This window comes from Aegilops tauschii, chromosome 7 (assembly GCF_002575655.3).
Source record: "Aegilops tauschii subsp. strangulata cultivar AL8/78 chromosome 7, Aet v6.0, whole genome shotgun sequence".
NCBI lineage: Eukaryota > Viridiplantae > Streptophyta > Magnoliopsida > Poales > Poaceae > Aegilops > Aegilops tauschii.
The window spans coordinates 125,634,359-125,778,537 of NC_053041.3; positions in this window are offsets into that span (position 1 = coordinate 125,634,359).

The window sequence follows — 144,179 nt, forward strand, 5'->3', positions numbered from 1 at the left end:
ACAGCAAATGATGTCAGAACATGTTGGAAATTGATGACGTCGCTTTGAATGATGCATACTGAACGCAAAAATAGGCTAGAGTTCAAATAAGTTTAAAATACATTGAAGTGCCCCTGTAACAGATGAGTTCTCGTCCGAAACCCTGATACTCCAAAAGAGATTGTCCAGTTTGTACATGAGGTGCGTCCAGTTTTCGCCGTGACCCTCTCTACTCTTTTGCACATGCTATGCGGGTGAAATGATGATACCATGCCAAGTTCCAACATTTTCAGAGTTCATTTTGTAGTGATTTTCAATTTCACGGTCATTTAGCTCTCTAAACAAATCGGTAAATGACTGAAAAACAGCACATGATGTCAGAACGTGTTGGAAATTGATGACGTCGCTTTGAATGATGCATACTGAACGCAAAAATAGGCTGGAGTTCAAATAAGTTTAAAAAACATTGAAGTGCCCGTGTGACAGTTGAGTTCTCGTCCGAAATCCTGATACTCCGAAAGAGATTGTCCAGTTTGTACACGAGGTGCGTCCAGTTTTCGCCGTGACCCTCTCTACTCTTTTGCACACGCTATGCAGGTGAAATGATGATACCATGCCAAGTTCCAACATTTTCAGAATTCATTTTGTAGTGATTTTCAATTTCACCGTCATTTAGCTCTCTAAACAAATCGGTAAATGACTGAAAAACAGCAAATGATGTCAGAACATATTGGAAATTGATGACGTCGCTTTGAATGATGCATACTGAACGCAAAAATAGGCTGGAGTTCAAATAAGTTTAAAATACATTGAAGTGCCCCTGTAACAGATGAGTTCTCGTCCGAAACCCTGATACTAAAAAAGAGATTGTCCAGTTTGTACACGAGGTGCGTCCAGTTTTCGCCGTGACCCTCTCTACTCTTTTGCACATGCTATGCGGGTGAAATGATGATACCATGCCAAGTTCCAACATTTTCAGAGTTCATTTTGTAGTGATTTTCAATTTCACGGTCATTTAGCTCTCTAAACAAATCGGTAAATGACTGAAAACAGCACATGATGTCAGAACGTGTTGGAAATTGATGACATCGCTTTGAATGATGCATACCGAACGCAAAAATAGGCTGGAGTTCAAATAAGTTTAAAAAACATTGAAGTGCCCGTGTAACAGATGAGTTCTCGTCCGAAACCCTGATACTCCGAAAGAGGTTGTCCAGTTTGTACACGAGGTGCGTCCAGTTTTCGCCGTGACCCTCTCTACTCTTTTGCACATGCTATGCGGGTGAAATGATGATACCATGCCAAGTTCCAACATTTTCAGAGTTCGTTTTGTAGTGATTTTCAATTTCACCGTCATTTAGCTCTCTAAACAAATCGATAAATGACTGAAAAACAGCAAATGATGTCAGAACATGTTGGAAATTGATGACGTCGCTTTGAATGATGCATACTGAACGCAAAAATAGGCTAGAGTTCAAATAAGTTTAAAATACATTGAAGTGCCCTTGTAACAGATGAGTTCTCGTCCGAAACCCTGATACTCCAAAAGAGATTGTCCAGTTTGTACACGAGGTGCGTCCAGTTTTCGCCGTGACCCTCTCTACTCTTTTGCACATGCTATGCGGGTGAAATGATGATACCATGCCAAGTTCCAACATTTTCAGAGTTCATTTTGTAGTGATTTTCAATTTCACGGTCATTTAGCTCTCTAAACAAATCGGTAAATGACTGAAAAACAGCACATGATGTCAGAACGTGTTGGAAATTGATGACGTCGCTTTGAATGATGCATACTGAACGCAAAAATAGGCTGGAGTTCAAATAAGTTTAAAATACATTGAAGTGCCCCTGTAACAGATGAGTTCTCGTCCGAAACCCTGATACTCCAAAAGAGATTGTCCAGTTTGTACACGAGGTGCGTCCAGTTTTCGCCGTGACCCTCTCTACTCTTTTGCACATGCTATGCGGGTGAAATGATGATACCATGCCAAGTTCCAACATTTTCAGAGTTCATTTTGTAGTGATTTTCAATTTCACGGTCATTTAGCTCTCTAAACAAATCGGTAAATGACTGAAAAACAACACATGATGTCAGAACGTGTTGGAAATTGATGACGTCGCTTTGAATGATGCATAATGAACGCAAAAATAGGCTAGAGTTCAAATAAGTTTAAAAAACATTGAAGTGCCCGTGTAACAGTTGAGTTCTCGTCCGGAACCCTGATACTCCGAAAGAGATTGTCCAGTTTGTACATGAGGTGCGTCCAGTTTTCGCCGTGACCCTCTCTACTCTTTTGCACATGCTATGTGGGTGAAATGATGATACCATGCCAAGTTCCAACATTTTCAGAGTTCATTTTGTAGTGATTTTCAATTTCACCATCATTTAGCTCTCTAAACAAATCGGTAAAGACTGAAAACAGCAAATGATGTCAGAACATCTTGGAAATTTCTGACGTCGCTTTGAATGATGCATACTGAATGCAAAAATAGGCTCGAGTTCAAATAAGTTTAAAAACATTGAGGTGCCCGTGTAACAGATGAGTTCTCGTCCGAAACCCTGATATTCCGAAAGAGATTGTCCAGTTTGTACATGAGGTGCGTCCAGTTTTCGCCGTGACCCTCTCTACTCTTTTGCACATGCTATGCGGGTGAAATGATGATACCATGCCAAGTTCCAACATTTTCAGAGTTCATTTTGTAGTGATTTTCAATTTCACCGTCATTTAGCTCTCTAAACAAATCGGTAAATCACTGAAAAACAGCAAATGATGTCAGAACGTGTTGGAAATTGATGACGTCGCTTTGAATGATGCATACTGAACGCAAAAATAGGCTGGAGTTCAAATAAGTTTAAAAAACATTGAAGTGCCCCTGTAAGAGATGAGTTCTCGTCCGAAACCCTGATACTCCGAAAAGATTGTCTAGTTTGTACACGTGGTGCGTCCAGTTTTCGCCGTGACCCTCTCTACTGTTTTGCACATGCTATGCGGGTGAAATGATGATACCATGCCAAGTTCCAACATTTTCAGAGTACATTTTGTAGTGATTTTCAATTTCACCGTCATTTAGCTCTCTAAACAAATCGGTAAATGAGTGAAAAACAGCAAATGATGTCAGAACGTGATGGAAATTGATGACGTCGCTTGGAATGATGCATACTGAACGCAAAAATAGGCTGGAGTTCAAATAAGTTTAAAAAACATTGAAGTACCCGTGTGACAGTTGAGTTCTCGTCCGAAATCCTGATACTCCGAAAGAGATTGTCCAGTTTGTACACGAGGTGCGTCCAGTTTTCGCCGTGACCCTCTCTACTCTTTTGCACACGCTATGCAGGTGAAATGATGATACCATGCCAACTTCCAACATTTTCAGAATTCATTTTGTAGTGATTTTCAATTTCACCGTCATTTAGCTCTCTAAACAAATCGGTAAATGACTGAAAAACAGCAAATGATGTCAGAACATATTGGAAATTGATGACGTCGCTTTGAATGATGCATACTGAACGCAAAAATAGGCTGGAGTTCAAATAAGTTTAAAATACATTGAAGTGCCCCTGTAACAGATGAGTTCTCGTCCGAAACCCTGATACTCCAAAAGAGATTGTCCAGTTTGTACACGAGGTGCTTCCAGTTTTCGCCGTGACCCTCTCTACTCTTTTGCACATGCTATGCGGGTGAAATGATGATACCATGCCAAGTTCCAACATTTTCAGAGTTCATTTTGTAGTGATTTTCAATTTCACGGTCATTTAGCTCTCTAAACAAATCGGTAAATGACTGAAAAACAGCACATGATGTCAGAACATGTTGGAAATTGATGACATCGCTTTGAATGATGCATACCGAATGCAAAAATAGGCTGGAGTTCAAATAAGTTTAAAAAACATTGAAGTGCCCCTGTAACAGATGAGTTCTTGTCCGAAACCCTGATACTCCGAAAGAGGTTGTCCAGTTTGTACACGAGGTGCGTCCAGTTTTCGCCGTGACCCTCTCTACTCTTTTGCACATGCTATGCGGGTGAAATGATGATACCATGCCAAGTTCCAACATTTTCAGAGTTCATTTTGTAGTGATTTTCAATTTCACCGTCATTTAGCTCTCTAAACAAATCGGTAAATGACTGAAAAACAGCAAATGATGTCAGAACATGTTGGAAATTGATGACGTCGCTTTGAATGATGCATACTGAACGCAAAAATAGGCTAGAGTTCAAATAAGTTTAAAATACATTGAAGTGCCCCTGTAACAGATGAGTTCTCGTCCGAAACCCTGATACTCCAAAAGAGATTGTCCAGTTTGTACATGAGGTGCGTCCAGTTTTCGCCGTGACCCTCTCTACTCTTTTGCACATGCTATGCGGGTGAAATGATGATACCATGCCAAGTTCCAACATTTTCAGAGTTCATTTTGTAGTGATTTTCAATTTCACGGTCATTTAGCTCTCTAAACAAATCGGTAAATGACTGAAAAACAGCACATGATGTCAGAACGTGTTGGAAATTGATGACGTCGCTTTGAATGATGCATACTGAACGCAAAAATAGGCTGGAGTTCAAATAAGTTTAAAAAACATTGAAGTGCCCGTGTGACAGTTGAGTTCTCGTCCGAAATCCTGATACTCCGAAAGAGATTGTCCAGTTTGTACACGAGGTGCGTCCAGTTTTCGCCGTGACCCTCTCTACTCTTTTGCACACGCTATGCAGGTGAAATGATGATACCATGCCAAGTTCCAACATTTTCAGAATTCATTTTGTAGTGATTTTCAATTTCACCGTCATTTAGCTCTCTAAACAAATCGGTAAATGACTGAAAAACAGCAAATGATGTCAGAACATATTGGAAATTGATGACGTCGCTTTGAATGATGCATACTGAACGCAAAAATAGGCTGGAGTTCAAATAAGTTTAAAATACATTGAAGTGCCCCTGTAACAGATGAGTTCTCGTCCGAAACCCTGATACTAAAAAAGAGATTGTCCAGTTTGTACACGAGGTGCGTCCAGTTTTCGCCGTGACCCTCTCTACTCTTTTGCACATGCTATGCGGGTGAAATGATGATACCATGCCAAGTTCCAACATTTTCAGAGTTCATTTTGTAGTGATTTTCAATTTCACGGTCATTTAGCTCTCTAAACAAATCGGTAAATGACTGAAAACAGCACATGATGTCAGAACGTGTTGGAAATTGATGACATCGCTTTGAATGATGCATACCGAACGCAAAAATAGGCTGGAGTTCAAATAAGTTTAAAAAACATTGAAGTGCCCGTGTAACAGATGAGTTCTCGTCCGAAACCCTGATACTCCGAAAGAGGTTGTCCAGTTTGTACACGAGGTGCGTCCAGTTTTCGCCGTGACCCTCTCTACTCTTTTGCACATGCTATGCGGGTGAAATGATGATACCATGCCAAGTTCCAACATTTTCAGAGTTCGTTTTGTAGTGATTTTCAATTTCACCGTCATTTAGCTCTCTAAACAAATCGATAAATGACTGAAAAACAGCAAATGATGTCAGAACATGTTGGAAATTGATGACGTCGCTTTGAATGATGCATACTGAACGCAAAAATAGGCTAGAGTTCAAATAAGTTTAAAATACATTGAAGTGCCCTTGTAACAGATGAGTTCTCGTCCGAAACCCTGATACTCCAAAAGAGATTGTCCAGTTTGTACACGAGGTGCGTCCAGTTTTCGCCGTGACCCTCTCTACTCTTTTGCACATGCTATGCGGGTGAAATGATGATACCATGCCAAGTTCCAACATTTTCAGAGTTCATTTTGTAGTGATTTTCAATTTCACGGTCATTTAGCTCTCTAAACAAATCGGTAAATGACTGAAAAACAGCACATGATGTCAGAACGTGTTGGAAATTGATGACGTCGCTTTGAATGATGCATACTGAACGCAAAAATAGGCTGGAGTTCAAATAAGTTTAAAAAACATTGAAGTGCCCCTGTAAGAGATGAGTTCTCGTCCGAAACCCTGATACTCCGAAAAGATTGTCTAGTTTGTACACGTGGTGCGTCCAGTTTTCGCCGTGACCCTCTCTACTGTTTTGCACATGCTATGCGGGTGAAATGATGATACCATGCCAAGTTCCAACATTTTCAGAGTACATTTTGTAGTGATTTTCAATTTCACCGTCATTTAGCTCTCTAAACAAATCGGTAAATGAGTGAAAAACAGCAAATGATGTCAGAACGTGATGGAAATTGATGACGTCGCTTGGAATGATGCATACTGAACGCAAAAATAGGCTGGAGTTCAAATAAGTTTAAAAAACATTGAAGTACCCGTGTGACAGTTGAGTTCTCGTCCGAAATCCTGATACTCCGAAAGAGATTGTCCAGTTTGTACACGAGGTGCGTCCAGTTTTCGCCGTGACCCTCTCTACTCTTTTGCACACGCTATGCAGGTGAAATGATGATACCATGCCAACTTCCAACATTTTCAGAATTCATTTTGTAGTGATTTTCAATTTCACCGTCATTTAGCTCTCTAAACAAATCGGTAAATGACTGAAAAACAGCAAATGATGTCAGAACATATTGGAAATTGATGACGTCGCTTTGAATGATGCATACTGAACGCAAAAATAGGCTGGAGTTCAAATAAGTTTAAAATACATTGAAGTGCCCCTGTAACAGATGAGTTCTCGTCCGAAACCCTGATACTCCAAAAGAGATTGTCCAGTTTGTACACGAGGTGCTTCCAGTTTTCGCCGTGACCCTCTCTACTCTTTTGCACATGCTATGCGGGTGAAATGATGATACCATGCCAAGTTCCAACATTTTCAGAGTTCATTTTGTAGTGATTTTCAATTTCACGGTCATTTAGCTCTCTAAACAAATCGGTAAATGACTGAAAAACAGCACATGATGTCAGAACATGTTGGAAATTGATGACATCGCTTTGAATGATGCATACCGAACGCAAAAATAGGCTGGAGTTCAAATAAGTTTAAAAAACATTGAAGTGCCCCTGTAACAGATGAGTTCTTGTCCGAAACCCTGATACTCCGAAAGAGGTTGTCCAGTTTGTACACGAGGTGCGTCCAGTTTTCGCCGTGACCCTCTCTACTCTTTTGCACATGCTATGCGGGTGAAATGATGATACCATGCCAAGTTCCAACATTTTCAGAGTTCATTTTGTAGTGATTTTCAATTTCACCGTCATTTAGCTCTCTAAACAAATCGGTAAATGACTGAAAAACAGCAAATGATGTCAGAACATGTTGGAAATTGATGACGTCGCTTTGAATGATGCATACTGAACGCAAAAATAGGCTAGAGTTCAAATAAGTTTAAAATACATTGAAGTGCCCCTGTAACAGATGAGTTCTCGTCCGAAACCCTGATACTCCAAAAGAGATTGTCCAGTTTGTACATGAGGTGCGTCCAGTTTTCGCCGTGACCCTCTCTACTCTTTTGCACATGCTATGCGGGTGAAATGATGATACCATGCCAAGTTCCAACATTTTCAGAGTTCATTTTGTAGTGATTTTCAATTTCACGGTCATTTAGCTCTCTAAACAAATCGGTAAATGACTGAAAAACAGCACATGATGTCAGAACGTGTTGGAAATTGATGACGTCGCTTTGAATGATGCATACTGAACGCAAAAATAGGCTGGAGTTCAAATAAGTTTAAAAAACATTGAAGTGCCCGTGTGACAGTTGAGTTCTCGTCCGAAATCCTGATACTCCGAAAGAGATTGTCCAGTTTGTACACGAGGTGCGTCCAGTTTTCGCCGTGACCCTCTCTACTCTTTTGCACACGCTATGCAGGTGAAATGATGATACCATGCCAAGTTCCAACATTTTCAGAATTCATTTTGTAGTGATTTTCAATTTCACCGTCATTTAGCTCTCTAAACAAATCGGTAAATGACTGAAAAACAGCAAATGATGTCAGAACATATTGGAAATTGATGACGTCGCTTTGAATGATGCATACTGAACGCAAAAATAGGCTGGAGTTCAAATAAGTTTAAAATACATTGAAGTGCCCCTGTAACAGATGAGTTCTCGTCCGAAACCCTGATACTAAAAAAGAGATTGTCCAGTTTGTACACGAGGTGCGTCCAGTTTTCGCCGTGACCCTCTCTACTCTTTTGCACATGCTATGCGGGTGAAATGATGATACCATGCCAAGTTCCAACATTTTCAGAGTTCATTTTGTAGTGATTTTCAATTTCACGGTCATTTAGCTCTCTAAACAAATCGGTAAATGACTGAAAACAGCACATGATGTCAGAACGTGTTGGAAATTGATGACATCGCTTTGAATGATGCATACCGAACGCAAAAATAGGCTGGAGTTCAAATAAGTTTAAAAAACATTGAAGTGCCCGTGTAACAGATGAGTTCTCGTCCGAAACCCTGATACTCCGAAAGAGGTTGTCCAGTTTGTACACGAGGTGCGTCCAGTTTTCGCCGTGACCCTCTCTACTCTTTTGCACATGCTATGCGGGTGAAATGATGATACCATGCCAAGTTCCAACATTTTCAGAGTTCGTTTTGTAGTGATTTTCAATTTCACCGTCATTTAGCTCTCTAAACAAATCGATAAATGACTGAAAAACAGCAAATGATGTCAGAACATGTTGGAAATTGATGACGTCGCTTTGAATGATGCATACTGAACGCAAAAATAGGCTAGAGTTCAAATAAGTTTAAAATACATTGAAGTGCCCTTGTAACAGATGAGTTCTCGTCCGAAACCCTGATACTCCAAAAGAGATTGTCCAGTTTGTACACGAGGTGCGTCCAGTTTTCGCCGTGACCCTCTCTACTCTTTTGCACATGCTATGCGGGTGAAATGATGATACCATGCCAAGTTCCAACATTTTCAGAGTTCATTTTGTAGTGATTTTCAATTTCACGGTCATTTAGCTCTCTAAACAAATCGGTAAATGACTGAAAAACAGCACATGATGTCAGAACGTGTTGGAAATTGATGACGTCGCTTTGAATGATGCATACTGAACGCAAAAATAGGCTGGAGTTCAAATAAGTTTAAAATACATTGAAGTGCCCCTGTAACAGATGAGTTCTCGTCCGAAACCCTGATACTCCAAAAGAGATTGTCCAGTTTGTACACGAGGTGCGTCCAGTTTTCGCCGTGACCCTCTCTACTCTTTTGCACATGCTATGCGGGTGAAATGATGATACCATGCCAAGTTCCAACATTTTCAGAGTTCATTTTGTAGTGATTTTCAATTTCACGGTCATTTAGCTCTCTAAACAAATCGGTAAATGACTGAAAAACAACACATGATGTCAGAACGTGTTGGAAATTGATGACGTCGCTTTGAATGATGCATAATGAACGCAAAAATAGGCTAGAGTTCAAATAAGTTTAAAAAACATTGAAGTGCCCGTGTAACAGTTGAGTTCTCGTCCGGAACCCTGATACTCCGAAAGAGATTGTCCAGTTTGTACATGAGGTGCGTCCAGTTTTCGCCGTGACCCTCTCTAGTCTTTTGCACATGCTATGCGGGTGAAATGATGATACCATGCCAAGGTCCAACATTTTCAGAGTTCATTTTGTAGTGATTTTCAATTTCACCATCATTTAGCTCTCTAAACAAATCGGTAAATGACTAAAAACAGCAAATGATGTCAGAACGTGTTGGAAATTGATGACATCGCTTTGAATGATGCATAATGAACGCAAAAATAGGCTAGAGTTCAAATAAGTTTAGAAAACATTGTAGTGCCCGTGTAACAGTTGAGTTCTCGTCCGAAACCCTGATACTCCGAAAGAGATTGTCCAGTTTGTACATGAGGTGCGTCCAGTTTTCGCCGTGACCCTCTCTACTCTTTTGCACATGCTATGCGGGTGAAATGATGATACCATGCCAAGTTCCAACATTTGCAGAGTTCATTTTGTAGTGATTTTCATTTTCAAGCTCATTTAGCTCTCAAAACAAATCGGTAAATGACTGAAAAACAGCACATGATGTCAGAACATGTTGGAAATTGATGACGTCGCTTTGAATGATGCATACTGAATGCAAAAATAGGCTAGAGTTCAAATAAGTTTAAAAAACATTGAAGTGCCCGTGTAACAGTTGAGTTCTCGTCCGAAACCCTGATACTCCGAAAGAGATTGTCCAGTTTGTACATGATGTGCGTCAAGTTTTCGCCGTGACCCTCTCTACTCTTTTGCACATGCTATGCGGGTGAAATGATGATACCATGCCAAGTTCCAACATTTTCAGAGTTCATTTTGTAGTGATTTTCAATTTCACGGTCATTTAGCTCTCTAAACAAATCGGTAAATGACTGAAAAACAGCACATGATGTCAGAACGTGTTGGAAATTGATGACGTCTCTTTGAATGATGCATACCGAACGCAAAAGTAGGCTGGAGTTCAAATAAGTTTAAAAAACATTGAAGTGCCCGTGTAACAGTTGAGTTCTCGTCCGAAACCCTGATACTCCGAAAGAGATTGTCCAGTTTGTACACGAGGTGCGTCCAGTTTTCGCCGTGACCCTCTCTACTCTTTTGCACATGCTATGCGGGCGAAATGATGATACCATGCCAAGTTCCAACATTTTCAGAGTTCATTTTGTAGTGATTTTCAATTTCACCGTCATTTAGCTCTCTAAACAAATCGGTAAATGACTGAAAAACAGCACATGATGTCAGAACGTGTTGGAAATTGATGACATCGCTTTGAATGATGCATATTGAACGCAAAAATAGGCTAGAGTTCAAATAAGTTTAAAAAACATTGAAGTGCCCCTGTAACAGTTGAATTCTCGTCCGAAACCCTGATACTCCGGAAGAGATTGTCCAGTTTGTACATGAGGTGCGTCCAGTTTTCGCCGTGACCCTCTCTAGTCTTTTGCACATGCTATGCGGGTGAAATGATGATACCATGCCAAGTTCCAACATTTGCAGAGTTCATTTTGTAGTGATTTTCATTTTCAAGGTCATTTAGCTCTCAAAACAAATCAGTAAATGACTAAAAAATAGCAGATGATGTCAGAACATGTTGGAAATTGATGACGTCGCTTTGAATGATGCATACTGAACGCAAAAATAGGCTGGAGTTCAAATAAGTTTAAAAAACATTGAAGTGCCCGAGTAACAGATGAGTTCTCGTCCGAAACCCTGATACTCCGAAAGAGATTGTCCAGTTTGTACACGAGGTGCGTCCAGTTTTCGCCGTGACCCTCTCTACTCTTTTGCACATGCTATGTGGGTGAAATGATGATACCATGCCAAGTTCCAACATTTTCAGAGTTCATTTTGTAGTGATTTTCAATTTCACCGTCATTTAGCTCTATAAACAAATCGGTAAATGACTGAAAACAGCAAATGATGTCAGAACGTGTTGGAAATTTATGACGTCGCTTTGAATGATGCATACTGAACGCAAAAATAGGCTGGAGTTCAAATAAGTTTAAAAAACATTGAGGTGCCCGTGTAACAGATGAGTTCTCGTCCGAAACCCTGATACTCCGAAAGAGATTGTCCAGTTTGTACACGAGGTGCGTCCAGTTTTCGCCGTGACCCTCTCTACTCTTTTGCACATGCTATGCGCGTGGAATGATGATACCATGCCAAGTTCCAACATTTTCAGAGTACATTTTGTAGTGATTTTCAATTTCACCGTCATTTAGCTCTCTAAACAAATCGGTAAATGAGTGAAAAACAACAAATGATGCCAGAACGTGTTGGAAATTGATGACGTCGCTTTGAATGATGCATACTGAACGCAAAAATAGGCTAGAGTTCAAATAAGTTTAAAAAACATTGAAGTGCCCATGTGACAGTTGAGTTCTCGTCCGAAACCCTGATACTCCGAAAGAGATTGTCCAGTTTGTACATGAGGTGCGTCCAGTTTTCTCCATGACCCTCTCTAGTCTTTTGCACATGCTATGCGGGTTAACTGATGATACCATGCCAAGTTCCAATATTTTCAGAGTACATTTTGTAGTGATTTTCAATTTCACCGTCATTTAGCTCTCTAAACAAATCGGTAAATGAGTGAAAAACAGCAAATGATGTCATAACGTGTTGGAAATTGATGACGTCGCTTTGAATGATGCATACTGAACGCAAAAGTAGGCTGGAGTTCAAATAAGTTTAAAAAACATTGAAGTGCCCGTGTAACAGTTGAGTTCTCGTCCGAAACCCTGATACTCCGAAAGAGATTGTCCAGTTTGTACATGAGGTGCGTCCAGTTTTCGCCGTGACCCTCTCTAGTCTTTTGCACATGCTATGCGGGTTAAATGATGATACCATGCCAAGTTCCAACATTTTCAGAGTACATTTTGTAGTGATTTTCAATTTCACCGTCATTTAGCTCTCTAAACAAATCGGTAAATGAGTGAAAAACAGCAAATGATGTCATAACGTGTTGGAAATTGATGACGTCGCTTTGAATGATGCATACTGAACGCGAAAATAGGCTGGAGTTCAAATATGTTTAAAAAACATTGAAGTGCCCGTGTAACAGATGAGTTCTCGTCCGAAACCCTGATACTCCGAAAGAGATTGTCCAGTTTGTACATGAGGTGCGTCCAGTTTTCGCCGTGACCCTCTCTACTCTTTTGCACATGCTATGCGGGTGAAATGATGATACCATGCCAAGGTCCAACATTTTCAGAGTTCATTTTGTAGTGATTTTCAATTTCACCGTCATTTAGCTCTCTAAACAAATCGGTAAATGACTGAAAAACAGCACATGATGTCAGAACGTGTTGGAAATTGATGACATCGCTTTGAATGATGCATACTGAACGCAAAAATAGGCTAGAGTTCAAATAAGTTTAAAAAACATTGAAGTGCCCGTGTAACAGTTGAGTTCTCGTCCGAAACCCTGATACTCCGGAAGAGATTGTCCAGTGTTTACATGAGGTGCGTCCAGTTTTCGCCGTGACCCTCTCTAGTCTTTTGCACATGCTATGCGGGTGAAATGATGATACCATGCCAAGTTCCAACATTTGCAGAGTTCATTTTGTAGTGATTTTCATTTTCAAGGTCATTTAGCTCTCAAAACAAATCGGTAAATGACTGAAAAATAGCAGATGATGTCAGAACATGTTGGAAATTGATGACGTCGCTTTGAATGATGCATACTGAACGCAAAAATAGGCTGGAGTTCAAATAAGTTTAAAAAACATTGAAGTGCCCGAGTAACAGATGAGTTCTCGTCCGAAACCCTGATACTCCGAAAGAGATTGTCCAGTTTGTACACGAGGTGCGTCCAGTTTTCGCCGTGACCCTCTCTACTCTTTTGCACATGCTATGTGGGTGAAATGATGATACCATGCCAAGTTCCAACATTTTCAGAGTTCATTTTGTAGTGATTTTCAATTTCACCGTCATTTAGCTCTCTAAACAAATCGGTAAATGACTGAAAACAGCAAATGATGTCAGAACGTGTTGGAAATTTATGACGTCGCTTTGAATGATGCATACTGAACGCAAAAATAGGCTGGAGTTCAAATAAGTTTAAAAAACATTGAGGTGCCCGTGTAACAGATGAGTTCTCGTCCGAAACCCTGATACTCCGAAAGAGATTGTTCAGTTTGTACATGAGGTGCGTCCAGTTTTCGCCGTGACCCTCTCTACTCTTTTGCACATGCTATGCGGGTGAAATGATGATACCATGCCAAGTTCCAACATTTTCAGAGTTCATTTTGTAGTGATTTTCAATTTCACCGTCATTTAGCTCTCTAAACAAATCGGTAAATGACTGAAAAACAGCAAATGATGTCAGAACGTGTTGGAAATTGATGACGTCGCTTTGAATGATGCATACTGAACGCGAAAATAGGCTGGAGTTCAAATATGTTTAAAAAACATTGAAGTGCCCGTGTAACAGATGAGTTCTCGTCCGAAACCCTGATACTCCGAAAGAGATTGTCCAGTTTGTACACGAGGTGCGTCCAGTTTTCGCCGTGACCCTCTCTACTCTTTTGCACATGCTATGCGCGTGAAATGATGATACCATGCCAAGTTCCAACATTTTCAGAGTACATTTTGTAGTGATTTTCAATTTCACCGTCATTTAGCTCTCTAAACAAATCGGTAAATGAGTGGAAAACAGCAAATGATGCCAGAACGTGTTGGAAATTGATGACGTCGCTTTGAATGATGCATACTAAACGCAAAAATAGGCTAGAGTTCAAATAAGTTTAAAAAACATTGAAGTGCCCATGGGACAGTTGAGTTCTCGTCCGAAACCCTGATACTCCGAAAGAGATTGTCCAGTTTGTACATGAGGTGCGTCCAGTTTTCGCCGTGACCCTCTCTAGTCTTTTGCACATGCTATGCGGGTTAAATGATGATACCATGCCAAGTTCCAACATTTTCAGAGTACATTTTGTAGTGATTTTCAATTTCACCGTCATTTAGCTCTCTAAACAAATCGGTAAATGAGTGAAAAACAGCAAATGATGTCATAACGTGTTGGAAATTGATGACGTCGCTTTGAATGATGCATACTGAACGCAAAAGTAGGCTGGAGTTCAAATAAGTTTAAAAAACATTGAAGTGCCTGTGTAACAGTTGAGTTCTCGTCCGAAACCCTGATACTCCGAAAGAGATTGTCCAGTTTGTACATGAGGTGCGTCCAGTTTTCGCCGTGACCCTCTCTAGTCTTTTGCACATGCTATGCGGGTTAAATGATGATACCATGCCAAGTTCCAACATTTTCAGAGTACATTTTGTAGTGATTTTCAATTTCACCGTCATTTAGCTCTCTAAACAAATCGGTAAATGAGTGAAAAACAACAAATGATGTCATAACGTGTTGGAAATTGATGACGTCGCTTTGAATGATGCATACTGAACGTGAAAATAGGCTGGAGTTCAAATATGTTTAAAAAACATTGAAGTGCCCGTGTAACAGATGAGTTCTCGTCCGAAACCCTGATACTCCGAAAGAGATTGTCCAGTTTGTACACGAGGTGCGTCCAGTTTTCGCCGTGACCCTCTCTACTCTTTTGCACATGCTATGCGCGTGAAATGATGATACCATGCCAAGGTCCAACATTTTCAGAGTTCATTTTGTAGTGATTTTCAATTTCACCGTCATTTAGCTCTCTAAATAAATTCGTAAATGACTGAAAAACAGCAAATGATGTCAGAACGTGTTGGAAATTCATGACGTCGCTTTGAATGATGCATACTGAACGCAAAAATAGGCTGGAGTTCAAATAAGTTTAAAATACATTGAAGTGCCCCTGTAACAGATAAGTTCTCGTCCGATACCCTGATACTCCGAAAGAGATTGTCCAGTTTGTACACGAGGTGCGTCCAGTTTTCGCCGTGACCCTCTCTACTCTTTTGCACATGCTATGCGGGTGAAATGATGATACCATGCCAAGTTCCAACATTTTCAGAGTTCATTTTGTAGTGATTTTCAATTTCACGGTCATTTAGCACTCTAAACAAATCGGTAAATGACTTAAAAATAGCACATGATGTCAGAACGTGTTTGAAATTGACGACGTCTCTTTGAATGATGCATACTGAACGCAAAAATAGGCTGGAGTTCAAATAAGTTTAAAAAACATTGAGGTGCCCGTGCAACAGTTGAGTTCTCGTCCGAAACCCTGATACTCCAAAAGAGATTGTCCAGTTTGTACACGAGGTGCGTCCAGTTTTCGCCGTGAACCTCTCTACTCTTTTGCACATGCTATGCGGGTGAAATGATGATACCATGCCAAGTTCCAACATTTTCAGAGTTCATTTTGTAGTGATTTTCAATTTCATCGTCATTTAGCTCTCTAAACAAATCGGTAAATGACTAAAAAACAGCAAATGATGTCAGAACGTGTTGGAAATTGATGACATCGCTTTGAATGATGCATACTGAATGCAAAAATAGGCTGCAGTTTAAATAAGTTTAAAATACATTGAAGTGCCCCTGTAACAGATGAGTTCTCGTCCGAATCCCTGATACTCCGAAAGAGATTGTCCAGTTTGTACACGAGGTGCGTCCAGTTTTTGCCGTGACCCTCTCTACTCTTTTGCACATGCTATGCGGGTGAAATGATGATACCATGCCAAGTTCCAACATTTTCAGAGGTCATTTTGTAGTGATTTTCAATTTCACGGTCATTTAGCTCTCTAAACAAATCGGTAAATGACTGAAAAACAGCACATGATGTCAGAACGTGTTGGAAATTGATCACGTCGCTTTGAATGATGCATACTGAACGCAAAAATAGGCTGGAGTTCAAATAAGTTTAAAAAACATTGAAGTGCCCGTGTAACAGTTGAGTTCTCGTCCGAAACCCTGATACTCCGAAAGAGATTGTCCAGGTTGTACATGAGGTGCGTCCAGTTTTCGCCGTGACCCTCTCTACTCTTTTGCACATGCTATGCGGGTGAAATGATGATACCATACCAAGTTCCAACATTTTCAGAGTTCATTTTGTAGTGATTTTCAATTTCACCGTCATTTAGCTCTCTAAACAAATCGGTAAATGACTGAAAACAGCAAATGATGTCAGAACGTGTTGGAAATTTATGACGTCGCTTTGAATGATGCATACTGAATGCAAAAATAGGCTGGAGTTCAAATAAGTTTAAAAAACATTGAGGTGCCCGTGTAACAGATGAGTTCTCGTCCGAAACCCTGATACTCCGAAAGAGATTGTTCAGTTTGTACATGAGGTGCGTCCAGTTTTCGCCGTGACCCTCTCTACTCTTTTGCACATGCTATGCGGGTGAAATGATGATACCATGCCAAGTTCCAACATTTTCAGAGTTCATTTTGTAGTGATTTTCAATTTCACCGTCATTTAGCTCTCTAAACAAATCGGTAAATGACTGAAAAACAGCAAATGATGTCAGAACGTGTTGGAAATTGATGACGTCGCTTTGAATGATGCATACTGAACGCGAAAATAGGCTGGAGTTCAAATATGTTTAAAAAACATTGAAGTGCCCGTGTAACAGATGAGTTCTCGTCCGAAACCCTGATACTCCGAAAGAGATTGTCCAGTTTGTACACGAGGTGCGTCCAGTTTTCGCCGTGACCCTCTCTACTCTTTTGCACATGCTATGCGCGTGAAATGATGATACCATGCCAAGTTCCAACATTTTCAGAGTACATTTTGTAGTGATTTTCAATTTCACCGTCATTTAGCTCTCTAAACAAATCGGTAAATGAGTGGAAAACAGCAAATGATGCCAGAACGTGTTGGAAATTGATGACGTCGCTTTGAATGATGCATACTAAACGCAAAAATAGGCTAGAGTTCAAATAAGTTTAAAAAACATTGAAGTGCCCATGTGACAGTTGAGTTCTCGTCCGAAACCATGATACTCCGAAAGAGATTGTCCAGTTTGTACATGAGGTGCGTCCAGTTTTCGCCGTGACCCTCTCTAGTCTTTTGCACATGCTATGCGGGTTAAATGATGATACCATGCCAAGTTCCAACATTTTCAGAGTACATTTTGTAGTGATTTTCAATTTCACCGTCATTTAGCTCTCTAAACAAATCGGTAAATGAGTGAAAAACAGCAAATGATGTCATAACGTGTTGGAAATTGATGACGTCGCTTTGAATGATGCATACTGAACGCAAAAGTAGGCTGGAGTTCAAATAAGTTTAAAAAACATTGAAGTGCCCGTGTAACAGTTGAGTTCTCGTCCGAAACCCTGATACTCCGAAAGAGATTGTCCAGTTTGTACATGAGGTGCGTCCAGTTTTCGCCGTGACCCTCTCTAGTCTTTTGCACATGCTATGCGGGTTAAATGATGATACCATGCCAAGTTCCAACATTTTCAGAGTACATTTTGTAGTGATTTTCAATTTCACCGTCATTTAGCTCTCTAAACAAATCGGTAAATGAGTGAAAAACAGCAAATGATGTCATAACGTGTTGGAAATTGATGACGTCGCTTTGAATGATGCATACTGAACGCGAAAATAGGCTGGAGTTCAAATATGTTTAAAAAACATTGAAGTGCCCGTGTAACAGATGAGTTCTCGTCCGAAACCCTGATACTCCGAAAGAGATTGTCCAGTTTGTACACGAGGTGCGTCCAGTTTTCGCCGTGACCCTCTCTACTCTTTTGCACATGCTATGCGCGTGAAATGATGATACCATGCCAAGGTCCAACATTTTCAGAGTTCATTTTGTAGTGATTTTCAATTTCACCGTCATTTAGCTCTCTAAATAAATTCGTAAATGACTGAAAAACAGCAAATGATGTCAGAACGTGTTGGAAATTCATGACGTCCCTTTGAATGATGCATACTGAACGCAAAAATAGGCTGGAGTTCAAATAAGTTTAAAATACATTGAAGTGCCCCTGTAACAGATAAGTTCTCGTCCGATACCCTGATACTCCGAAAGAGATTGTCCAGTTTGTACACGAGGTGCGTCCAGTTTTCGCCGTGACCCTCTCTACTCTTTTGCACATGCTATGCGGGTGAAATGATGATACCATGCCAAGTTCCAACATTTTCAGAGTTCATTTTGTAGTGATTTTCAATTTCACGGTCATTTAGCACTCTAAACAAATCGGTAAATGACTTAAAAATAGCACATGATGTCAGAACGTGTTTGAAATTGACGACGTCTCTTTGAATGATGCATACTGAACACAAAAATAGGCTGGAGTTCAAATAAGTTTAAAAAACATTGAGGTGCCCGTGCAACAGTTGAGTTCTCGTCCGAAACCCTGATACTCCAAAAGAGATTGTCCAGTTTGTACACGAGGTGCGTCCAGTTTTCGCCGTGAACCTCTCTACTCTTTTGCACATGCTATGCGGGTGAAATGATGATACCATGCCAAGTTCCAACATTTTCAGAGTTCATTTTGTAGTGATTTTCAATTTCATCGTCATTTAGCTCTCTAAACAAATCGGTAAATGACTAAAAAACAGCAAATGATGTCAGAACGTGTTGGAAATTGATGACATCGCTTTGAATGATGCATACTGAATGCAAAAATAGGCTGCAGTTTAAATAAGTTTAAAATACATTGAAGTGCCCCTGTAACAGATGAGTTCTCGTCCGAATCCCTGATACTCCGAAAGAGATTGTCCAGTTTGTACACGAGGTGCGTCCAGTTTTTGCCGTGACCCTCTCTACTCTTTTGCACATGCTATGCGGGTGAAATGATGATACCATGCCAAGTTCCAACATTTTCAGAGGTCATTTTGTAGTGATTTTCAATTTCACGGTCATTTAGCTCTCTAAACAAATCGGTAAATGACTGAAAAACCGCACATGATGTCAGAACGTGTTGGAAATTGATCACGTCGCTTTGAATGATGCATACTGAACGCAAAAATAGGCTGGAGTTCAAATAAGTTTAAAAAACATTGAAGTGCCCGTGTAACAGTTGAGTTCTCGTCCGAAACCCTGATACTCCGAAAGAGATTGTCCAGGTTGTACATGAGGTGCGTCCAGTTTTCGCCGTGACCCTCTCTACTCTTTTGCACATGCTATGCGGGTGAAATGATGATACCATACCAAGTTCCAACATTTTCAGAGTTCATTTTGTAGTGATTTTCAATTTCACCGTCATTTAGCTCTCTAAACAAATCGGTAAATGACTGAAAAACAGCAAATGATGTCAGAACGTGTTGGAAATTGATGACGTTGCTTTGAATGATGCATACTGAATGCAAAAAAGGGCTGGAGTTCAAATAAGTTTAAAAAACATTGAAGTGCCCGTGTAAAAGATGAGTTCTCATCCGAAACCCAGATACTCCGAAAGAGATTGTCCAGTTTCTACACGAGGTGCGTCCAGTTTTCACCGTGACCCTCTCTACTCTTTTGCACATGCTATGCGGGTGAAATGATGATACCATGCCAAGTTCCAACATTTTTAGAGTATATTTTGTAGTGATTTTCAATTTCACCGTCATTTAGCTTTCTAAACAAATCGGTAAATGACTGAAAAATAGCAAATGATGTCAGAACGTGTTGGAAATTGATGACGTCGCTTTGAATGATGCATACTGAACGCAAAAATAGGCTGGACTTCAAATAAGTTTAAAAAACATTGAGGTGCCCGTGTAACAGACGAGTTCTCGTCCGAAACCCTGATCCTCCGAAAGAGATTGTCCAGTTTGTACACGAGGTGCGTCCAGTTTTCGCCGTGACCCTCTCTACTCTTTTGCACATGCTATGCGGGTGAAATGATGATACCATGCCAAGTGCCAACATTTTCAGAGTTCATTTTGTAGTGATTTTCAATTTCACCGTCATTTAGCTCTCTAAACAAATCGGTAAATGACTGAAAAACAGCAAATGATGTCAGAACGTGTTGCAAATTGATGACGTCGCTTTGAATGATGCATACTGAACGCAAAAATAGGCTGGAGTTCAAATAAGTTTAAAAAACATTGAAGTGCCCGTGTAACAGATGAGTTCTCGTCCGAAACCCTGATACTCCGAAAGAGATTGTCCAGTTTGTACACGAGGTGTGTCCAGTTTTCGCCGTGACCCTCTCTACTATTTTCACATGCTATGCGGGTGAAATGATGATACCATGCCAAGTTCCAACATTTTCAGAGTTCATTTTGTAGTGATTTTCAATTTCACCATCATTTAGCTCTCTAAACAAATCGGTAAATGACTGAAAAAAGCAAATGATGTCAGAACGTGTTGGAAATTGATGATGTCGCTTTGAATGATGCATACTGAACGCAAAAATAGGCTGGAGTTCAAATAAGTTTAAAAAACATTGAAGTGCCCGTGTAACAGATGAGTTCTCGTCCGAAACCCAGATACTTCGAAGAAGGTTGTCCAGTTTGTACACGAGGTGCGTCCAGTTTTCACCGTGACCCTCTCTACTCTTTTGCACATGCTATGCGGGTGAAATGATGATACCATGCCAAGTTCCAACATTTTCAGAGTATATTTTGTAGTGATTTTCAATTTCACCGTCATTTAGCTTTCTAAACAAATCGGTAAATGACTGAAAAATAGCAAATGATGTCAGACCGTGTTGGAAATTGATGACGTCGCTTTGAATGATGCATACTGAACGCAAAAATAGGCTGGAGTTCAAATAAGTTTAAAAAACATTGAGGTGCCCGTGTAACATATGAGTTCTCGTCCGAAACCCTGATCCTCCGAAAGAGATTGTCCAGTTTGTACACGAGGTGCGTCCAGTTTTCGCCGTGACCCTCTCTACTCTTTTGCACATGCTATGCGGGTGAAATGATGATACCATGCCAAGTGCCAACATTTTCAGAGTTCATTTTGTAGTGATTTTCAAATTCACCGTCATTTAGCTCTCTAAACAAATCGGTAAATGACTGAAAAACAGCAAATGATGTCAGAACGTGTTGCAAATTGATGACGTCGCTTTGAATGATGCATACTGAACGCAAAAATAGGCTGGACTTCAAATAAGTTTAAAAAACATTGAAGTGCCCGTGTAACAGATGAGTTCTCGTCCGAAACCCTGATACTCCGAAAGAGATTGTCCAGTTTGTACACGAGGTGTGTCCAGTTTTCGCCGTGACCCTCTCTACTATTTTTCACATGCTATGCGGGTGAAATGATGATACCATGCCAAGTTCCAACATTTTCAGAGTTCATTTTGTAGTGATTTTCAATTTCACCATCATTTAGCTCTCTAAACAAATCGGTAAATGACTGAAAAAAGCAAATGATGTCAGAACGTGTTGGAAATTGATGATGTCGCTTTGAATGATGCATACTGAACGCAAAAATAGGCTGCAGTTCAAATAAGTTTAAAATACATTGAAGTGCCCCTGTAACAGATAAGTTCTCGTCCGATACCCTGATACTCCGAAAGAGATTGTCCAGTTTGTACATGAGGTGCGTCCAGTTTTCGCCGTGACCCTCTCTACTCTTTTGCACATGCTATGCGGGTGAAATGATGATACCATGCCAAGTTCCAACATTTTCAAAGTTCATTCTGTAGTGATTTTCAATTTCACGGTCATTTAGCACTCTAAACAAATCGGTAAATGACTGAAAAATAGCACATGATGTCAGAACGTGTTTGAAATTGACGACGTCTCTTTGAATGATGCATACTGAACGCAAAAATAGGCTGGAGTTCAAATAAGTTTAAAAAACATTGAAGTGCCCGTGTAACAGTTGAGTTCTCGTCCGAAACCCTGATACTCCGAAAGAGATTGTCCAGGTTGTACATGAGGTGCGTCCAGTTTTCGCCGTGACCCTCTCTACTCTTTTGCACATGCTATGCGGGTGAAATGATGATACCATACCAAGTTCCAACATTTTCAGAGTTCATTTTGTAGTGATTTTCAATTTCACCGTCATTTAGCTCTCTAAACAAATCGGTAAATGACTGAAAAACAGCAAATGATGTCAGAACGTGTTGGAAATTGATGACGTTGCTTTGAATGATGCATACTGAATGCAAAAAAGGGCTGGAGTTCAAATAAGTTTAAAAAACATTGAAGTGCCCGTGTAAAAGATGAGTTCTCATCCGAAACCCAGATACTCCGAAAGAGATTGTCCAGTTTCTACACGAGGTGCGTCCAGTTTTCACCGTGACCCTCTCTACTCTTTTGCACATGCTATGCGGGTGAAATGATGATACCATGCCAAGTTCCAACATTTTTAGAGTATATTTTGTAGTGATTTTCAATTTCACCGTCATTTAGCTTTCTAAACAAATCGGTAAATGACTGAAAAATAGCAAATGATGTCAGAACGTGTTGGAAATTGATGACGTCGCTTTGAATGATGCATACTGAACGCAAAAATAGGCTGGACTTCAAATAAGTTTAAAAAACATTGAGGTGCCCGTGTAACAGACGAGTTCTCGTCCGAAACCCTGATCCTCCGAAAGAGATTGTCCAGTTTGTACACGAGGTGCGTCCAGTTTTCGCCGTGACCCTCTCTACTCTTTTGCACATGCTATGCGGGTGAAATGATGATACCATGCCAAGTGCCAACATTTTCAGAGTTCATTTTGTAGTGATTTTCAATTTCACCGTCATTTAGCTCTCTAAACAAATCGGTAAATGACTGAAAAACAGCAAATGATGTCAGAACGTGTTGCAAATTGATGACGTCGCTTTGAATGATGCATACTGAACGCAAAAATAGGCTGGAGTTCAAATAAGTTTAAAAAACATTGAAGTGCCCGTGTAACAGATGAGTTCTCGTCCGAAACCCTGATACTCCGAAAGAGATTGTCCAGTTTGTACACGAGGTGTGTCCAGTTTTCGCCGTGACCCTCTCTACTATTTTCACATGCTATGCGGGTGAAATGATGATACCATGCCAAGTTCCAACATTTTCAGAGTTCATTTTGTAGTGATTTTCAATTTCACCATCATTTAGCTCTCTAAACAAATCGGTAAATGACTGAAAAAAGCAAATGATGTCAGAACGTGTTGGAAATTGATGATGTCGCTTTGAATGATGCATACTGAACGCAAAAATAGGCTGGAGTTCAAATAAGTTTAAAAAACATTGAAGTGCCCGTGTAACAGATGAGTTCTCGTCCGAAACCCAGATACTTCGAAGAAGGTTGTCCAGTTTGTACACGAGGTGCGTCCAGTTTTCACCGTGACCCTCTCTACTCTTTTGCACATGCTATGCGGGTGAAATGATGATACCATGCCAAGTTCCAACATTTTCAGAGTATATTTTGTAGTGATTTTCAATTTCACCGTCATTTAGCTTTCTAAACAAATCGGTAAATGACTGAAAAATAGCAAATGATGTCAGACCGTGTTGGAAATTGATGACGTCGCTTTGAATGATGCATACTGAACGCAAAAATAGGCTGGAGTTCAAATAAGTTTAAAAAACATTGAGGTGCCCGTGTAACATATGAGTTCTCGTCCGAAACCCTGATCCTCCGAAAGAGATTGTCCAGTTTGTACACGAGGTGCGTCCAGTTTTCGCCGTGACCCTCTCTACTCTTTTGCACATGCTATGCGGGTGAAATGATGATACCATGCCAAGTGCCAACATTTTCAGAGTTCATTTTGTAGTGATTTTCAAATTCACCGTCATTTAGCTCTCTAAACAAATCGGTAAATGACTGAAAAACAGCAAATGATGTCAGAACGTGTTGCAAATTGATGACGTCGCTTTGAATGATGCATACTGAACGCAAAAATAGGCTGGACTTCAAATAAGTTTAAAAAACATTGAAGTGCCCGTGTAACAGATGAGTTCTCGTCCGAAACCCTGATACTCCGAAAGAGATTGTCCAGTTTGTACACGAGGTGTGTCCAGTTTTCGCCGTGACCCTCTCTACTATTTTCACATGCTATGCGGGTGAAATGATGATACCATGCCAAGTTCCAACATTTTCAGAGTTCATTTTGTAGTGATTTTCAATTTCACCATCATTTAGCTCTCTAAACAAATCGGTAAATGACTGAAAAAAGCAAAAGATGTCAGAACGTGTTGGAAATTGATGATGTCGCTTTGAATGATGCATACTGAACGCAAAAATAGGCTGCAGTTCAAATAAGTTTAAAATACATTGAAGTGCCCCTGTAACAGATAAGTTCTCGTCCGATACCCTGATACTCCGAAAGAGATTGTCCAGTTTGTACATGAGGTGCGTCCAGTTTTCGCCGTGACCCTCTCTACTCTTTTGCACATGCTATGCGGGTGAAATGATGATACCATGCCAAGTTCCAACATTTTCAAAGTTCATTCTGTAGTGATTTTCAATTTCACGGTCATTTAGCACTCTAAACAAATCGGTAAATGACTGAAAAATAGCACATGATGTCAGAACGTGTTTGAAATTGACGACGTCTCTTTGAATGATGCATACTGAACGCAAAAATAGGCTGGAGTTCAAATAAGTTTAAAAAACATTGAGGTGCCCGTGTAACAGTTGAGTTCTCGTCCGAAACCCTGATACTCCAAAAGAGATTGTCCAGTTTGTACACGAGGTGCGTCCAGTTTTCGCCGTGAACCTCTCTACTCTTTTGCACATGCTATGCGGGTGAAATGATGATACCATGCCAAGTTCCAACATTTTCAGAGTTCACTTTGTAGTGATTTTCAATTTCATCGTCATTTAGCTCTCTAAACAAATCGGTAAATGACTGAAAAACAACAAATGATGTCAGAACGTGTTGGAAATTGATGACATCGCTTTGAATGATGCATACTGAACGCAAAAATAGGCTGCAGTTTAAATAAGTTTAAAATACATTGAAGTGCCCCTGTAACAGATGAGTTCTCGTCCGAATCCCTGATACTCCGAAAGAGATTGTCCAGTTTGTACACGAGGTGCGTCCAGTTTTTGCCGTGACCCTCTCTACTCTTTTGCACATGCTATGCGGGTGAAATGATGATACCATGCCAAGTTCCAACATTTTCAGAGGTCATTTTGTAGTGATTTTCAATTTCACGGTCATTTAGCTCTCTAAACAAATCGGTAAATGACTGAAAAACAGCACATGATGTCAGAACGTGTTGGAAATTGATGACGTCGCTTTGAATGATGCATACTGAACGCAAAAATAGGCTGGAGTTCAAATAAGTTTAAAAAACATTGAAGTGCCCGTGTAACAGTTGAGTTCTCGTCCGAAACCCTGATACTCCGAAAGAGATTGTCCAGGTTGTACATGAGGTGCGTCCAGTTTTCGCCGTGACCCTCTCTACTCTTTTGCACATGCTATGCGGGTGAAATGATGATACCATGCCAAGTTCCAACATTTTCAGAGTTCATTTTGTAGTGATTTTCAATTTCACCATCATTTAGCTCTCTAAACAAATCGGTAAATGACTGAAAAAAGCAAATGATGTCAGAACGTGTTGGAAATTGATGATGTCGCTTTGAATGATGCATACTGAACGCAAAAATAGGCTGCAGTTCAAATAAGTTTAAAATACATTGAAGTGCCCCTGTAACAGATAAGTTCTCGTCCGATACCCTGATACTCCGAAAGAGATTGTCCAGTTTGTACATGAGGTGCGTCCAGTTTTCGCCGTGACCCTCTCTACTCTTTTGCACATGCTATGCGGGTGAAATGATGATACCATGCCAAGTTCCAACATTTTCAAAGTTCATTTTGCAGTGATTTTCAATTTCACGGTCATTTAGCACTCTAAACAAATCGGTAAATGACTGAAAAATAGCACATGATGTCAGAACGTGTTTGAAATTGACGACGTCTCTTTGAATGATGCATACTGAACGCAAAAATAGGCTGGAGTTCAAATAAGTTTAAAAAACATTGAGGTGCCCGTGTAACAGTTGAGTTCTCGTCCGAAACCCTGATACTCCAAAAGAGATTGTCCAGTTTGTACACGAGGTGCGTCCAGTTTTCGCCGTGAACCTCTCTACTCTTTTGCACATGCTATGCGGGTGAAATGATGATACCATGCCAAGTTCCAACATTTTCAGAGTTCACTTTGTAGTGATTTTCAATTTCATCGTCATTTAGCTCTCTAAACAAATCGGTAAATGACTGAAAAACAGCAAATGATGTCAGAACGTGTTGGAAATTGATGACATCGCTTTGAATGATGCATACTGAACGCAAAAATAGGCTGCAGTTTAAATAAGTTTAAAATACATTGAAGTGCCCCTGTAACAGATGAGTTCTCGTCCGAATCCCTGATACTCCGAAAGAGATTGTCCAGTTTGTACACGAGGTGCGTCCAGTTTTTGCCGTGACCCTCTCTACTCTTTTGCACATGCTATGCGGGTGAAATGATGATACCATGCCAAGTTCCAACATTTTCAGAGGTCATTTTGTAGTGATTTTCAATTTCACGGTCATTTAGCTCTCTAAACAAATCGGTAAATGACTGAAAAACAGCACATGATGTCAGAACGTGTTGGAAATTGATGACGTCGCTTTGAATGATGCATACTGAACGCAAAAATAGGCTGGAGTTCAAATAAGTTTAAAAAACATTGAAGTGCCCGTGTAACAGTTGAGTTCTCGTCCGAAACCCTGATACTCCGAAAGAGATTGTCCAGGTTGTACATGAGGTGCGTCCAGTTTTCGCCGTGACCCTCTCTACTCTTTTGCACATGCTATGCGGGTGAAATGATGATACCATACCAAGTTCCAACATTTTCAGAGTTCATTTTGTAGTGATTTTCAATTTCACCGTCATTTAGCTCTCTAAACAAATCGGTAAATGACTGAAAAACAGCAAATGATGTCAGAACGTGTTGGAAATTGATGACGTTGCTTTGAATGATGCATACTGAATGCAAAAAAGGGCTGGAGTTCAAATAAGTTTAAAAAACATTGAAGTGCCCGTGTAAAAGATGAGTTCTCGTCCGAAACCCAGATACTCCGAAAGAGATTGTCCAGTTTCTACACGAGGTGCGTCCAGTTTTCACCGTGACCCTCTCTACTCTTTTGCACATGCTATGCGGGTGAAATGATGATACCATGCCAAGTTCCAACATTTTCAGAGTATATTTTGTAGTGATTTTCAATTTCACCGTCATTTAGCTTTCTAAACAAATCGGTAAATGACTGAAAAATAGCAAATGATGTCAGAACGTGTTGGAAATTGATGACGTCGCTTTGAATGATGCATACTGAACGCAAAAATAGGCTGGAGTTCAAATAAGTTTAAAAAACATTGAGGTGCCCGTGTAACAGATGAGTTCTCGTCCAAAACCCTGATCCTCCGAAAGAGATTGTCCAGTTTGTACACGAGGTGCGTCCAGTTTTCGCCGTGACCCTCTCTACTCTTTTGCACATGCTATGCGGGTGAAATGATGGTACCATGCCAAGTGCCAACATTTTCAGAGTTCATTTTGTAGTGATTTTCAATTTCACCGTCATTTAGCTCTCTAAACAAATCGGTAAATGACTGAAAAACAGCAAATGATGTCAGAACGTGTTGCAAATTGATGACGTCGCTTTGAATGATGCATACTGAACGCAAAAATAGGCTGGAGTTCAAATAAGTTTAAAAAACATTGAAGTGCCCGTGTAACAGATGAGTTCTCGTCCGAAACCCTGATACTCCGAAAGAGATTGTCCAGTTTGTACACGAGGTGTGTCCAGTTTTCGCCGTGACCCTCTCTACTATTTTCACATGCTATGCGGGTGAAATGATGATACCATGCCAAGTTCCAACATTTTCAGAGTTCATTTTGTAGTGATTTTCAATTTCACCATCATTTAGCTCTCTAAACAAATCGGTAAATGACTGAAAAAAGCAAATGATGTCAGAACGTGTTGGAAATTGATGATGTCGCTTTGAATGATGCATACTGAACGCAAAAATAGGCTGGAGTTCAAATAAGTTTAAAAAACATTGAAGTGCCCGTGTAACAGATGAGTTCTCGTCCGAAACCCTAATAGTCCGAAAGAGGTTGTCCAGTTTGTACACGAGGTGCGTCCAGTTTTCGCCGTGACCCTCTCTACTATTTTGCACATGCTATGTGGGTGAAATGATGATACCATGCCAAGTTCCAACATTTTCAGAGTTCATTTTGTAGTGATTTTCAATTTTACCGTCATTTAGCTCTCTAAACAAATCGGTGAATGACTGAAAAACAGCAAATGATGTCAGAACGTGTTGGAAATTGATGACGTCGCTTTGACTGATGCATACTGAACGCAAAAATAGGCTGGAGTTCAAATAAGTTTAAAAAACATTGAAGTGCCCGTGTAACAGATGAGTTCTCGTCCGAAACCCAGATACTCCGAAAAAGATTGTCCAGTTTGTACACGAGGTGCGTCCAGTTTTCGCCTTGACCCTCTCTACTCTTTTCACATGCTATGCGGGTGAAATGATGATACTATGCCAAGTTCCAACATTTTCAGAGTACATTTTGTAGTGATTTTCAATTTCACCGTCATTTAGCTCTCTAAACAAATCGGTAAATGACTGAAAAATAGCAAATGATGTCAGAACGTGTTGGAAAATGATGACGTCGCTTTGAATGATGCATACTGAACACAAAATAGGCTGGAGTTCAAATAAGGTTAAAAAACATTGAGGTGCCCGTGTAACAGATGAGTTCTCGTCGGAAACCCTGATACTCCGAAAGAGATTGTCCAGTTTGTACACGAGGTGCGTCCAGTTTTCGCCGTGACCCTCTCTACTCTTTTGCACATGCTATGCGGGTGAAATAATGATTCCATGCCAAGTGCCAACATTTTCAGAGTTCATTTTGTAGTGATTTTCAATTTCACCGTCATTTAGCTCTCTAAACAAATCGGTAAATGACTGAAAAACAGCAAATGATGTCAGAACGTGTTGGAAATTGATGACGTCGCTTTGACTGATGCATACAGAACGCAAAAATAGGCTGGAGTTCAAATAAGTTTAAAAAACATTGAAGTGCCCGTGTAACAGATGAGTTCTCGTCCGAAACCCTGATACTCCGAAAAAGATTGTCCAGTTTGTACACGAGGTGCGTCCAGTTTTCGCCTTGACCCTCTCTACTCTTTTCACATGCTATGCGGGTGAAATGATGATACTATGCCAAGTTCCAACATTTTCAGAGTTCATTTTGTAGTGATTTTCAATTTCACCATCATTTAGCTCTCTAAACAAATCGGTAAATGACTGAAAAAAAGCAAATGATGTCAGAACGTGTTGGAAATTGATGATGTCGCTTTGAATGATGCATACTGAACGCAAAAATAGGCTGGAGTTCAAATAAGTTTAAAAAACGTTGAAGTGCCCGTGTAACAGATGAGTTCTCGTCCGAAACCCTAATACTCCGAAAGAGGTTGTCCAGTTTGTACACGAGGTGCGTCCAGTTTTCGCCGTGACCCTCTCTACTCTTTTGCACATGCTATGCGGGTGAAATGATGATACCATGCCAAATTCCAACATTTTCAGAGTTCATTTTGTAGTGATTTTCAATTTCACCGTCATTTAGCTCTCTAAACAAATCGGTAAATGACTGAAAAACAGCAAATGATGTCAGAACGTGTTGGAAATTGATGACGTCTCTTTGAATGATGCATACTGAATGCAAAAATAGGCTGGAGTTCAAATAAGTTTAAATAACATTGAAGTGCCCGTGTAACAGATAAGTTCTCGTCCGAAACCCAGATACTCCGAAAGAGATTGTCCAGTTTCTACACGAGGTGCGTCCAGTTTTCGCCGTGACCCTCTCTACTCTTTTGCACATGCTATGTGGGTGAAATGATGATACCATGCCAAGTTCCAACATTTTAAGAGTACATTTTGTAGTGATTTTTAATTTCACCGTCATTTAGCTCTCTAAACAAATCGGTAAATGACTAAAAAATAGCAAATGATGTCAGAACGTTTTGGAAATTGATGACGTCGCTTTGAATGATGCATACTGAACGCAAAAATAGGCTGGAGTTCAAATAAGTTTAAAAAACATTGAAGTGCCCGTGTAACAGATGAGTTCTCGTCCGAAACCCTGATACTCCGAAAAAGATTGTCCAGTTTGTACACGAGGTTCGTCCAGTTTTCGCCGTGACCCTCTCTACTCTTTTCACATGCTATGCGGGTGAAATGATGATACCATGCCAAGTTCCAACATTTTCATAGTTCATTTTGTAGTGATTTTCAATTTCACCATCATTTAGCTCTCTAAACAAATCGGGGAATGACTGAAAAAAGCAAATGATGTCAGAACGTGTTGGAAATTGATGATGTCGCTTTGAATGATGCATACTGAACGCAAAAATAGGCTGGAGTTCAAATAATTTTAAAAAACATTGAAGTGCCCGTGTAACAGATCAGTTCTCGTCCGAAACCCTAATACTCCGAAAGAGGTTGTCCAGTTTGTACACGAGGTGCGTCCAGTTTTCGCCGTGACCCTCTCTACTCTTTTGCACATGCTATGCGGGTGAAATGATGATACCATGCCAAGTTCCAACATTTTCAGAGTACATTTTGTAGTGATTTTCAATTTCACCGTCATTTAGCTCTCTAAACAAATCGGTAAATGACTGAAAAACAGCAAATGATGTCAGAACGTGTTGGAAATTGACGACGTCGCTTTGAATGATGCATACTGAACGCAAAAATAGGCTGGAGTTCAAATAAGTTTAAAATACATTGAAGTGCCCCTGTAACAGATGAGTTCTCGTCCGAATCCCTGATACTCCGAAAGAGATTGTCCAGTTTGTACACGAGGTGCGTCCAGTTTTTGCCATGACCATCTCTACTCTTTTGCACATGCTATGCGGGTGAAATGATGATACCATGCCAAGTTCCAACATTTTCAGATTTCATTTTGTAGTGATTTTCAATTTCACGGTCATTTAGCTCTCTAAACAAATCGGCAAATGACTGAAAAACAGCACATGATGTCAGAACGTGTTGGAAATTGATGACGTCGCTTTTAATGATGCATACTGAACGCAAAAATAGGCTGGAGTTCAAATAAGTTTAAAAAACATTGAAGTGCCCGTGTAACAGTTGAGTTTTCGTCCGAAACCAAGATACTCCGAAAGAGATTGTCCAGTTTGTACATGCGGTGCGTCCAGTTTTCGCCGTGACCCTCTCTACTCTTTTGCACATGCTATGCGGGTGAAATGATGATACCAGGCCAAGTTCCAACATTTTCAGAGTTCATTTTGTAGTGATTTTCAATTTCACCGTCATTTAGCTCTCTAAACAAATCGGCAAATGACTGAAAAACAGCACATTATGTCAGAACGTGTTGGAAATTGATGATGTCGCTTTGAATGATGCATACTGAACGCAAAAATAGGCTGGAGTTCAAATAAGTTTAAAAAACATTGAAGTGCCCGTGTAACAGTTGAGTTTTCGTCCGAAACCCTGATACTCCGAAAGAGATTGTCCAGTTTGTACATGAGGTGTGTCCAGTTTTCGTCGTGACCCTCTGTACTCTTTTGCACATGCTATGCGGGTGAAATGATGATACCATGCCAAGTTCCAACATTTTCAGAGTTCATTTTGTAGTGATTTTCAATTTCACCGTCATTTAGCTCTCTAAACAAATCGGTAAATGACTGAAAAACAGCAAATGATGTCAGAACGAGTTGGAATTGATGACATCGCTTTGAATGATGCATACTGAATGCAAAAATAGGCTAGAGTTCAAATAAGTTTAAAAAACATTGAGGTGCCCGTGTAACAGATGAGTTCTCGTCCGAAACCCTGATACTCCGAAAGAGATTGTCCAGTTTGTACACGAGGTGCGTCCAGTTTTCGCCGTGAACCTCTCTACTCTTTTGCACATGCTATGCGGGTGAAATGATGATACCATGCCAAGTTCCAACATTTTCAGAGTTCATTTTGTAGTGATTTTCAATTTCACCGTCATTTAGCCCTCTAAACAAATCGGTAAATGACTAAAAAATAGCAAATGATGTCAGAACGTGTTGGAAATTGATGACGTCGCTTTGAATGATGCATACTGAACGCAAAAATAGGCTGGAGTTCAAACAAGTTTAAAAAACATTGAAGTGCCCGTGTAACAGATGAGTTCTCGTCCGAAACCCTGATACTCTGAAAGAGATTGTCCAGTTTGTACACGAGGTGCGTCCAGTTTTCGCCGTGACCCTCTCTACTCTTTTCACATGCTATGCGGGTGAAATGATGATACAATGCCAAGTTCCAACATTTTCAGAGTTCATTTTGTAGTGCTTTTCAATTTCACCATCATTTAGCTCTCTAAAGAAATCGGTAAATGACTGAAAAAAAGCAAATGATGTCAGAACGTGTTGGAAATTGATGATGTCGCTTTGAATGATGCATACTGAACGCAAAAATAGGCTGGAGTTCAAATAAGTTTAAAAAACATTGAAGTGCCCGTGTAACAGATGAGTTCTCGTCCGAAACCCTGATACTCCGAAAGAGGTTGTCCAGTTTGTACACGAGGTGCGTCCAGTTTTCGCCGTGACCCTCTCTACTCTTTTGCACATGCTATGTGGGTGAAACGATGATACCAGATCAAGTTCCAACATTTTCAGAGTTCATTTTGTAGTGATTTTGAATTTCACCGTCATTTAGCTCTCTAAACAAATCGGTAAATGACTGAAAACAGCAAATGATGTCAGAACATGTTGGAAATTGATGACGTCGCTTTGAATGATGCATACAGAACACAAAAATAGGCTAGAGTTCAAATAAGTTTAAAAAACATTGAAGTGCCCGTGTAACAGATGAGTTCTCGTCCGACACCCTGATACTCCGAAAGAGATTGTCCAGTTTGTACACGAGGTGCGTCCAGTTTTCGCCGTGACCCTCTGTAATCTTTTGCACATGCTATGCGGGTGAAATGATGATACCATGCCAAGTTCCAACATTTTCAGAGTTCATTTTGTAGTGATTTTCAATTTCACCGTCATTTAGCTCTCTAAACAAATCGGTAAATGACTGAAAAACAGCAAATGATGTCAGAACATGTTGGAAATTGATGACGTCGCTTTGAATGATGCATACTGAACGCAAAAATAGGCTGGAGTTCAAATAAGTTTAAAAAACATTGAGGTGCCCGTGTATCAGATGAGTTCTCGTCTGAAACCCTGATACTCCGAAAGAGATTGTCCAGTTTGTACACGAGGTGCATCCAGTTTTCGCCGTGACCCTCTCTACTCTTTTGCACATGCTATGCGGGTGAAATGATGATACCATGCCAAGTTCCAACATTTTCAGAGTTCATTTTGTAGTGATTTTCAATTTCACCGTCATTTAGCTCTCTAAACAAATCGGTAAATGACTGAAAAACAGCAAATGATGTCAGAACGTGTTGGAAATTGATGACGTCGCTTTGAATGATGCATACTGAATGCAAAAATAGGCAGGAGTTCAAATAAGTTTAAAAAACATTGAGGTTCCTGTGTAACAGATGAGTTCTCGTCCGAAACCCTGATACTCCGAAAGAGATTGTCCAGTTTGTACACGTGGTGCGTCCAGTTTTCGCCGTGAACCTCTCTACTCTTTTGCACATGCTATGCGGGTGAAATGATGATACCATGCCAAGTTCCAACATTTTCAGAGTTCATTTTGTAGTGATTTTCAATTTCACCGTCATTTAGCTCTCTAAACAAATCGGTAAATGACTGAAAAACAGCAAATGATGTCAGAACGTGTTGGAAATTGATGACGTCGCTTTGAATTGCATACTGAACGCAAAAATAGGCAGGAGTTCAAATAAGATTAAAAAACATTGAAGTGCCCGTGTAACAGATGAGTTCTCGTCCGAAACCCTGATACTCCGAAAGAGATTGTCCAGTTTGTACACGAGGTGCGTCCAGTTTTTGCCGTGACCCTCTGTAATCTTTTGCACATGCTATGCGGGTGAAATGATGATACCATGCCAAGTTCCAACATTTTCAGACTTCATTTTGTAGTGATTTTCAATTTCACCGTCATTTAGCTCTCTAAACAAATCGGTAAATGACTGAAAAACAGCAAATGATGTCAGAACTTGTTGGAAATTGATGACGTCGCTTTGAATGATGCATACTGAATGCAAAAATAGGCTGGAGTTCAAATAAGTTTAAAAAACATTGAGGTTCCCGTGTAACAGATGAGTTCTCGTCCGAAACCCTGATACTCCGAAAGAGATTGTCCAGTTTGTACACGAGGTGCGTCCAGTTTTCGCCGTGAACCTCTCTACTCTTTTGCACATGCTATGCGGGTGAAATGATGATACCATGCCAAGTTCCAACATTTTCAGAGTTAATTCTGTAGTGATTTTCAATTTCACCGTCATTTAGCTCTCTAAACAAATCGATAAATGACTGAAAACAGCAAATGATGTCAGAACGTGTTGGAAATTGATGACGTTGCTTTGAATGATGCATACTGAACACAAAAATAGGCTGGAGTTCAAATAAGATTAAAAAACATTGAAGTGCCCGTGTATCAGATGAGTTCTCGTCCGAAACCCTGATACTCCGAAAGAGATTGTCCAGTTTGTACACGAGGTGCGTCCAGTTTTCGCCGTGACCCTCTCTACTCTTTTGCACATGCTATGCGGGTGAAATGATGATACCATGCCAAGTTCCAACATTTTCAGAGTTCATTTTGTAGTGATTTTCAATTTCACCGTCATTTAGCTCTCTAAACAAATCGGTAAATGACTGAAAACAACAAATGATGTCAGAACGTGTTGGAAATTGATGACGTCGCTTTGAATGATGCATACTGAACGCAAAAATAGGCTGGAGTTCAAATAAGTTTAAAAAACATTGAAGTGCCCGTGTAACAGATGAGTTCTCGTCCGAAACCCTGATACTCCGAAAGAGATTGTCCAGTTTGTACACGAGGTGCGTCCAGTTTTTGCCGTGACCCTCTCTACTCTTTTGCACAAGCTATGCGGGTGAAATGATCATACCATGCCAAGTTCCAACATTTTCAGAGTTCATTTTGTAGTGATTTTCAATTTCACCATCATTTAGCTCTCTAAACAAATCGGTAAATGACTGAAAAAAGCAAATGATGTCAGAACGTGTTGGAAATTGATGACGTCGCTTTGAATGATGCATACTGAACGCAAAAATAGGCTGGAGTTCAAATAAGTTTAAAAAACATTGAAGTGCCCGTGTAACAGATGAGTTCTCGTCCGAAACCCTGATACTCCGAAAGAGGTTGTCCAGTTTGTACACGAGGTGCGTCCAGTTTTCGCCGTGACCCTCTCTACTCTTTTGCACATGCTATGTGGGTGAAACGATGATACCAGATCAAGTTCCAACATTTTCAGAGTTCATTTTGTAGTGATTTTCAATTTCACCGTCATTTAGCTCTCTAAACAAATCGGTAAATGACTGAAAACAGCAAATGATGTCAGAACTTGTTGGAAATAGATGACGTCACTTTGAATGATCCATACAGAACACAAAAATAGGCTGGGGTTCAAATAAGTTTAAAAAACATTGAAGTGCCCGTGTAACAGATGAGTTCTTGTCCGAAACCCTGATACTCCGAAAGAGATTGTCCAGTTTGTACACGAGGTGCGTCCAGTTTTCGCCGTGACCCTCTGTAATCTTTTGCACATGCTATGCGGGTGAAATGATGATACCATGCCAAGTTCCAACATTTTCAGAGTTCATTTTGTAGTGATTTTCAATTTCACCGTCATTTAGCTCTCTAAACAAATCGGTAAATGACTGAAAAACAGCAAATGATGTCAGAACATGTTGGAAATTGATGACGTCGCTTTGAATGATGCATACTGAACGCAAAAATAGGCTGGAGTTCAAATAAGTTTAAAAAACATTGAGGTGCCCGTGTATCAGATGAGTTCTCGTTGGAAACCCTGATACTCCGAAAGAGATTGTCCAGTTTGTACACGAGGTGCATCCAGTTTTCGCCGTGACCCTCTCTACTCTTTTGCACATGCTATGCGGGTGAAATGATGATACCATGCCAAGTTCCAACATTTTCAGAGTTCATTTTGTAGTGATTTTCAATTTCACCGTCATTTAGCTCTCTAAACAAATCGGTAAATGACTGAAAAACAGCAAATGATGTCAGAACGTGTTGGAAATTGATGACGTCGCTTTGAATGATGCATACTGAATGCAAAAATAGGCAGGAGTTCAAATAAGTTTAAAAAACATTGAGGTTCCTGTGTAACAGATGAGTTCTCGTTCGAAACCCTGATACTCCGAAAGAGATTGTCCAGTTTGTACACGTGGTGCGTCCAGTTTTCGCCGTGAACCTCTCTACTCTTTTGCACATGCTATGCGGGTGAAATGATGATACCATGCCAAGTTCCAACATTTTCAGAGTTCATTTTGTAGTGATTTTCAATTTCACCGTCATTTAGCTCTCTAAACAAATCGGTAAATGACTGAAAAACAGCAAATGATGTCAGAACGTGTTGGAAATTGATGACGTCGCTTTGAATTGCATACTGAACGCAAAAATAGGCAGGAGTTCAAATAAGATTAAAAAACATTGAAGTGCCCGTGTAACAGATGAGTTCTCGTCCGAAACCCTGATACTCCGAAAGAGATTGTCCAGTTTGTACACGAGGTGCGTCCAGTTTTTGCCGTGACCCTCTGTAATCTTTTGCACATGCTATGCGGGTGAAATGATGATACCATGCCAAGTTCCAACATTTTCAGACTTCATTTTGTAGTGATTTTCAATTTCACCGTCATTTAGCTCTCTAAACAAATCGGTAAATGACTGAAAAACAGCAAATGATGTCAGAACTTGTTGGAAATTGATGACGTCGCTTTGAATGATGCATACTGAATGCAAAAATAGGCTGGAGTTCAAATAAGTTTAAAAAACATTGAGGTTCCCGTGTAACAGATGAGTTCTCGTCCGAAACCCTGATACTCCGAAAGAGATTGTCCAGTTTGTACACGAGGTGCGTCCAGTTTTCGCCGTGAACCTCTCTACTCTTTTGCACATGCTATGCGGGTGAAATGATGATAGCATGCCAAGTTCCAAAATTTTTAGAGTTAATTCTGTAGTGATTTTCAATTTCACCGTCATTTAGCTCTCTAAACAAATCGATAAATGACTGAAAACAGCAAATGATGTCAGAACGTGTTGGAAATTGATGACGTTGCTTTGAATGATGCATACTGAACACAAAAATAGGCTGGAGTTCAAATAAGATTAAAAAACATTGAAGTGCCCGTGTATCAGATGAGTTCTCGTCCGAAACCCTGATACTCCGAAAGAGATTGTCCAGTTTGTACACGAGGTGCGTCCAGTTTTCGCCGTGACCCTCTCTACTCTTTTGCACATGCTATGCGGGTGAAATGATGATACCATGCCAAGTTCCAACATTTTCAGAGTTCATTTTGTAGTGATTTTCAATTTCACCGTCATTTAGCTCTCTAAACAAATCGGTAAATGACTGAAAACAACAAATGATGTCAGAACGTGTTGGAAATTGATGACGTCGCTTTGAATGATGCATACTGAACGCAAAAATAGGCTGGAGTTCAAATAAGTTTAAAAAACATTGAAGTGCCCGTGTAACAGATGAGTTCTCGTCCGAAACCCTGATACTCCGAAAGAGATTGTCCAGTTTGTACACGAGGTGCGTCCAGTTTTTGCCGTGACCCTCTCTACTCTTTTGCACAAGCTATGCGGGTGAAATGATCATACCATGCCAAGTTCCAACATTTTCAGAGTTCATTTTGTAGTGATTTTCAATTTCACCATCATTTAGCTCTCTAAACAAATCGGTAAATGACTGAAAAAAGCAAATGATGTCAGAACGTGTTGGAAATTGATGACGTCGCTTTGAATGATGCATACTGAACGCAAAAATAGGCTGGAGTTCAAATAAGTTTAAAAAACATTGAAGTGCCCGTGTAACAGATGAGTTCTCGTCCGAAACCCTGATACTCCGAAAGAGGTTGTCCAGTTTGTACACGAGGTGCGTCCAGTTTTCGCCGTGACCCTCTCTACTCTTTTGCACATGCTATGTGGGTGAAACGATGATACCAGATCAAGTTCCAACATTTTCAGAGTTCATTTTGTAGTGATTTTCAATTTCACCGTCATTTAGCTCTCTAAACAAATCGGTAAATGACTGAAAACAGCAAATGATGTCAGAACTTGTTGGAAATAGATGACGTCACTTTGAATGATCCATACAGAACACAAAAATAGGCTGGGGTTCAAATAAGTTTAAAAAACATTGAAGTGCCCGTGTAACAGATGAGTTCTTGTCCGAAACCCTGATACTCCGAAAGAGATTGTCCAGTTTGTACACGAGGTGCGTCCAGTTTTCGCCGTGACCCTCTGTAATCTTTTGCACATGCTATGCGGGTGAAATGATGATACCATGCCAAGTTCCAACATTTTCAGAGTTCATTTTGTAGTGATTTTCAATTTCACCGTCATTTAGCTCTCTAAACAAATCGGTAAATGACTGAAAAACAGCAAATGATGTCAGAACATGTTGGAAATTGATGACGTTGCTTTGAATGATGCATACTGAATGCAAAAATAGGCTGGAGTTCAAATAAGTTTAAAAAACATTGAGGTTCCCGTGTAACAGATGAGTTCTCGTCCGAAACCCTGATACTCCGAAAGAGATTGTCCAGTTTGTACACGAGGTGCGTCCAGTTTTCGCCGTGAACCTCTCTACTCTTTTGCACATGCTATGCGGGTGAAATGATGATACCATGCCAAGTTCCAACATTTTCAGAGTTAATTCTGTAGTGATTTTCAATTTCACCGTCATTTAGCTCTCTAAACAAATCGATAAATGACTGAAAACAGCAAATGATGTCAGAACGTGTTGGAAATTGATGACGTTGCTTTGAATGATGCATACTGAACACAAAAATAGGCTGGAGTTCAAATAAGATTAAAAAACATTGAAGTGCCCGTGTATCAGATGAGTTCTCGTCCGAAACCCTGATACTCCGAAAGAGATTGTCCAGTTTGTACACGAGGTGCGTCCAGTTTTCGCCGTGACCCTCTCTACTCTTTTGCACATGCTATGCGGGTGAAATGATGATACCATGCCAAGTTCCAACATTTTCAGAGTTCATTTTGTAGTGATTTTCAATTTCACCGTCATTTAGCTCTCTAAACAAATCGGTAAATGACTGAAAACAACAAATGATGTCAGAACGTGTTGGAAATTGATGACGTCGCTTTGAATGATGCATACTGAACGCAAAAATAGGCTGGAGTTCAAATAAGTTTAAAAAACATTGAAGTGCCCGTGTAACAGATGAGTTCTCGTCCGAAACCCTGATACTCCGAAAGAGATTGTCCAGTTTGTACACGAGGTGCGTCCAGTTTTTGCCGTGACCCTCTCTACTCTTTTGCACAAGCTATGCGGGTGAAATGATCATACCATGCCAAGTTCCAACATTTTCAGAGTTCATTTTGTAGTGATTTTCAATTTCACCATCATTTAGCTCTCTAAACAAATCGGTAAATGACTGAAAAAAGCAAATGATGTCAGAACGTGTTGGAAATTGATGACGTCGCTTTGAATGATGCATACTGAACGCAAAAATAGGCTGGAGTTCAAATAAGTTTAAAAAACATTGAAGTGCCCGTGTAACAGATGAGTTCTCGTCCGAAACCCTGATACTCCGAAAGAGGTTGTCCAGTTTGTACACGAGGTGCGTCCAGTTTTCGCCGTGACCCTCTCTACTCTTTTGCACATGCTATGTGGGTGAAACGATGATACCAGATCAAGTTCCAACATTTTCAGAGTTCATTTTGTAGTGATTTTCAATTTCACCGTCATTTAGCTCTCTAAACAAATCGGTAAATGACTGAAAACAGCAAATGATGTCAGAACTTGTTGGAAATAGATGACGTCACTTTGAATGATCCATACAGAACACAAAAATAGGCTGGGGTTCAAATAAGTTTAAAAAACATTGAAGTGCCCGTGTAACAGATGAGTTCTTGTCCGAAACCCTGATACTCCGAAAGAGATTGTCCAGTTTGTACACGAGGTGCGTCCAGTTTTCGCCGTGACCCTCTGTAATCTTTTGCACATGCTATGCGGGTGAAATGATGATACCATGCCAAGTTCCAACATTTTCAGAGTTCATTTTGTAGTGATTTTCAATTTCACCGTCATTTAGCTCTCTAAACAAATCGGTAAATGACTGAAAAACAGCAAATGATGTCAGAACATGTTGGAAATTGATGACGTCGCTTTGAATGATGCATACTGAACGCAAAAATAGGCTGGAGTTCAAATAAGTTTAAAAAACATTGAGGTTCCCGTGTAACAGATGAGTTCTCGTCCGAAACCCTGATACTCCGAAAGAGATTGTCCAGTTTGTACACGAGGTGCGTCCAGTTTTCGCCGTGAACCTCTCTACTCTTTTGCACATGCTATGCGGGTGAAATGATGATACCATGCCAAGTTCCAACATTTTCAGAGTTCATTTTGTAGTGATTTTCAATTTCACCGTCATTTAGCTCTCTAAACAAATCGATAAATGACTGAAAACAGCAAATGATGTCAGAACGTGTTGGAAATTGATGACGTCGCTTTGAATGATGCATACTGAACACAAAAATAGGCTGGAGTTCAAATAAGTTTAAAAAACATTGAAGTGCCCGTGTATCAGATGAGTTCTCGTCCGAAACGCTGATACTCCGAAAGAGATTGTCTAGTTTGTACACGAGGTGCGTCCAGTTTTCGCCGTGACCCTCTCTACTCTTTTGCACATGCTATGCGGGTGAAATGATGATACCATGCCAAGTTCCAACATTTTTAGAGTTCCTTTTGTAGTGATTTTCAATTTCACCGTCATTTAGCTCTCTAAACAAATCGGTAAATGACTGAAAACAGCAAGTGATGTCAGAACGTGTTGGAAATTGATGACGTGGCTTTGAATGATGCATACTGAACGCAAAAATAGGCTGGAGTTCAGATAAGTTTAAAAAACATTGAAGTGCCCGTGTAACAGATGAGTTCTCGTCCGAAACCCTGATACTCCGAAAGAGATTGTCCAGTTTGTACACGAGGTGCGTCCAGTTTTCGCCGTGACCCTTTGTACTCTTTTGCACATGCTATGCAGGTGAAATGATGATACCATGCCAAGTTCCAACATTTTGAGAATTCATTTTGTAGTGATTTTCAATTTCACCGTCATTTAGCTCTCTAAACAAATCGGTAAATGACTGAAAAACAGCAAATGATGTCAGAACGTGTTGGAAATTGATGACGTCGCTTTGAATGATGCATACTGAATGCAAAAATAGGCTGGAGTTCAAATAAGTTTAAAAAACATTGAGGTGCCCGTGTAACAGATGAGTTCTCGTCCGAAACCCTGATACTCCGAAAGAGATTGTCCAGTTTGTACACGAGGTGCGTCCAGTTTTCGCCGTGAACCTCTCTACTCTTTTACACATGCTATGCGGGTGAAATGATGATACCATGCCAAGTTCCAACATTTCCAGAGTTCATTTTGTAGTGATTTTCAATTTCATCGTCATTTAGCTCTCTAAACAAATCGGTAAATGACTGAAAAATAGCAAATGATGTCAGAACGTGTTGGAAATTGATGACGTCGCTTTGAATGATGCATACTGAACGCAAAAATAGGCTGGAGTTCAAATAAGTTTAAAAAACATTGAAGTGCCCGTGTATCAGATGAGTTCTCGTCCGAAACCCTGATACTCCGAAAGAGATTGTCCAGTTTGTACACGAGGTGCGTCCAGTTTTCGCCGTGACCCTCTCTACTCTTTTGCACATCGGTAAATGACTGAAAAACAGCAAATGATGTCAGAACGTGTTGGAAATTGATGACGTCGCTTTGAATGATGCATACTGAACGCAAAAATAGGCTGGAGTTCAAATAAGTTTAAAAAACATTGAATTGCCCGTGTAACAGATGAGTTCTCGTCCGAAACCCTGATACTGCGAAAGAGGTTGTCCAGTTTGTACACGAGGTGCGTCCAGTTTTCGCCGTGACCCTCTCTACTCTTTTGCACATGCTATGTGGGTGAAACGATGATACCAGATCAAGTTCCAACATTTTCAGAGTCCATTTTGTAGTGATTTTCAATTTCACCGTCATTTAGCTCTCTAAACAAATTGGTAAATGACTGAAAACAGCAAATGATGTCAGAACGTGTTGGAAATTGATGACGTCGCTTTGAATGATGCATACAGAACACAAAAATAGGCTAGAGTTCAAATAAGTTTAAAAAACATTGAAGTGCCCGTGTAACAGATGAGTTCTCGTCCGAAACCCTGATACTCCGAAAGAGATTGTCCAGTTTGTACACGAGGTGCGTCCAGTTTTCGCCGTGACCCTCTGTAATCTTTTGCACATGCTATGCGGGTGAAATGATGATACCATGCCAAGTTCCAACATTTTCAGAGTTGATTTTGTAGTGATTTTCAATTTCACCGTCATTTAGCTCTCTAAACAAATCGGTAAATGACTGAAAAATAGCAAATGATGTCAGAACATGTTGGAAATTGATGACGTCGCTTTGAATGATGCATACTGAATGCAAAAATAGGCTGGAGTTCAAATAAGTTTAAAAAACATTGAGGTTCCCGTGTAACACATGAGTTCTCGTCCGAAACCCTGATACTCCGAAAGAGATTGTCCAGTTTGTACACGAGGTGCGTCCAGTTTTCGCCGTGAACCTCTCTACTCTTTTGCACATGCTATGCGGGTGAAATGATGATACCATGCCAAGTTCCAACATTGTCAGAGTTAATTTTGTAGTGATTTTCAATTTCACCGTCATTTAGCTCTCTAAACAAATCGATAAATGACTGAAAACAGCAAATGATGTCAGAACGTGTTGGAAATTGATGACGTCGCTTTGAATGATGCATACTGAACACAAAAATAGGCTGGAGTTCAAATAAGATTAAAAAACATTGAAGTGCCCGTGTATCAGATGAGTTCTCGTCCGAAACCCTGATACTCCGAAAGAGATTGTCCAGTTTGTACACGAGGTGCGTCCAGTTTTCGCCGTGGCCCTCTCTACTCTTTTGCACATGCTATGCGGGTGAAATGATGATACCATGCCAAGTTCCAACATTTTCAGAGTTCATTTTGTAGTGATTTTCAATTTCACCGTCATTTAGCTCTCTAAACAAATCGGTAAATGACTGAAAACAACAAATGATGTCAGAACGTGTTGGAAATTGATGACGTCGCTTTGAATGATGCATACTGAACGCAAAAATAGGCTGGAGTTCAAATAAGTTTAAAAAACATTGAAGTGCCCGTGTAACAGATGAGTTCTCGTCCGAAACCCTGATACTCCGAAAGAGGTTGTCCAGTTTGTACACGAGGTGCGTCCAGTTTTCGCCGTGACCCTCTCTACTCTTTTGCACATGCTATGTGGGTGAAACGATGATACCAGATCAAGTTCCAACATTTTCAGAGTTCATTTTGTAGTGATTTTCAATTTCACCGTCATTTAGCTCTCTAAACAAATCGGTAAATGACTGAAAACAGCAAATGATGTCAGAACGTGTTGGAAATAGATGACGTCACTTTGAATGATGCATACAGAACACAAAAATAGGCTGGAGTTCAAATAAGTTTTAAAAACATTGAAGTGCCCGTGTAACAGATGAGTTCTCGTCCGAAACCCTGATACTCCGAAAGAGATTGTCCAGTTTGTACACGAGGTGCGTCCAGTTTTCGCCGTGACCCTCTGTAATCTTTTGCACATGCTATGCGGGTGAAATGATGATACCATGCCAAGTTCCAACATTTTCAGAGTTCATTTTGTAGTGATTTTCAATTTCACCGTCATTTAGCTCTCTAAACAAATCGGTAAATGACTGAAAAACAGCAAATGATGTCAGAACGTGTTGGAAATTGATGACGTCGCTTTGAATGATGCATACTGAACGCAAAAATAGGCTGGAGTTCAAATAAGTTTAAAAAACATTGAAGTGCCCGTGTAACAGATGAGTTCTCGTCCGAAACCCTGATACTCCGAAAGAGGTTGTCCAGTTTGTACACGAGGTGCGTCCAGTTTTCGCCGTGAACCTCTCTACTCTTTTGCACATGCTATGCGGGTGAAATGATGATACCATGCCAAGTTCCAACATTTTCAGAGTTCATTTTGTAGTGATTTTCAATTTCACCGTCATTTAGCTCTCTAAACAAATCGATAAATGACTGAAAACAGCAAATGATGTCAGAACGTGTTGGAAATTGATGACGTCGCTTTGAATGATGCATACTGAACACAAAAAAAGCTGGAGTTCAAATAAGTTTAAAAAACATTGAAGTGCCCATGTATCAGATGAGTTCTCGTCCAAAACCCTGATACTCCGAAAGAGATTGTCCAGTTTGTGCACGAGGTGCGTCCAGTTTTCGCCGTGACCCTCTCTACTCTTTTGCACATGCTATGCGGGTGAAATGATGATACCATGCCAAGTTCCAACATTTTCAGAGTTCATTTTGTAGTGATTGTCAATTTCACCGTCATTTAGCTCTCTAAACAAATCGGTAAATGACTGAAAACAGCAAATGATGTCAGAACGTGTTGGAAATTGATGACGTCGCTTTGAATGATGCATACTGAACGCAAAAATAGGCTGGAGTTCAAATAAGTTTAAAAAACATTGAAGTGCCCGTCTAACAGATGAGTTCTCGTCCGAAACCCTGATACTCCGAAAGAGATTGTCCAGTTTGTACACGAGGTGCGTCCAGTTTTCGCCGTGACCCTCTCTACTCTTTTGCACATGCTATGCGGGTGAAATGATGATACCATGCCAAGTTCCAACATTTTCAGAGTTCATTTTGTAGTGATTTTCAATTTCACCGTCATTTAGCTCTCTAAACAAATCGGTAAATGACTGAAAAACAGCAAATGATGTCAGAACGTGTTGGAAATTGATGACGTCCCTTTGAATGATGCATACTGAACGCAAAAATAGGCTGGAGTTCAAATAAGTTTAAAAAACATTGAAGTGCCCGTGTAACAGATGAGTTCTCGTCCGAAACCCTGATACTCCGAAAGAGATTGTCCAGTTTGTACACGAGGTGCGTCCAGTTTTCGCCGTGACCCTCTGTACTCTTTTGCACATGCTATGCGGGTGAAATGATGATACCATGCCAAGTTCCAACATTTTCAGAGTTCATTTTGTAGTGATTTTCAATTTCACCATCATTTAGCTCTCTAAACAAATCGGTAAATGATTGAAAACAACAAATGATGTCAGAACGTGTTGGAAATTGATGACGTCGCTTTGAATGATGCATACTGAACGCAAAAATAGGCTGGAGTTCAAATAAGTTTAAAAAACATTGAGGTGCCCGTGTAACAGATGAGTTCTCGTCCGAAACCTTGATACTCCGAAAGAGATTGTCCAGTTTGTACACGAGGTGCGTCCAGTTTTCGCCGTGAACCTCTCTACTCTTTTACACATGCTATGCGGGTGAAATGATGATACCATGCCAAGTTCCAACATTTTCAGAGTTCATTTTGTAGTGATTTTCAATTTCATCGTCATTTAGCTCTCTAAACAAATCGGTAAATGACTGAAAAACAGCAAATGATGTCAGAACGTGTTGGAAATTGATGACGTCGCTTTGAATGATGCATACTGAACGCAAAAATAGGCTGGAGTTCAAATAAGTTTAAAAAACATTGAAGTGCCCGTGTAACAGATGAGTTCTCGTCCGAAACCCTGATACTCCGAAAGAGATTGTCCAGTTTGTACACGAGGTGCGTCCAGTTTTCGCCGTGACCCTCTCTACTCTTTTGCACATGCTATGCGGGTGAAATGATGATACCATGCCAAGTTCCAACATTTTCAGAGTTCATTTTGTAGTGATTTTCAATTTCACCGTCATTTAGCTCTCTAAACAAATCGGTAAATGACTGAAAAACAGCAAATGATGTCAGAACGTGTTGGAAATTGATGACGTCGCTTTGAATGATGCATACTGAACGCAAAAATAGGCTGGAGTTCAAATAAGTTTAAAAAACATTGAAGTGCCCGTGTAACAGATGAGTTCTCGTCCGAAACCCTGATACTCCGAAAGAGGTTGTCCAGTTTGTACACGAGGTGCGTCCAGTTTTCGCCGTGAACCTCTCTACTCTTTTGCACATGCTATGCGGGTGAAATGATGATACCATGCCAAGTTCCAACATTTTCAGAGTTCATTTTGTAGTGATTTTCAATTTCACCGTCATTTAGCTCTCTAAACAAATCGATAAATGACTGAAAACAGCAAATGATGTCAGAACGTGTTGGAAATTGATGACGTCGCTTTGAATGATGCATACTGAACACAAAAAAAGCTGGAGTTCAAATAAGTTTAAAAAACATTGAAGTGCCCATGTATCAGATGAGTTCTCGTCCAAAACCCTGATACTCCGAAAGAGATTGTCCAGTTTGTGCACGAGGTGCGTCCAGTTTTCGCCGTGACCCTCTCTACTCTTTTGCACATGCTATGCGGGTGAAATGATGATACCATGCCAAGTTCCAACATTTTCAGAGTTCATTTTGTAGTGATTGTCAATTTCACCGTCATTTAGCTCTCTAAACAAATCGGTAAATGACTGAAAACAGCAAATGATGTCAGAACGTGTTGGAAATTGATGACGTCGCTTTGAATGATGCATACTGAACGCAAAAATAGGCTGGAGTTCAAATAAGTTTAAAAAACATTGAAGTGCCCGTCTAACAGATGAGTTCTCGTCCGAAACCCTGATACTCCGAAAGAGATTGTCCAGTTTGTACACGAGGTGCGTCCAGTTTTCGCCGTGACCCTCTCTACTCTTTTGCACATGCTATGCGGGTGAAATGATGATACCATGCCAAGTTCCAACATTTTCAGAGTTCATTTTGTAGTGATTTTCAATTTCACCGTCATTTAGCTCTCTAAACAAATCGGTAAATGACTGAAAAACAGCAAATGATGTCAGAACGTGTTGGAAATTGATGACGTCCCTTTGAATGATGCATACTGAACGCAAAAATAGGCTGGAGTTCAAATAAGTTTAAAAAACATTGAAGTGCCCGTGTAACAGATGAGTTCTCGTCCGAAACCCTGATACTCCGAAAGAGATTGTCCAGTTTGTACACGAGGTGCGTCCAGTTTTCGCCGTGACCCTCTGTACTCTTTTGCACATGCTATGCGGGTGAAATGATGATACCATGCCAAGTTCCAACATTTTCAGAGTTCATTTTGTAGTGATTTTCAATTTCACCATCATTTAGCTCTCTAAACAAATCGGTAAATGATTGAAAACAACAAATGATGTCAGAACGTGTTGGAAATTGATGACGTCGCTTTGAATGATGCATACTGAACGCAAAAATAGGCTGGAGTTCAAATAAGTTTAAAAAACATTGAGGTGCCCGTGTAACAGATGAGTTCTCGTCCGAAACCTTGATACTCCGAAAGAGATTGTCCAGTTTGTACACGAGGTGCGTCCAGTTTTCGCCGTGAACCTCTCTACTCTTTTACACATGCTATGCGGGTGAAATGATGATACCATGCCAAGTTCCAACATTTTCAGAGTTCATTTTGTAGTGATTTTCAATTTCATCGTCATTTAGCTCTCTAAACAAATCGGTAAATGACTGAAAAACAGCAAATGATGTCAGAACGTGTTGGAAATTGATGACGTCGCTTTGAATGATGCATACTGAACGCAAAAATAGGCTGGAGTTCAAATAAGTTTAAAAAACATTGAAGTGCCCGTGTAACAGATGAGTTCTCGTCCGAAACCCTGATACTCCGAAAGAGATTGTCCAGTTTGTACACGAGGTGCGTCCAGTTTTCGCCGTGACCCTCTCTACTCTTTTGCACATGCTATGCGGGTGAAATGATGATACCATGCCAAGTTCCAACATTTTCAGAGTTCATTTTGTAGTGATTTTCAATTTCACCGTCATTTAGCTCTCTAAACAAATCGGTAAATGACTGAAAAACAGCAAATGATGTCAGAACGTGTTGGAAATTGATGACGTCGCTTTGAATGATGCATACTGAACGCAAAAATAGGCTGGAGTTCAAATAAGTTTAAAAAACATTGAAGTGCCCGTGTAACAGATGAGTTCTCGTCCGAAACCCTGATACTCCGAAAGAGGTTGTCCAGTTTGTACACGAGGTGCGTCCAGTTTTCGCCGTGAACCTCTCTACTCTTTTGCACATGCTATGCGGGTGAAATGATGATACCATGCCAAGTTCCAACATTTTCAGAGTTCATTTTGTAGTGATTTTCAATTTCACCGTCATTTAGCTCTCTAAACAAATCGATAAATGACTGAAAACAGCAAATGATGTCAGAACGTGTTGGAAATTGATGACGTCGCTTTGAATGATGCATACTGAACACAAAAAAAGCTGGAGTTCAAATAAGTTTAAAAAACATTGAAGTGCCCATGTATCAGATGAGTTCTCGTCCAAAACCCTGATACTCCGAAAGAGATTGTCCAGTTTGTGCACGAGGTGCGTCCAGTTTTCGCCGTGACCCTCTCTACTCTTTTGCACATGCTATGCGGGTGAAATGATGATACCATGCCAAGTTCCAACATTTTCAGAGTTCATTTTGTAGTGATTGTCAATTTCACCGTCATTTAGCTCTCTAAACAAATCGGTAAATGACTGAAAACAGCAAATGATGTCAGAACGTGTTGGAAATTGATGACGTCGCTTTGAATGATGCATACTGAACGCAAAAATAGGCTGGAGTTCAAATAAGTTTAAAAAACATTGAAGTGCCCGTCTAACAGATGAGTTCTCGTCCGAAACCCTGATACTCCGAAAGAGATTGTCCAGTTTGTACACGAGGTGCGTCCAGTTTTCGCCGTGACCCTCTCTACTCTTTTGCACATGCTATGCGGGTGAAATGATGATACCATGCCAAGTTCCAACATTTTCAGAGTTCATTTTGTAGTGATTTTCAATTTCACCGTCATTTAGCTCTCTAAACAAATCGGTAAATGACTGAAAAACAGCAAATGATGTCAGAACGTGTTGGAAATTGATGACGTCCCTTTGAATGATGCATACTGAACGCAAAAATAGGCTGGAGTTCAAATAAGTTTAAAAAACATTGAAGTGCCCGTGTAACAGATGAGTTCTCGTCCGAAACCCTGATACTCCGAAAGAGGTTGTCCAGTTTGTACACGAGGTGCGTCCAGTTTTCGCCGTGAACCTCTCTACTCTTTTGCACATGCTATGCGGGTGAAATGATGATACCATGCCAAGTTCCAACATTTTCAGAGTTCATTTTGTAGTGATTTTCAATTTCACCGTCATTTAGCTCTCTAAACAAATCGATAAATGACTGAAAACAGCAAATGATGTCAGAACGTGTTGGAAATTGATGACATCGCTTTGAATGATGCATACTGAACACAAAAAAAGCTGGAGTTCAAATAAGTTTAAAAAACATTGAAGTGCCCATGTATCAGATGAGTTCTCGTCCAAAACCCTGATACTCCGAAAGAGATTGTCCAGTTTGTGCACGAGGTGCGTCCAGTTTTCGCCGTGACCCTCTCTACTCTTTTGCACATGCTATGCGGGTGAAATGATGATACCATGCCAAGTTCCAACATTTTCAGAGTTCATTTTGTAGTGATTGTCAATTTCACCGTCATTTAGCTCTCTAAACAAATCGGTAAATGACTGAAAACAGCAAATGATGTCAGAACGTGTTGGAAATTGATGACGTCGCTTTGAATGATGCATACTGAACGCAAAAATAGGCTGGAGTTCAAATAAGTTTAAAAAACATTGAAGTGCCCGTCTAACAGATGAGTTCTCGTCCGAAACCCTGATACTCCGAAAGAGATTGTCCAGTTTGTACACGAGGTGCGTCCAGTTTTCGCCGTGACCCTCTCTACTCTTTTGCACATGCTATGCGGGTGAAATGATGATACCATGCCAAGTTCCAACATTTTCAGAGTTCATTTTGTAGTGATTTTCAATTTCACCGTCATTTAGCTCTCTAAACAAATCGGTAAATGACTGAAAAACAGCAAATGATGTCAGAACGTGTTGGAAATTGATGACGTCCCTTTGAATGATGCATACTGAACGCAAAAATAGGCTGGAGTTCAAATAAGTTTAAAAAACATTGAAGTGCCCGTGTAACAGATGAGTTCTCGTCCGAAACCCTGATACTCCGAAAGAGATTGTCCAGTTTGTACACGAGGTGCGTCCAGTTTTCGCCGTGACCCTCTGTACTCTTTTGCACATGCTATGCGGGTGAAATGATGATACCATGCCAAGTTCCAACATTTTCAGAGTTCATTTTGTAGTGATTTTCAATTTCACCATCATTTAGCTCTCTAAACAAATCGGTAAATGATTGAAAACAACAAATGATGTCAGAACGTGTTGGAAATTGATGACGTCGCTTTGAATGATGCATACTGAACGCAAAAATAGGCTGGAGTTCAAATAAGTTTAAAAAACATTGAGGTGCCCGTGTAACAGATGAGTTCTCGTCCGAAACCTTGATACTCCGAAAGAGATTGTCCAGTTTGTACACGAGGTGCGTCCAGTTTTCGCCGTGAACCTCTCTACTCTTTTACACATGCTATGCGGGTGAAATGATGATACCATGCCAAGTTCCAACATTTTCAGAGTTCATTTTGTAGTGATTTTCAATTTCATCGTCATTTAGCTCTCTAAACAAATCGGTAAATGACTGAAAAACAGCAAATGATGTCAGAACGTGTTGGAAATTGATGACGTCGCTTTGAATGATGCATACTGAACGCAAAAATAGGCTGGAGTTCAAATAAGTTTAAAAAACATTGAAGTGCCCGTGTAACAGATGAGTTCTCGTCCGAAACCCTGATACTACGAAAGAGATTGTCCAGTTTGTACACGAGGTGCGTCCAGTTTTCGCCGTGACCCTCTCTACTCTTTTGCACATGCTATGCGGGTGAAATGATGATACCATGCCAAGTTCCAACATTTTCAGAGTTCATTTTGTAGTGATTTTCAATTTCACCGTCATTTAGCTCTCTAAACAAATCGGTAAATGACTGAAAAACAGCAAATGATGTCAGAACGTGTTGGAAATTGATGACGTCGCTTTGAATGATGCATACTGAACGCAAAAATAGGCTGGAGTTCAAATAAGTTTAAAAAACATTGAAGTGCCCGTGTAACAGATGAGTTCTCGTCCGAAACCCTGATACTCCGAAAGAGGTTGTCCAGTTTGTACACGAGGTGCGTCCAGTTTTCGCCGTGACCCTCTGTACTCTTTTGCACATGCTATGCGGGTGAAATGATGATACCATGCCAAGTTCCAACATTTTCAGAGTTCATTTTGTAGTGATTTTCAATTTCACCGTCATTTAGCTCTCTAAACAAATCGGTAAATGACTGAAAAACAGCAAATGATGTCAGAACGTGTTGGAAATTGATGACGTCGCTTTGAATGATGCATACTGAATGCAAAAATAGGCTGGAGTTCAAATAAGTTTAAAAAACATTGAGGTGCCCGTGTAACAGATGAGTTCTCGTCCGAAACCTTGATACTCCGAAAGAGATTGTCCAGTTTGTACACGAGGTGCGTCCAGTTTTCGCCGTGAACCTCTCTACTCTTTTACACATGCTATGCGGGTGAAATGATGATACCATGCCAAGTTCCAACATTTTCAGAGTTCATTTTGTAGTGATTTTCAATTTCATCGTCATTTAGCTCTCTAAACAAATCGGTAAATGACTGAAAAACAGCAAATGATGTCAGAACGTGTTGGAAATTGATGACGTCGCTTTGAATGATGCATACTGAACGCAAAAATAGGCTGGAGTTCAAATAAGTTTAAAAAACATTGAAGTGCCCGTGTAACAGATGAGTTCTCGTCCGAAACCCTGATACTCCGAAAGAGATTGTCCAGTTTGTACACGAGGTGCGTCCAGTTTTCGCCGTGACCCTCTGTACTCTTTTGCACATGCTATGCGGGTGAAATGATGATACCATGCCAAGTTCCAACATTTTCAGAGTTCATTTTGTAGTGATTTTCAATTTCACCGTCATTTAGCTCTCTAAACAAATCGGTAAATGACTGAAAAACAGCAAATGATGTCAGAACGTGTTGGAAATTGATGACGTCGCTTTGAATGATGCATACTGAACGCAAGAGATTGAGGTGCCCGTGTAACAGATGAGTTCTCATCCGAAACCCTGATACTCCGAAAGAGATTGTCCAGTTTGTACACGAGGTGCGTCCAGTTTTCGCCGTGAACCTCTCTACTCTTTTACACATGCTATGCGGGTGAAATGATGATACCATGCCAAGTCCAACATTTTCAGAGTTCTGTTTGTAGTGATTTTCAATTTCACCGTCATTTAGCTCTCTATACAAATCGGTAAATGACTGAAAAATAGCAAATGATGTCAGAACGTGTTGGAAATTGATGACGTTGCTTTGAATGATGCATACTGAACGCAAAAATAGGCTGGAGTTCAAATAAGTTTAAAAAACATTGAAGTGCCCGTGTAACAGATGAGTTCTCGTCCGGAACCCTGATACTCCGAAAGAGATTGTCCAGTTTGTACACGAGGTGCGTCCAGTTTTCGCCGTGACCCTCTGTACTCTTTTGCACATGCTATGCGGGTGAAATGATGATACCATGCCAAGTTCCAACATTTTCAGAGTTCATTTTGTAGTGATTTTCAATTTCATCGTCATTTAGCTCTCTAAACAAATCGGTAAATGACTGAAAAACAGCAAATGATGTCAGAACGTGTTGGAAATTGATGACGTCGCTTTGAATGATGCATACTGAACGCAAAAATAGGCTGGAGTTCAAATAAGTTTAAAAAACATTGAAGTGCCCGTGTAACAGATGAGTTCTCGTCCGAAACACTGATACTCCGAAAGAGATTGTCCAGTTTGTACACGAGGTGCGTCCAGTTTTCGCCGTGACCCTCTGTACTCTTTTGCACATGCTATGCGGGTGAAATGATGATACCATGCCAAGTTCCAACATTTTCAGAGTTCATTTTGTAGTGATTTTCAATTTCACGGTCATTTAGCTCTCTAAACAAATCGGTAAATGACTGAAAAACAGCAAATGATGTCAGAACGTGTTGGAAATTGATGACGTCGCTTTGAATGATGCATACTGAACGCAAAAATAGGCTGGAGTTCAAATAAGTTTAAAAAACATTGAGGTGCCCGTGTAACAGATGAGTTCTCGTCCGAAACCCTGATACTCCGAAAGAGATTGTCCAGTTTGTACACGAGGTGCGTCCAGTTTTCGCCGTGAACCTCTCTACTCTTTTGCACATGCTATGCGGGTGAAATGATGATACCATGCCAAGTTCCAACATTTTCAGAGTACATTTTGTAGTGATTTTCAATTTCATCGTCATTTAGCTCTCTAAACAAATCGGTAAATGACTGAAAAACACCAAATGATGTCAGAACATGTTGGAAATTGATGACGTCGCTTTGAATGATGCATACTGAATGCAAAAATAGGCTGGAGTTCAAATAAGTTTAAAAAACATTGAGGTGCCCGTGTAACAGATGAGTTCTCGTCCGAAGCCCTGATACTCCGAAAGAGATTGTCCAGTTTGTACACGAGGTGCGTCCAGTTTTCGCCGTGAACCTCTCTACTCCTTTGCACATGCTATGCGGGTGAAATGATGATACCATGCCAAGTTCGAACATTTTCAGAGTTCATTTTGTAGTGATTTTCAATTTCACCGTCATTTAGCTCTCTAAACAAATCGGTAAATGACTGAAAAACAGCAAATGATGTCAGAACGTGTTGGAAATTGATGACGTCGCTTTGAATGATGCATACTGAATGCAAAAATAGGCTGGAGTTCAAATAAGTTTAAAAAACATTGAGGTGCCCGTGTAACAGATGAGTTCTCGTCCGAAGCCCTGATACTCCGAAAGAGATTGTCCAGTTTGTACACGAGGTGCGTCCAGTTTTCGCCGTGAACCTCTCTACTCCTTTGCACATGCTATGCGGGTGAAATGATGATACCATGCCAAGTTCCAACATTTTCAGAGTTCATTTTGTAGTGATTTTCAATTTCATCGTCATTTAGCTCTCTAAACAAATCGGTAAATGACTGAAAAACAGCAAATGATGTCAGAACGTGTTGGAAATTGATGACGTCGCTTTGAATGATGCATACTGAACGCAAAAATAGGCTGGAGTTCAAATAAGTTTGAAAAACATTGAAGTGCCCGTGTAACAGATGAGTTCTCGTCCGAAACACTGATACTCCGAAAGAGATTGTCCAGTTTGTACACGAGGTGCGTCCAGTTTTCGCCGTGACCCTCTGTACTCTTTTGCACATGCTATGCGGGTGAAATGATGATACCATGCCAAGTTCCAACATTTTCAGAGTTCATTTTGTAGTGATTTTCAATTTCACGGTCATTTAGCTCTCTAAACAAATCGGTAAATGACTGAAAAACAGCAAATGATGTCAGAACGTGTTGGAAATTGATGACGTCGCTTTGAATGATGCATACTGAACGCAAAAATAGGCTGGAGTTCAAATAAGTTTAAAAAACATTGAGGTGCCCGTGTAACAGATGAGTTCTCGTCCGAAACCCTGATACTCCGAAAGAGATTGTCCAGTTTGTACACGAGGTGCGTCCAGTTTTCGCCGTGAACCTCTCTACTCTTTTGCACATGCTATGCGGGTGAAATGATGATACCATGCCAAGTTCCAACATTTTCAGAGTACATTTTGTAGTGATTTTCAATTTCATCGTCATTTAGCTCTCTAAACAAATCGGTAAATGACTGAAAAACAGCAAATGATGTCAGAACATGTTGGAAATTGATGACGTCGCTTTGAATGATGCATACTGAATGCAAAAATAGGCTGGAGTTCAAATAAGTTTAAAAAACATTGAGGTGCCCGTGTAACAGATGAGTTCTCGTCCGAAGCCCTGATACTCCGAAAGAGATTGTCCAGTTTGTACACGAGGTGCGTCCAGTTTTCGCCGTGAACCTCTCTACTCCTTTGCACATGCTATGCGGGTGAAATGATGATACCATGCCAAGTTCGAACATTTTCAGAGTTCATTTTGTAGTGATTTTCAATATCACCGTTATTTAGCTCTCTAAACAAATCGGTAAATGACTGAAAAACAGCAAATGATGTCAGAACGTGTTGGAAATTGATGACATCGCTTTGAATGATGCATACTGAATGCAAAAATAGGCTGGAGTTCAAATAAGTTTAAAAAACATTGAGGTGCCCGTGTAACAGATGAGTTCTCGTCCGAAGCCCTGATACTCCGAAAGAGATTGTCCAGTTTGTACACGAGGTGCGTCCAGTTTTCGCCGTGAACCTCTCTACTCCTTTGCACATGCTATGCGGGTGAAATGATGATACCATGCCAAGTTCCAACATTTTCAGAGTTCATTTTGTTGTGATTTTCAATTTCACCGTCATTTAGCTCTCTAAACAAATCGGTAAATGACTGAAAAATAGCAAATGATGTCAGAACGTGTTGGAAATTGATGACGTCGCTTTGAATGATGCATACAGAACGCAAAAATAGGCTGGAGTTCAAATAAGTTTAAAAAACATTGAAGTGCCCGTGTAACAGATGAGTTCTCGTCCGAAACCCTGATACTCTGAAAGAGATTGTCCAGTTTGTACACGAGGTGCGTCCAGTTTTCGCCGTGACCCTATCTACTCTTTTGCACATGCTATGCGGGTGAAATGATGATACAATGCCAAATTCCAACATTTTCAGAGTTCATTTTGTAGTGATTTTCAATTTCACCGTCATTTAGCTCTCTAAACAAATCGGTAAATGACCGAAAAACAACAAATGATGTCAGAACGTGTTGGAAATTGATGACGTCACTTTGAATGATGCATACTGAACGCAAAAAGAGGCTGGAGTTCAAATAAGTTTAAAAAACATTGAAGTGCCCGTGTAACAGATGAGTTCTCGTCCGAAACCCTGATACTCCGAAATAGATTGTCCAGTTTGTACACGAGGTGCGTCCAGTTTTCGCCGCGACCCTCTCAACTCTTTTGCACATGCTATGCGGGTGAAATGATGATACCATGCCAAGTTCTAACATTTTCAGAGTTCATTTTGTAGTGATTTTCAATTTCACGGTCATTTAGCTCTCAAAACAAATCGGCAAATGACTGAAAAACAGCACATGATGTCAGAACGTGTTGGAAATTGATGACGTCGCTTTGAATGATGCATAGTGAACGCAAAAATAGGCTGGAGTTCAAATAAGTTTAAAAAACATTGAAGTGCCCGTGTAACAGTTGAGTTCTCGTCCAAAACCCTGATACTCCGAAAGAGATTGTCCAGTTTGTACATGAGGTGCGTCCAGTTTTCGCCGTGAACCACTCTACTCTTTTGCACATGCTATGCGGGTGAAATGATGATACCATGCCAAGTTCCAACATTTTCAGAGTTCATTTTGTAGTGATTTTCAATTTCACCGTCATTTAGCTCTCCAAACAAATCGGTAAATGACTGAAAAACAGCAAATGATGTCAGAACGTGTTGGAAATTGATGACGTCGCTTTGAATGATGCATACTGAACGCAAAAATAGGCTGGAGTTCAAATAAGTTTAAAAAACATTGAGGTGCCCGTGTAACAGATGAGTTCTCGTCCGAAACCCTGATACTCCGAAAGAGATTGTCCAGTTTGTACACGAGGTGCGTCCAGTTTTCGCCGTGAACCTCTCTACTCTTTTGCACATGCTATGCGGGTGAAATGATGATACCATGCCAAGTTCCAACATTTTCAGAGTACATTTTGTAGTGATTTTCAATTTCATCGTCATTTAGCTCTCTAAACAAATCGGTAAATGACTGAAAAACAGCAAATGATGTCAGAACGTGTTGGAAATTGATGACGTCGCTTTGAATGATGCATACTGAACGCAAAAATAGGCTGGAGTTCAAATAAGTTTAAAAAACATTGAAGTGCCCGTGTAACAGATGAGTTCTCGTCCGAAACCCTGATACTCCGAAAGAGATTGTCCAGTTTGTACACGAGGTGCGTCCAGTTTTCGCCGTGACCCTCTGTACTCTTTTGCACATGCTATGCGGGTGAAATGATGATACCATGCCAAGTTCCAACATTTTCAGAGTTCATTTTGTAGTGATTTTCAATTTCACCGTCATTTAGCTCTCTAAACAAATCGGTAAATGACTGAAAAACAGCAAATGATGTCAGAACGTGTTGGAAATTGATGACGTCGCTTTGAATGATGCATACTGAACGCAAAAATAGGCTGGAGTTCAAATAAGTTTAAAAAACATTGAGGTGCCCGTGTAACAGATGAGTTCTCGTCCGAAACCCTGATACTCCGAAAGAGATTGTCCAGTTTGTACACGAGGTGCGTCCAGTTTTCGCCGTGAACCTCTCTACTCTTTTGCACATGCTATGCGGGTGAAATGATGATACCATGCCAAGTTCCAACATTTTCAGAGTACACTTTGTAGTGATTTTCAATTTCATCGTCATTTAGCTCTCTAAACAAATCGGTAAATGACTGAAAAACAGCAAATGATGTCAGAACGTGTTGGAAATTGATGACGTCGCTTTGAATGATGCATACTGAATGCAAAAATAGCCTGGAGTTCAAATAAGTTTAAAAAACATTGAAGTGCCCGTGTAACAGATGAGTTCTCGTCCGAAACCCTGATACTCCGAAAGAGATTGTCCAGTTTGTACACGAGGTGCGTCCAGTTTTCGCCGTGACCCTCTGTACTCTTTTGCACATGCTATGCGTGTGAAATGATGATACCATGCCAAGTTCCAACATTTTCAGAGTTCATTTTGTAGTGATTTTCAATTTCACCGTCATTTAGCTCTCTAAACAAATCGGTAAATGACTGAAAAACAGCAAATGATGTCAGAACGTGTTGGAAATTGATGACGTCGCTTTGAATGATGCATACTGAATGCAAAAATAGGCTGGAGTTCAAATAAGTTTAAAAAACATTGAGGTGCCCGTGTAACAGATGAGTTCTCGTCCGAAACCCTGATACTCCGAAAGAGATTGTCCAGTTTGTACACGAGGTGCGTCCAGTTTTCGCCGTGAACCTCTCTACTCCTTTGCACATGCTATGCGGGTGAAATGATGATACCATGCCAAGTTCCAACATTTTCAGAGTTCATTTTGTTGTGATTTTCAATTTCACGGTCATTTAGCTCTCTAAACAAATCGGTAAATGACTGAAAAATAGCAAATGATGTCAGAACGTGTTGGAAATTGATGACGTCGCTTTGAATGATGCATACAGAACGCAAAAATAGGCTGGAGTTCAAATAAGTTTAAAAAACATTGAAGTGCCCGTGTAACAGATGAGTTCTCGTCCGAAACCCTGATACTCCGAAAGAGATTGTCCAGTTTGTACACGAGGTGCGTCCAGTTTTCGCCGTGACCCTATCTACTCTTTTGCACATGCTATGCGGGTGAAATGATGATACCATGCCAAATTCCAACATTTTCAGAGTTCATTTTGTAGTGATTTTCAATTTCACCGTCATTTAGCTCTCTAAACAAATCGGTAAATGACCGAAAAACAACAAATGATGTCAGAACGTGTTGGAAATTGATGACGTCACTTTGAATGATGCATACTGAACGCAAAAAGAGGCTGGAGTTCAAATAAGTTTAAAAAACATTGAAGTGCCCGTGTAACAGATGAGTTCTCGTCCGAAACCCTGATACTCCGAAATAGATTGTCCAGTTTGTACACGAGGTGCGTCCAGTTTTCGCCGCGACCCTCTCTACTCTTTTGCACATGCTATGCGGGTGAAATGATGATACCATGCCAAGTTCCAACATTTTCAGAGTTCATTTTGTAGTGATTTTCAATTTCACGGTCATTTAGCTCTCAAAACAAATCGGCAAATGACTGAAAAACAGCACATGATGTCAGAACGTGTTGGAAATTGATGACGTCGCTTTGAATGATGCATAGTGAACGCAAAAATAGGCTGGAGTTCAAATAAGTTTAAAAAACATTGAAGTGCCCGTGTAACAGTTGAGTTCTCGTCCGAAACCCTGATACTCCGAAAGAGATTGTCCAGTTTGTACATGAGGTGCGTCCAGTTTTCGCCGTGAACCTCTCTACTCTTTTGCACATGCTATGCGGGTGAAATGATGATACCATGCCAAGTTCCAACATTTTCAGAGTTCATTTTGTAGTGATTTTCAATTTCACGGTCATTTAGCTCTCTAAACAAATCGGTAAATGACTGAAAAACAGCAAATGATGTCAGAACGTGTTGGAAATTGATGACGTCGCTTTGAATGATGCATACTGAACGCAAAAATAGGCTGGAGTTCAAATAAGTTTAAAAAACATTGAGGTGCCCGTGTAACAGATGAGTTCTCGTCCGAAACCCTGATACTCCGAAAGAGATTGTCCAGTTTGTACACGAGGTGCGTCCAGTTTTCGCCGTGAACCTCTCTACTCTTTTGCACATGCTATGCGGGTGAAATGATCATACCATGCCAAGTTCCAACATTTTCAGAGTACATTTTGTAGTGATTTTCAATTTCATCGTCATTTAGCTCTCTAAACAAATCGGTAAATGACTGAAAAACAGCAAATGATGTCAGAACGTGTTGGAAATTGATGACGTCGCTTTGAATGATGCATACTGAACGCAAAAATAGGCTGGAGTTCAAATAAGTTTAAAAAACATTGAAGTGCCCGTGTAACAGATGAGTTCTCGTCCGAAACCCTGATACTCCGAAAGAGATTGTCCAGTTTGTACACGAGGTGCGTCCAGTTTTCGCCGTGACCCTCTGTACTCTTTTGCACATGCTATGCGGGTGAAATGATGATACCATGTCAAGTTCCAACATTTTCAGAGTTCATTTTGTAGTGATTTTCAATTTCACCGTCATTTAGCTCTCTAAACAAATCGGTAAATGACTGAAAAACAGCAAATGATGTCAGAACATGTTGGAAATTGATGACGTCGCTTTGAATGATGCATACAGAATGCAAAAATAGGCTGGAGTTCAAATAAGTTTAAAAAACATTGAGGTGCCCGTGTAACAGATGAGTTCTCGTCCGAAACCCTGATACTCCGAAAGAGATTGTCCAGTTTGTACACGAGGTGCGTCCAGTTTTCGCCGTGAACCTCTCTACTCCTTTGCACATGCTATGCGGGTGAAATGATGATACCATGCCAAGTTCCAACATTTTCAGAGTTCATTTTGTTGTGATTTTCAATTTCACGGTCATTTAGCTCTCTAAACAAATCGGTAAATGACTGAAAAATAGCAAATGATGTCAGAACGTGTTGGAAATTGATGACGTCGCTTTGAATGATGCATACAGAACGCAAAAATAGGCTGGAGTTCAAATAAGTTTAAAAAACATTGAAGTGCCCGTGTAACAGATGAGTTCTCGTCCGAAACCCTGATACTCCGAAAGAGATTGTCCAGTTTGTACACGAGGTGCGTCCAGTTTTCGCCGTGACCCTATCTACTCTTTTGCACATGCTATGCGGGTGAAATGATGATACCATGCCAAATTCCAACATTTTCAGAGTTCATTTTGTAGTGATTTTCAATTTCACCGTCATTTAGCTCTCTAAACAAATCGGTAAATGACCGAAAAACAACAAATGATGTCAGAACGTGTTGGAAATTGATGACGTCACTTTGAATGATGCATACTGAACGCAAAAAGAGGCTGGAGTTCAAATAAGTTTAAAAAACATTGAAGTGCCCGTGTAACAGATGAGTTCTCGTCCGAAACCCTGATACTCCGAAATAGATTGTCCAGTTTGTACACGAGGTGCGTCCAGTTTTCGCCGCGACCCTCTCTACTCTTTTGCACATGCTATGCGGGTGAAATGATGATACCATGCCAAGTTCCAACATTTTCAGAGTTCATTTTGTAGTGATTTTCAATTTCACGATCATTTAGCTCTCAAAACAAATCGGCAAATGACTGAAAAACAGCACATGATGTCAGAACGTGTTGGAAATTGATGACGTCGCTTTGAATGATGCATAGTGAACGCAAAAATAGGATGGAGTTCAAATAAGTTTAAAAAACATTGAAGTGCCCGTGTAACAGTTGAGTTCTCGTCCGAAACCCTGATACTCCGAAAGAGATTGTCCAGTTTGTACATGAGGTGCGTCCAGTTTTCGCCGTGAACCTCTCTACTCTTTTGCACATGCTATGCGGGTGAAATGATGATACCATGCCAAGTTCCAACATTTTCAGAGTTCATTTTGTAGTGATTTTCAATTTCACAGTCATTTAGCTCTCTAAACAAATCGGTAAATGACTGAAAAACAGCAAATGATGTCAGAACGTGTTGGAAATTGATGACGTCGCTTTGAATGATGCATACTGAACGCAAAAAAGGGCTGGAGTTCAAATAAGTTTAAAAAACATTGAGGTGCCCGTGTAACAGATGAGTTCTCGTCCGAAACCCTGATACTCCGAAAGAGATTGTCCAGTTTGTACACGAGGTGCGTCCAGTTTTCGCCGTGAACCTCTCTACTCTTTTGCACATGCTATGCGGGTGAAATGATGATACCATGCCAAGTTCCAACATTTTCAGAGTACATTTTGTAGTGATTTTCAATTTCATCGTCATTTAGCTCTCTAAACAAATCGGTAAATGACTGAAAAACAGCAAATGATGTCAGAACGTGTTGGAAATTGATGACGTCGCTTTGAATGATGCATACTGAACGCAAAAATAGGCTGGAGTTCAAATAAGTTTAAAAAACATTGAAGTGCCCGTGTAACAGATGAGTTCTCGTCCGAAACCCTGATACTCCGAAAGAGATTGTCCAGTTTGTACACGAGGTGCGTCCAGTTTTCGCCGTGACCCTCTGTACTCTTTTGCACATGCTATGCGGGTGAAATGATGATACCATGTCAAGTTCCAACATTTTCAGAGTTCATTTTGTAGTGATTTTCAATTTCACCGTCATTTAGCTCTCTAAACAAATCGGTAAATGACTGAAAAACAGCAAATGATGTCAGAACGTGTTGGAAATTGATGACGTCGCTTTGAATGATGCATACTGAATGCAAAAATAGGCTGGAGTTCAAATAAGTTTAAAAAACATTGAGGTGCCCGTGTAACAGATGAGTTCTCGTCCGAAACCCTGATACTCCGAAAGAGATTGTCCAGTTTGTACACGAGGTGCGTCCAGTTTTCGCCGTGAACCTCTCTACTCCTTTGCACATGCTATGCGGGTGAAATGATGATACCATGCCAAGTTCCAACATTTTCAGAGTTCATTTTGTTGTGATTTTCAATTTCACGGTCATTTAGCTCTCTAAACAAATCGGTAAATGACTGAAAAATAGCAAATGATGTCAGAACGTGTTGGAAATTGATGACGTCGCTTTGAATGATGCATACAGAACGCAAAAATAGGCTGGAGTTCAAATAAGTTTAAAAAACATTGAAGTGCCCGTGTAACAGATGAGTTCTCGTCCGAAACCCTGATACTCCGAAAGAGATTGTCCAGTTTGTACACGAGGTGCGTCCAGTTTTCGCCGTGACCCTATCTACTCTTTTGCACATGCTATGCGGGTGAAATGATGATACCATGCCAAATTCCAACATTTTCAGAGTTCATTTTGTAGTGATTTTCAATTTCACCGTCATTTAGCTCTCTAAACAAATCGGTAAATGACCGAAAAACAACAAATGATGTCAGAACGTGTTGGAAATTGATGACGTCACTTTGAATGATGCATACTGAACGCAAAAAGAGGCTGGAGTTCAAATAAGTTTAAAAAACATTGAAGTGCCCGTGTAACAGATGAGTTCTCGTCCGAAACCCTGATACTCCGAAATAGATTGTCCAGTTTGTACACGAGGTGCGTCCAGTTTTCGCCGCGACCCTCTCTACTCTTTTGCACATGCTATGCGGGTGAAATGATGATACCATGCCAAGTTCCAACATTTTCAGAGTTCATTTTGTAGTGATTTTCAATTTCACGATCATTTAGCTCTCAAAACAAATCGGCAAATGACTGAAAAACAGCACATGATGTCAGAACGTGTTGGAAATTGATGACGTCGCTTTGAATGATGCATAGTGAACGCAAAAATAGGATGGAGTTCAAATAAGTTTAAAAAACATTGAAGTGCCCGTGTAACAGTTGAGTTCTCGTCCGAAACCCTGATACTCCGAAAGAGATTGTCCAGTTTGTACATGAGGTGCGTCCAGTTTTCGCCGTGAACCTCTCTACTCTTTTGCACATGCTATGCGGGTGAAATGATGATACCATGCCAAGTTCCAACATTTTCAGAGTTCATTTTGTAGTGATTTTCAATTTCACAGTCATTTAGCTCTCTAAACAAATCGGTAAATGACTGAAAAACAGCAAATGATGTCAGAACGTGGTGGAAATTGATGACGTCGCTTTGAATGATGCATACTGAACGCAAAAATAGGCTGGAGTTCAAATAAGTTTAAAAAACATTGAGGTGCCCGTGTAACAGATAAGTTCTCGTCCGAAACCCTGATACTCCGAAAGAGATTGTCCAGTTTGTACACGAGGTGCGTCCAGTTTTCGCCGTGACCCTATCTACTCTTTTGCACATGCTATGCGGGTGAAATGATGATACCATGCCAAATTCCAACATTTTCAGAGTTCATTTTGTAGTGATTTTCAATTTCACCGTCATTTAGCTCTCTAAACAAATCGGTAAATGACCGAAAAACAACAAATGATGTCAGAACGTGTTGGAAATTGATGACGTCACTTTGAATGATGCATACTGAACGCAAAAAGAGGCTGGAGTTCAAATAAGTGTAAAAAACATTGAAGTGCCCGTGTAACAGATGAGTTCTCGTCCGAAACCCTGATACTCCGAAATAGATTGTCCAGTTTGTACACGAGGTGCGTCCAGTTTTCGCCGCGACCCTCTCTACTCTTTTGCACATGCTATGCGGGTGAAATGATGATACCATGCCAAGTTCCAACATTTTCAGAGTTCATTTTGTAGTGATTTTCAATTTCACGGTCATTTAGCTCTCAAAACAAATCGGCAAATGACTGAAAAACAGCACATGATGTCAGAACGTGTTGGAAATTGATGACGTCGCTTTGAATGATGCATAGTGAACGCAAAAATAGGCTGGAGTTCAAATAAGTTTAAAAAACATTGAAGTGCCCGTGTAACAGTTGAGTTCTCGTCCGAAACCCTGATACTCCGAAAGAGATTGTCCAGTTTGTACATGAGGTGCGTCCAGTTTTCGCCGTGAACCTCTCTACTCTTTTGCACATGCTATGCGGGTGAAATGATGATACCATGCCAAGTTCCAACATTTTCAGAGTTCATTTTGTAGTGATTTTCAATTTCACGGTCATTTAGCTCTCTAAACAAATCGGTAAATGACTGAAAAACAGCAAATGATGTCAGAACGTGTTGGAAATTGATGACGTCGCTTTGAATGATGCATACTGAACGCAAAAATAGGCTGGAGTTCAAATAAGTTTAAAAAACATTGAGGTGCCCGTGTAACAGATGAGTTCTCGTCCGAAACCCTGATACTCCGAAAGAGATTGTCCAGTTTGTACACGAGGTGCGTCCAGTTTTCGCCGTGAACCTCTCTACTCTTTTGCACATGCTATGCGGGTGAAATGATGATACCATGCCAAGTTCCAACATTTTCAGAGTACATTTTGTAGTGATTTTCAATTTCACGGTCATTTAGCTCTCTAAACAAATTGGTAAATGACTGAAAAACAGCAAATGATGTCAGAACGTGTTGGAAATTGATGACGTCGCTTTGAATGATGCATACTGAACGCAAAAATAGGCTGGAGTTCAAATAAGTTTAAAAAACATTGAGGTGCCCGTGTAACAGATGAGTTCTCGTCCGAAACCCTGATACTCTGAAAGAGATTGTCCAGTTTGTACACGAGGTGCGTCTAGTTTTCGCCGTGAACCTCTCTACTCTTTTGCACATGATATGCGGGTGAAATGATGATACCATGCCAAGTTCCAACATTTTCAGAGTACATTTTGTAGTGATTTTCAATTTCACCGTCATTTAGCTCTCTATTCAAATCGGTAAATGAGTGAAAACTGCAAATGATGTCAGAACGTGTTGGAAATTGATGACGTCGCTTTGAATGATGCATACTGAACGCAAAATATGGCTAGAGTTCAAATAAGTTTAAAAAACATTGAAGTGCCCGTGTAACAGTTGAGTTCTCGTCTGAAACCCTCATACTCCGAAAGAGATTGTCCAGTTTGTACATGAGGTGCGTCCAGTTTTCGCCGTGAACCTCTCTACTCTTTTGCACATGCTATGCGGGTGAAATGATGATACCATGCCAAGTTCCAACATTTTCAGAGTTCATTTTGTAGTGATTTTCAATTTCACGGTCATTTAGCTCTCTAAACAAATCGGTAAATGACTGAAAAACAGCAAATGATGTCAGAACGTGTTGGAAATTGATGACGTCGCTTTGAATGATGCATACTGAACGCAAAAATAGGCTGGAGTTCAAATAAGTTTAAAAAACATTGAGGTGCCCGTGTAACAGATGAGTTCTCGTCCGAAACCCTGATACTCCGAAAGAGATTGTCCAGTTTGTACACGAGGTGCATCCAGTTTTCGCCGTGAACCTCTCTACTCTTTTGCACATGCTATGCGGGTGAAATGATGATACCATGCCAAGTTCCAACATTTTAAGAGTTCATTTTGTAGTGATTTTCAATTTCACCGTCATTTAGCTCTCTAAACAAATCGGTAAATGAGTGAAAAACAGCAAATGATGTCAGAACGTGTTGGAAATTGATGACGTCGCTTTGAATGATGCATACTGAACGCAAAAATAGGCTGGAGTTCAAATATGTTTAAAAAACATTGAAGTGCCCGTGTAACAGATGAGTTATTGTCTGAAACCCTGATACTCCGAAAGAGATTGTCCAGTTTGTACACGAGGCGCGTCCAGTTTTCGCCGTGACCCTCTCTACTCTTTTGCACATGCTATGCGGGTGAAATGATGATACCATGCCAAGTTCCAACATTTTCAGATTTCATTTTGTAGTGATTTTCAATTTCACCGTCATTTAGCTCTCTAAACAAATCGGTAAATGACTGAAAGACAGCAAATGATGTCAGAACGTGTTGGAAATTGATGACGTCGCTTTGAATGATGCATACTGAACGCAAAAATAGGCTGGAGTACAAATAAGTTTAAAATACATTGAAGTGCCCCTGTAACAGATGAGTTCTCGTCCGAAACCCTGATACTCCGAAAGAGATTGTCCAGTTTGTACACGAGGTGCGTCCAGTTTTCGCCGTGACCCTCTCTACTCGTTTGCACATGCTATGCGGGTGAAATGATGATACCATGCAAAGTTCCAACATTTTCAGAGTTCATTTTGTAGTGATTTTCAATTTCACGGTCATTTAGCTCTCTAAACAAATCGGTAAATGACTGAAAAACAGCACATGATGTCAGAACGTGTTGGAAATTGATGACGTCTCTTTGAATGATGCATACTGAACGAAAAAATAGGCTGGAGTTCAAATAAGTTTAAAAAACATTGAGGTGCCCGTGTAACAGTTGAGTTCTCGTCCGAAACCCTGATACTCCGAAAGAGATTGTCGAGTTTGTACACGAGGTGCGTCCAGTTTTCGCCGTGACCCTCTCTACTCTTTTGCACATGCTATGCGGGTGAAATGATGATACCATGCCAAGTTCCAACATTTTCAGAGTTCATTTTGTAGTGATTTTCAATTTCACCGTCATTTAGCTCTCTAAACAAATCGGTAAATGACTGAAAAACAGCAAATGATGTCAGAACGTGTTGGAAATTGATGACGTCGCTTTGAATGATGCATACTGAACGCAAAAATAGGCTGGAGTTCAAATAAGTTTAAAAAACATTGAGGTGCCCGTGTAACAGTTGAGTTCTCGTCCGAAACCCTGATACTCCGAAAGAGATTGTCCAGTTTGTACACGAGGTGCGTCCAGTTTTCGCCGTGACCCTATCTACTCTTTTGCACATGCTATGCGGGTGAAATGATGATACCATGCCAAATTCCAACATTTTCAGAGTTCATTTTGTAGTGATTTTCAATTTCACCGTCATTTAGCTCTCTAAACAAATCGGTAAATGACTGAAAAACAACAAATGATGTGAGAACGTGTTGGAAATTGATGACGTCACTTTGAATGATGCATACTGAACGCAAAAGAGGCTGGAGTTCAAATAAGTTTAAAAAACATTGAAGTGCCCGTGTAACAGATGAGTTCTCGTCCGAAACCCTGATACTCCGAAAGAGATTGTCCAGTTTGTACACGAGGTGCGTCCAGTTTTCGCCGCGACCCTCTCTACTCTTTTGCACATGCTATGCGGGTGAAATGATGATACCATGCCAAGTTCCAACATTTTCAGAGTTCATTTTGTAGTGATTTTCTATTTCACGGTCATTTAGCTCTCAAAACAAATCGGCAAATGACTGAAAAACAGCACATGATGTTAGAACGTGTTGGAAATTGATGACGTCGCTTTGAATGATGCATACTGAATGCAAAAATAGGCTGGAGTTCAAATAAGTTTAAAAAACATTGAAGTGCCCGTGTAACAGTTGAGTTCTCGTCCGAAACCCTGATACTCCGAAAGAGATTGTCCAGTTTGTACATGAGGTGCGTCCAGTTTTTGCCGTGAACCTCTCTACTCTTTTGCACATGCTATGCGTGTGAAATGATGATACCATGCCAAGTTCCAACATTTTCAGAGTTCATTTTGTAGTGATTTTCAATTTCACGGTCATTTAGCTCTCTAAACAAATCGGTAAATGACTTCAAAATAGCAAATGATGTCAGAACGTGTTGGAAATTGATGACGTCGCTTTGAATGATGCATACTGAACGCAAAAATAGGCTGGAGTTCAAATAAGTTTAAAAAACATTGAGGTGCCCGTGTAACAGATGAGTTCTCGTCCGAAACCCTGATACTCCGAAAGAGATTGTCCAGTTTGTACACGAGGTGCGTCCAGTTTTCGCCGTGAACCCCTCTACTCTTTTGCACATGCTATGCGGGTGAAATGATGATACCATGCCAAGTTCCAACATTTTCAGAGTACATTTTCTAGTGATTTTCAATTTCACGGTCATTTAGCTCTCTAAACAAATCGGTAAATGACTGAAAAACAGCAAATGATGTCAGAACGTGTTGGAAATTGATGACGTCGCTTTGAATGATGCATACTGAACGCAAAAATAGGCTGGAGTTCAAATAAGTTTAAAAAACATTGAGGTGCCCGTGTAACAGATGAGTTCTCGTCCGAAACCCTGATACTCTGAAAGAGATTGTCCAGTTTGTACACGAGGTGCGTCTAGTTTTCGCCGTGAACCTCTCTACTCTTTTGCACATGCTATGCGGGTGAAATGATGATACCATGCCAAGTTCCAATATTTTCAGAGTACATTTTGTAGTGATTTTCAATTTCACCGCCATTTAGCTCTCTAAACAAATCGGTAAATGAGTGAAAACAGCAAATGATGTCAGAACGTGTTGGAAATTGATGACGTCGCTTTGAATGATGCATACTGAACGCAAAAATAGGCTAGAGTTCAAATAAGTTTAAAAAACATTGAAGTGCCCGTGTAACAGTTGAGTTCTCGTCTGAAACCCTCATACTCCGAAAGAGATTGTCCAGTTTGTACATGAGGTGCGTCCAGTTTTCACCGTGACCCTCTCTACTCTTTTGCACATGCTATGCGGGTGAAATGATGATACCATGCCAAGTTCCAACATTTTCAGAGTTCATTTTGTAGTGATTTTCAATTTCACCGTCATTTAGCTCTCTAAACAAATCGGTAAATGACTGAAAAACAGCAAATGATGGCAGAACGTGTTGGAAATTGATGACGTCGCTTTGAATGATGCATACTGAACGCAAAAATAGGCTGGAGTTCAAATAAGTTTAAAAAACATTGAGGTGCCCGTGTAACAGTTGAGTTATCGTCCGAAACCCTGATACTCCGAAAGAGATTGTCCAGTTTGTACACGAGGCGCGTCCAGTTTTCGCCGTGACCCTCTCTACTCTTTTGCACATGCTATATGGGTGAAATGATGATACCATGCCAAGTTCCAACATTTTCATAGTTCATTTTGTAGTTATTTTCAATTTCACCGTCATTTAGCTCTCTAAACAAATCGGTAAATGACTGAAAAACAGCAAATGATGTCAGAACGTGTTGGAAATTGATGACGTCACTTTGTATGATGCATACTGAACGCAAAAATAGGCTGGAGTACAAATAAGTTTAAAATACATTGAAGTGCCCCTGTAACAGATGAGTTCTCGTCCGAAACCCTGATACTCCGAAAGAGATTGTCCAGTTTGTACACGAGGTGCGTCGAGTTTTCGCCGTGACCCTCTCTACTCGTTTGCACATGCTATGAGGGTGAAATGATGATACCATGCCAAGTTCCAACATTTTCAGAGTTCATTTTGTTGTGATTTTCAATTTCACGGTCATTTAGCTCTCTAAACAAATAGGTAAATGACTGAAAAATAGCAAATGATGTCAGAACGTGTTGGAAATTGATGACGTCGCTTTGAATGATGCATACTGAACGCAAAAATAGGCTGGAGTTCAAATAAGTTTAAAAAACATTGAGGTGCCCCTGTAACAGATGAGTTCTCGTCCGAAACCCTGATACTCCGAAAGAGATTGTCCAGTTTGTACACGAGGTGCGTCCAGTTTTCGCCGTGACCCTCTCTACTCGTTTGCACATGCTATGCGGGTGAAATGATGATACCATGCCAAGTTCCAACATTTTCAGAGTTCATTTTGTAATGATTTTCAATTTCACCGTCATTTAGCTCTCTAAACAAATTTGTAAATGACTGAAAAACAGTAAATGATGGCAGAACGTGTTGGAAATTGATGACGTCGCTTTGAATGATGCATACTGAACGCAAAAATAGGCTGGAGTTCAAATAAGTTTAAAAAACATTGAGGTGCTAGTGTAACAGATGAGTTCTCGTCCGAAACCCTGATACTCCGAAAGAGATTGTCTAGTTTGTACACGAGGTGTGTCCAGTTTTCGCCGTGAACCTCTCTACTCTTTTGCACATGCTATGCGGGTGAAATGATGATACCATGCCAAGTTCCAACATTTTCAGAGTACATTTTGTAGTGATTTTCAATTTCACCGTCATTTAGCTCTCCAAACATATCGGTAAATGAGTGAAAAACAGCAAATGATGTCAGAACGTGTTGGAAATTGATGACGTCGCTTTGAATGATGCATACTGAACGCAAAAATAGGCTGGAGTTCAAATATGTTTAAAAAACATTGAAGTGCCCGTGTAACAGATGAGTTCTCGTCCGAAACCCTGATACTCCGAAAGAGATTGTCCAGTTTGTACACGAGGTGCGTCCAGTTTTCGCCGTGACCCTCTCTACTCTTTTGCACATGCTATGCGGGTGAAATGATGATACCATGCCAAGTTCCAACATTTTCAGAGTTCATTTTGTAGTGATTTTCAATTTCACCGTCATTTAGTTCTCTAAACAAATCGGTAAATGACTGAAAAACAGCACATGATGTCAGAACGTGTTGGAAATTGATGACGTCGCTTTGAATGATGCATACTGAACGCAAAAATAGGCTGGAGTACAAATAAGTTTAAAATACATTGAAGTGCCCCTGTAACAGATGAGTTCTCGTCCGAAACCCTGATACTCCGAAAGAGATTGTCCAGTTTGTACACGAGGTGCGTCCAGTTTTCGCCGTGACCCTCTCTACTCGTTTGCACATGCTATGCGGGTGAAATGATGATACCATGCCAAGTTCCAACATTTTCAGAGTTCATTTTGTAGTGATTTTCAATTTCACGGTCATTTAGTTCTCTAAACAAATCGGTAAATGACTGAAAAACAGCAAATGATGTCAGAACGTGTTGGAAATTGATGACGTCGCTTTGAATGATGCATACTGAACGCAAAAAAAGGCTGGAGTTCAAATAAGTTTAAAAAAACGTTGAGGTGCCCCTGTAACAGATGAGTTCTCGTCCGAAACCCTGATACTCTGAAAGAGATTGTCCAGTTTGTACACGAGGTGCGTCTAGTTTTCGCCGTGAACCTCTCTACTCTTTTGCACATGCTATGCGGGTGAAATGATGATACCATGCCAAGTTCCAACATTTTCAGAGTTCATTTTGTAGTGATTTTCAATTTCACGGTCATTTAGCTCTCTAAACAAATCGGTAAATGACTGAAAAACAGCAAATGATGTCAGAACGTGTTGGAAATTGATGACGTCGCTTTGAATGATGCATACTGAACGCAAAAATAGGCTAGAGTTCAAGTAAGTTTAAAAAACATTGAGGTGCCCGTGTAACAGTTGAGTTCTCGTCCGAAACCCTCACACTCCGAAAGAGATTGTCCAGTTTGTACACGAGGTGCGTCTAGTTTTCGCCGTGACCCTCTCTACTCTTTCGCACATGCTATGCGGGTGAAATGATGATACCATGCCAAGTTCCAACATTTTCAGAGTTCATTTTGTAGTGATTTTCAATTTCACCGTCATTTAGCTCTCTAAACAAATTTGTAAATGACTGAAAAACAGCAAATGATGGCAGAACGTGTTGGAAATTGATGACGTCGCTTTGAATGATGCATACTGAACGCAAAAATAGGCTGGAGTTCAAATAAGTTTAAAAAACATTGAGGTGCTAGTGTAACAGACGAGTTCTCGTCCGAAACACTGATACTCCGAAAGAGATTGTCCAGTTTGTACACGAGGTGCATCCAGTTTTCGCCGTGAACCTCTCTACTCTTTTGCACACGCTATGCGGGTGAAATGATGATACCATGCCAAGTTCCAACATTTTCAGAGTACATTTTGTAGTGATTTTCAATTTCACCGTCATTTAGCTCTCAAAACAAATCGGTAAATGAGTGAAAGCAGCAAATGATGTCGGAACGTCTTGGAAATTGATGACGTCGCTTTGAATGATGCATACTGAACGCAAAAAATAGGCTGGAGTTCAAATATGTTTAAAAAACATTGAAGTGCCCGTGTAACAGATGAGTTATCGTCCGAAACCCTGATACTCCGAAAGAGATTGTCCAGTTTGTACACGAGGTGCGTCCAGTTTTCGCCGTGACCCTCTCTACTCTTTTGCACATGCTATGCGGGTGAAATGATGATACCATGCCAAGTTCCAACATTTTCAGAGTTCATTTTGTAGTGATTTTCAATTTCACCGTCATTTAGCTCTCTAAACAAATCGGTAAATGACTGAAAAACAGCAAATGATGTCAGAACGTGTTGGAAATTGATGACGTCGCTTTGAATGATGCATACTGAACGCAAAAATAGGCTGGGTACTAATAAGTTTAAAATACATTGAAGTGCCCCTGTAACAGATGAGTTCTCGTCCGAAACCCTGATACTCCGAAAGAGATTGTCCAGTTTGTACACGAGGTGCGTCCAGTTTTCGCCGTGACCCTCTCTACTCTTTTGCACATGCTTTGCGGGTGAAATGATGATACCATGCCAAGTTCCAACATTTTCAGAGTTCATTTTGTAGTGATTTTCAATTTCACGGTCATTTAGCTCTCTAAACAAATCGGTAAATGACTGAAAATCAGCACATGATGTCAGAACGTGTTGGAAATTGATGACGTCGCTTTGAATGATGCATACTGAACGCAAAAATAGGCTGGAGTTCAAATAAGTTTAAAAAACATTGAGGTGCCCGTGTAACAGTTGAGTTCCCGTCCGAAACCTTGATACTCCGAAAGAGATTGTCCAGTTTGTACACGAGGTGCGTCCAGTTTTCACCGTAACCCTCTCTACTCTTTTGCGCATGCTAAGCGGGTGAAATGATGATACCATGCCAAGTTCCAACATTTTCAGAGTTCATTTTGTAGTGATTTTCAATTTCACCGTCATTTAGCTCTCTAAACAAATCGGTAAATGACTGAAAAACAGTAAATGATGTCAGAACGTGTTGGGATTGATGACGTCGCTTTGAATGATGCATACTGAACGCAAAAATTGGCTGGAGTTCAAATAAGTTTAAAATACATTGAAGTGCCCCTGTAACAGATGAGTTCTCGTCCGAAACCCTGATACTCCGAAAGAGATTGTCCAGTTTGTACACGAGGTGCGTCCAGTTTTCGCCGTGACCCTCTCTACTCTTTTGCACATGCTATGCGGGTGAAATGATGATACCATGCCAAGTTCCAACATTTTCAGAGTTCATTTTGTAGTGATTTTCAATTTCACCGTCATTTAGCTCTCTAAACAAATCGGTAAATGACTGAAAAACAGCAAATGATGTCAGAACGTGTTGGAAATTGATGACGTCGCTTTGAATGATGCATACTGAACGCAAAAATAGGCTGGGTACTAATAAGTTTAAAATACATTGAAGTGCCCCTGTAACAGATGAGTTCCCGTCCGAAACCCTGATACTCCGAAAGAGATTGTCCAGTTTGTACACGAGGTGCGTCCAGTTTTCGCCGTGACCCTCTCTACTCTTTTGCACATGCTATGCGGGTGAAATGATGATACCATGCCAAGTTCCAACATTTTCAGAGTTCATTTTGTAGTGATTTTCAATTTCACGGTCATTTAGCTCTCTAAACAAATCGGTAAATGACTGAAAATCAGCACATGATGTCAGAACGTGTTGGAAATTGATGACGTCGCTTTGAATGATGCATACTGAACGCAAAAATAGGCTGGAGTTCAAATAAGTTTAAAAAACATTGAGGTGCCCGTGTAACAGTTGAGTTCCCGTCCGAAACCTTGATACTCCGAAAGAGATTGTCCAGTTTGTACACGAGGTGCGTCCAGTTTTCACCGTAACCCTCTCTACTCTTTTGCGCATGCTAAGCGGGTGAAATGATGATACCATGCCAAGTTCCAACATTTTCAGAGTTCATTTTGTAGTGATTTTCAATTTCACCGTCATTTAGCTCTCTAAACAAATCGGTAAATGACTGAAAAACAGTAAATGATGTCAGAACGTGTTGGGATTGATGACGTCGCTTTGAATGATGCATACTGAACGCAAAAATTGGCTGGAGTTCAAATAAGTTTAAAATACATTGAAGTGCCCCTGTAACAGATGAGTTCTCGTCCGAAACCCTGATACTCCAAAAGAGATTGTCCAGTTTGTACACGAGGTGCGTCCAGTTTTCGCCGCGAACCTCTCTACTCGTTTGCACATGCTATGCGGGTGAAATGATGATACCATGCCAAGTTCCAACATTTTCAGAGTTCATTTTGTAGTGATTTTCAATTTGACCGTCATTTAGCTCTCTAAACAAATCGGTAAATGACTGAAAAACAGCAAATGATGTCAGAACGTGTTGGAAATTGATGACGTCGCTTTGAATGATGCATACTGAATGCAAAAATAGGCTGGAGTTCAAATAAGTTTAAAAAACATTGAGGTGCTAGTGTAACAGATGAGTTCTCGTCCGAAACCCTGATACTCCGAATGAGATTGTCCAGTTTGTACACGAGGTGCGTCCAGTTTTCGCCGTGAACCTCTCTACTCTTTTGCACATGCTATGCGGGTGAAATGATGATACCATGCCAAGTTCCAACATTTTCAGAGTACATTTTGTAGTGATTTTCAATTTCACGGTCATTTAGCTCTCTAAACAAATCAGTAAATGACTGAAAAACAGCACATGATGTCAGAACGTGTTGGAAATTGATGACGTCGCTTTGAATGATGCATACTGAACGCAAAAATAGGCTGGAGTTCAAATATGTTTAAAAAACATTGAAGTGCCTGTGTAACAGATGAGTTATCGTCCGAAACCCTGATACTCCGAAAGAGATTGTCCAGTTTGTACACGAGGTGCGTCCAGTTTTCGCCGTGACCCTCTCTACTCTTTTGCACATGCTATGCGGGTGAAATGATGATACCATGCCAAGTTCCAACATTTTCAGAGTTCATTTTGTAGTGATTTTCAATTTGACCGTCATTTAGCTCTCTAAACAAATCGGTAAATGACTGAAAAACAGCAAATGATGGCAGAACGTGTTGGAAATTGATGACGTCGCTTTGAATGATGCATACTGAATGCAAAAATAGGCTGGAGTTCAAATAAGTTTAAAAAACATTGAGGTGCTAGTGTAACAGATGAGTTCTCGTCCGAAACCCTGATACTTCGAATGAGATTGTCCAGTTTGTACACGAGGTGCGTCCAGTTTTCGCCGTGAACCTCTCTACTCTTTTGCACATGCTATGCAGGTGAAATGATGATACCATGCCAAGTTCCAACATTTTCAGAGTACATTTTGTTGTGATTTTCAACTTCACGGTCATTTAGCTCTCTAAACAAATCAGTAAATGACTGAAAAACAGCACATGATGTCAGAACGTGTTGGAAATTGATGACGTCGCTTTGAATGATGCATACTGAACGCAAAAATAGGCTGGAGTTCAAATATGTTTAAAAAACATTGAAGTGCCTGTGTAACAGATGAGTTATCGTCCGAAACCCTGACACTCCGAAAGAGATTGTCCAGTTTGTACACGAGGTGCGTCCAGTTTTCGCCGTGACCCTCTCTACTCTTTTGCACATGCTATGCGGGTGAAATGATGATACCATGCCAAGTTCCAACATTTTCAGAGTTCATTTTGTAGTGATTTTCAATTTCACCGTCATTTAGCTCTCTAAACAAATCGGTAAATGACTGAAAAACAGCAAATGATGGCAGAACGTGTTGGAAATTGATGACGTCGCTTTGAATGATGCATACTGAACGCAAAAATAGGCTGGAGTTCAAATAAGTTTAAAAAACATTGAGGTGCTAGTGTAACAGATGAGTTCTCGTCCGAAACCCTGATACTCCGAATGAGATTGTCCAGTTTGTACACGAGGTGCGTCCAGTTTTCGCCGTGAACCTCTCTACTCTTTTGCACATGCTATGCGGGTGAAATGATGATACCATGCCAAGTTCCAACATTTTCAGAGTACATTTTGTAGTGATTTTCAATTTCACCGTCATTTAGCTCTCTAAACAAATCGGTAAATGAGTGAAAAACAGCAAATGATGTCAGAACGTGTTGGAAATTGATGACGTCGCTTTGAATGATGCACACTGAACGCAAAAATAGGCTGGATTCAAATATGTGTAAAAAACGTTGAAGTGCCCGTGTAACAGATGAGTTATCGTCCGAAACCCTGATACTCCGAAAGAGATTGTCCAGTTTGTACACGAGGTGCTTCCAGTTTTCGCCGTGACCCTCTCTACTCTTTTGCACATGCTATGCGGGTGAAATGATGATACCATGCCAAGTTCCAACATTTTCAGAGTTCATTTTTAGTGATTTTCAATTTCACCGACATTTAGCTCTCTAAACAAATCGGTAAATGACTGAAAAGCAGCAAATGATGGCAGAACGTGTTGGAAATTGATGACGTCGCTTTGAATGATGCATACTGAACGCAAAAATAGGCTGGAGTTCAAATAAGTTTAAAAAACATTGAGGTGCTAGTGTAACAGATGAGTTCTCGTCCGAAACCCTGATACTCCGAATGAGATTGTCCAGTTTGTACACGAGGTGCGTCCAGTTTTCGCCGTGAACCTCTCTACTCTTTTGCACATGCTATGCGGGTGAAATGATGATACCATGCCAAGTTCCAACATTTTCAGAGTACATTTTGTAGTGATTTTCAATTTCACCGTCATTTAGCTCTCTAAACAAATCGGTAAATGAGTGAAAAACAGCAAATGATGTCAGAACGTGTTGGAAATTGATGACGTCGCTTTGAATGATGCACACTGAACGCAAAAATAGGCTGGATTCAAATATGTTTAAAAAACGTTGAAGTGCCCGTGTAACAGATGAGTTATCGTCCGAAACCCTGATACTCCGAAAGAGATTGTCCAGTTTGTACACGAGGTGCTTCCAGTTTTCGCCGTGACCCTCTCTACTCTTTTGCACATGCTATGCGGGTGAAATGATGATACCATGCCAAGTTCCAACATTTTCAGAGTTCATTTTTAGTGATTTTCAATTTCACCGTCATTTAGCTCTCTAAACAAATCGGTAAATGACTGAAAAGCAGCAAATGATGTCAGAACGTATTGGAAATTGATGACGTCGCTTTGAATGATGCATACTGAATGCAAAAATAGGTTGGAGTACAAATAAGTTTAAAATACATTGAAGTGCCCCTGTAACAGATGAGTTCTCGTCCGAAACCCTGATACTCCAAAAGAGATTGTCCAGTTTGTACACGAGGTGCGTCCAGTTTTCGCCGTGACCCTCTCTACTCGTTTGCACATGCTATGCGGGTGAAATGATGATACCATGCCAAGTTCCAACATTTTCAGAGTTCATTTTGTAGTGATTTTCAATTTGACCGTCATTTAGCTCTCTAAACAAATCGGTAAATGACTGAAAAACAGCACATGATGTCAGAACGTGTTGGAAATTGATGACGTCGCTTTGAATGATGCATACTGAACGCAAAAATAGGCTGGAGTTCAAATATGTTTAAAAACATTGAAGTGCCTGTGTAACAGATGAGTTATCGTCCGAAACCCTGATACTCCGAAAGAGATTGTCCAGTTTGTACACGAGGTGCGTCCAGTTTTCTCCGTGACCCTCTCTACTCTTTTGCACATCCTATGCGGGTGAAATGATGATACCATGCCATGTTCCAACATTTTCAGAGTTCATTTTTAGTGATTTTCAATTTCACCGTCATTTAGCTCTCTAAACAAATCGGTAAATGACTGAAAAGCAGCAAATGATGTCAGAACGTGTTGGAAATTGGTGACGTCGCTTTGAATGATGCATACTGAATGCAAAAATAGGTTGGAGTACAAATAAGTTTAAAATACATTGAAGTGCCCCTGTAACAGATGAGTTCTCGTCCGAAACCCTGATACTCCAAAAGAGATTGTCCAGTTTGTACACGAGGTGCGTCCAGTTTTCACCGTGACCCTCTCTACTCGTTTGCACATGCTATGCGGGTGAAATGATGATACCATGCCAAGTTCCAACATTTTCAGAGTTCATTTTGTAGTGATTTTCAATTTCACGGTCATTTAGCTCTCTAAACAAATCGGTAAATGACTGAAAAACAGCACATGATGTCAGAACGTGTTGGAAATTGATGACGTCGCTTTGAATGATGCATACTGAACGCAAAAATAGGCTAGAGTTCAAATATGTTTAAAAAACATTGAAGTGCCTGTGTAACAGATGGGTTATCGTCCGAAACCCTGATACTCCGAAAGAGATTGTCCAGTTTGTACACGAGGTGCGTCCAGTTTTCGCCGTGACCCTCTCTACTCTTTTGCACATGCTATGCGGGTGAAATGATGATACCATATCAAGTTCCAACATTTTCAGAGTTGATTTTGTAGTGATTTTCAATTTCACCGTCATTTAGCTCTCTAAACAAATCGGTAAATGACTGAAAAACAGCAAATGATGTCAGAACGTGTTGGAAATTGATGACGTCGCTTTGAATGATGCATACTGAACGCAAAAATAGGTTGGAGTACAAATAAGTTTAAAATACATTGAAGTGCCCCTGTAACAGATGAGTTCTCGTCCGAAATCCTGATACTCCGAAAGAGATTTTCCAGTTTGTACACGAGGTGCGTCCAGTTTTCGCCGTGACCCTCTCTACTCGTTTGCACATGCTATGCGGGTGAAATGATGATACCATGCCAAGTTCCAACATTTTCAAAGTTCATTTTGTAGTGATTTTCAATTTCACGGTCATTTAGCTCTCTAAACAAATCGGTAAATGACTGAAAAATAGCACATGATGTCAGAACGTGTTGGTTGATGACGTCGCTTTGAATGATGCATACTGAACTCAAAAATAGGCTGGAGTTCAAATAAGTTTAAAAAACATTGAGGTGCCCGTGTAACAGTTGAGTTCTCGTCCGAAACCCTGATACTCCGAAAGAGATTGTCCAGTTTGTACACGAGGTGCGTCCAGTTTTCACCGTGACCCTCTCTACTCTTTTGCACATGCTATGCGGGTGAAATGATGATACCATGCCAAGTTCCAACATTTTCAGAGTTCATTTTGTAGTGATTTTCAATTTCACCGTCATTTAGCTCTCTAAACAAATCGGTAAATGACTGAAAAACAGCAAATGATGTCAGAACGTGTTGGAAATTGATGACGTCGCTTTGAATGATGCATACTGAACGCAAAAATAGGCTGGAGTTCAAATAAGTTTGAAATACATTGAAGTGCACCTGTAACAGATGAGTTCTCGTCCGAAACCCTGATACTCCGAAAGAGATTGTCCAGTTTGTACACGAGGTGCGTCCAGTTTTCGCCGTGACCCTCTCTACTCTTTTGCACATGGTATGCGGGTGAAATGATGATACCATGCCAAGTTCCAACATTTTCAGAGTTCATTTTGTAGTGATTTTCAATTTCACGGTAATTTAGCTCTCTAAACAAATCGGTAAATGACTGAAAAACAGCACATGATGTCAGAACGTGTTGGAAATTGATGACGTCGCTTTGAATGATGCATACTGAACGCAAAAATAGGCTGGAGTTCAAATAAGTTTAAAAAACATTGAGGTGCTAGTGTAACAGATGAGTTCTCGTCCGAAACCCTGATACTCCGAATGAGATTGTCCAGTTTGTACACGAGGTGCGTCCAGTTTTCGCCGTGAACCTCTCTACTCTTTTGCACATGCTATGCGGGTGAAATGATGATACCATGCCAAGTTCCAACATTTTCAGAGTACATTTTGTAGTGATTTTCAATTTCACCGTCATTTAGCTCTCTAAACAAATCGGTAAATGAGTGAAAAACAGCAAATGATGTCAGAACGTGTTGGAAATTGATGACGTCGCTTTGAATGATGCACACTGAACGCAAAAATAGGCTGGATTCAAATATGTTTAAAAAACGTTGAAGTGCCCGTGTAACAGATGAGTTATCGTCCGAAACCCTGATACTCCGAAAGAGATTGTCCAGTTTGTACACGAGGTGCTTCCAGTTTTCGCCGTGACCCTCTCTACTCTTTTGCACATGCTATGCGGGTGAAATGATGATACCATGCCAAGTTCCAACATTTTCAGAGTTCATTTTTAGTGATTTTCAATTTCACCGTCATTTAGCTCTCTAAACAAATCGGTAAATGACTGAAAAGCAGCAAATGATGTCAGAACGTATTGGAAATTGATGACGTCGCTTTGAATGATGCATACTGAATGCAAAAATAGGTTGGAGTACAAATAAGTTTAAAATACATTGAAGTGCCCCTGTAACAGATGAGTTCTCGTCCGAAACCCTGATACTCCAAAAGAGATTGTCCAGTTTGTACACGAGGTGCGTCCAGTTTTCGCCGTGACCCTCTCTACTCGTTTGCACATGCTATGCGGGTGAAATGATGATACCATGCCAAGTTCCAACATTTTCAGAGTTCATTTTGTAGTGATTTTCAATTTGACCGTCATTTAGCTCTCTAAACAAATCGGTAAATGACTGAAAAACAGCACATGATGTCAGAACGTGTTGGAAATTGATGACGTCGCTTTGAATGATGCATACTGAACGCAAAAATAGGCTGGAGTTCAAATATGTTTAAAAACATTGAAGTGCCTGTGTAACAGATGAGTTATCGTCCGAAACCCTGATACTCCGAAAGAGATTGTCCAGTTTGTACACGAGGTGCGTCCAGTTTTCTCCGTGACCCTCTCTACTCTTTTGCACATCCTATGCGGGTGAAATGATGATACCATGCCATGTTCCAACATTTTCAGAGTTCATTTTTAGTGATTTTCAATTTCACCGTCATTTAGCTCTCTAAACAAATCGGTAAATGACTGAAAAGCAGCAAATGATGTCAGAACGTGTTGGAAATTGGTGACGTCGCTTTGAATGATGCATACTGAATGCAAAAATAGGTTGGAGTACAAATAAGTTTAAAATACATTGAAGTGCCCCTGTAACAGATGAGTTCTCGTCCGAAACCCTGATACTCCAAAAGAGATTGTCCAGTTTGTACACGAGGTGCGTCCAGTTTTCACCGTGACCCTCTCTACTCGTTTGCACATGCTATGCGGGTGAAATGATGATACCATGCCAAGTTCCAACATTTTCAGAGTTCATTTTGTAGTGATTTTCAATTTCACGGTCATTTAGCTCTCTAAACAAATCGGTAAATGACTGAAAAACAGCACATGATGTCAGAACGTGTTGGAAATTGATGACGTCGCTTTGAATGATGCATACTGAACGCAAAAATAGGCTAGAGTTCAAATATGTTTAAAAAACATTGAAGTGCCTGTGTAACAGATGGGTTATCGTCCGAAACCCTGATACTCCGAAAGAGATTGTCCAGTTTGTACACGAGGTGCGTCCAGTTTTCGCCGTGACCCTCTCTACTCTTTTGCACATGCTATGCGGGTGAAATGATGATACCATATCAAGTTCCAACATTTTCAGAGTTGATTTTGTAGTGATTTTCAATTTCACCGTCATTTAGCTCTCTAAACAAATCGGTAAATGACTGAAAAACAGCAAATGATGTCAGAACGTGTTGGAAATTGATGACGTCGCTTTGAATGATGCATACTGAACGCAAAAATAGGTTGGAGTACAAATAAGTTTAAAATACATTGAAGTGCCCCTGTAACAGATGAGTTCTCGTCCGAAATCCTGATACTCCGAAAGAGATTTTCCAGTTTGTACACGAGGTGCGTCCAGTTTTCGCCGTGACCCTCTCTACTCGTTTGCACATGCTATGCGGGTGAAATGATGATACCATGCCAAGTTCCAACATTTTCAAAGTTCATTTTGTAGTGATTTTCAATTTCACGGTCATTTAGCTCTCTAAACAAATCGGTAAATGACTGAAAAATAGCACATGATGTCAGAACGTGTTGGTTGATGACGTCGCTTTGAATGATGCATACTGAACTCAAAAATAGGCTGGAGTTCAAATAAGTTTAAAAAACATTGAGGTGCCCGTGTAACAGTTGAGTTCTCGTCCGAAACCCTGATACTCCGAAAGAGATTGTCCAGTTTGTACACGAGGTGCGTCCAGTTTTCACCGTGACCCTCTCTACTCTTTTGCACATGCTATGCGGGTGAAATGATGATACCATGCCAAGTTCCAACATTTTCAGAGTTCATTTTGTAGTGATTTTCAATTTCACCGTCATTTAGCTCTCTAAACAAATCGGTAAATGACTGAAAAACAGCAAATGATGTCAGAACGTGTTGGAAATTGATGACGTCGCTTTGAATGATGCATACTGAACGCAAAAATAGGCTGGAGTTCAAATAAGTTTGAAATACATTGAAGTGCACCTGTAACAGATGAGTTCTCGTCCGAAACCCTGATACTCCGAAAGAGATTGTCCAGTTTGTACACGAGGTGCGTCCAGTTTTCGCCGTGACCCTCTCTACTCTTTTGCACATGGTATGCGGGTGAAATGATGATACCATGCCAAGTTCCAACATTTTCAGAGTTCATTTTGTAGTGATTTTCAATTTCACGGTAATTTAGCTCTCTAAACAAATCGGTAAATGACTGAAAAACAGCACATGATGTCAGAACGTGTTGGAAATTGATGACGTCGCTTTGAATGATGCATACTGAACGCAAAAATAGGCTGGAGTTCAAATAAGTTTAAAAAACATTGAAGTGCCCGTGTAACAGATGAGTTCTCGTCCGAAACCCTGATACTCCGAAAGAGATTGTCCAGCTTGTACACGAGGTGTGTCCAGTTTTCGCCGTGACCCTCTGTACTCTTTTGCACATGCTATGCGGGTGAAATGATGATACCATGCCAAGTTCCAACATTTTCAGAGTTCATTTTTAGTGATTTTCAATTTCACCGTCATTTAGCTCTCTAAACAAATCGGTAAATGACTGAAAAACAGCAAATGATGTCAGAACGTGTTGGAAATTGATGACGTCGCTTTGAATGATGCATACTGAATGCAAAAATAGGTTGGAGTACAAATAAGTTTAAAATACATTGAAGTGCCCCTGTAACAGATGAGTTCTCGTCCGAAACCCTGATACTCCAAAAGAGATTGTCCAGTTTGTACACGAGGTGCGTCCAGTTTTCGCCGTGACCCTCTCTACTCGTTTGCACATGCTATGCGGGTGAAATGATGATACCATGCCAAGTTCCAACATTTTCAGAGTTCATTTTGTAGTGATTTTCAATTTCACGGTCATTTAGCTCTCTAAACAAATCGGTAAATGACTGAAAAATAGCACATGATGTCAGAACGTGTTGGAAATTGATGATGTCGCTTTGAATGATGCATACTGAACGCAAAAATAGGCTGGAGTTCAAATATGTTTAAAAAACATTGAAGTGCCTGTGTAACAGATGAGTTATCGTCCGAAACCCTGATACTCCGAAAGAGATTGTCCAGTTTGTACACGAGGTACGTCCAGTTTTCGCCGTGACCCTCTCTACTCTTTTGCACATGCTATGCGGGTGAAATGATGATACCATGCCAAGTTCCAATATTTTCAGAGTTCATTTTGTAGTGATTTTCAATTTCACCGTCATTTAGATCTCTAAACAAATCGGTAAATGACTGAAAAACAGCAAATGATGTCAGAACGTGTTGGAAATTGATGACATCGCTTTGAATGATGCATACTGAACGCAAAAATAGGTTGGAGTACAAATAAGTTTAAAATACATTGAAGTGCCCCTGTAACAGATTAGTTCTCGTCTGAAACCCTGATACTCCGAAAGAGATTGTCCAGTTTGTACACGAGGTGCGTCCAGTTTTCGCCGTGACCCTCTCTACTCGTTTGCACATGCTATGCGGGTGAAATGATGATACCATGCCAAGTTCCAACATTTTCAGAGTTCATTTTGTAGTGATTTTCGATTTCACGGTCATTTATCTCTCTAAACAAATCGGTAAATGACTGAAAAACAGCACATGATGTCAGAACGTGTTGGAAATTGATGACGTCGCTTTGAATGATGCATACTGAACGCAAAAATAGGCTGGAGTTCAAATAAGTTTAAAAAACATTGAGGTGCCCGTGTAACAGTTGAGTTCTCGTCCGAAACCCTGATACTCCGAAAGAGATTGTCCAGTTTGTACACGAGGTGCGTCCAGTTTTCGCCGTGACCCTCTCTACTCGTTTGCACATGCTATGCGGGTGAAATGATGATACCATGCCAAGTTCCAACATTTTCAGAGTTCATTTTGTAGTGATTTTCAATTTCACGGTCATTTATCTCTCTAAACAAATCGGTAAATGACTGAAAAAACAGCACATGATATCAGAACGTGTTGGAAATTGATGACGTCGCTTTGAATGATGCATCCTGAACGCAAAAATAGGCTGGAGTTCAAATAAGTTTAAAAAACATTGAGGTGCCCGTGTAACAGTTGAGTTCTCGTCCGAAACCCTGATACTCCGAAAGAGATTGTCCAGTTTGTACACGAGGTGCGTCCAGTTTTCACCGCGACCCTCTCTACTCTTTTGCACATGCTATGCGGGTGAAATGATGATACCATGCCAAGTTCCAACATTTTCAGAGTTCATTTTGTAGTGATTTTCAATTTCACCGTCATTTAGCTCTCTAAACAAATCGGTAAATGACTGAAAAACAGCAAATGATGTGAGAACGTGTTGGAAATTGATGACGTCGCTTTGAATGATGCATAATGAACGCAAAAATAGGCTGGAGTTCAAATAAGTTTAAAATACATTGAAGTGCCCCTGTAACAGATGAGTTCTCGTTCGAAACCCTGATACTCCGAAAGAGATTGTCCAGTTTGTACACGAGGTGCGTCCAGTTTTCGTCGTGACCCTCTCTACTCTTTTGCACATGCTATGCGGGTGAAATGATGATACCATGCCAAGTTCCAACATATTCAGAGTTCATTTTGTAGTGATTTTCAATTTCACGGTCATTTAGCTCTCTAAACAAATCGGTAAATGACTGAAAAACAGCACATGATGTCAGAACGTGTTGGAAATTGATGACGTCGCTTTGAATGATGCATACTGAACGCAAAAATAGGCTGGAGTTCAAATAAGTTTAAAAAACATTGAAGTGCCCGTGTAACAGATGAGTTCTCGTCCGAAACCCTGATACTCCGAAAGAGATTGTCCAGTTTGTACACGAGGTGCGTCCAGTTTTCGCCGTCACCCTCTGTACTCTTTTGCACATGCTATGCGGGTGAAATGATGATACCATGCCAAGTTCCAACATTTTTAGAGTTCATTTTGTAGTGATTTTCAATTTCACCATCATTTAGCTCTCTAAACAAATCGGTAAATGACTGAAAAACAGCAAATGATGTCAGAACGTGTTGGAAATTGATGAAGTCGCTTTGAATGATGCATACTGAACGCAAAAATAGGCTGGAGTTCAAATAAGTTTAAAAAACATTGAAGTGCCCGTGTAACAGATGATTCTCGTCCGAAACCCTGATACTCCGAAAGAGATTGTCCAGTTTGTACACGAGGTGCGTCCAGTTTTCGCCGTGACCCTCTCTACTCTTTTGCACATGCTATGCGGGTGAAATGATGATACCATGCCAAGTTCCAACATTTTCAGAGTTCATTTCGTAGTGATTTTCAATTGCACGGTCATTTAGCTCTCTAAACAAATCGGTAAATGACTGAAAAACAGCACATGATGTCAGAACGTGTTGGAAATTGATGACGTCGCTTTGAATGATGCATACTGAACGCAAAAATAGGCTGGAGTTCAAATAAGTTTAAAAAACATTGAAGTGCCCGTGTAACAGATGAGTTCTCGTCCGAAACCATGATACTCCGAAAGAGATTGTCCAGTTTGCACACGAGGTGCGTCCAGTTTTCGCCGTGACCCTCTCTACTCTTTTGCACATGCTATGCGGGTGAAATGATGATACCATGCCAAGTTCCAACATTTTCAGAGTTCATTTTGTAGTGATTTTCAATTTCACCGTCATTTAGCTCTCTAAACAAATCGGTAAATGACTGAAAAATAGCAAATGATGTCAGAACGTGTTGGAAATTGATGACGTCGCTTTGAATGATGCATACTGAACGCAAAAATAGGCAGGAGTTCAAATAAGTTTAAAATACATTGAAGTGCCCCTGTAACAGATGAGTTCTCGTCCGAAACACTAATACTCCGAAAGAGATTGTCCAGTTTGTACACGGGGTGCGTCCAGTTTTCGCCGTGACCCTCTCTACTCTTTTGCACATGCTATGCGGGTGAAATGATGATACCATGCCAAGTTCCAACATTTTCAGAGTTCATTTCGTAGTGATTTTCAATTTCACGGTCATTTAGCTCTCTAAACAAATCGGTAAATGACTGAAAAACAGCACATGATGTCAGTACGTGTTGGAAATTGATGACGTCACTTTGAATGATGCATACTGAACGCAAAAATAGGCTGGAGTTCAAATAAGTTTAAAAAACATTGAAGTGCTCGTGTAACAGATGAGTTCTCGTCCGAAACCCTGATACTCCGAAAGAGATTGTCCAGTTTGCACACGAGGTGCGTCCAGTTTTTGCCGTGACCCTCTCTACTCTTTTGCACATGCTATGCGGGTGAAATGATGATACCATGCCAAGTTCCAACATTTTCAGAGTTCATTTTGTAGTGATTTTCAATTTCACCGTCATTTAGCTCTCTAAACAAATCAGTAAATGACTGAAAAACAGCAAATGATGTCAGAACGTGTTGGAAATTGATGACGTCGCTTTGAATGATGCATACTGAACGCAAAAATAGGCAGGAGTTCAAATAAGTTTAAAATACATTGAAGTGCCCCTGTAACAGATGAGTTCTCGTCCGAAACCCTCATACTCCGAAAGAGATTGTCCAGTTTGTACACGGGGTGCGTCCAGTTTTCGCCGTGACCCTCTCTACTCTTTTGCACATGCTATGCGGGTGAAATGATGATACCATGCCAAGTTCCAACATTTTCAGAGTTCATTTCGTAGTGATTTTCAATTTCACGGTCATTTAGCTCTCTAAACAAATCGGTAAATGACTGAAAAACAGCATATGATGTCAGTACATGTTGGAAATTGATGACGTCACTTTGAATGATGCATACTGAACGCAAAAATAGGCTGGAGTTCAAATAAGTTTAAAAAACATTGAAGTGCCCGTGTAACAGATGAATTCTCGTCCGAAACCCTGATACTCCGAAAGAGATTGTCCAGTTTGTACACGAGGTGCGTCCAGTTTTCGCCGTCACCCTCTGTACTCTTTTGCACATGCTATGCGGGTGAAATGATGATACCATGCCAAGTTCCAACATTTTTAGAGTTCATTTTGTAGTGATTTTCAATTTCACCGTCATTTAGCTCTCTAAACAAATCGGTAAATGACTGAAAAACAGCAAATGATGTCAGAACGTGTTGGAAATTGATGAAGTCGCTTTGAATGATGCATACTGAACGCAAAAATAGGCTGGAGTTCAAATAAGTTTAAAAAACATTGAGGTGCCCGTGTAACATATGATTCTCGTCCGAAACCCTGATACTCCGAAAGAGATTGTCCAGTTTGTACACGAGGTGCGTCCAGTTTTCGCCGTGACCCTCTCTACTCTTTTGCACATGCTATGCGGGTGAAATGATGATACCATGCCAAGTTCCAACATTTTCAGAGTTCATTTTGTAGTGATTTTCAATTTCACCGTCATTTAGCTCTCTAAACAAAACGGTAAATGACTGAAAAACAGCAAATGATGTCAGAACGTGTTGGAAATTGATGACGTCGCTTTGAATGATGCATACTGAACGCAAAAATAGGTTGGAGTACAAATAAGTTTAAAATACATTGAAGTGCCCCTGTAACAGATGAGTTCTCGTCCGAAACCCTGATACTCCGAAAGAGATTGTCCAGTTTGTACACGAGGTGCGTCCAGTTTTCGCCGTGACCCTCTCTACTCGTTTGCACATGCTATGCGGGTGAAATGATGATACCATGCCAAGTTCCAACATTTTCAGAGTTCATTTTGTAGTGATTTTCAATTTCACGGTCATTTATCTCTCTAAACAAATCGGTAAATGACTGAAAAAACAGCACATGATGTCAGAACGTGTTGGAAATTGATGACGTCGCTTTGAATGATGCATACTGAACGCAAAAATAGGCTGGAGTTCAAATAAGTTTAAAAAACATTGAGGTGCCCGTGTAACAGATGAGTTCTCGTCCGAAACCCTGATACTCCGAAAGAGATTTTCCAGTTTGTACACGAGGTGCGTCCAGTTTTCGCCGTCACCCTCTGTACTCTTTTGCACATGCTATGCGGGTGAAATGATGATACCATGCCAAGTTCCAACATTTTTAGAGTTCATTTTGTAGTGATTTTCAATTTCACCATCATTTAGCTCTCTAAACAAATCGGTAAATGACTGAAAAACAGCAAATGATGTCAGAACGTGTTGGAAATTGATGAAGTCGCTTTGAATGATGCATACTGAACGCAAAAATAGGCTGGAGTTCAAATAAGTTTAAAAAACATTGAAGTGCCCGTGTAACAGATGATTCTCGTTCGAAACCCTGATACTCCGAAAGAGATTGTCCAGTTTGTACACGAGGTGCGTCCAGTTTTCGCCGTGACCCTCTCTATTCTTTTGCACATGCTATGCGGGTGAAATGATGATACCATGCCAAGTTCCAACATTTTCAGAGTTTATTTTGTAGTGATTTTCAATTTCACCGTCATTTAGCTCTCTAAACAAATCGGTAAATGACTGAAAAACAACAAATAATGTCAGAACGTGTTGGAAATTGATGACGTCGCTTTGAATGATGCATATTGAACGCAAAAATAGGCTGCAATTCAAATATGTTTAAAAAACATTGAAGTGCCCGTGTAACAGATGAGTTCTCGTCCGAAACCCTGATACTCCGAAAGAGATTGTTCAGTTTGCACACGAGGTGCGTCCAGTTTTCGCCGTGACCCTCTCTACTCTTTTGCACATGCTATGCGGGTGAAATGATGATACCATGCCAAGTTCCAATATTTTCAGAGTTCATTTTGTAGTGATTTTCAATTTCACCGTCATTTAGCTCTCTAAACAAATCGGTAAATGACTGAAAAACAGCAAATGATGTCAGAACGTGTTGGAAATTGATGACGTCGCTTTGAATGATGCATACTGAATGCAAAAATAGGCAGGAGTTCAAATAAGTTTAAAATACATTGAAGTGCCCCTGTAATAGATGAGTTCTCGTCCGAAACCCTAATACTCCGAAAGAGATTGTCCAGTTTGTACACGGGGTGCGTCCATTTTTCGCCGTGACCCTCTCTACTCTTTTGCACATGCTATGCGGGTGAAATGATGATACCATGCCAAGTTCCAACATTTTCAGAGTTCATTTTGTAGTGATTTTCAATTTCACGGTCATTTAGCTCTCTAAACAAATCGGTAAATGACTGAAAAACAGCACATGATGTCAGTACGTGTTGGAAATTGATGACGTCACTTTGAATGATGCATACTGAACGCAAAAATAGGCTGGAGTTCAAATAAGTTTAAAAAACATTGAAGTGCCCGTGTAACAGATGAGTTCTCGTCCGAAACCCTGATACTCCGAAAGAGATTGTCCAGTTTGTACACGAGGTGCGTCCAGTTTTCACCGTCACCCTCTGTACTCTTTTGCACATGCTATGCGGGTGAAATGATGATACCATGCCAAGTTCCAACATTTTTAGAGTTCATTTTGTAGTGATTTTCAATTTCACCGTCATTTAGCTCTCTAAACAAATCGGTAAATGACTGAAAAACAGCAAATGATGTCAGAACGTGTTGGAAATTGATGAAGTCGCTTTGAATGATGCATACTGAACGCAAAAATAGGCTGGAGTTCAAATAAGTTTAAAAAACATTGAAGTGCCCGTGTAACAGATGATTCTCGTTCGAAACCCTGATACTCCGAAAGAGATTGTCCAGTTTGTACACGAGGTGCGTCCAGTTTTCGCCGTGACCCTCTCTACTCTTTTGCACATGCTATGCGGGTGAAATGATGATACCATGCCAAGTTCCAACATTTTCAGAGTTCATTTTGTAGTGATTTTCAATTTCACCGTCATTTAGCTCTCTAAACAAATCGGTAAATGACTGAAAAACAACAAATAATGTCAGAACGTGTTGGAAATTGATGACGTCGCTTTGAATGATGCATACTGAACGCAAAAATAGGCTGCAATTCAAATATGTTTAAAAAACATTGAAGTGCCCGTGTAACAGATGAGTTCTCGTCCGAAACCCTGATACTCCGAAAGAGATTGTTCAGTTTGCACACGAGGTGCGTCCAGTTTTCGCCGTGACCCTCTCTACTCTTTTGCACATGCTATGCGGGTGAAATGATGATACCATGCCAAGTTCCAATATTTTCAGAGTTCATTTTGTAGTGATTTTCAATTTCACCGTCATTTAGCTCTCTAAACAAATCGGTAAATGACTGAAAAACAGCAAATGATGTCAGAACGTGTTGGAAATTGATGACGTCGCTTTGAATGATGCATACTGAATGCAAAAATAGGCAGGAGTTCAAATAAGTTTAAAATACATTGAAGTGCCCCTGTAACAGATGAGTTCTCGTCCGAAACCCTAATACTCCGAAAGAGATTGTCCAGTTTGTACACGGGGTGCGTCCAGTTTTCGCCGTGACCCTCTCTACTCTTTTGCACATGCTATGCGGGTGAAATGATGATACCATGCCAAGTTCCAACATTTTCAGAGTTCATTTTGTAGTGATTTTCAATTTCACGGTCATTTAGCTCTCTAAACAAATCGGTAAATGACTGAAAAACAGCACATGATGTCAGTACGTGTTGGAAATTGATGACGTCACTTTGAATGATGCATACTGAACGCAAAAATAGGCTGGAGTTCAAATAAGTTTAAAAAACATTGAAGTGCCCGTGTAACAGATGAGTTCTCGTCCGAAACCCTGATACTCCGAAAGAGATTGTCCAGTTTGTACACGAGGTGCGTCCAGTTTTCACCGTCACCCTCTGTACTCTTTTGCACATGCTATGCGGGTGAAATGATGATACCATGCCAAGTTCCAACATTTTTAGAGTTCATTTTGTAGTGATTTTCAATTTCACCGTCATTTAGCTCTCTAAACAAATCGGTAAGTGACTGAAAAACAGCAAATGATGTCAGAACGTGTTGGAAATTGATGAAGTCGCTTTGAATGATGCATACTGAACGCAAAAATAGGCTGGAGTTCAAATAAGTTTAAAAAACATTGAAGTGCCCGTGTAACAGATGATTCTCGTTCGAAACCCTGATACTCCGAAAGAGATTGTCCAGTTTGTACACGAGGTGCGTCCAGTTTTCGCCGTGACCCTCTCTACTCTTTTGCACATGCTATGCGGGTGAAATGATGATACCATGCCAAGTTCCAACATTTTCAGAGTTCATTTTGTAGTGATTTTCAATTTCACCGTCATTTAGCTCTCTAAACAAATCGGTAAATGACTGAAAAACAACAAATAATGTCAGAACGTGTTGGAAATTGATGACGTCGCTTTGAATGATGCATACTGAACGCAAAAATAGGCTGCAATTCAAATATGTTTAAAAAACATTGAAGTGCCCGTGTAACAGATGAGTTCTCGTCCGAAACCCTGATACTCCGAAAGAGATTGTTCAGTTTGCACACGAGGTGCGTCCAGTTTTCGCCGTGACCCTCTCTACTCTTTTGCACATGCTATGCGGGTGAAATGATGATACCATGCCAAGTTCTAATATTTTCAGAGTTCATTTTGTAGTGATTTTCAATTTCACCGTCATTTAGCTCTCTAAACAAATCGGTAAATGACTGAAAAACAGCAAATGATGTCAGAACGTGTTGGAAATTGATGACGTCGCTTTGAATGATGCATACTGAATGCAAAAATAGGCAGGAGTTCAAATAAGTTTAAAATACATTGAAGTGCCCCTGTAACAGATGAGTTCTCGTCCGAAACCCTAATACTCCGAAAGAGATTGTCCAGTTTGTACACGGGGTGCGTCCAGTTTTCGCCGTGACCCTCTCTACTCTTTTGCACATGCTATGCGGGTGAAATGATGATACCATGCCAAGTTCCAACATTTTCAGAGTTCATTTTGTAGTGATTTTCAATTTCACGGTCATTTAGCTCTCTAAACAAATCGGTAAATGACTGAAAAACAGCACATGATGTCAGTACGTGTTGGAAATTGATGACGTCACTTTGAATGATGCATACTGAACGCAAAAATAGGCTGGAGTTCAAATAAGTTTAAAAAACATTGAAGTGCCCGTGTAACAGATGAGTTCTCGTCCGAAACCCTGATACTCCGAAAGAGATTGTCCAGTTTGTACACGAGGTGCGTCCAGTTTTCACCGTCACCCTCTGTACTCTTTTGCACATGCTATGCGGGTGAAATGATGATACCATGCCAAGTTCCAACATTTTTAGAGTTCATTTTGTAGTGATTTTCAATTTCACCGTCATTTAGCTCTCTAAACAAATCGGTAAATGACTGAAAAACAGCAAATGATGTCAGAACGTGTTGGAAATTGATGAAGTCGCTTTGAATGATGCATACTGAACGCAAAAATAGGCTGGAGTTCAAATAAGTTTAAAAAACATTGAAGTGCCCGTGTAACATATGATTCTCGTCCGAAACCCTGATACTCCGAAAGAGATTGTCCAGTTTGTACACGAGGTGCGTCCAGTTTTCGCCGTGACCCTCTCTACTCTTTTGCACATGCTATGCGGGTGAAATGATGATACCATGCCAAGTTCCAACATTTTCAGAGTTCATTTTGTAGTGATTTTCAATTTCACCGTCATTTAGCTCTCTAAACAAATCGGTAAATGACTGGAAAACAACAAACGATGTCAGAACGTGTTGGAAATTGATGACGTCCCTTTGAATGATGCATACTGAACGCAAAAATAGGCTGGAGTTCAAATATGTTTAAAAAACATTGAAGTGCCCGTGTAACAGATGAGTTCTCGTCCGAAACCCTGATACTCCGAAAGAGATTGTCCAGTTTGCACACGAGGTGCGTCCAGTTTTCGCCGTGACCCTCTCTACTCTTTTGCACATGCTATGCGGATGAAATGATGATACCATGCCAAGTTCCAACATATTCAGAGTTCATTTTGTAGTGATTTTCAATTTCACCGTCATATAGCTCTCTAAACAAATCGGTAAATGACTGAAAAACAGCAAATGATGTCAGAACGTGTTGGAAATTGATGACGTCGCTTTGAATGATGCATACTGAACGCAAAAATAGGCAGGAGTTCAAATAAGTTTAAAATACATTGAAGTGCCCCTGTAACAGATGAGTTCTCGTCCGAAACCCTAATACTCCGAAAGAGATTGTCCAGTTTGTACACGGGGTGCGTCCAGTTTTCGCCGGGACCCTCTCTACTCTTTTACACATGCTATGCGGGTGAAATGATGGTACCATGCCAAGTTCCAACATTTTCAGAGTTCATTTTGTAGTGATTTTCAATTTCACGGTCATTTACCTCTCTAAACAAATCGGTAAATGACTGAAAAACAGCACATGATGTCAGTACGTGTTGGAAATTGATGACGTCGCTTTGAATGATGCATACTGAACGCAAAAATAGGCTCGAGTTCAAATAAGTTTAAAAAACATTGAAGTGCCCGTGTAACAGTTGAGTTCTTGTCCGAAACCCTGATACTCCGAAAGAGTTTGTCCAGTTTGTACATGAGGTGCGTCCAGTTTTCGCCGTGACCCTCTCTACTATTTTGCACATGCTATGCGGGCGAAATGATGATACCATGCCAAGTTCCAGCATTTCCAGAGAAAATTTTAGTGATTTTCAATTTCACCGTCATTTAGCTCTCTAAACAAATCGGTAAATGACTGAAAAACAGTAAATGATGTCAGAACGTGTTGGAAATTGATGACGTCACTTTGAATGATGCATACTGAACGCAAAAATAGGCTGGAGTTCAAATAAGTTTAAAAAACATTGAAGTGCCCGTGTAACAGATGAGTTCTCGTCCGAAACCCTGATACTCCGAAAGAGATTGTCCAGTTTGTACACGAGGTGCATCCAGTTTTCACTGTCACCCTCTGTACTCTTTTGCACATGCTATGCGGGTGAAATGATGATACCATGCCAAGTTCCAACATTTTCAGAGTTCATTTTGTAGTGATTTTCAATTTCACCGTCATTTAGCTCTCTAAACAAATCGGTAAATGAGTGAAAAACAGCAAATGATCTGAGAACGTGTTGGAAATTGATGACGTCGCTTTGAATGATGCATACTGAACGCACAAATAGGCTGCAGTTCAAATATGTTTAAAAAACATTGAAGTGCCCGTGTAACAGATGAGTTCTCGTCCGAAACCCTGATACTCCGAAAGAGATTGTCCAGTTTGTACACGAGGTGCGTCCAGTTTTCGCCGTGACCCTCTCTACTCTTTTGCACATGCAATGCGTGTGAAATGATGACACCATGCCAAGTTCCAACATTTTCAGAGTTCATTTTGTGGTGATTTTCAATTTCACCGTCATTTAGCTCTCTAAACAAATCGGTAAATGACTGAAAAACAGCAAATGATGTCAGAACGTGTAGGAAATTGATGACGTCGCTTTGAATGATGCATACTGAACGTAAAAATAGGCTGGAGTTCAAATAAGTTTAAAAAACATTGAAGTGCCCGTGTAACAGATGAGTTCTCGTCCGAAACCCTGATACTCCGAAAGAGATTGTCCAGTTTGTACACGAGGTGCGTCCAGTTTTCGCCGTGACCCTCTCTACTCTTTTGCACATGCTATGCGGGTGAAATGATGATACCGTGCCAAGTTCCAACATTTTCAGAGTTCATTTTGTAGTGATTTTCAATTTCACGGTCATTTAGCTCTCTAAACAAATCGGTAAATGACTGAAAAACAGCAAATGATGTTAGAACGTGTTGGAAATTGATGACGTCGCTTTGAATGATGCATACTGAACGCAAAAATAGGCTGGAGTACAAATAAGTTTAAAATACATTGAAGTGCCCCTGTAACAGATGAGTTCTCGTCCGAAACCCTAATACTCCGAAAGAGTTTGTCCAGTTTGTACACGGGGTGCGTCCAGTTTTCGCCGTGACCCTCTCTACTCTTTTGCACATGCTATGCGGGTGAAATGATGATACCATGCCAAGTTCCAACATTTTCAGAGTTCATTTTGTAGTGATTTTCAATTTCACGGTCATTTAGCTCTCTAAACAAATCGGTAAATGACTGAAAAACAGCACATGATGTCAGTACGTGTTGGAAATTGATGACGTCGCTTTGAATGATGCATACTGAACGCAAAAATAGGCTGGAGTTCAAATAAGTTTAAAAAACATTGAAGTGCCCGTGTAACAGTTGAGTTCTCATCCGAAACGCTGATACTCCGAAAGAGTTTGTCCAGTTTGTACATGAGGTGCGTCCAGTTTTCACCGTGACCCTCTCTACTATTTTGCACATGCTATGCGGGCGAAATGATGATACCATGCCAAGTTCCAGCATTTCCAGAGAAAATTTTAGTGATTTTCAATTTCCCCATCATTTAGCTCTCTAAACAAATCGGTAAATGACTGAGAAACAGCAAATGATGTCAGAACGTGTTGGAAATTGATGATGTCACTTTGAATGATGCATACTGAACGCAAAAATAGGCTGGAGTTCAAATAAGTTTAAAAAACATTGAGGTGCCCGTGTAACAGATGAGTTCTCGTCCGAAACCCTGATACTCCGAAAGAGATTGTCCAGTTTGTACACGAGGTGCGTCCAGTTTTCGCCGTGAACCTCTCTACTCTTTTGCACATGCTATGCGGGTGAAATGATAATACCATGCCAAGTTCCAACATTTTCAGAGTACATTTTGTAGTGATTTTCAATTTCACCGTCATTTAGCTCTCTAAACAAATCGGTAAATGAGTGAAAAACAGCAAATGATGTGAGAACGTGTTGGAAATTGATGACGTCGCTTTGAATGATGCATACTGAACGCAAAAATAGGCTGGAGTTCAAATATGTTTAAAAAACATTGAAGTGCCCGTGTAACAGATGAGTTCTCGTCCGAAACCCTGATACTCCGAAAGAGATTGTCCAGTTTGTACACGAGGTGCGTCCAGTTTTCGCCGTGACCCTCTCTACTCTTTTGCACATGCTATGCGGGTGAAATGATGACACCATGCCAAGTTCCAACATTTTCAGAGTACATTTTGTAGTGATTTTCAATTTCACCGTCATTTAGCTCTCTAAACAAATCGGTAAATGACTGAAAAACAGCAAATGATGTCAGAACGTGTAGGAAATTGATGACGTCGCTTTGAATGATGCATACTGAACGTAAAAATAGGCTGGAGTTCAAATAAGTTTAAAAAACGTTGAAGTGCCCGTGTAACAGATGAGTTCTCGTCCGAAACCCTGATACTCCGAAAGAGATTGTCCAGTTTGTACACGAGCTGCGTCCAGTTTTCGCCGTGACCCTCTCTACTCTTTTGCACATGCTATGCGGGTGAAATGATGACACCATGCCAAGTTCCAACATTTTCAGAGTACATTTTGTAGTGATTTTCAATTTCACCGTCATTTAGCTCTCTAAACAAATCGGTAAATGACTGAAAAACAGCAAATGATGTCAGAACGTGTAGGAAATTGATGACGTCGCTTTGAATGATGCATACTGAACGTAAAAATAGGCTGGAGTTCAAATAAGTTTAAAAAACGTTGAAGTGCCCGTGTAACAGATGAGTTCTCGTCCGAAACCCTGATACTCCGAAAGAGATTGTCCAGTTTGTACACGAGCTGCGTCCAGTTTTCGCCGTGACCCTCTCTACTCTTTTGCACATGCTATGCGGGTGAAATGATGACACCATGCCAAGTTCCAACATTTTCAGAGTTCATTTTGTAGTGATTTTCAATTTCACGGTCATTTAGCTCTCTAAACAAATCAGTAAATGACTGAAAAACAGCACATGATGTCAGTACGTGTTGGAAATCGATGACGTCGCTTTGAATGATGCATACCGAACGCAAAAATAGGCTGGAGTTCAAATAAGTTTAAAAAACATTGAGTGCCCGTGTAACAGTTGAGTTCTCGTCCGAAACCCTGATACTCCGAAAGAGTTTGTCCAGTTTGTACATGAGGTGCGTCCAGTTTTCGCCGTGACCCTCTCTACTATTTTGCACATGCTATGCGGGCGAAATGATGATACCATGCCAAGTTCCAGCATTTCCAGAGAAATTTTTAGTGATTTTCAATTTCACCGTCATTTAGCTCTCTAAACAAATCGGTAAATGACTGAAAAACAGCAAATGATGTCAGAACGTGTTGGAAATTGACGACGTCACTTTGAATGAAGCATACTGAACGCATAAATAGGCTGGAGTTCAAATAAGTTTAAAAAACATTGAGGTGCCCGTGTAACAGATGAGTTCTCGTCCGAAACCCTGATACTCCGAAAGAGATTGTCCAGTTTGTACACGAGGTGCGTCCAGTTTTCGCCGTGAACCTCTCTACTCTTTTGCACATGCTATGCGGGTGAAATGATAATACCATGCCAAGTTCCAACATTTTCAGAGTACATTTTGTAGTGATTTTCAATTTCACCGTCATTTAGCTCTCTAAACAAATCGGTAAATGAGTGAAAAACAGCAAATGATGTGAGAACGTGTTGGAAATTGATGACGTCGCTTTGAATGATGCATACTGAACGCAAAAATAGGCTGGAGTTCAAATATGTTTAAAAAACATTGAAGTGCCCGTGTAACAGATGAGTTCTCGTCCGAAACCTCATACTCCGAAGGAGATTGTCCAGTTTGTACACGAGGTGCGTCCAGTTTTCTCCGTGACCCTCTCTACTCTTTTGCACATGCTATGCGGGTGAAATGATGACACCATGCCAAGTTCCAACATTTTCAGAGTTCATTTTGTAGTGATTTTATATTTCACCGTCATTTAGCTCTCTAAACAAATCGGTAAATGACTGAAAAACAGCAAATGATGTCAGAACGTGTAGGAAATTGATGACGTCGCTTTGAATGATGCATACTGAACGTAAAAATAGGCTGGAGTTCAAATAAGTTTAAAAAACGTTGAAGTGCCCGTGTAACAGATGAGTTCTCGTCCGAAACCCTGATACTCCGAAAGAGATTGTCCAGTTTGTACACGAGGTGAGTCCAGTTTTCGCCGTGACCCTCTCTACTCTTTTGCCCATGCTATGCGGGTGAAATGATGATACGGTGCCAAGTTCCAACATTTTTAGAGTTCATTTTGTAGTGATTTTCAATTTCACCGTCATTTAGCTCTCTAAACAAATCGGTAAATGACTGAAAAATAGCAAATGATGTCAGAACGTGTTCGAAATTGATGACGTCGCTTTGAATGATGCATACTGAATGCAAAAATAGGCTGGAGTTTAAATAAGTTTAAAATACATTGAAGTGCCCCTGTAACAGATGAGTTCTCGTCCGAAACCCTGATACTCCGAAAGAGGTTGTCCAGTTTGTACACGAGGTGCGCCCAGTTTTCGCCGTGACCCTCTGTACTCTTTTGCACATGCTATGCGGGTGAAATGATGATACCATGCCAAGTTCCAACATTTTCAGAGTTCATTTTGTAGTGATTTTCAATTTCACGGTCATTTAGCTCTCTAAACAAATCGGTAAATGACTGAAAAACAGCACATGATGTCAGTACGTGTTGGAAATTGATGACGTCGCTTTGAATGATGCATACTGAACGCAAAAATAGGCTGGAGTTCAAATAAGTTTAAAAAACATTGAAGTGCCCGTGTAACAGTTGAGTTCTCGTCCGAAACCCTGATACTCCGAAAGAGATTGTCCAGTTTGTACATGAGGTGCGTCCAGTTTTCGCTGTGACCCTCTCTACTATTTTGCACATACTATGCGGGCGAAATGATGATACCATGCCAAGTTCCAGCATTTCTAGAGAAAATTTTAGTGATTTTCAATTTCACGATCATTTAGCTCTCTAAACAAATCGGTAAATGACTGAAAAACAGCAAATGATGTCAGAACGTGTTGGAAATTGATGACGTCGCTTTGAATGATGCATACTGAACGCAAAAATAGGCTGGAGTACAAATAAGTTTAAAATACATTGAAGTGCCCCTGTAACAGATGAGTTCTCGTCCGAAACCCTAATACTCCGAAAGAGATTGTCCAGTTTGTACACGGGGTGCGTCCAGTTTTCGCCGTGACCCTCTCTACTCTTTTGCACATGCTATGCGGGTGAAATGATGATACCATGCCAAGATCCAACATTTTCAGAGTACATTTTGTAGTGATTTTCAATTTCACCGTCATTTAGCTCTCTAAACAAATCGGTAAATGAGTGAAAAACAGCAAATGATCTGAGAACGTGTTGGAAATTGATGACGTCGCTTTGAATGATGCATACTGAACGCACAAATAGGCTGGAGTTCAAATATGTTTAAAAAACATTGAAGTGCCCGTGTAACAGATGAGTTCTCGTCCGAAACCCTGATACTCCGAAAGAGATTGTCCAGTTTGTACACGAGGTGCGTCCAGTTTTCGCCGTGACCCTCTCTACTCTTTTGCACATGCTATGCGGGTGAAATGATGACACCATGCCAAGTTCCAACATTTTCAGAGTACATTTTGTAGTGATTTTCAATTTCACCGTCATTTAGCTCTCTAAACAAATCGGTAAATGAGTGAAAAACAGCAAATGATCTGAGAACGTGTTGGAAATTGATGACGTCGCTTTGAATGATGCATACTGAACACACAAATAGGCTGGAGTTCAAATATGTTTAAAAAACATTGAAGTGCCCGTGTAACAGATGAGTTGTCGTCCGAAACCCTGATACTCCGAAAGAGATTGTCCAGTTTGTACACGAGGTGCGTCCAGTTTTCGCCGTGACCCTCTCTACTCTTTTGCACATGCTATGCGGGTGAAATGATGATACCATGCCAAGTTCCAACATTTTCAGAGTTCATTTTGTAGTGATTTTCAATTTCACCGTCATTTAGCTCTCTAAACAAATCGGTAAATGACTGAAAAACAGCAAATGATGTCAGAACGTGTTGGAAATTGATGACGTCGCTTTGAATGATGCATACTGAACGCAAAAATAGGCTGGAGTTCAAATAAGTTTAAAATACATTGAAGTGCCCCTGTAACAGATGAGTTCTCGTCCGAAACCCTAATACTCCGAAAGAGATTATCCAGTTTGTACACGAGGTGCGTCCAGTTTTCGCCTTGAACCTCTCTACTCTTTTGCACATGCTATGCGGGTGAAATGATGACACCATGCCACGTTCCAACATTTTCAGAGTACATTTTGTAGTGATTTTCAATTTCACCGCCATTTAGCTCTCTAAACAAATCGGTAAATGAGTGAAAAACAGCAAATGATGTGAGAACGTGTTGGAAATTGATGACGTCGCTTTGAATGATGCATACTGAACGCAAAAATAGGCTGGAGTTCAAATAAGTTTAAAAAACATTGAAGTGCCCATGTAACAGTTGAGTTCTCGTCCGAAACCCTGATACTCCGAAAGAGTTTGTCCAGTTTGTACATGAGGTGCGTCCAGTTTTCGCCGTGACCCTCTCTACTATTTTGCACATGCTATGCAGGCGAAATGATGATACCATGCCAAGTTCCAGCATTTCCAGAGAAAATTTTAGTGATTTTCAATTTCACCGTCATTTAGCTCTCTAAACAAATCGGTAAATGACTGAAAAACAGCAAATGATGTCAGAACGTGTTGGAAATTGATGACGTCACTTTGAATGATGCATACTGAACGCAAAAATAGGCTGGAGTTCAAATAAGTTTAAAAACATTGAGGTGCCCGTGTAACAGATGAGTTCTCGTCCGAAACCCTGATACTCCGAAAGAGATTGTCCAGTTTGTACACGAGGTGCGTCCAGTTTTCGCCGTGACCCTCTCTACTCTTTTGCACATGCTATGCGGGCGAAATGATGACACCATGCCAAGTTCCAACATTTTCAGAGTTCATTTTGTAGTGATTTTCAATTTCATCGTCATTTAGCTCTCTAAACAAATCGGTAAATGACTGAAAAACAGCAAATGATGTCAGAACGTGTAGGAAATTGATGACGTCGCTTTGAATGATGCATACTGAACGTAAAAATAGGCTGGAGTTCAAATAAGTTTAAAAAACGTTGAAGTGCCCGTGTAACAGATGAGTTCTCGTCCGAAACCCTGATACTCCGAAAGAGATTGTCCAGTTTGTACACGAGGTGCGTCCAGTATTCGCCGTGACCCTCTCTACTCTTTTGCACATGCTATGCGGGTGAAATGATGATACCGTGCCAAGTTCCAACATTTTCAGAGTTCATTTTGTAGTGATTTTCAATTTCACCGTCATTTAGCTCTCTAAACAAATCGGTAAATGACTGAAAAACAGCAAATGATGTCAGAACGTGTTGGAAATTGATGACGTCGCTTTGAATGATGCACACTGAACGCAAAAATAGGCTGGAGTTCAAATAAGTTTAAAATACATTGAAGTGTCCCTGTAACAGATGAGTTCTCGTCCGAAACCCTGATACTCCGAAAGAGATTGTCCAGTTTGTACACGGGGTGCGTCCAGTTTTCGCCGCGACCCTCTCTACTCTTTTGCGCATGCTATGAGGGTGAAATGATGATACCATGCCAAGTTCCAACATTTTCAGAGTTCATTTTGTAGTGATTTTCAATTTCACCGTCATTTAGCTCTCTAAACAAATCGGTAAATGACTGAAAAACAGCACATGATGTCAGTACGTGTTGGAAATTGATGACGTCGCTTTGAATGATGCATACTGAACGCAAAAATAGGCTGGAGTTCAAATAAGTTTAAAAAACATTGAAGTGCCCGTGTAACAGTTGAGTTCTCGTCCGAAACCCTGATACTCCAAAAGAGATTGTCCAGTTTGTACACGAGGTGCGTCCAGTTTTCGCCGTGACCCTCTGTACTCTTTTTGCACATGCTATGCGGGTGAAATGATGATACCATGCCAAGTTCCAGCATTTTCAGAGTTCATTTTGTAGTGATTTTCAATTTCACCGTCATTTAGCTCTCTAAACAAATCGGTAAATGAGTGAAAAACAGCAAATGATGTCAGAACGTGTTGGAAATTGATGACGTCGCTTTGAATGATGCATACTGAACGCAAAAATAGGCTGGAGTTCAAATAAGTTTAAAAAACATTGAGGTGCCCGTGTAACAGATGAGTTCTCGTCCGAAACCCTGATACTCCGAAAGAGATTGTCCAGTTTGTACACGAGGTGCGTCCAGTTTTCGCCGCGACCCTCTCTACTCTTTTGCGCATGCTATGCGGGTGAAATGATTATACCATGCCAAGTTCCAACATTTTCAGAGTTCACTTTGTAGTGATTTTCAATTTCACCGTCATTTAGCTCTCTAAACAAATCGGTAAATGAGTGAAAAACAGCAAATGATGTGAGAACGTGTTGGAAATTGATGACGTCGCTTTGAATGATGCATACTGAACGCAAAAATAGGCTGGAGTTCAAATAAGTTTAAAAAACATTGAGGTGCCCGTGTAACAGATGAGTTCTCGTCCGAAACCCTGATACTCCGAAAGAGATTGTCCAGTTTGTACACGAGGTGCGTCCAGTTTTCGCCGTGACCCTCTCTACTCTTTTGCACATGCTATGCGGGTGAAATGATAACACCATGCCAAGTTCCAACATTTTCAGAGTTCATTTTGTAGTGATTTTCAATTTCACCGTCATTTAGCTCTCTAAACAAATCGCTAAATGACTGAAAAACAGCAAATGATGTCAGAACGTGTAGGAAATTGATGACGTCGCTTTGAATGATGCATACTGAACGTAAAAATAGGCTGGAGTTCAAATAAGTTTAAAAAACGTTGAAGTGCCCGTGTAACAGATGAGTTCTCGTCCGAAACCCTGATACTCCGAAAGAGATTGTCCAGTTTGTACACGAGGTGCGTCCAGTATTCGCCGTGACCCTCTCTACTCTTTTGCACATGCTATGCGGGTGAAATGATGATACCGTGCCAAGTTCCAACATTTTCAGAGTTCATTTTGTAGTGATTTTCAATTTCACCGTCATTTAGCTCTCTAAACAAATCGGTAAATGACTGAAAAACAGCAAATGATGTCAGAACGTGTTGGAAATTGATGACGTCGCTTTGAATGATGCACACTGAACGCAAAAATAGGCTGGAGTTCAAATAAGTTTAAAATACATTGAAGTGTCCCTGTAACAGATGAGTTCTCGTCCGAAACCCTGATACTCCGAAAGAGATTGTCCAGTTTGTACACGGGGTGCGTCCAGTTTTCGCCGCGACCCTCTCTACTCTTTTGCGCATGCTATGAGGGTGAAATGATGATACCATGCCAAGTTCCAACATTTTCAGAGTTCATTTTGTAGTGATTTTCAATTTCACCGTCATTTAGCTCTCTAAACAAATCGGTAAATGACTGAAAAACAGCACATGATGTCAGTACGTGTTGGAAATTGATGACGTCGCTTTGAATGATGCATACTGAACGCAAAAATAGGCTGGAGTTCAAATAAGTTTAAAAAACATTGAAGTGCCCGTGTAACAGTTGAGTTCTCGTCCGAAACCCTGATACTCCAAAAGAGATTGTCCAGTTTGTACACGAGGTGCGTCCAGTTTTCGCCGTGACCCTCTGTACTCTTTTTGCACATGCTATGCGGGTGAAATGATAATACCATGCCAAGTTCCAGCATTTTCAGAGTTCATTTTGTAGTGATTTTCAATTTCACCGTCATTTAGCTCTCTAAACAAATCGGTAAATGAGTGAAAAACAGCAAATGATGTCAGAACGTGTTGGAAATTGATGACGTCGCTTTGAATGATGCATACTGAACGCAAAAATAGGCTGGAGTTCAAATAAGTTTAAAAAACATTGAGGTGCCCGTGTAACAGATGAGTTCTCGTCCGAAACCCTGATACTCCGAAAGAGATTGTCCAGTTTGTACACGAGGTGCGTCCAGTTTTCGCCGCGACCCTCTCTACTCTTTTGCGCATGCTATGCGGGTGAAATGATTATACCATGCCAAGTTCCAACATTTTCAGAGTTCACTTTGTAGTGATTTTCAATTTCACCGTCATTTAGCTCTCTAAACAAATCGGTAAATGAGTGAAAAACAGCAAATGATGTGAGAACGTGTTGGAAATTGATGACGTCGCTTTGAATGATGCATACTGAACGCAAAAATAGGCTGGAGTTCAAATAAGTTTAAAAAACATTGAGGTGCCCGTGTAACAGATGAGTTCTCATCCGAAACCCTGATACTCCGAAAGAGATTGTCCAGTTTGTACACGAGGTGCGTCCAGTTTTCGCCGTGACCCTCTCTACTCTTTTGCACATGCTATGCGGGTGAAATGATAACACCATGCCAAGTTCCAACATTTTCAGAGTTCATTTTGTAGTGATTTTCAATTTCACCGTCATTTAGCTCTCTAAACAAATCGGTAAATCACTGAAAAACAGCAAATGATGTCAGAACGTGTAGGAAATTGATGACGTCGCTTTGAATGATGCATACTGAACGCAAAAATAGGCTGGAGTTCAAATAAGTTTAAAAAACATTGAGGTGCCCGTGTAACAGATGAGTTCTCGTCCAAAACCCTGATACTCGGAAAGAGATTGTCCAGTTTGTACACGAGGTGCGTCCAGTTTTCGCCGTGAACCTCTCTACTCTTTTGCACATGCTATGCGGGTGAAATGATTATACCATGCCAAGTTCCAACATTTTCAGAGTACATTTTGTAGTGATTTTCAATTTCACCGTCATTTAGCTCTCTAAACAAATCGGTAAATGAGTGAAAAACAGCAAATGATGTGAGAACGTGTTGGAAATTGATGACGTCGCTTTGAATGATGCATACTGAACGCAAAAATAGGCTGGAGTTCAAATATGCTTAAAAAACATTGAAGTGCCCGTGTAACAGATGAGTTCTCGTCCGAAACCCTAATACTCCGAAAGAGATTGTCCAGTTTGTACACGAGGTGCGTCCAGTTTTCGCCGTGACCCTCTCTACTCTTTTGCACATGCTATGCGGGTGAAATGATGATACCGTGCCAAGTTCCAACATTTTCAGAGTTCATTTTGTAGTGATTTTCAATTTCACCGTCATTTAGCTCTCTAAACAAATCGGTAAATGAGTGAAAAACAGCAAATGATGTCAGAACGTGTTGGAAATTGATGACGTCGCTTTGAATGATGCATACTGAACGCAAAAATAGGCTGGAGTTCAAATAAGTTTAAAAAACATTGAGGTGCCCGTGTAACAGATGAGTTCTCGTCCGAAACCCTGATACTCCGAAAGAGATTGTCCAGTTTGTACACGAGGTGCGTCCAGTTTTCGCCGCGACCCTCTCTACTCTTTTGCGCATGCTATGCGGGTGAAATGATGATACCATGCCAAGTTCCAACATTTTCAGAGTTCATTTTGTAGTGATTTTCAATTTCACCGTCATTTAGCTCTCTAAACAAATCGATAAATGACTGAAAAACAGCAAATGATGTCAGAACGTGTTGGAAATTGATGACGTCGCTTTGAATGATGCATACTGAACGCAAAAATAGGCTGGAGTTCAAATAAGTTTAAAAAACATTGAGGTGCCCGTGTAACAGATGAGTTCTCGTCCGAAACCCTGATACTCCGAAAGAGATTGTCCAGTTTGTACACGAGGTGCGTCCAGTTTTCGCCGTGACCCTCTCTACTCTTTTGCACATGCTATGCGGGTGAAATGATAACACCATGCCAAGTTCCAACATTTTCAGAGTTCATTTTGTAGTGATTTTCAATTTCACCGTCATTTAGCTCTCTAAACAAATCGGTAAATGACTGAAAAACAGCAAATGATGTCAGAACGTGTAGGAAATTGATGACGTCGCTTTGAATGATGCATACTGAACGCAAAAATAGGCTGGAGTTCAAATAAGTTTAAAAAACATTGAGGTGCCCGTGTAACAGATGAGTTCTCGTCCGAAACCCTGATACTCCGAAAGAGATTGTCCAGTTTGTACACGAGGTGCGTCCAGTTTTCGCCGCGACCCTCTCTACTCTTTTGCGCATGCTATGCGGGTGAAATGATGATACCATGCCAAGTTCCAACATTTTCAGAGTTCATTTTGTAGTGATTTTCAATTTCACCGTCATTTAGCTCTCTAAACAAATCGATAAATGACTGAAAAACAGCAAATGATGTCAGAACGTGTTGGAAATTGATGACGTCGCTTTGAATGATGCATACTGAACGCAAAAATAGGCTGGAGTTCAAATAAGTTTAAAAAACATTGAGGTGCCCGTGTAACAGATGAGTTCTCGTCCGAAACCCTGATACTCCGAAAGAGATTGTCCAGTTTGTACACGAGGTGCGTCCAGTTTTCGCCGTGACCCTCTCTACTCTTTTGCACATGCTATGCGGGTGAAATGATAACACCATGCCAAGTTCCAACATTTTCAGAGTTCATTTTGTAGTGATTTTCAATTTCACCGTCATTTAGCTCTCTAAACAAATCGGTAAATGACTGAAAAACAGCAAATGATGTCAGAACGTGTAGGAAATTGATGACGTCGCTTTGAATGATGCATACTGAACGCAAAAATAGGCTGGAGTTCAAATAAGTTTAAAAAACATTGAGGTGCCCGTGTAACAGATGAGTTCTCGTCCGAAACCCTGATACTCCGAAAGAGATTGTCCAGTTTGTACACGAGGTGCGTCCAGTTTTCGCCGTGAACCTCTCTACTCTTTTGCACATGCTATGCGGGTGAAATGATTATACCATGCCAAGTTCCAACATTTTCAGAGTACATTTTGTAGTGATTTTCAATTTCACCGTCATTTAGCTCTCTAAACAAATCGGTAAATGAGTGAAAAACAGCAAATGATGTGAGAACGTGTTGGAAATTGATGATGTCGCTTTGAATGATGCATACTGAACGCAAAAATAGGCTGGAGTTCAAATATGTTTAAAAAACATTGAAGTGCCCGTGTAACAGATGAGTTCTCGTCCGAAACCCTGATACTCCGAAAGAGATTGTCCAGTTTGTACACGAGGTGCGTCCAGTTTTCGCCGTGACCCTCTCTACTCTTTTGCACATGCTATGCGGGTGAAATGATGATACCGTGCCAAGTTCCAACATTTTCAGAGTTCATTTTGTAGTGATTTTCAATTTCACCGTCATTTAGCTCTCTAAACAAATCGGTAAATGACTGAAAAACAGCAAATGATGTCAGAACGTGTTGGAAATTGATGACGTCGCTTTGAATGATGCATACTGAACGCAAAAATAGGCTGGAGTTTAAATAAGTTTAAAAAACATTGAGGTGCCCCTGTAACAGATGAGTTCTCGTCCGAAACCCTGATACTCCGAAAGAGATTGTCCAGTTTGTACACGAGGTGCGTCCAGTTTTCGCCGTGACCCTCTGTACTCTTTTGCACATGCTATGCGGTTGAAATGATGATACCATGCCAAGTTCCAACATTTTCAGAGTTCATTTTGTATTGATTTTCAATTTCACGGTCATTTAGCTCTCTAAACAAATCGGTAAATGAGTGAAAAACAGCAAATGATGTGAGAACGTGTTGGAAATTGATGACGTCGCTTTGAATGATGCATACTGAACGCAAAAATAGGCTGGAGTTCAAATAAGTTTAAAAAACATTGAAGTGCCCGTGTAACAGATGAGTTCTCGTCCGAAACCCTGATACTCCGAAAGAGATTGTCTAGTTTGTACACGAGGTGCGTCCAGTTTTCGCCGTGACCCTCTCTACTCTTTTGCACATGCTATGCGGGTGAAATGATGACACCATGCCAAGTTCCAACATTTTCAGAGTTCATTTTGTAGTGATTTTCAATTTCACCGTCATTTAGCTCTCTAAACAAATCGGTAAATGACTGAAAAACAGCAAATGATGTCAGAACGTGTAGGAAATTGATGACGTCGCTTTGAATGATGCATACTGAACGCAAAACTAGGCTGGAGTTCAAATAAGTTTAAAAAACATTGAGGTGCCCGTGTAACAGATGAGTTCTCGTCCGAAACCCTGATACTCCAAAAGAGATTGTCCAGTTTGTACACGAGGTGCGTCCAGTTTTCGCCGAGAACCTCTCTACTCTTTTGCACATGCTATGCGGGTGAAATGATTATACCATGCCAAGTTCCAACATTTTCAGAGTACATTTTGTAGTGATTTTCAATTTCACCGTCATTTAGCTCTCTAAACAAATCGGTAAATGAGTGAAAAACAGCAAATGATGTGAGAACGTGTTGGAAATTGATGATGTCGCTTTGAATGATGCATACTGAACGCAAAAATAGGCTGGAGTTCAAATATGTTTAAAAAACATTGAAGTGCCCGTGTAACAGATGAGTTCTCGTCCGAAACCCTGATACTCCGAAAGAGATTGTCCAGTTTGTACACGAGGTGCGTCCAGTTTTCGCCGTGACCCTCTCTACTCTTTTGCACATGCTATGCGGGTGAAATGATGATACCGTGCCAAGTTCCAACATTTTCAGAGTTCATTTTGTAGTGATTTTCAATTTCACCGTCATTTAGCTCTCTAAACAAATCGGTAAATGACTGAAAAACAGCAAATGATGTCAGAACGTGTTGGAAATTGATGACGTCGCTTTGAATGATGCATACTGAACGCAAAAATAGGCTGGAGTTTAAATAAGTTTAAAAAACATTGAGGTGCCCCTGTAACAGATGAGTTCTCGTCCGAAACCCTGATACTCCGAAAGAGATTGTCCAGTTTGTACACGAGGTGCGTCCAGTTTTCGCCGTGACCCTCTGTACTCTTTTGCACATGCTATGCGGTTGAAATGATGATACCATGCCAAGTTCCAACATTTTCAGAGTTCATTTTGTATTGATTTTCAATTTCACGGTCATTTAGCTCTCTAAACAAATCGGTAAATGAGTGAAAAACAGCAAATGATGTGAGAACGTGTTGGAAATTGATGACGTCGCTTTGAATGATGCATACTGAACGCAAAAATAGGCTGGAGTTCAAATAAGTTTAAAAAACATTGAAGTGCCCGTGTAACAGATGAGTTCTCGTCCGAAACCCTGATACTCCGAAAGAGATTGTCTAGTTTGTACACGAGGTGCGTCCAGTTTTCGCCGTGACCCTCTCTACTCTTTTGCACATGCTATGCGGGTGAAATGATGACACCATGCCAAGTTCCAACATTTTCAGAGTTCATTTTGTAGTGATTTTCAATTTCACCGTCATTTAGCTCTCTAAACAAATCGGTAAATGACTGAAAAACAGCAAATGATGTCAGAACGTGTAGGAAATTGATGACGTCGCTTTGAATGATGCATACTGAACGCAAAACTAGGCTGGAGTTCAAATAAGTTTAAAAAACATTGAGGTGCCCGTGTAACAGATGAGTTCTCGTCCGAAACCCTGATACTCCAAAAGAGATTGTCCAGTTTGTACACGAGGTGCGTCCAGTTTTCGCCGAGAACCTCTCTACTCTTTTGCACATGCTATGCGGGTGAAATGATTATACCATGCCAAGTTCCAACATTTTCAGAGTACATTTTGTAGTGATTTTCAATTTCACCGTCATTTAGCTCTCTAAACAAATAGGTAAATGAGTGAAAAACAGCAAATGATGTGAGAACGTGTTGGAAATTGATGACGTCGCTTTGAATGATGCATACTGAACGCAAAAATAGGCTGGAGTTCAAATATGTTTAAAAAACATTGAAGTGCCCGTGTAACAGATGAGTTCTCGTCCGAAACCCTGATACTCCGAAAGAGATTGTCCAGTTTGTACACGAGGTACGTCCAGTTTTCGCCGTGACCCTCTCTACTCTTTTGCACATGCTATGCGGGTGAAATGATGATACCGTGCCAAGTTCCAACATTTTCAGAGTTCATTTTGTAGTGATTTTCAATTTCACCGTCATTTAGCTCTCTAAACAAATCGGTAAATGACTGAAAAACAGCAAATGATGTCAGAACGTGTTGGAAATTGATGACGTCGCTTTGAATGATGCATACTGAACGCAAAAATAGGCTGGAGTTTAAATAAGTTTAAAATACATTGAAGTGCCCGTGTAACAGATGAGTTCTCGTCCGAAACCCTGATACTCCGAAAGAGATTGTCTAGTTTGTACACGAGGTGCGTCCAGTTTTCGCCGTGACCCTCTGTACTCTTTTGCACATGCTATGCGGGTGAAATGATGATACCATGACAAGTTCCAACATTTTCAGAGTTCATTTTGTAGTGATTTTCAATTTCACGGTCATTTAGCTCTCTAAACAAATCGGTAAATGACTGAAAAACAGCACATGATGTCAGAACGTGTTGGAAATTGATGACGTCGCTTTGAATGATGCATACTGAACGCAAAAATAGGCTGGAGTTCAAATAAGTTTAAAAAACATTGAAGTGCCCGTGTAACAGTTGAGTTCTCGTCCGAAACCCTGATACTCCGAAAGAGATTGTCTAGTTTGTACACGAGGTGCGTCCAGTTTTCGCCGTGACCCTCTCTACTGTTTTGCACATGCTATGCGGGCGAAATGATGATACCATGCCAAGTTCCAACATTTTCAGAGTTCATTTTGTAGTGATTTTCAATTTCACCGTCATTTAGCTCTCTAAACAAATCGGTAAATGAGTGAAAAACAGCAAATGATGTCAGAACGTGTTGGAAATTGATGACGTCGCTTTGAATGATGCATACTGAACGCAAAAATAGGCTGGAGTTCAAATATGTTTAAAAAACATTGAAGTGCCCGTGTAACAGATGAGTTCTCGTCCGAAACCCTGATACTCCGAAAGAGATTGTCCATTTTGTACACGAGGTGCGTCCAGTTTTCGCCGTGACCCTCTCTACTCTTTTGCACATGCTATGCGGGTGAAATGATGATACCATGCCAAGTTCCAACATTTTCAGAGTACATTTTGTAGTGATTTTCAATTTCACCGTCATTTAGCTCTCTAAACAAATCGGTAAATGAGTGAAAAACAGCAAATGATGTGAGAACGTGTTGGAAATTGATGACGTCGCTTTGAATGATGCATACTGAACGCAAAAATAGGCTGGAGTTCAAATATGTTTAAAAACATTGAAGTGCCCGTGTAACAGATGAGTTCTCGTCCGAAACCCTGATACTCCGAAAGAGGTTGTCCAGTTTGTACACGAGGTGCGTCCAGTTTTCGCCGTGACCCTCTCTACTCTTTTGCACATGCTATGCGGGTGAAATGATGATACCGTGCCAAGTTCCAACATTTTCAGAGTTCATTTTGTAGTGATTTTCAATTTCACCGTCATTTAGCTCTCAAAACAAATCGGTAAATGACTGAAAAACAGCAAATGATGTCAGAACGTGTTGGAAATTGATGACGTCGCTTTGAATGATGCATACTGAACGCAAAAATAGGCTGGAGTTTAAATAAGTTTAAAATACATTGAAGTGCCCCTGTAACAGATGAGTTCTCGTCCGAAACCCTGATACTCCGAAAGAGATTGTCCAGTTTGTACACGAGGTGCGTCCAGTTTTCGCCGTGACCCTCTGTACTCTTTTGCACATGCTATGCGGGTGAAATGATGATACCATGCCAAGTTCCAACATTTTCAGAGTTCATTTTGTAGTGTTTTTCAATTTCACGGTCATTTAGCTCTCTAAACAAATCGGTAAATGACTGAAAAACAGCACATGATGTCAGAACGTGTTGGAAATTGATGACGTCGCTTTGAATGATGCATACTGAACGCAAAAATAGGCTGGAGTTCAAATAAGTTTAAAAAACATTGAAGTGCCCGTGTAAAAGTTGAGTTCTCGTCCGAAACCCTGATACTCCGAAAGAGATTGTCCAGTTTGTACACGAGGTGCGTCCAGTTTTCGCCGTGACCCTCTCTACTCTTTTGCACATGCTATGCGGGTGAAATGATGATACCGTGCCAAGTTCCAACATTTTCAGAGTTCATTTTGTAGTGATTTTCAATTTCACCGTCATTTAGCTCTCTAAACAAATCGGTAAATGACTGAAAAACAGCAAATGATGTCAGAACGTGTTGGAAATTGATGACGTCGCTTTGAATGATGCATACTGAACGCAAAAATAGGCTGGAGTTTAAATAAGTTTAAAATACATTGAAGTGCCCCTGTAACAGATGAGTTCTCGTCCGAAACCCTGATACTCCGAAAGAGATTGTCCAGTTTGTACACGAGGTGCGTCCAGTTTTCGCCGTGACCCTCTGTACTCTTTTGCACATGCTATGCGGGTGAAATGATGATACCATGCCAAGTTCCAACATTTTCAGAGTTCATTTTGTAGTGATTTTCAATTTCACGGTCATTTAGCTCTCTAAACAAATCGGTAAATGACTGAAAAACAGCACATGATGTCAGAACGTGTTGGAAATTGATGACGTCGCTTTGAATGATGCATACTGAACGCAAAAATAGGCTGGAGTTCAAATAAGTTTAAAAAACATTGAAGTGCCCGTGTAACAGTTGAGTTCTCGTCCGAAACCCTGATACTCCGAAAGAGATTGTCCAGTTTGTACACGAGGTGCGTCCAGTTTTCGCCGTGACCCTCTCTACTGTTTTGCAAATGCTATGCGGGCGAAATGATGATACCATGCCAAGTTCCAACATTTTCAGAGTTCATTTTGTAGTGATTTTCAATTTCACCGTCATTTAGCTCTCTAAACAAATCGGTAAATGAGTGAAAAACAGCAAATGATGTGAGAACGTGTTGGAAATTGATGACGTTGCTTTGAATGATGCATACTGAACGCAAAAATAGGCTGGAGTTCAAATAAGTTTAAAAAACATTGAAGTGCCCGTGTAACAGTTGAGTTCTCGTCCGAAACCCTGATACTCCGAAAGAGATTGTCCAGTTTGTACACGAGGTGCGTCCAGTTTTCGCCGTGACCCTCTCTACTCTTTTGCACATGCTATGCGGGTGAAATGATGATACCGTGCCAAGTTCCAACATTTTCAGAGTTCATTTTGTAGTGATTTTCAATTTCACCGTCATTTAGCTCTCTAAACAAATCGGTAAATGACTGAAAAACAGCAAATGATGTCAGAACGTGTTGGAAATTGATGACGTCGCTTTGAATGATGCATACTGAACGCAAAAATAGGCTGGAGTTTAAATAAGTTTAAAATACATTGAAGTGCCCCTGTAACAGATGAGTTCTCGTCCGAAACCCTGATACTCCGAAAGAGATTGTCCAGTTTGTACACGAGGTGCGTCCAGTTTTCGCCGTGACCCTCTGTACTCTTTTGCACATGCTATGCGGGTGAAATGATGATACCATGCCAAGTTCCAACATTTTCAGAGTTCATTTTGTAGTGTTTTTCAATTTCACGGTCATTTAGCTCTCTAAACAAATCGGTAAATGACTGAAAAACAGCACATGATGTCAGAACGTGTTGGAAATTGATGACGCGCTTTGAATGATGCATACTGAACGCAAAAATAGGCTGGAGTTCAAATAAGTTTAAAAAACATTGAAGTGCCCGTGTAACAGTTGAGTTCTCGTCCGAAACCCTGATACTCCGAAAGAGATTGTCCAGTTTGTACACGAGGTGCGTCCAGTTTTCGCCGTCACCCTCTCTACTGTTTTGCACATGCTATGCGGGCGAAATGATGATACCATGCCAAGTTCCAACATTTTCAGAGTTCATTTTGTAGTGATTTTCAATTTCACCGTCATTTAGCTCTCTAAACAAATCGGTAAATGAGTGAAAAACAGCAAATGATGTCAGAACGTGTTGGAAATTGATGACGTCGCTTTGAATGATGCATACTGAACGCAAAAATAGGCTGGAGTTCAAATATGTTTAAAAAACATTGAAGTGCCCGTGTAACAGATGAGTTCTCGTCCGAAACCCTGATACTCCGAAAGAGATTGTCCATTTTGTACACGAGGTGCGTCCAGTTTTCGCCGTGACCCTCTCTACTCTTTTGCACATGCTATGCGGGTGAAATGATGATACCATGCCAAGTTCCAACATTTTCAAAGTTCATTTTCTAGTGATTTTCAATTTCACCGTCATTTAGCTCTCTAAAGAAATCGGTAAATGACTAAAAAACAGCAAATGATGTCAGAACATGTTGGAAATTGATGACGTCGCTTCGAATGATGCATACTGAACGCAAAAATAGGCAGGAGTTCAAATAAGTTTAAAATACATTGAAGTGCCCCTGTAACAGATGAGTTCTCGTCCGAAACCCTAATACTCCGAAAGAGATTGTCCAGTTTGTACACGGGGTGCATCCAGTTTTCGCCGTGACCCTCTCTACTCTTTTGCACATGCTATGCGGGTGAAATGATGATACCATGCCAAGTTCCAACATTTTCAGAGTTCATTTTGTAGTGATTTTCAATTTCACCGTCATTTAGCTCTCTAAACAAATCGGTAAATGACTGAAAAACAGCACATGATGCCAGTACGTGTTGGAAATTGATGACGTCGCTTTGAATGATGCATACTGAACGCAAAAATAGGCTGGAGTTCAAATAAGTTTAAAAAACATTGAAGTGCCCGTGTAACAGTTGAGTTCTCGTCCGAAACTCTGATACTCCGAAAGAGATTGTCCAGTTTGTACATGAGGTGCGTCCAGTTTTCGCCGTGACCCTCTCTACTCTTTTGCACATGCTATGCGGGTGAAATTATGATACCATGCCAAGTTCCAACATTTTCAGAGTTCATTTTGTAGTGATTTTCAATTTCACCGTCATTTAGCTCTCTAAACAAATCGGTAAATGACTGAAAAAAAGCAAATGATGTCAGAACGTGTTGGAAATTGATGACGTCGCTTTGAATGATGCATACTAAACGCAAAAATAGGCAGGAGTTCAAATAAGTTTAAAATACATTGAAGTGCCCCTGTAACAGATGAGTTCTCGTCCGAAACCCTAATACTCCGAAAGAGATTGTCCAGTTTTGTACACGGGGTGCGTCCAGTTTTTGCCGTGACCCTCTCTACTCTTTTGCACATGCTATGCGGGTGAAATTATGATACCATGCCAAGTTCCAACATTTTCAGAGTTCATTTTGTAGTGATTTTCAATTTCACCGTCATTTAGCTCTCTAAACAAATCGGTAAATGACTGAAAAAAAGCAAATGATGTCAGAACGTGTTGGAAATTGATGACGTCGCTTTGAATGATGCATACTAAACGCAAAAATAGGCAGGAGTTCAAATAAGTTTAAAATACATTGAAGTGCCCCTGTAACAGATGAGTTCTCGTCCGAAACCCTAATACTCCGAAAGAGATTGTCCAGTTTTGTACACGGGGTGCGTCCAGTTTTCGCCGTGACCCTCTCTACTCTTTTGCACATGCTATGTGGGTGAAATGATGATACCATGCCAAGTTCCAACATTTTCAGAGTTCATTTTGTAGTGATTTTCAATTTCACGGTCATTTAGCTCTCTAAACAAATCGGTAAATGACTGAAAAACAGCACATGATGTCAGTACGTGTTGGAAATTGATGACGTCGCTTTGAATGATGCATACTGAACGCAAAAATAGGCTGGAGTTCAAATAAGTTTAAAAAACATTGAAGTGCCCGTGTAACAGTTGAGTTCTTGTCCGAAACCCTGATACTCCGAAAGAGATTGTCCAGTTAGTACATGAGGTGCGTCCAGTTTTCGCCGTGACCCTCTCTACTATTTTGCACATGCTATGCGGGCGAAATGATGATACCATGCCAAGTTCCAGCATTTCCAGAGAAAATTTTAGTGATTTTCAATTTCACCGTCATTTAGCTCTCTAAACAAATCGGTAAATGACTGAAAAACAGCACATGATGTCAGAACGTGTTGGAAATTGATGACGTCGCTTTGAATGATGCATACTGAACGCAAAAATAGGCTGGAGTTCAAATATGTTTAAAAAACATTGAAGTGCCCGTGTAACAGATGAGTTCTCGTCCGAAACCCTGATACTCCGAAAGAGATTGTCCAGTTTGTACACGAGGTGCGTCCAGTTTTCGCCGTGACCCTCTCTACTCTTTTGCACATGCTATGCGGGTGAAATGATGATACCATGCCAAGTTCCAACATTTTCAGAGTTCATTTTGTAGTGATTTTCAATTTCACCGTCATTTAGCTCTCTAAAGAAATCGGTAAATGACTGAAAAACAGCAAATGATGTCAGAACATGTTGGAAATTGATGACGTCGCTTTGAATGATGCATACTGAACGCAAAAATAGGCAGGAGTTCAAATAAGTTTAAAATACATTGAAGCGCCCCTGTAACAGATGAGTTCTCGTCCGAAACCCTAATACTCCGAAAGAGATTGTTTAGTTTGTACACGGGGTGCATCCAGTTTTCGCCGTGACCCTCTCTACTCTTTTGCACATGCTATGCGGGTGAAATGATGATACCATGCCAAGTTCCAACATTTTCAGAGTTCATTTTGTAGTGATTTTCAATTTCACGGTCATTTAGCTCTCTAAACAAATCGATAAATGACTGAAAAACAGCACATGATGCCAGTACGTGTTGGAAATTGATGACGTCGCTTTGAATGATGCATACTGAACGCAAAAATAGGCTGGAGTTCAAATAAGTTTAAAAAACATTGAAGTGCCCGTGTAACAGTTGAGTTCTCGTCCGAAACCCTGATACTCCGAAAGAGATTGTCCAGTTTGTACATGAGGTGCGTCCAGTTTTCGCCGTGACCCTCTCTACTCTTTTGCACATGCTATGCGGGTGAAATTATGATACCATGCCAAGTTCCAACATTTTCAGAGTTCATTTTGTAGTGATTTTCAATTTCACCGTCATTTAGCTCTCTAAACAAATCGGTAAATGACTGAAAAACAGCACATGATGTCAGTACGTGTTGGAAATTGATGACGTCGCTTTGAATGATGCATACTGAACGCAAAAATAGGCTGGAGTTCAAATAAGTTTAAAAAACATTGAAGTGCCCGTGTAACAGTTGAGTTCTTGTCCGAAACCCTGATACTCCGAAAGAGATTGTCCAGTTAGTACATGAGGTGCGTCCAGTTTTCGCCGTGACCCTCTCTACTATTTTGCACATGCTATGCGGGCGAAATGATGATACCATGCCAAGTTCCAGCATTTCCAGAGAAAATTTTAGTGATTTTCAATTTCACCGTCATTTAGCTCTCTAAACAAATCGGTAAATGACTGAAAAACAGCACATGATGTCAGAACGTGTTGGAAATTGATGACGTCGCTTTGAATGATGCATACTGAACGCAAAAATAGGCTGGAGTTCAAATATGTTTAAAAAACATTGAAGTGCCCGTGTAACAGATGAGTTCTCGTCCGAAACCCTGATACTCCGAAAGAGATTGTCCATTTTGTACACGAGGTGCGTCCAGTTTTCGCCGTGACCCTCTCTACTCTTTTGCACATGCTATGCGGGTGAAATGATGATACCATGCCAAGTTCCAACATTTTCAAAGTTCATTTTCTAGTGATTTTCAATTTCACCGTCATTTAGCTCTCTAAAGAAATCGGTAAATGACTGAAAAACAGCAAATGATGTCAGAACATGTTGGAAATTGATGACGTCGCTTCGAATGATGCATACTGAACGCAAAAATAGGCAGGAGTTCAAATAAGTTTAAAATACATTGAAGTGCCCCTGTAACAGATGAGTTCTCGTCCGAAACCCTAATACTCCGAAAGAGATTGTCCAGTTTGTACACGGGGTGCATCCAGTTTTCGCCGTGACCCTCTCTACTCTTTTGCACATGCTATGCGGGTGAAATGATGATACCATGCCAAGTTCCAACATTTTCAGAGTTCATTTTGTAGTGATTTTCAATTTCACGGTCATTTAGCTCTCTAAACAAATCGGTAAATGACTGAAAAACAGCACATGATGCCAGTACGTGTTGGAAATTGATGACGTCGCCTTGAATGATGCATACTGAACGCAAAAATAGGCTGGAGTTCAAATAAGTTTAAAAAACATTGAAGTGCCCGTGTAACAGTTGAGTTCTCGTCCGAAACCCTGATACTCCGAAAGAGATTGTCCAGTTTGTACATGAGGTGCGTCCAGTTTTCGCCGTGACCCTCTCTACTCTTTTGCACATGCTATGCGGGTGAAATTATGATACCATGCCAAGTTCCAACATTTTCAGAGTTCATTTTGTAGTGATTTTCAATTTCACCGTCATTTAGCTCTCTAAACAAATCGGTAAATGACTGAAAAAAAGCAAATGATGTCAGAACGTGTTGGAAATTGATGACGTCGCTTTGAATGATGCATACTAAACGCAAAAATAGGCAGGAGTTCAAATAAGTTTAAAATACATTGAAGTGCCCCTGTAACAGATGAGTTCTCGTCCGAAACCCTAATACTCCGAAAGAGATTGTCCAGTTTTGTACACGGGGTGCGTCCAGTTTTCGCCGTGACCCTCTCTACTCTTTTGCACATGCTATGCGGGTGAAATTATGATACCATGCCAAGTTCCAACATTTTCAGAGTTCATTTTGTAGTGATTTTCAATTTCACCGTCATTTAGCTCTCTAAACAAATCGGTAAATGACTGAAAAAAAGCAAATGATGTCAGAACGTGTTGGAAATTGATGACGTCGCTTTGAATGATGCATACTAAACGCAAAAATAGGCAGGAGTTCAAATAAGTTTAAAATACATTGAAGTGCCCCTGTAACAGATGAGTTCTCGTCCGAAACCCTAATACTCCGAAAGAGATTGTCCAGTTTTGTACACGGGGTGCGTCCAGTTTTCGCCGTGACCCTCTCTACTCTTTTGCACATGCTATGCGGGTGAAATGATGATACCATGCCAAGTTCCAACATTTTCAGAGTTCATTTTGTAGTGATTTTCAATTTCACGGTCATTTAGCTCTCTAAACAAATCGGTAAATGACTGAAAAACAGCACATGATGTCAGTACGTGTTGGAAATTGATGACGTCGCTTTGAATGATGCATACTGAACGCAAAAATAGGCTGGAGTTCAAATAAGTTTAAAAAACATTGAAGTGCCCGTGTAACAGTTGAGTTCTTGTCCGAAACCCTGATACTCCGAAAGAGATTGTCCAGTTTGTACATGAGGTGCGTCCAGTTTTCGCCGTGACCCTCTCTACTATTTTGCACATGCTATGCGGGCGAAATGATGATACCATGCCAAGTTCCAGCATTTCCAGAGAAAATTTTAGTGATTTTCAATTTCACCGTCATTTAGCTCTCTAAACAAGTCGGTAAATGACTGAAAAACAGCACATGATGTTAGAACGTGTTGGAAATTGATGACGTCGCTTTGAATGATGCATACTGAACGCAAAAATAGGCTGGAGTTCAAATATGTTTAAAAAACATTGAAGTGCCCGTGTAACAGATGAGTTCTCGTCCGAAACCCTGATACTCCGAAAGAGATTGTCCAGTTTGTACACGAGGTGCGTCCAGTTTTCGCCGTGACCCTCTCTACTCTTTTGCACATGCTATGCGGGTGAAATGATGATACCATGCCAAGTTCCAACATTTTCAGAGTTCATTTTGTAGTGATTTTCAATTTCACGGTCATTTAGCTCTCTAAACAAATCGGTAAATGACTGAAAAACAGCACATGATGCCAGTACGTGTTGGAAATTGATGACGTCGCCTTGAATGATGCATACTGAACGCAAAAATAGGCTGGAGTTCAAATAAGTTTAAAAAACATTGAAGTGCCCGTGTAACAGTTGAGTTCTCGTCCGAAACCCTGATACTCCGAAAGAGATTGTCCAGTTTGTACATGAGGTAAGTCCAGTTTTCGCCGTGACCCTCTCTACTCTTTTGCACATGCTATGCGGGTGAAATTATGATACCATGCCAAGTTCCAACATTTTCAGAGTTCATTTTGTAGTGATTTTCAATTTCACCGTCATTTAGCTCTCTAAACAAATCGGTAAATGACTGAAAAAAAGCAAATGATGTCAGAACGTGTTGGAAATTGATGACGTCGCTTTGAATGATGCATACTAAACGCAAAAATAGGCAGGAGTTCAAATAAGTTTAAAATACATTGAAGTGCCCCTGTAACAGATGAGTTCTCGTCCGAAACCCTAATACTCCGAAAGAGATTGTCCAGTTTTGTACACGGGGTGCGTCCAGTTTTCGCCGTGACCCTCTCTACTCTTTTGCACATGCTATGCGGGTGAAATTATGATACCATGCCAAGTTCCAACATTTTCAGAGTTCATTTTGTAGTGATTTTCAATTTCACCGTCATTTAGCTCTCTAAACAAATCGGTAAATGACTGAAAAAAAGCAAATGATGTCAGAACGTGTTGGAAATTGATGACGTCGCTTTGAATGATGCATACTAAACGCAAAAATAGGCAGGAGTTCAAATAAGTTTAAAATACATTGAAGTGCCCCTGTAACAGATGAGTTCTCGTCCGAAACCCTAATACTCCGAAAGAGATTGTCCAGTTTTGTACACGGGGTGCGTCCAGTTTTCGCCGTGACCCTCTCTACTCTTTTGCACATGCTATGCGGGTGAAATGATGATACCATGCCAAGTTCCAACATTTTCAGAGTTCATTTTGTAGTGATTTTCAATTTCACGGTCATTTAGCTCTCTAAACAAATCGGTAAATGACTGAAAAACAGCACATGATGTCAGTACGTGTTGGAAATTGATGACGTCGCTTTGAATGATGCATACTGAACGCAAAAATAGGCTGGAGTTCAAATAAGTTTAAAAAACATTGAAGTGCCCGTGTAACAGTTGAGTTCTTGTCCGAAACCCTGATACTCCGAAAGAGATTGTCCAGTTTGTACATGAGGTGCGTCCAGTTTTCGCCGTGACCCTCTCTACTATTTTGCACATGCTATGCGGGCGAAATGATGATACCATGCCAAGTTCCAGCATTTCCAGAGAAAATTTTAGTGATTTTCAATTTCACCGTCATTTAGCTCTCTAAACAAGTCGGTAAATGACTGAAAAACAGCACATGATGTTAGAACGTGTTGGAAATTGATGACGTCGCTTTGAATGATGCATACTGAACGCAAAAATAGGCTGGAGTTCAAATATGTTTAAAAAACATTGAAGTGCCCGTGTAACAGATGAGTTCTCGTCCGAAACCCTGATACTCCGAAAGAGATTGTCCAGTTTGTACACGAGGTGCGTCCAGTTTTCGCCGTGACCCTCTCTACTCTTTTGCACATGCTATGCGGGTGAAATGATGATACCATGCCAAGTTCCAACATTTTCAGAGTTCATTTTGTAGTGATTTTCAATTTCACCGTCATTTAGCTCTCTAAACAAATCGGTAAATGACTGAAAAAAAGCAAATGATGTCAGAACGTGTTGGAAATTGATGACGTCGCTTTGAATGATGCATACTAAACGCAAAAATAGGCAGGAGTTCAAATAAGTTTAAAATACATTGAAGTGCCCCTGTAACAGATGAGTTCTCGTCCGAAACCCTAATACTCCGAAAGAGATTGTCCAGTTTTGTACACGGGGTGCGTCCAGTTTTCGCCGTGACCCTCTCTACTCTTTTGCACATGCTATGCGGGTGAAATTATGATACCATGCCAAGTTCCAACATTTTCAGAGTTCATTTTGTAGTGATTTTCAATTTCACCGTCATTTAGCTCTCTAAACAAATCGGTAAATGACTGAAAAAAAGCAAATGATGTCAGAACGTGTTGGAAATTGATGACGTCGCTTTGAATGATGCATACTAAACGCAAAAATAGGCAGGAGTTCAAATAAGTTTAAAATACATTGAAGTGCCCCTGTAACAGATGAGTTCTCGTCCGAAACCCTAATACTCCGAAAGAGATTGTCCAGTTTTGTACACGGGGTGCGTCCAGTTTTCGCCGTGACCCTCTCTACTCTTTTGCACATGCTATGCGGGTGAAATGATGATACCATGCCAAGTTCCAACATTTTCAGAGTTCATTTTGTAGTGATTTTCAATTTCACCGTCATTTAGCTCTCTAAACAAATCGGTAAATGACTGAAAAAAAGCAAATGATGTCAGAACGTGTTGGAAATTGATGACGTCGCTTTGAATGATGCATACTGAACGCAAAAATAGGCAGGAGTTCAAATAAGTTTAAAATACATTGAAGCGCCCCTGTAACAGATGAGTTCTCGTCCGAAACCCTAATACTCCGAAAGAGATTGTCCAGTTTGTACACGGGGTGCATCCAGTTTTCGCCGTGACCCTCTCTACTCTTTTGCACATGCTATGCGGGTGAAATGATGATACCATGCCAAGTTCCAACATTTTCAGAGTTCATTTTGTAGTGATTTTCAATTTCACGGTCATTTAGCTCTCTAAACAAATCGATAAATGACTGAAAAACAGCACATGATGCCAGTACGTGTTGGAAATTGATGACGTCGCTTTGAATGATGCATACTGAACGCAAAAATAGGCTGGAGTTCAAATAAGTTTAAAAAACATTGAAGTGCCCGTGTAACAGTTGAGTTCTCGTCCGAAACCCTGATACTCCGAAAGAGATTGTCCAGTTTGTACATGAGGTGCGTCCAGTTTTCGCCGTGACCCTCTCTACTCTTTTGCACATGCTATGCGGGTGAAATTATGATACCATGCCAAGTTCCAACATTTTCAGAGTTCATTTTGTAGTGATTTTCAATTTCACCGTCATTTAGCTCTCTAAACAAATCGGTAAAAGACTGAAAAAAAGCAAATGATGTCAGAACGTGTTGGAAATTGATGACGTCGCTTTGAATGATGCATACTGAACGCAAAAATAGGCAGGAGTTCAAATAAGTTTAAAATACATTGAAGTGCCCCTGTAACAGATGAGTTCTCGTCCGAAACCCTAATACTCCGAAAGAGATTGTCCAGTTTTGTACACGGGGTGCGTCCAGTTTTCGCCGTGACCCTCTCTACTCTTTTGCACATGCTATGCGGGTGAAATGATGATACCATGCCAAGTTCCAACATTTTCAAAGTTCATTTTCTAGTGATTTTCAATTTCACCGTCATTTAGCTCTCTAAAGAAATCGGTAAATGACTGAAAAACAGCAAATGATGTCAGAACGTGTTGTAAATTGATGACGTCGCTTTGAATGATGCATACTGAACGCAAAAATAGGCTGGAGTTCAAATAAGTTTAAAAAACATTGAAGTGCCCCTGTAACAGATGAGTTCTCGTCCGAAACCCTGATACTCCGAAAGAGATTGTCCATTTTGTACACGAGGTGCGTCCAGTTTTCGCCGTGACCCTCTCTACTCTTTTGCACATGCTATGCGGGTGAAATGATGATACCATGCCAAGTTCCAACATTTTCAAAGTTCATTTTCTAGTGATTTTCAATTTCACGGTCATTTAGCTCTCTAAAGAAATCGGTAAATGACTGAAAAACAGCAAATGATGTCAGAACATGTTGGAAATTGATGACGTCGCTTCGAATGATGCATACTGAACGCAAAAATAGGCAGGAGTTCAAATAAGTTTAAAATACATTGAAGTGCCCCTGTAACAGTTGAGTTCTCGTCCGAAACCCTGATACTCCGAAAGAGATTGTCCAGTTTGTACACGGGGTGCGTCCAGTTTTCGCCGTGACCCTCTCTACTCTTTTGCACATGCTATGCGGGTGAAATTATGATACCATGCCAAGTTCCAACATTTTCAGAGTTCATTTTGTAGTGATTTTCAATTTCACCGTCATTTAGCTCTCTAAACAAATCGGTAAATGACTGAAAAAAAGCAAATGATGCCAGTACGTGTTGGAAATTGATGACGTCGCTTTGAATGATGCATACTAAACGCAAAAATAGGCAGGAGTTCAAATAAGTTTAAAATACATTGAAGTGCCCCTGTAACAGATGAGTTCTCGTCCGAAACCCTAATACTCCGAAAGAGATTGTCCAGTTTTGTACACGGGGTGCGTCCAGTTTTCGCCGTGACCCTCTCTACTCTTTTGCACATGCTATGCGGGTGAAATTATGATACCATGCCAAGTTCCAACATTTTCAGAGTTCATTTTGTAGTGATTTTCAATTTCACCGTCATTTAGCTCTCTAAACAAATCGGTAAATGACTGAAAAAAAGCAAATGATGTCAGAACGTGTTGGAAATTGATGACGTCGCTTTGAATGATGCATACTAAACGCAAAAATAGGCAGGAGTTCAAATAAGTTTAAAATACATTGAAGTGCCCCTGTAACAGATGAGTTCTCGTCCGAAACCCTAATACTCCGAAAGAGATTGTCCAGTTTTGTACATGGGGTGCGTCCAGTTTTCGCCGTGACCCTCTCTACTCTTTTGCACATGCTATGCGGGTGAAATGATGATACCATGCCAAGTTCCAACATTTTCAGAGTTCATTTTGTAGTGATTTTCAATTTCACGGTCATTTAGCTCTCTAAACAAATCGGTAAATGACTGAAAAACAGCACATGATGTCAGTACGTGTTGGAAATTGATGACGTCGCTTTGAATGATGCATACTGAACGCAAAAATAGGCTGGAGTTCAAATAAGTTTAAAAAACATTGAAGTGCCCGTGTAACAGTTGAGTTCTTGTCCGAAACCCTGATACTCCGAAAGAGATTGTAAAGTTTGTACATGAGGTGCGTCCAGTTTTCGCCGTGACCCTCTCTACTATTTTGCACATGCTATGCGGGCGAAATGATGATACCATGCCAAGTTCCAGCATTTCCAGAGAAAATTTTAGTGATTTTCAATTTCACCGTCATTTAGCTCTCTAAACAAATCGGTAAATGACTGAAAAACAGCACATGATGTCAGAACGTGTTGGAAATTGATGACGTCGCTTTGAATGATGCATACTGAACGCAAAAATAGGCTGGAGTTCAAATATGTTTAAAAAACATTGAAGTGCCCGTGTAACAGATGAGTTCTCGTCCGAAACCCTGATACTCCGAAAGAGATTGTCCAGTTTGTACACGAGGTGCGTCCAGTTTTCGCCGTGACCCTCTCTACTCTTTTGCACATGCTATGCGGGTGAAATGATGATACCATGCCAAGTTCCAACATTTTCAGAGTTCATTTTGTAGTGATTTTCAATTTCACCGTCATTTAGCTCTCTAAAGAAATCGGTAAATGACTGAAAAACAGCAAATGATGTCAGAACATGTTGGAAATTGATGACGTCGCTTCGAATGATGCATACTGAACGCAAAAATAGGCAGGAGTTCAAATAAGTTTAAAATACATTGAAGTGCCCCTGTAACAGATGAGTTCTCGTCCGAAACCCTAATACTCCGAAAGAGATTGTCCAGTTTGTACACGGGGTGCATCCAGTTTTCGCCGTGACCCTCTCTACTCTTTTGCACATGCTATGCGGGTGAAATGATGATACCATGCCAAGTTCCAACATTTTCAGAGTTCATTTTGTAGTGATTTTCAATTTCACGGTCATTTAGCTCTCTAAACAAATCGGTAAATGACTGAAAAACAGCACATGATGCCAGTACGTGTTGGAAATTGATGACGTCGCTTTGAATGATGCATACTGAACGCAAAAATAGGCTGGAGTTCAAATAAGTTTAAAAAACATTGAAGTGCCCGTGTAACAGTTGAGTTCTCGTCCGAAACCCTGATACTCCGAAAGAGATTGTCCAGTTTGTACATGAGGTGCGCCCAGTTTTCGCCGTGACCCTCTCTACTCTTTTGCACATGCTATGCGGGTGAAATTATGATACCATGCCAAGTTCCAACATTTTCAGAGTTCATTTTGTAGTGATTTTCAATTTCACCGTCATTTAGCTCTCTAAACAAATCGGTAAATGACTGAAAAAAAGCAAATGATGTCAGAACGTGTTGGAAATTGATGACGTCGCTTTGAATGATGCATACTAAACGCAAAAATAGGCAGGAGTTCAAATAAGTTTAAAATACATTGAAGTGCCCCTGTAACAGATGAGTTCTCGTCCGAAACCCTAATACTCCGAAAGAGATTGTCCAGTTTTGTACACGGGGTGCGTCCAGTTTTCGCCGTGACCCTCTCTACTCTTTTGCACATGCTATGCGGGTGAAATTATGATACCATGCCAAGTTCCAACATTTTCAGAGTTCATTTTGTAGTGATTTTCAATTTCACCGTCATTTAGCTCTCTAAACAAATCGGTAAATGACTGAAAAAAAGCAAATGATGTCAGAACGTGTTGGAAATTGATGACGTCGCTTTGAATGATGCATACTAAACGCAAAAATAGGCAGGAGATCAAATAAGTTTAAAATACATTGAAGTGCCCCTTTAACAGATGAGTTCTCGTCCGAAACCCTAATACTCCGAAAGAGATTGTCCAGTTTTGTACACGGGGTGCGTCCAGTTTTCGCCGTGACCCTCTCTACTATTTTGCACATGCTATGCGGGTGAAATGATGATACCATGCCAAGTTCCAACATTTTCAGAGTTCATTTTGTAGTGATTTTCAATTTCACGGTCATTTAGCTCTCTAAACAAATCGGTAAATGACTGAAAAACAGCACATGATGTCAGTACGTGTTGGAAATTGATGACGTCGCTTTGAATGATGCATACTGAACGCAAAAATAGGCTGGAGTTCAAATAAGTTTAAAAAACATTGAAGTGCCCGTGTAACAGTTGAGTTCTTGTCCGAAACCCTGATACTCCGAAAGAGATTGTCCAGTTTGTACATGAGGTGCGTCCAGTTTTCGCCGTGACCCTCTCTACTATTTTGCACATGCTATGCGGGCGAAATGATGATACCATGCCAAGTTCCAGCATTTCCAGAGAAAATTTTAGTGATTTTCAATTTCACCGTCATTTAGCTCTCTAAACAAATCGGTAAATGACTGAAAAACAGCACATGATGTCAGAACGTGTTGGAAATTGATGACGTCGCTTTGAATGATGCATACTGAACGCAAAAATAGGCTGGAGTTCAAATATGTTTAAAAAACATTGAAGTGCCCGTGTAACAGATGAGTTCTCGTCCGAAACCCTGATACTCCGAAAGAGATTGTCCAGTTTGTACACGAGGTGCGTCCAGTTTTCGCCGTGACCCTCTCTACTCTTTTGCACATGCTATGCGGGTGAAATGATGATACCATGCCAAGTTCCAACATTTTCAGAGTTCATTTTGTAGTGATTTTCAATTTCACCGTCATTTAGCTCTCTAAAGAAATCGGTAAATGACTGAAAAACAGCAAATGATGTCAGAACATGTTGGAAATTGATGACTTCGCTTTGAATGATGCATACTGAACGCAAAAATAGGCAGGAGTTCAAATAAGTTTAAAATACATTGAAGCGCCCCTGTAACAGATGAGTTCTCGTCCGAAACCCTAATACTCCGAAAGAGATTGTCCAGTTTGTACACGGGGTGCATCCAGTTTTCGCCGTGACCCTCTCTACTCTTTTGCACATGCTATGCGGGTGAAATGATGATACCATGCCAAGTTCCAACATTTTCAGAGTTCATTTTGTAGTGATTTTCAATTTCACGGTCATTTAGCTCTCTAAACAAATCGATAAATGACTGAAAAACAGCACATGATGCCAGTACGTGTTGGAAATTGATGACGTCGCTTTGAATGATGCATACTGAACGCAAAAATAGGCTGGAGTTCAAATAAGTTTAAAAAACATTGAAGTGCCCGTGTAACAGTTGAGTTCTCGTCCGAAACCCTGATACTCCGAAAGAGATTGTCCAGTTTGTACATGAGGTGCGTCCAGTTTTCGCCGTGACCCTCTCTACTCTTTTGCACATGCTATGCGGGTGAAATTATGATACCATGCCAAGTTCCAACATTTTCAGAGTTCATTTTGTAGTGATTTTCAATTTCACCGTCATTTAGCTCTCTAAACAAATCGGTAAATGACTGAAAAAAAGCAAATGATGTCAGAACGTGTTGGAAATTGATGACGTCGCTTTGAATGATGCATACTGAACGCAAAAATAGGCAGGAGTTCAAATAAGTTTAAAATACATTGAAGTGCCCCTGTAACAGATGAGTTCTCGTCCGAAACCCTAATACTCCGAAAGAGATTGTCCAGTTTTGTACACGGGGTGCGTCCAGTTTTCGCCGTGACCCTCTCTACTCTTTTGCACATGCTATGCGGGTGAAATGATGATACCATGCCAAGTTCCAACATTTTCAGAGTTCATTTTGTAGTGATTTTCAATTTCACGGTCATTTAGCTCTCAAAACAAATCGGTAAATGACTGAAAAACAGCACATGATGTCAGTACGTGTTGGAAATTGATGACGTCGCTTTGAATGATGCATACTGAACGCAAAAATAGGCTGGAGTTCAAATAAGTTTAAAAAACATTGAAGTGCCCGTGTAACAGTTGAGTTCTTGTCCGAAACCCTGATACTCCGAAAGAGATTGTCCAGTTTGTACATGAGGTGCGTCCAGTTTTCGCCGTGACCCTCTCTACTATTTTGCACATGCTATGCGGGCGAAATGATGATACCATGCCAAGTTCCAGCATTTCCAGAGAAAATTTTAGTGATTTTCAATTACACCGTCATTTAGCTCTCTAAACAAATCGGTAAATGACTGAAAAACAGCACATGATGTCAGAACGTGTTGGAAATTGATGACGTCGCTTTGAATGATGCATACTGAACGCAAAAATAGGCTGGAGTTCAAATATGTTTAAAAAACATTGAAGTGCCCGTGTAACAGATGAGTTCTCGTCCGAAACCCTGATACTCCGAAAGAGATTGTGCAGTTTGTACACGAGGTGCGTCCAGTTTTCGCCGTGACCCTCTCTACACTTTTGCACATGCTATGCGGGTGAAATGATGACACCATGCCAAGTTCCAACATTTTCAGAGTTCATTTTTTAGTGATTTTCAATTTCACCGTCATTTAGCTCTCTAAACAAATCGGTAAATGACTGAAAAACAGCAAATGATATCAGAACGTGTTGGAAATTGATGACGTCGCTTTGAATGATGCATACTGAACGTAAAAATAGGTTGGAGTTCAAATAAGTTTAAAAAACGTTGAAGTGCCCGTGTAACAGATGAGTTCTCGTCCGAAACCCTGATACTCCGAAAGAGATTGTCCAGTTTGTACACGAGGTGCGTCCAGTTTTCGCCGTGACCCTCTCTACTCTTTTGCACATGCTATGCGGGTGAAATGATGATACCATGCCAAGTTCCAACATTTTCAGAGTTCATTTTGTAGTGTTTTTCAATTTCCCCGTCATTTAGCTCTCTAAACAAATCGGTAAATGACTGAAAAACAGCAAATGATGTCAGAACGTGTTGGAAATTGATGACGTCGCTTTGAATGATGCATACTGAACGCAAAAATAGGCTGGAGTTTAAATAAGTTTAAAATACATTGAAGTGCCCCTGTAACAGATGAGTTCTCGTCCGAAACCCTTATACTCCGGAAGAGATTGTCAAGTTTGTACACGAGGTGCGTCCAGTTTTCGCCGTGATCCTCTGTACACTTTTGCACATGCTATGCGGGTGAAATGATGATACCATGCCAAGTTCCAACATTTTCAGAGTTCATTTTGTAGTGATTTTCAATTTCACGGTCATTTAGCTCTCTAAACAAATCGGTAAATGACTGAAAAACAGCACATGATGTCAGAACGTGTTGGAAATTGATGACGTCACTTTGAATGATGCATACTGAACGCAAAAATAGGCTGGAGTTCAAATAAGTTTAAAAAACATTGAAGTGCCCGTGTAACAGTTGAGTTCTCGTCCGAAACCCTGATACTCCGAAAGAGATTGTCCAGTTTGTACACGAGGTGCGTCCAGTTTTCGCCGTGACCCTCTCTACTGTTTTGCACATGCTATGCGGGCGAAATGATGATACCATGCCAAGTTCCAACATTTTCAGAGTTCATTTTGTAGTGATTTTCAATTTCACCGTCATTTAGCTCTCTAAACAAATCGGTAAATGACTGAAAAACAGCAAATGATGTCAGAACGTGTTGGAAATTGATGACGTCGCTTTGAATGATGCATACTAATTGCAAAAATAGGCTGGAGTTCAAATATGTTTAAAAAACATTGAAGTGCCCGTGTAACAGATGAGTTCTTGTCCGAAACCCTGATACTCCGAAAGAGATTGTCCAGTTTGTACACGAGGTGCGTCCAGTTTTCGCCGTGACCCTCTCTACTCTTTTGCACATGCTATGCGGGTGAAATGATGATACCGTGGCAAGTTCCAACATTTTCAGTGTTCATTTTGTAGTGATTTTCAATTTCACCGTCATTTAGCTATCTAAACAAATCGGTAAATGAGTGAAAAACAGCAAATGATGTCAGAACGTGTTGGAAATTGAGGACGTCGCTTTGAATGATGCATACTGAACACAAAAATAGGCTGGAGTTCAAATAAGTTTAAAAAACATTGAAGTGCCCGTGTAACAGATGAGTTCTCGTCCGAAACCCTGATACTCCGAAAGAGATTGTCCAGTTTGTACATGAGGTGCGTCCAGTTTTCGCGGTGACCCTCTGTACTCTTTTGCACATGCTATGCGGGTGAAATGATGATACCTTGATAAGTTCCAACATTTTCAGAGTTCATTTTGTAGTGATTTTCAATTTCACCGTCATTTAGCTCTCTAAACAAATCGGTAAATGACTGAAAAACAGCAAATGATGTCAGAACGTGTTGGAAATTGATGACGTCGCTTTGAATGATGCATACTGAACGCAAAAATAGGATGGAGTTCAAATAAGTTTAGAAAACATTGAAGTGCCCGTGTAACAGATGAGTTCTAGTCCGAAACCCTGATACTCCGAAAGAGATTGTCCAGTTTGTACACGAGGTGCGTCCAGTTTTCGCCGTGACCCTCTCTACTCTTTTGCACATGCTATGCGGGTGAAATGATGATACCATGCCAAGTTCCAACATTTTCATAGTTCATTTTGTAGTGATTTTCAATTTCACCGTCATTTAGCTCTCTAAACAAATCGGTAAATGAGTGAAAAACAGCAAATGATGTCAGAACGTGTTGGAAATTGATGACGTCGCTTTGAATGATGCATACTGAACGCAAAAATAGGCTGGAGTTCAAATATGTTTAAGAAACATTGAAGTGCCCGTGTAACAGATGAGTTCTCGTCCGAAACCCTGATACTCCGAAAGAGATTGTCCAGTTTGTACACGAGGTGCGTCCAGTTTTCGCCGTGACCCTCTCTACTCTTTTGCACATGCTATGCAGGTGAAATGATGATACCATGCCAAGTTCCAACATTTTCAGAGTTCATTTTGTAGTGATTTTAAATTTCACCGTCATTTAGCTATCTAAACAAATCGGTAAATGACTGAAAAACAGCAAATGATGTCAGAACGTGTTGGAAATTGATGACGTCGCTTTGAATGATGCATACTAAACGCAAAAATAGGCTGGAGTTCAAATAAGTTTAAAATACATTGAAGTGCCCGTGTAACAGATGAGTTCTCGTCCGAAACCCTGATACTCCGAAAGAGATTGTCCAGTTTGTGCACGAGGTGCGTCCAGTTTTTGCCGTGACCCTCTCTACTCTTTTGCACATGCTATGCGGGTGAAATGATGATACCATGCCAAGTTCCAACATTTTCAGAGTTCATTTTGTAGTGATTTTCAATTTCACGGTCATTTAGCTCTCTAAACAAATCGGTAAATGACTGAAAAACAGCACATGATGTCAGAACGTGTTGGAAATTGATGACGTCGCTTTGAATGATGCATACTGAACGCAAAAATAGGCTGGAGTTCAAATAAGTTTTAAAAACATTGAAGTGCCCGTGTAACAGTTGAGTTCTCGTCCGAAACCCTGATACTCCGAAAGAGATTGTCCAGTTTGTACATGAGGTGCGTCCAGTTTTCGCCGTGACCCTCTCTACTATTTTGCACATGCTATGCGGGCGAAATGATGATACCATGCCAAGTTCCAGCATTTCCAGAGAAAATTTTAGTGATTTTCAATTTCACCGTCATTTAGCTCTCTAAACAAATCGGTAAATGACTGAAAAACAGCACATGATGTCAGAACGTGTTGGAAATTGATGACGTCGCTTTGAATGATGCATACTGAACGCAAAAATAGGCTGGAGTTCAAATATGTTTAAAAAACATTGAAGTGCCCGTGTAACAGATGAGTTCTCGTCCGAAACCCTGATACTCCGAAAGAGATTGTGCAGTTTGTACACGAGGTGCGTCCAGTTTTCGCCGTGACCCTCTCTACACTTTCGCACATGCTATGCGGGTGAAATGATGACACCATGCCAAGTTCCAACATTTTCAGAGTTCATTTTTTAGTGATTTTCAATTTCACCGTCATTTAGCTCTCTAAACAAATCGGTAAATGACTGAAAAACAGCAAATGATGTCAGAACGTGTTGGAAATTGATGACGTCGCTTTGAATGATGCATACTGAACGTAAAAATAGGCTGGAGTTCAAATAAGTTTAAAAAACGTTGAAGTGCCCGTGTAACAGATGAGTTCTCGTCCGAAACCCTGATACTCCGAAAGAGATTGTCCAGTTTGTACACGAGGTGCGTCCAGTTTTCGCCGTGACCCTCTCTACTCTTTTGCACATGCTATGCGGGTGAAATGATGATACCATGCCAAGTTCCAAGATTTTCAGAGTTCATTTTGTAGTGTTTTTCAATTTCCCCGTCATTTAGCTCTCTAAACAAATCGGTAAATGACTGAAAAACAGCAAATGATGTCAGAGCGTGTTGGAAATTGATGACGTCGCTTTGAATGATGCATACTGAACGCAAAAATAGGCTGGAGTTTAAATAAGTTTAAAATACATTGAAGTGCCCCTGTAACAGATGAGTTCTCGTCCGAAACCCTTATACTCCGGAAGAGATTGTCAAGTTTGTACACGAGGTGCGTCCAGTTTTCGCCGTGATCCTCTGTACACTTTTGCACATGCTATGCGGGTGAAATGATGATACCATGCCAAGTTCCAACATTTTCAGAGTTCATTTTGTAGTGATTTCCAATTTCACGGTCATTTAGCTCTCTAAACAAATCGGTAAATGACTGAAAAACAGCACATGATGTCAGAACGTGTTGGAAATTGATGACGTCACTTTGAATGATGCATACTGAACGCAAAAATAGGCTGGAGTTCAAATAAGTTTAAAAAACATTGAAGTGCCCGTGTAACAGTTGAGTTCTCGTCCGAAACCCTGATACTCCGAAACAGATTGTCCAGTTTGTACACGAGGTGCGTCCAGTTTTCGCCGTGACCCTCTCTACTGTTTTGCACATGCTATGCGGGCGAAATGATGATACCATGCCAAGTTCCAACATTTTCAGAGTTCATTTTGTAGTGATTTTCAATTTCACCGTCATTTAGCTCTCTAAACAAATCGGTAAATGACTGAAAAACAACAAATGATGTCAGAACGTGTTGGAAATTGATGACGTCGCTTTGAATGATGCATACTAATTGCAAAAATAGGCTGGAGTTCAAATATGTTTAAAAAACATTGAAGTGCCCATGTAACAGATGAGTTCTTGTCCGAAACCCTGATACTCCGAAAGAGATTGTCCAGTTTGTACACGAGGTGCGTCCAGTTTTCGCCGTGACCCTCTCTACTCTTTTGCACATGCTATGCGGGTGAAATGATGATACCGTGGCAAGTTCCAACATTTTCAGTGTTCATTTTGTAGTGATTTTCAATTTCACCGTCATTTAGCTATCTAAACGAATCGGTAAATGAGTGAAAAACAGCAAATGATGTCAGAACGTGTTGGAAATTGAGGACGTCGCTTTGAATGATGCATACTGAACACAAAAATAGGCTGGAGTTCAAATAAGTTTAAAAAACATTGAAGTGCCCGTGTAACAGATGAGTTCTCGTCCGAAACCCTGATACTCCGAAAGAGATTGTCCAGTTTGTACACGAGGTGCGTCCAGTTTTCGCCGTGACCCTCTGTACTCTTTTGCACATGCTATGCGGGTGAAATGATGATACCATGATAAGTTCCAACATTTTCAGAGTTCATTTTGTCGTGATTTTCAATTTCACCGTCATTTAGCTCTCTAAACAAATCGGTAAATGACTGAAAAACAGCAAATGATGTCAGAACGTGTTGGAAATTGATGACGTCGCTTTGAATGATGCATACTGAACGCAAAAATGGGATGGAGTTCAAATAAGTTTAGAAAACATTGAAGTGCCCGTGTAACAGATGAGTTCTAGTCCGAAACCCTGATACTCCGAAAGAGATTGTCCAGTTTGTACACGAGGTGCGTCCAGTTTTCGCCGTGACCCTCTCTACTCTTTTGCACATGCTATGCGGATGAAATGATGATACCATGCCAAGTTCCAACATTTTCATAGTTTATTTTGTAGTGATTTTCAATTTCACCGTCATTTAGCTCTCTAAACAAATCGGTAAATGAGTGAAAAACAGCAAATGATGTCAGAACGTGTTGGAAATTTGTGACGTCGCTTTGAATGATGCATACTGAACGCAAAAATAGGCTGGAGTTCAAATATGTTTAAGAAACATTGAAGTGCCCGTGTAACATATGAGTTCTCGTCCGAAACCCTGATACTCCGAAAGAGATTGTCCAGTTTGTACACGAGGTGCGTCCAGTTTTCGCCGTGACCCTCTCTACTCTTTTGCACAAGCTATGCAGGTGAAATGATGATACCATGCCAAGTTCCAACATTTTCAGAGTTCATTTTGTAGTGATTTTCAATTTCACCGTCATTTAGCTCTCTAAACAAATCGGTAAATGACTGAAAAACAGCAAATGATGTCAGAACGTGTTGGAAATTGATGACGTCGCTTTGAATGATGCATACTGAACGCAAAAATAGGCTGGAGTTCAAATAAGTTTAAAATACATTGAAGTGCCCCTGTAACAGATGAGTTCTCGTCCGAAACCCTGATACTCCGAAAGAGATTGTCCAGTTTGTGCACGAGGTGCGTCCAGTTTTTGCCGTGACCCTCTCTACTCTTTTGCACATGCTATGCGGGTGAAATGATGATACCATGCCAAGTTCCAACATTTTCAGAGTTCATTTTGTAGTGATTTTCAATTTCACGGTCATTTAGCTCTCTAAACAAATCGGTAAATGACTGAAAAACAGCACATGATGTCAGAACGTGTTGGAAATTGATCACGTCGCTTTGAATGATGCATACTGAACGCAAAATTAGGCTGGAGTTCAAATAAGTTTAAAAAACATTGAAGTGCCCGTGTAACAGTTGAGTTCTCGTCCGAAACCCTGATACTCCGAAAGAGATTGTCCAGTTTGTACATGAGGTGCGTCCAGTTTTCGCCGTGACCCTCTCTACTATTTTGCACATGCTATGCGGGCGAATGATGATACCATGCCAAGTTCCAACATTTCCAGAGTTCATTTTGTAGTGATTTTCAATTTCACCGGCATTTAGATCTCTAAACAAATCGGTAAATGACTGAAAAACAGCAAATGATGTCAGAACGTGTTGGAAATTGATGACGTCGCTTTGAATGATGCATACTGAACGCAAAAATAGGCTGGAGTTCAAATAAGTTTAAAAAACATTGAGGTGCCCGTGTAACAGATGAGTTCTCGTCCGAAACCCTGATACTCCGAAAGAGATTGTCCAGTTTGTACACGAGGTGCGTCCAGTTTTCGCCTTGAACCTCTCTACTCTTTTGCACATGCTATGCGGGTGAAATGATGATACCGTGCCAAGTTCCAACATTTTCAGTGTTCATTTTGTAGTGATTTTCAATTTCACCGTCATTTAGCTATCTAAACAAATCGGTAAATGAGTGAAAAACAGCAAATGATGTCAGAACGTGTTGGAAATTGAGGACGTCGCTTTGAATGATGCATACTGAACACAAAAATAGGCTGGAGTTCAAATAAGTTTAAAAAACATTGAAGTGCCCGTGTAACAGATGAGTTCTCGTCCGAAACCCTGATACTCCGAAAGAGATTGTCCAGTTTGTACACGAGGTGCTTCCAGTTTTCGCCGTGACCCTCTGTACTCTTTTGCACATGCTATGCGGGTGAAATGATGATACCATGATAAGTTCCAACATTTTCAGTGTTCATTTTGTAGTGATTTTCAATTTCACCGTCATTTAGCTCTCTAAACAAATCGGTAAATGACTGAAAAACAGCAAATGATGTCAGAACGTGTTGGAAATTGATGACGTCGCTTTGAATGATGCATACTGAACGCAAAAATAGGATGGAGTTCAAATAAGTTTAGAAAACATTGAAGTGCCCGTGTAACAGATGAGTTCTAGTCCGAAACCCTGATACTCCGAAAGAGATTGTCCAGTTTGTACACGAGGTGCGTCCAGTTTTCGCCGTGACCCTCTCTACTCTTTTGCACATGCTATGCGGGTGAAATGATGATACCATGCCAAGTTCCAACATTTTCATAGTTCATTTTGTAGTGATTTTCAATTTCACCGTCATTTAGCTCTCTAAACAAATCGGTAAATGAGTGAAAAACAGCAAATGATGTCAGAACGTGTTGGAAATTGATGACGTCGCTTTGAATGATGCATACTGAACGCAAAAATAGGCTGGAGTTCAAATATGTTTAAGAAACATTGAAGTGCCCGTGTAACAGATGAGTTCTCGTCCGAAACCCTGATACTCCGAAAGAGATTGTCCAGTTTGTACACGAGGTGCGTCCAGTTTTCGCCGTGACCCTCTCTACTCTTTTGCACATGCTATGCAGGTGAAATGATGATACCATGCCAAGTTCCAACATTTTCAGAGTTCATTTTGTAGTGATTTTCAATTTCACCGTCATTTAGCTCTCTAAACAAATCGGTAAATGACTGAAAAACAGCAAATGATGTCAGAACGTGTTGGAAATTGATGACGTCGCTTTGAATGATGCATACTAAACGCAAAAATAGGCTGGAGTTCAAATAAGTTTAAAATACATTGAAGTGCCCCTGTAACAGATGAGTTCTCGTCCGAAACCCTGATACTCTGAAAGAGATTGTCCAGTTTCTGCACGAGGTGCGTCCAGTTTTTGCCGTGACCCTCTCTACTCTTTTTCACATGCTATGCGGGTGAAATGATGATACCATGCCAAGTTCCAACATTTTCAGAGTTCATTTTGTAGTGATTTTCAATTTCACGGTCATTTAGCTCTCTAAACAAATCGGTAAATGACTGAAAAACAGCACATGATGTCAGAACGTGTTGGAAATTGATCACGTCGCTTTGAATGATGCATACTGAACGCAAAATTAGGCTGGAGTTCAAATAAGTTTAAAAAACATTGAAGTGCCCGTGTAACAGTTGAGTTCTCGTCCGAAACCCTGATACTCCGAAAGAGATTGTCCAGTTTGTACATGAGGTGCGTCCAGTTTTCGCCGTGACCCTCTCTACTATTTTGCACATGCTATGCGGGCGAAATGATGATACCATGCCAAGTTCCAACATTTCCAGAGTTCATTTTGTAGTGATTTTCAATTTCACCGGCATTTAGCTCTCTAAACAAATCGGTAAATGACTGAAAAACAGCAAATGATGTCAGAACGTGTTGGAAATTGATGACGTCGCTTTGAATGATGCATACTGAACGCAAAAATAGGTTGGAGTTCAAATAAGTTTAAAAAACATTGAGGTGCCCGTGTAACAGATGAGTTCTCGTCCGAAACCCTGATACTCCGAATGAGATTGTCCAGTTTGTACACGAGGTGCGTCCAGTTTTCGCCTTGAACCTCTCTACTCTTTTGCACATGTTATGCGGGTGAAATGATGATACCGTGCCAAGTTCCAACATTTTCATTGTTCATTTTGTAGTGATTTTCAATTTCACCGTCATTTAGCTATCTAAACAAATCGGTAAATGAGTGAAAAACAGCAAATGATGTCAGAACGTGTTGGAAATTGAGGACGTCGCTTTGAATGATGCATACTGAACACAAAAATAGGCTGGAGTTCAAATAAGTTTAAAAAACATTGAAGTGCCCGTGTAACAGATGAGTTCTCGTCCGAAACCCTGATACTCCGAAAGAGATTGTCCAGTTTGTACACGAGGTGCGTCCAGTTTTCGCCGTGACCCTCTGTACTCTTTTGCACATGCTATGCGGGTGAAATGATGATACCATGCCAAGTTCCAACATTTTCAGAGTTCATTTTGTAGTGATTTTCAATTTCACCGTCATTTAGCTCTCTAAACAAATCGGTAAATGACTGAAAAACAGCAAATGATGTCAGAACGTGTTGGAAATTGATGACGTCGCTTTGAATGATGCATACTGAACGCAAAAATAGGATGGAGTTCAAATAAGTTTGGAAAACATTGAAGTGCCCGTGTAACAGATGAGTTCTCGTCCGAAACCCTGATACTCCGAAAGAGATTGTCCAGTTTGTACACGAGGTACGCCCAGTTTTCGCCGTGACCCTCTCTACTCTTTTGCACATGCTATGCGGGTGAAATGATGATACCATGCCAAGTTCCAACATTTTCAGAGTTCATTTTGTAGTGATTTTCAATTTCACCGTCATTTAGCTCTCTAAACAAATCGGTAAATGAGTGAAAAACAGCAAATGATGTCAGAACGTGTTGGAAATTGATGACGTCGCTTTGAATGATGCATACTCAACGCAAAAATAGGCTGGAGTTCAAATATGTTTAAGAAACATTGAAGTGCCCGTGTAACAGATGAGTTCTCGTCCGAAACCCTGATACTCCGAAAGAGATTGTCCAGTTTGTACACGAGGTGCGTCCAGTTTTCGCCGTGACTCTCTCTACTCTTTTGCACATGCTATGCAGGTGAAATGATGATACCATGCCAAGTTCCAACATTTTCAGAGTTCATTTTGTAGTGATTTTCAATTTCACCGTCATTTAGCTCTCTAAACAAATCGGTAAATGACTGAAAAACAGCAAATGATGTCAGAACGTGTTGGAAATTGATGACGTCGCTTTGAATGATGCATACTGAACGCAAAAATAGGCTGGAGTTCAAATAAGTTTAAAATACATTGAAGTGCCCCTGTAACAGATGAGTTCTCCTCCGAAACCCTGATACTCCGAAAGAGATTGTCCAGTTTGTGCACGAGGTGCGTCCAGTTTTTGCCGTGACCCTCTCTACTCTTTTGCACATGCTATGCGGGTGAAATGATGATACCATGCCAAGTTCCAACATTTTCAGAGTTCATTTTGTAGTGATTTTCAATTTTACGGTCATTTAGCGCTCTAAACAAATCGGTAAATGACTGAAAAACAGCACATGATGTCAGAACGTGTTGGAAATTGATCACGTCGCTTTGAATGATGCATACTGAACGCAAAATTAGGCTGGAGTTCAAATAAGTTTAAAAAACATTGAAGTGCCCGTGTAACAGTTGAGTTCTCGTCCGAAACCCTGATACTCCGAAAGAGATTGTCCAGTTTGTACATGAGGTGCGTCCAGTTTTCGCCGTGACCCTCTCTACTATTTTGCACATGCTATGCGGGCGAAATGATGATACCATGCCAAGTTCCAAGATTTCCAGAGTTCATTTTGTAGTGATTTTCAATTTCACGGTCATTTAGCTCTCTAAACAAATCGGTAAATGACTGAAAAACAGCAAATGATGTCAGAACGTGTTGGAAATTGATGACGTCGCTTTGAATGATGCATACTGAACGCAAAAATAGGCTGGAGTTCAAATAAGTTTAAAAAACATTGAGGTGCCCGTGTAACAGATGAGTTCTCGTCCGAAACCCTGATACTCCGAAAGAGATTGTCCAGTTTGTACACGAGGTGCGTCCAGTTTTCGCCTTGAACCTCTCTACTCTTTTGCACATGCTATGCGGGTGAAATGATGACACCATGCCAAGTTCCAACATTTTCAGAGTACATTTTGTAGTGATTTTCAATTTCACCGCCATTTAGCTCTCTAAACAAATCGGTAAATGAGTGAAAAACAGCAAATGATGTGAGAACGTGTTGGAAATTGATGACGTCGCTTTGAATGATGCATACTGAACGCAAAAATAGGCTGGAGTTCAAATAAGTTTAAAAAACATTGAGGTGCCCGTGTAACAGATGAGTTCTCATCCGAAACCCTGATACTCCGAAAGAGATTGTCCAGTTTGTACACGAGGTGCGTCCAGTTTTCGCCGTGACCCTCTCTACTCTTTTGCACATGCTATGCGGGTGAAATGATGATACCATGCCAAGTTCCAACATTTTTAGAGTTAATTTTGTAGTGATTTTCAATTTCACCGTCATTTAGCTCTCTAAACAAATCGGTAAATGAGTGAAAAACAGCAAATGATGTCAGAACGTGTTGGAAATTGATGACGTCGCTTTGAATGATGCATACTCAACGCAAAAATAGGCTGGAGTTCAAATATGTTTAAGAAACATTGAAGTGCCCGTGTAACAGATGAGTTCTCGTCCGAAACCCTGATACTCCGAAAGAGATTGTCCAGTTTGTACACGAGGTGCGTCCAGTTTTCGCCGTGACCCCCTCTACTCTTTTGCACATGCTATGCAGGTGAAATGATGATACCATGCGAAGTTCCGACATTTTCAGAGTTCATTTTGTAGTGATTTTCAATTTCACCGTCATTTAGCTCTCTAAACAAATCGGTAAATGACTGAAAAACAGCAAATGATGTCAGAACGTGTTGGAAATTGATGACGTCGCTTTGAATGATGCATACTGAACGCAAAAATAGGCTGGAGTTCAAATAAGTTTAAAATACATTGAAGTGCCCCTGTAACAGATGAGTTCTCGTCCGAAACCCTGATACTCCGAAAGAGATTGTCCAGTTTGTGCACGAGGTGCGTCCAGTTTTTGCCGTGACCCTCTCTACTCTTTTGCACATGCTATGCGGGTGAAATGATGATACCATGCCAAGTTCCAACATTTTCAGAGTTCATTTTGTAGTGATTTTCAACTTTACGGTCATTTAGCTCTCTAAACAAATCGGTAAATGACTGAAAAACAGCACATGATGTCAGAACATGTTGGAAATTGATCACGTCGCTTTGAATGATGCATACTGAACGCAAAATTAGGCTGGAGTTCAAATAAGTTTAAAAAACATTGAAGTGCCCGTGTAACAGTTGAGTTCTCGTCCGAAACCCTGATACTCCGAAAGAGATTGTCCAGTTTGTACATGAGGTGCGTCCAGTTTTCGCCGTGACCCTCTCTACTATTTTGCACATGCTATGCGGGCGAAATGATGATACCATGCCAAGTTCCAACATTTCCAGAGTTCATTTTGTAGTGATTTTCAATTTCACCGGCATTTAGCTCTCTAAACAAATCGGTAAATGACTGAAAAACTGCAAATGATGTCAGAACGTGTTGGAAATTGATGACGTCGCTTTGAATGATGCATACTGAACGCAAAAATAGGCTGGAGTTCAAATAAGTTTAAAAAACATTGAGGTGCCCGTGTAACAGATGAGTTCTCGTCCGAAACCCTGATACTCCGAAAGAGATTGTCCAGTTTGTACACGAGGTGCGTCCAGTTTTCGCCTTGAACCTCTCTACTCTTTTGCACATGCTATGCGGGTGAAATGATGATACCATGCCAAGTTCCAACATTTTCAGAGTACATTTTGTAGTGATTTTCAATTTCACCGCCATTTAGCTCTCTAAACAAATCGGTAAATGAGTGAAAAACAGCAAATGATGTGAGAACGTGTTGGAAATTGATGACGTCGCTTTGAATGATGCATACTGAACGCAAAAATAGGCTGGAGTTCAAATATGTTTAAAAAACATTGAGGTGCCCGTGTAACAGATGAGTTCTCGTCCGAAACCCTGATACTCCGAAAGAGATTGTCCAGTTTGTACACGAGGTGCGTCCAGTTTTCGCCGTGACCCTCTCTACTCTTTTGCACATGCTATGCGGGTGAAATGATGATACCATGCCAAGTTCCAACATTTTTAGAGTTCATTTTGTAGTGATTTTCAATTTCACCGTCATTTAGCTCTCTAAACAAATCGGTAAATGAGTGAAAAACAGCAAATGATGTCAGAACGTGTTGGAAATTGATGACGTCGCTTTGAATGATGCATACTGAACGTAAAAATAGGCTGGAGTTCAAATAAGTTTAAAAAACATTGAAGTGCCCGTGAAACAGATGAGTTCTCGTCCGAAACCCTGATACTTCGAAAGAGATTGTCCAGTTTGTACACGAGGTGCGTCCAGTTTTCGCCGTGACCCTCTCTACTCTTTTGCGCATGCTATGCGGGTGAAATGATGATACCATGCCAAGTTCCAACATTTTCAGAGTTCATTTTGTAGTGATTTTCAATTTCACCGCCATTGAGCTCTCTAAACAAATCGGTAAATGACTGAAAAACAGCAAATGATGTCAGAACGTGTTGGAAATTGATGACGTCGCTTTGAATGATGCATACTGAACGCAAAAATAGGCTGGAGTTCAAATAAGTTTAAAAAACATTGAAGTGCTCGTGTAACAGGTGAGTTCTCGTCCGAAACCCTGATACTCCGAAAGAGATTGTCCAGTTTGTACACGAGGTGCGTCCAGTTTTCGCCGTGACCCTCTCTACTCTTTTGCACATGCTATGCGGGCGAAATGATGATACCATGCCAAGTTCCAACATTTTCAGAGTTCATTTTGTAGTGATTTTCAATTTCAACGTCATTTAGCTCTCTAAACAAATCGGTAAATGACTGAAAAACAACAAATGATGTCAGAACGTGTTGGAAATTGATGACGTCGCTTTGAATGATGCATACTGAACGCAAAAATAGGCTGGAGTTCAAATATGTTTAAAAAACATTGAAGTGCCCGTGTAACAGATGAGTTCTCGTCCGAAACCCTGATACTCCGAAAGAGATTGTCCAGTTTGTACACGAGGTGCGTCCAGTTTTCGCCGTGACCCTCTCTACTCTTTTGCACATGCTATGCGGGCGAAATGATGATACCATGCCAAGTTCCAACATCTTCAGAGTTCATTTTGTAGTGATTTTCAATTTCACCGTCATTTAGCTCTCTAAACAAATCGGTAAATGACTGCAAAACAGCAAATGATGTCAGAACGTGTTGGAAATTGATGACGTCGCTTTGAATGATGCATACTGAACGTAAAAATAGGCTGGAGTTCAAATAAGTTTAAAAAACATTGAAGTGCCCGTGAAACAGATGAGTTCTCGTCCGAAACCCTGATACTCCGAAAGAGATTGTCCAGTTTGTACACGAGGTGCGTCCAGTTTTCGCCGTGACCCTCTCTACTCTTTTGCGCATGCTATGCGGGTGAAATGATGATACCATGCCAAGTTCCAACATTTTCAGAGTTCATTTTGTAGTGATTTTCAATTTCACCGTCATTGAGCTCTCTAAACAAATCGGTAAATGACTGAAAAACAGCAAATGATGTCAGAACGTGTTGGAAATTGATGACGTCGCTTTGAATGATGCATACTGAACGCAAAAATAGGCTGGAGTTCAAATAAGTTTAAAAAACATTGAAGTGCTCGTGTAACAGGTGAGTTCTCGTCCGAAACCCTGATACTCCGAAAGAGATTGTCCAGTTTGTACACGAGGTGCGTCCAGTTTTCGCCGTGACCCTCTCTACTCTTTTGCAAATGCTATGCGGGTGAAATGATGATACCATGCCAAGTTCCAACATTTTCAGAGTACATTTTGTAGTGATTTTCAATTTCAACGTCATTTAGCTCTCTAAACAAATCGGTAAATGACTGAAAAACAACAAATGATGTCAGAACGTGTTGGAAATTGATGACGTCGCTTTGAATGATGCATACTGAACGCAAAAATAGGCTGGAGTTCAAAAGTTTAAAAAACATTGAAGTGCCCGTGTAACAGATGAGTTCTCGTCCGAAACCCTGGTACTCCGAAAGAGATTGTCCAGTTTGTACACGAGGTGCGTCCAGTTTTCGCCGTGACCCTCTCTACTCTTTTGCACATGCTATGCGGGTGAAATGATGATACCATGCCAAGTTCCAACATCTTCAGAGTTCATTTTGTAGTGATTTTCAATTTCACCGTCATTTAGCTCTCTAAACAAATCGGTAAATGACTGCAAAACAGCAAATGATGTCAGAACG